Source organism: Mobula birostris, chromosome 12 (genome assembly GCF_030028105.1).
Source record: "Mobula birostris isolate sMobBir1 chromosome 12, sMobBir1.hap1, whole genome shotgun sequence".
Lineage (NCBI taxonomy): Eukaryota > Metazoa > Chordata > Chondrichthyes > Myliobatiformes > Myliobatidae > Mobula > Mobula birostris.
This window is the reverse complement of record NC_092381.1, coordinates 59529695-59673873: the sequence shown is the minus strand read 5'-3', so window position 1 is coordinate 59673873 and position 144179 is coordinate 59529695. Positions and strand designations below refer to the sequence as shown.

General features: G+C 41.8%; 1 protein-coding gene across 1 annotated transcript; it reads left to right on the top strand.

Annotated features, from left to right (window-relative positions):
* The first annotated feature begins 57814 nt into the window (after nt 1-57814).
* On the top strand, nt 57815-143043 carry LOC140206343 (interleukin-12 receptor subunit beta-2-like). The gene is made up of 16 exons (XM_072274692.1): nt 57815-57895; nt 62558-62637; nt 65213-65506; nt 66690-66807; nt 80635-80804; nt 82837-82991; nt 87535-87688; nt 91817-91899; nt 96431-96638; nt 97650-97880; nt 98282-98383; nt 106665-106820; nt 117960-118091; nt 121947-122046; nt 132878-132968; nt 141542-143043. The coding sequence occupies exons 2-16, from the start codon at nt 62577-62579 to the stop codon at nt 142160-142162; spliced, it is 2676 nt and encodes an 891-aa protein (XP_072130793.1). The 5' UTR covers nt 57815-57895; nt 62558-62576; the 3' UTR covers nt 142163-143043.
* Nucleotides 143044-144179: the final 1136 nt, after the last annotated feature.

Here is a 144179-nt window from a genome sequence, read left to right as displayed (position 1 = left end):
GCTCCAGCATTGTTGACACTTAGACGGAAGCATTCAAGAGAATGGCACATACACCCAACACCTGCAAACAAAAGTGATCTACCTACCTGCCTCGGATGCACCACACTGTTTTCTGACAATAAAGGTTCACAGTGAGACTTGCGAGGACTTGGACCACTTTGTATATCTCAGAGCCACCTCTCAACAAAGAAACACATGGGTGATGCATGTCTTTAATGTGCCAGTACAATCTTTTTTCCAGATGACAAATTGGGTATTTAAAGCTCATGGTTTTCTGGACTGCATTGACACCAGCTTTTCTATATACTTATGACACCTGGATTACCTGCAGAAGGCATCTCAAAGTACTGGAAAAACACCACCAATGCTGTCTTCCACAAAATCCTCCAAACTCACTGGGAGGATAAATGAACCAGCAATAATGTCTTTTTCCAGGACAATGTGCCAGTGTTAGTTCCCCAATTACACTCAGTTGGCCATATTGTTCAGATTCCTGACACTGAACTTCCAACTGACACTCTTTCCTGAGCTCTGTCATGGCTAGAGATTTTCAGTCAGATGGAAGAAAAGATTCAAGGATGTATTCAAAGCTTGCCTGAAGAAATACAATGTCCTCTTTAACTCCTGGGCCCAAGACCATTCAAAGTGAAGAAGGAGTACTCTGAATGGTAATAAGAACCTCAAGGCTATGGATTGGGAGGACATGATATAAATAGTGGAAGGATCACCTCATAAACTACCTATTCACCCATCCTGTCAGCCATCTGTGGATGACTCAGTTTCCCCCATTGGCTCCATCAGCCTCTTCAACAATGTCTTATAAGCAGGTGGCCACACACACTGTCCTTCATATTTCAAAATTCAGTACAGTCTGTCTACCTTATGTGTTGTAAACACAAAATAATCTGCGGAGGCTGGGGTGAAAGCAACACTCACAACAAGCTGGAGGAACTCAGCAGGTCGGGCAGCATCCGTGAAAAAGATTGGTTGACGTTTCGGGCCGGAACCCTTCGTCAGGACTGTAGGGACTTGGTTCCGCCTCCTCCTACTACCCATTGTGTTTTCCACTATTCTTTCTTCACCTTTCCTGCCTATCACCTCCCTGCCTCCCTTCCCCCACCCCTTTATCTTTCCCCTTACTGGTTTTTCTCCTGGAACCTACCAGCCTTCTCCTTCCCACCCTCCCCCTCACCTTCTTTATAGGGCCTCTGCCCCTTCCCCCTACAGTCCTGACGAAGGGTTCCAGCCCGAAACGTCGACCGATCTTTTTCACGGATGCTGCCAGACCTGCTGAGTTCCTCCAGCTTGTTGTGAGTGTATCTTATGTGTTCTTGTACCATCATTTCAATGCATTCTCAACACAACTCGTGTTTCCTCAAACGATGAACCTCTGAAGTGTTTGAGATATTGTTCCACAGGGCCTAGTCCATCTGCAGGACCCTAGATTATAGTCGTTCCCCACAAAGTCTCAGCAGTCGTCGTACTGAGTTTCAGGAGATCCCTCAGCACGTTGGCTCAGAGGAAGGAAGCCGAAGCTGGTCCTGAAGATTTTTTTCTGAAATGGAGACCAGTGACTAGCAGTGTGCTGCAGGGGTCAGTGTTGGGAACCTTGTTATTCATTATTTATACATTTTATTTGGATTTGAATGTACATGGTCTGATCAGTAAATTTGCAGATTGCACAAACTTAGGAGGTGGTATTGATAGTGAAGAGGATTGTGGTGGACTACTATAAAACATAGGAGCAGAATTAGGTCATTACGGGGAGGGCTTGATAAAATAGTGAAGTGGGATGAGGAGTGGCAAATGGATTCCAATGCAAATAAGTATGAGGTGGTGCATTTTGGAAAGTCAAACCAGTGTAGGACCTGTCGTATGAATGCTAGGGCATTAGGGAGTGTAATGGAACAGATTACCGAGGAATACAAGTGCATAATTTGTTGCAAACTATGGTGTCACTGATGGGCAAGGTGGTGAAAAGAAATTAAACATGCTGGCCTTCTTCAGTCTGTTGCGACATTATGTTGCTGTTGTCCAAAGTTGGTAAGCCATACTCAGAGTACAGTGTACAGTTTTAATCACCCTGTTATAGGAAAGATGTTAAGCTGGAAAGAGTGCAAAAAAGATTTATGAGGTTGTTGCCAGGATTAGAAGGCCTGAGTTATAAAGAGAACTTGGCCAGGACAGATCTTTATTCTTTGGAATGTAGGAGAATGAGGGGTGACCTTATGGAAATGTTTAAAACTGAGAGGAGTAGATAAGGAGGATCATAACAATCTTTCCCCAGGGCAGAGGAGTTCTAAACAAGGGGGCATAGATTTAGACTGAGAGGGTAAATATTTAAAAGGGACTTGGGGCAACTTTTCCACATAGGGTGGTGCGTATATGGAATGAGTTGCGAGGAAGTATTTGAAGTGGCTACAATAGGTACATGGAAGGGAGTATCTGAAGAGATAAGACTGAAGGCATAAAGTTGGGACCAACTAGTTGGGAATGTGTTTGGCATGGACTATTTGGGTCAAAGAGCCTGTATAGAAACATAGAAACATTGAAAACCTACAGCACAATACAGATCCTTCGGCCCACAGAGTTGTGCCGAACATGTCCCTACCTTAAAAGTTGCTAGGCTTACCTATAGCTCTCTATTTTACTAAGCTCCATGTACCTATCTAAAAGTCTCTTAAACGACCCTATCGTATCCGCCTCCACCACCGTTGCCGGCAGCCCATTCCACGCTCTCACCACTCTCTGAGTAAAAAACCTACCCCTGACATCTTCTCTGTATCTACTCCCCAACACCTTAAACCTGTGTCCTCTTGTGGCAGCCATTTCAGCCCCGGGAAAAAGCCTCTGACTAACCACACAATCAATGCCTCTCAACAACTTATACACCTCTATCAGGTCACCTCTCATCCTCCGTCTCTCCAAGGAGAAAAGGCGGAGTTCACTCAACCTATTCTCATAAGGCATGTATCCATGTTATATTGCTCTATGACTGTAATACCTAGTCTTGTATAGAGATGTAGAACACTATAGCACAGAAGAAGGCCCTTCCATCCATCTAGTCCACGCTGAACTATTAATCTACTAGTTCCATTGACCTGTACTCAAGACCATAGCCATCCCTACCCCTCCCATCTACGAGCGGTAATTGATAAGTTCGTGGCCTAAGGTAGAAGGAGTCAATTTTAGAAAACCTAGCACATTTATTTTTCAACATAGTCCCCTCCTACATGTACACACTTAGTCCAGTGGTCATGGAGCATACAGATCTCTTCCTTGTAAAAGCGGTCCACAGCAGGGTGATTGATAAGTTTGTGGCCTAAGGTAGAAGGAGATGAGTTATTAACCTCAAGCTTTCTACATTATCATTCAAAGAGTTGAACTGCACGTGCATATAACGAGAGCGTCTTGGACCTCCAGGTGGTCCACAGCAGGGGTGATTGATAAGTTTGTGGCCTAAGGCAAAAGGAGATGAGTTATACAGCTCTCGGTACATGCACGTGCAGTTCAACTCATTGAGTGAAAATGTAGAAAGTTTGAAGTTTCTCCTCATCTTGTTCTACCTTAGGCCACAAACTTATCAATCACCCCTGCTGTGGACCACTTCTGGAGGTCCAAGACGCCGACTTCTACAAAGAAGGAATCCGTATGCTCCATGACCGCTGGACTAAGTGTGTAAATGTAGGAAAAATAAATGTGCTAGGTTTTCTAAAATTGACTCCTTCTACCTTAGGTCACAAACTTATCAATCACCCTTCATATGTACTTATGCCAATTTCTCTTAGATGTTGAAATTGAGCCCACATCCACCAGTTGCACTGGCAGCTTGTACCACACCCTCACCACCCTCTGAGTGAAAAAGTTCCCCTCATATTCCCCTTAACTTTAACCTCTAGTTCTCATCTTAGCCAATCTTAGTGGAAAAACCCTATCTATACCCCTCATAATTTTGTATACCTCTATCAAATCTCCCCTCATTTTCCTATACTGTTTTGAAAATCTCCTATATTGTAAAGTTTGCCTGTACTCTTTCAATCTTATTGATATGTTTCCTACAGGTAAGTGACCAGAACTACATACAATACTCCAAATTATACCACGCCAATGTCTTCTTCACCTTCCACATAACATGCCAACTCCTGTATTAAGTGCTTTGATTTATGACAGCCAGTGTGTCAGTGGTATTCTTTATGACCCCATCTACCTGTGATGCTACTTTCAAGGATTATGGAGCTGTATTCACAGATCCCCCAGTTCTATTAAACTCCTCAGTGTCCTGCTGCTCACCATGTACGTCCTACCCTGGTTTGTTTTCTCCAAGTGCAACACCTCAAACTTGTCTGCATTAAATCACATTTGCCATTTTTCAGCCCACTTTTCCAGTTGGTCTAGATCCCACTGCAAGCTTTGGTAGTCTTCCTCACTATCTACTATACCCCCAATCTTGGTGCCATCTGCAAATTTGCTGATCCAGTTAACCACGTTATCATCCAGATTGTTGATACAGATGACAAACAACAACAGACTAGCACCAGCCCCTCGGAACATCACTAATCACCGGCTTCAAGTCAGAGAGGCAACCATCTACAACTACTCTCTGGCTTCTCCCACGAAGCCAATGTCAAATCCAATTTACTACCTCATCCTGAATGCCAAGCGACTGAACCTTCTTGACCAAACTCCCATGCGGGACCTTGTCAAAGGTCTTACTAAAATCCATGTAGACAACATCCATTACCTTCCCTTCATCAACTTTCTTGGTAACTTCCTCGAAAAACTCTACCTTCAAACTTGCCTGTTGGAAGCATTCACTTGTGAACCCATTCTAACACTGGAAGTCCTAAAGTTATGGACAGACTAAGGGGGATTGCATTGTTGCACCCCCCCCCAACCTTTGCTACATTTTCTTCATGTCCCAGTGTTAGTGCATATTAATTTCTAATTTCCCGGCCAACTTGTACATTATCAGGTCTGAAAAAGATGTCTGTCTAATGTTGCGCATAAAGACTGCATAGCTGAGCCATAGATACACATTGCACTAACTGTTCTAAAGTAATTGCAGTGCTTACTTAAGCTGATAATATTGAAAGTGACAGAAAAGCCTGCAACCAATAAAATACTGCATTGTATAGTTCTCCACAAAAGAAGCACAGCAAAGAACGTAGATTTCTTTCCTTTGGATGGTATACAGTCACTGAAGAATGTTATAGAAAGGAAAGGGCTCTTCAGTTCATGATGTTGAATTGACTTTATTTCTTACATCCTTCACATACAGGAGCCGTCTCCATCTAAATGTGACATGTGCAATCATAGTAATTTATAATAATTTATAATAAATAGAGCAGTCAATGTAATTATAGAGTACACTCAAATCAGAATGAGTTCATCAGTCTGATGGCCTGGTGGAAGAAGCTGTCCCGGAGCCTGTTGGCCCTGGCTTTTATGCTGCGGTACCATTTCCTGGATGGTAGAAGCTGGAATAGATTGTGGTTGGGATGACTGGGGTCCCCAATGATCCTACAGGCCCTTTCTACACACCCGTCCTTGTAGATGTCCTGAATCATGGGAACTTCACAACTACAGATGCGCTGGGCTGTCCGCACTACTCTCTGCAGAGTCTTGTGATTAAGGGTGGTACAGTTCCCATACCAGGCAGTGATGAAGCCAATCAGAGTTCTCTCAATTGTGCCCCTGTAGAAAGTTCTTAGGATTTGGGGGCCCATACCAAACTTTCCCAACCATCCAATATAAAAGAGGTGCTGTTGTGCCTTTTTCATCACACAGCTGGTGTGTACAGACCACGTGAGGTCCTCGGTGATGGGGATGCTGAGGAACTTGAAGCTGTTTACTCTCTCAACCCCAGATCCATTGATGTCAATAGGGGTTAGCCCGTCTCCGTTCCTCCTGAAATCCACAACCAGCTCCTTTGTTCTTGTGACATTGAGGGAGAGGTTGCTTTCTTGATACCACTGTGTCAGAGAGATGACTTATTCCCTGTAGGCCACCTCAATATTGTTTGAGATAAGGCCGATCAATGTAGTGTCGTCGGCAAATTTAATGAGCAGATTGGAGCAGTAGGTGGCGAATCATGGGTATACAGGGAGTAAAGGAGGGGACTCAGTATGCAGACCTGAGGGGCTCCTGTATTGAGAGTCAGGGGGTTGAAGGTGAGGGAGCCCACTCTTTCCTACACTGGGATCCCCTGCTTGTGCAATCCATGGGAGACTCATCTCTTACATCGCCACCACCTCGGAAGAAGCGCGGAGGCAAGGGAGAAGGGCCGGTGTCCTGGTGAGGCTGAGACGGCGTGCAAATCGACCCCCGCTCCCTGGCATACTCCTGGCTAATGTTCAGTCCCTGGATAACAAGCTTTGTGAACTGAGAGCCAGAATCTCCTATCAGCGGGAAACAAAGGAATGCAACGTTTTGTGCTTCGTGGAGACCTGGCTGATGGAGGAGGTACCAGATCATGCCATCAAGCCCTCTGGGTTCTCCCTGTTCCAGGTAGACAGGTCGAAAAACCTCACTGGGAAGAGTAAAGGAGGAGGGGTTTGCTTCATGGTCAACAATGCTTGGTGTGACCCCTAGAGTGTGCATCCCCTCAAATCCTTTTGTTCACCAGACCTGGGACCGATCACGATGCCAATACAAACTCGTCCCATCTGCCTGTATATGGTCAATATCTCCCCACTCCCTATCTGTTCGTGTGTCTTTCTAACTACCCCTTAAGTGTTCTTATTGAATCTTTATCAACCACTTCCCCTTGAGGACATTCCAACACAACTTTCCTTGTAAATCCTCTGAAAGCAACCCCCTCCCCCACTTAAAATCATGGGCCCTAGTAAATAATACTTCCACCCTGGGTCAAAGGCTCTGATTATCTACACTGTCATTTGCACTCATAATTTTATATTTTTCTATTGTGTTGCCCTCAGCTTTCAAAGCTCCAATTCATTGTCCAAACTTTCCTTATACTGTACCTAATACTCTCTAATCCAGTTAACAACCTGGTTGAACCTGTTCTACAACATCTCCAAAATTTACACATCCTTCCTGTCATGTGACAACCAGAACTGCAGCAATACTCTCTATGTGGCTTACCCAAAGCTATGTAGACTTGCAACATGACTTTCTGACTTTTATGCACAATGCCCATACCAATGGAGGCAGATAAGGAGAGAAAAAAATTGGGAGATAGATGGGGCAAGATCGTGGGTGGAGAGAATGAAACTTGGAGACAACTGCTAGATGGAGAAAGGCAGGAGTACAAAGGATTATCAGTGCTAGAATCTGATAAGGAGCTGAGACTGAGAACCACGAGGGAAGAGGAGAATGGCAGGAGGAACTGGAACCAAAACAGGGAAAGTGGTGGGGGTGGAGGGATGGGGAAAGAGCCCACTGGGTTAATTGAAAATGAAAAACATTAGACGTTCATACCATTGGCTTGTATATTACCCAGGCTGAATATGAAATATTGTTAATCTAGTTTGCATTGGGTCTCACACTTGCAGTATAGAAGGCCGACCCAAGGATGGACAGTTCAGTGTGGAACTGGGAAGGGGAATTGAAATGGCGGACAACTGGGGGCTCAGGATGGACACTAGGCTTCTAAGCAACCCACTATTTACTGTACACTTTCCTCTGATTTATGAACTCTTGCAAAGAAAACTCTTTTTTTTGCTTTAACCTGAAAAAGCATTCAAGCTGCCTGCGTATGCTGTAGGTTAGGAGATTTTGAGATCCTTAATATCATAGAATTCCGGTGATGATATCACATAGAAAACGTCAAGCATGGATTAAGTACATACTTACAGTACATTTCACTTAACTGCCCCACAGGCAGCTTTGCCGGCAGTGCTTGTTTTCTGCTACATTGTCACTGACTATGTCATCATTAGGTGAGAGATACCTACTTTATCCAAAATGAAATAGCTGCAAATTTGGTATGAACATTTTTTTAAAACTACAGTCATCTTGTACTGCATTATTGAAAACATTTTTAAAACTCTTTTTTGACCAGTAATTCATAAAGAACAGCATATTTAAGCCACAATAACTAGAAATCTCATGAATGAATTACAAGATCTGGATCTTCTAATGTACCGTTTATCTGAAATTAATTTTCTGTGGTAATGAAAGAATGGTTTTAAACAAGGTAATTTGTGTCCGTGTGATCCAGCATTGGAATAATTATACGCTGTAAAAGTTTTTCCAATTAACGATAAATTGCAGATATGAAGAGTAAAATAGATTTAGTTGAAGTTATTTAGTAGTATACCATTCTGTGGGTTTTTGTGTGTTCACCACTCGGTCTCAACTCCAGGGTACCTGCTTGTAGCAACTTGGTTGCCATGGAGATGAAGCCTTTCTATTCTTTAATAAAGGATTTATGTAAATGCGAAAGGTGCATTCTTATTGAATTTATTGTTAAACCCACTTACTGGTTTATCTTACTTCTGAGGGTATCAAGTAATTTCTGCCCCAAAGGTCCAAAGACCCTTCTGCCTGCTGCTCTCCATCGTGCTGGCTAATATTCCTTTCTGCATTCCCAATAAAATATTTAAATCATTTTATTTTATGTTCGGAGAATGAAAGATATGTGGAATGGGAAAAGATAGCATTCAGTAGTATGCGACGTATTTGTTGGAATGTGTTGCTCTTTATGTTTGCTGACTGTGACTTTTTTCTAAAGCAACACACACAAATGCTGGAGGAACTCAGCAGGTCGGGAAGCATTTATGGAAATATACAGACAGTTGACATTTCAGGCTGAGACCGTTCTTCAGGATTGGAAAGGAAAGGGGAAGATGCCAGAATAAAAAGGTTGGTTGGGGGGGGGGGGTGGAAGGAGAATAGCTGGAAAGTGATAGGTGAAGTCAGGTGGGTTGGAAGGATAAAGGGCTGGAGAAGAAGGAATCTGATGGGAGAAGAGAGTGGACCAAAGGGAAAGGGGAGGGTACCTAGGGGAGATGATAGGCAGGTGAGAAGAAGTAAGAGGCCAGAGTGGGGAACAGAAGAAGAGGGGAGGGGGAGGGAAAAACATTTTTACCAGACGGAGAAATCGATATTCATGCCATCAGGTTGGAGGCTCCGCAAACACAATATAAAGTGTTGCTCCTCCACTCTGAGGGTGGCCTTATCTTGGCACAAAAGGAGGCCATGGATTGACATGTCAAAACAGGAATAGGTGTTTGACCACCAGGAAGTTCTGTTTTTGGCGGATGGTGTGGAGGTGCTCGACGAAGCAGTCCCCCAATTTACGACGGGTCTCACCAATGTAGAGGAGGCCACAGCAGGTGCACCGGACACAACAGATGATCCCAACATATTCGCAGGTAAGTGCTGTCTCACCTGGAAGGACCATTTAGGGCCCTGAATGGAGGTGATTCTATTCCTCCTTTCCACCAACAGGAAAAATAACAATGGAATTATTGCTTCAAAAGTACTTCCCTCAGTGTATGCCACTTTGAGGAAGTTTGTGAACATGAAATAGGTTAGAAGGGTTTTTTCCTTTCATTAGTGCTGATTCGGTTTTGATTGCCCATTGTACAGTGCAGGCAGTATGACAGTGGAATGCTCCTCCTGTAGGATGTGGGAATTCATGGAACCTGATGGTCTTCCTGATGATTACACCTACGGGAAGTGCAGTCAACTCCAGCTCATGAAAAACCACATTAAGGATCAAATTGGAGGCAGAGCAATTGATAGGTACAACTTTTGAGCAGACAGGTGAACACCAAGAGAGGTAAAGGGAGAAAAGTCGGTGCAATGTCCCCCTGTGACCTTTCCCCTCAGCAACAGGTATACCCCTTTGGATAGCTCTGAAGAGGTTGACCTGAAGCAACCAGACCAATAGCACTGTGGTCAGCTCTGAGCCTCAGAAGGGTAGGAGGAGGTCAGGTGAAGCAATAGTCATAGGGGACTCGATAGTTAGGGAGACAGATAGGAGATTCTGCAGCAGCAAAAGAGGTGCCAGGATAGTGTGTTGCCTCCTGGGTGCTAGGGTCCAGGATGTCTCTGAGTGGTTGCAGAATATTCCTGAAGGGGAGGGTGAGCAGCCGGAGTTCACGGTACATGTTGGTACCGATGATATAAACAGGAGAGAAGCTGAGGTCTTGCACAGTAAGTTTAGGGAGTTAGGAAAAAGGCTGAGGAGCAGGACATCCAAGGTGGTAATCTCCGGATTACTCCGAATGCAACGAACTAGTGAAGGTCAGAACAGGAAGATAGCACAGATGAATTAGTGGCTGAGGAGATGGTGCAGGGGGCAGGGTTCAAGTTCTTGGAACATTGGAACCTTTTTTGGGGAACTGGTCACCTGTACAAATGGGACAGGTTGCACTTGAACTGGAACAGAACCAATATCCTGGGAGGGAAGTTTGCTAATGTTATTGGGGTGGGTTTAAACTAGATTTGCTGGGGGTGGGAACCAAAGTGAAGAGGCAGAGGATTGGGTGGTTGATGCACAAGTAGTGACAGCCTGTAGGGAGTTTGTGAGGAAGGATAAGCAGATGAGCAAAAATGCACTCAGCCAGATGGTTCGAGATGTGTCTATTTTAATGCAAGGAGTATCATAAACAAGGCGGATGAACTTAAAGTATGGATCAATATGTTGTACTATGATGTTGTGGCCATTACAGAGACTTGGAATGTCTCAGAGGCAGGAATGGCTGCTGAGTGTGCTGGGCTTTAGATGTTTCAAAAATGACAGGGAGGGAGGCAAAAGAGGTGGGGGCGTGGCATTGCTAATCAAGGATAGTGTCATGGCTGCTGAGAAGGAGAAAGTCATGGAGGGATTATCTACTAGGTCATTGTGGGTGGAAGTCAGAAACAGGAAGGGGGCAATAACTACTGGGTGTTTTTATAGACCCCCCCCCCCAAATAGTAACAGGGACGTTGAGGAGCAGATAGGGAGGCAGATTCTGGAATGATGCAATAATAATAGGGTTGTTGTGATGGGTGATTTTAACTTTCCTAATATTGATTGGCACCTCCTCAGAGCAAGGGGTTTAGATGGGTTGGAGTTTGTTAGGTGTGTTCAGGAAGGTTTCCTGATGCAATATGTAGATAAGCCAACTAGAGGAGAGGTTGTACTTGATCTGTTGTTGGGAAATGAACCTGGTCAGGTGTCAGTTCTCTCGGTGGGAGATCATTTTAGAGGTAGTGTTCACAACTCTGTCTCCTATACCATAACACTGGAGAGGGATAGGAACAGACAATTTGGGAAAATGCTTAATTGGGGTAGGGAAAAATATGATGCTATTAAGCAGAAACTTAGAAACATAAATTGGGAGCAGATGTTCTCAGGGAAACGTGGCAAATGTTCAGGGAACATTTGCATGGTGTTCTGCGTAGGTATGTTCCATTGAGGCAGGGAAAGGATGGTAGGGTTAAAGAACCATGGTGTACAAAGGATGTGGAAAATCTAGTTAAGAAGAAATGAAAAGCTTACAAAAGGTTAAAGAAAATAGGTACAAATAGAGCTCTAGAAAATTACAAGGGTGCCAGGAAGGAGCTCAAGAATGAAATCAGGAGAGTTAGAAAGGACCATGGGCAGGCCTTGGCAAGCAGGATTATGGAAAACCCAAAAACATTCTACAAGTATGTGAGGAGCAAGAGGAAGAGCCACGTGAGAATAGGACCAATCAGGAGCAATAGTGGACATGTGCATGGAACCGGAGGAGGTAGCGGAGATATTTAATGAATACTTCGCTTCAGTATTCACCAGTGAAAAGGACCTTGGCAATTCTGGGGATGACTTACAGCAGACTGAAACACTTGAGTGTATAGACATTAAGAAAGAGGATGTGCTGTAGCTTTTGAAAGGTATTAAGTTAGATAAGTTGCCAGGACCGGATGAGATGTACCCCAGGCTGCTGTGGGAAGTGAGGGACGAGATTGCTGAGCCTCTGGCGATGATCTTTGTATCTTCAATAGGGATGGAAGAAGTACCAGAGGATTGGAAGGTTGCAAATGTTGCTCCCTTGTTCAAGAAAGGGAGTAGCATTAACTCAGGAAATTATAGACCATTGAGTCTTACTTCACTGGTGGGCAAGTTGTTGAAGAAGATCCTGAGAGGCAGGATTTATGAGCATTCGGAGAGACATAATCTGATTAGGGATAGTCAACACGGCTTTGTCAAGGGCAGGTCATGCCTTTAAGAGATTCTTTGGTACATGGAGCTTAGAAAAATAGAGCGCTATGTGAGCTATTTCGCTGCCTGGGCAGGGTGAAAAGTATTATCAGGGATGCATCTCACACTAAACATGGACTTTTTACTCTCCTCCCATCCAGTAGGCGCTACAGGAGCCTCCGCTCCCACACCAGCAGGGACAAGAAGAGCTTCTTCCCTGAGGCTGTGACACTGCTGAACCTCACATCACAGACCTAAACAGTATTGCATCCGTATTGTACTGTCTCAGTACTTTTATATTTGTGTGCTGTAGCACTTTTTTATTTGCAGTTATTTTGTAAATAACACTATTCTTTGCATTTCTGGTCAGATGCCAAATGCATTTCATTGGCTTTGTATCTGTACTCAGCACAATGACAATAAAGTTGAATCTAATCTAATCGGGTTATGGTTTCTATTCTGTGCGCAGTTCAGTGGAACTAGGCAGAAAATGGTTCGGCACAGCCAAGAAGGGCCAAAAGGCCTGTTTCTGTGCTGTAGTTTTTCTATGGTTTCCATGGTAATTCTAGGCATTTACTAGAGAAGGTTACATGGTCAGCACAACATTGTAGGCCGAAGGGCTTGTAATATGCTGTAGATTTCTATGTTCTATTAAATGTAAGATAATTATAAGAATCCTTAGTAGTTTTGATAGTGAATATAATACCTGGAACTCTGGCAGGTTGCATTCTGGCAACCTGTGCATGGATCTTAGCTCCTTTGCAAATAAGCCCAAAAGCCAATGAAAAGAGGTGCAATAATTACAATGCACAATTTCAAGATTCAAGATTATTTATTGTCATTCATCAGTACACAAGTGTAAAGGATAACTAAATGATTGTTACTCTGGACCCGATGCAGCATAAAAAAAAACACAATAAGCATGCAATAAATATAAATAACTAAGTTTAGTTTCTACACATAAACTGACTGCATGTATGCAAAGTGAAGCTAGGTATAAGAGTATCTGTTAATAATGTGACTTTGATAGAAAATGATAAAGTAGTGGTGGTTGGTCAATTAGTTCAACCATGGAAAGACTTTCAATTTCATTTGCCCACTGACCTGCACTAACCATTCTGTTCATTGACTAAGTGCTTCAGCAGAATGACTGGGTTAGTTTGCCATGGTTAAAACTACCTTTTGCTAATTACAGGGAATCTGCAGGTCTTAAAGAGGAAACACGTTTCAGCTGAAGATATCTGCAAGTGAAATTGACCTGGGAAGTGGTGAAGAAAGGAACAACGTGGGAGATGGCAGTGCTCTGTTTCGCAATGGCTGCATGGGGAGGTTTGTTACTGAACATGGAAAAGAAGAAGTCTTCAGGAAGCCAGGAGACTTCCACACAGACAGTGTGAAAGGATGGCCCGGGGTGGGGGGGAACGGGGGGAAAGAAGGAGGTCAATGCTAAAAGTCATGCCTCAAAGACCTGGCTGCAATAGGGCAGGATGTTTAATGACTTCACACAAATGATTGAAGCCACCTAGTAATAGTATTGGTTTCCATGTTCTGTTGAATGACTCCCAGCCTTAGGTGCTGACTAATTTACTCACATCACTCACCTATATATTTTTGTAATTTATCCATCAGTCACCTATCAGAAATCTCAGAATAAATTCTCTGATCAGAATTGCTATTGAAGAAGTTGGGATAAATTGAGTAATATTAAGAACATACTAATAACAGTCTCTTGTTCTGATCTTCCATCAAAGCAGATATCTGTACTTTTAGCTCCTGAAGTACCCAATGCCAAAATCCTTAATGTTGAAGAATGCGAGGGCTTTCCATTAATTTCCAGTAAGAGATATGTTGTGTTTATTGTATTAAAATCTACTGGCATAGATATGGTAGACAGTCAGAATCTTTTCCCTCAGGGAGAAATGTCAACTATGCATTTAAGTTAGAGTGGGTAAGTTTAAAGGCAACATGAGGGGAAAGTTTTTTTTCTTACACACAGGGTGTTACCTCCCTGGAATAGGTTGCCAAGGATAGCTGTGGAAGCAGGGTGTTTGGTAGAGTTTAAGAGGCACTTAGATAGATGAATGAATACAAAAGGAATGGGGTGATTTGGTTGATAAACAGGAAGAGCGTCTTTAGCATAAATTAGCATCAAGATTGGCACAATATCATGGACTGACTGGCCTGTCCAGTGCTGTACTGTTCAATGTTCTAAACTCTCACGTGTAGACCATACCTTCACACAAAGGACCAGTTTCAGAGCTTACAACTTACATTCAAAGGCAGTCATTCAACCATAAGTGAAACAACAACGAAATGGGTTTAAGGCTTGCACTGGCGGGCACCTCCCAGTCTGCACCTAGCTAGCAGGAGTCACTAATTTCCAAATTATCACCTGCAGCCTATCTAATCCCGGATTTCACCCACAATTCACCCATTGAGTCACCTGCTCCTAGCCTTGAGTCACCTTGTTGCCTTGTCATGTTAAGTATGTGTTCTCTCTTGTTTTGTGCACCTTGTGACTTATTATTTTCCAGTTTATAGGTAAAGTATCGTTTACTGCTAAAATCATCTCCTCTGCCCTGATTTGAGTCAAGCTTCCTCTACATCTCCCGACAGGATGAGTGAACCAATGACTGACCCAGCAGAATTTGCTAGCCTAAAGGAATTCATTGGTTAACTGGAGCATATGATCCTGAAAAGGCAGGAAACCATTGACCACCTGCTTGCCACTCTCCTCCAACTCTCCATCTCGATACAGCAATCCTGCACCAGCCAACCTCCTCCTTTGGAGTCCCAGACTCCGGTGCATGAATGGTCAATGGATCCCCAACTGGAAGCTGCAACTTTCTGTCCCAGTGCGTCTTGCACTTAGATATCCAGCTATCTCTGTATTCTACAGACCGAGCCAAATTGGCCTTTGTCATCTCTCTCCTGACTGGACAAGCTCTGAGCTGGGATAGTAAAATCACTATTTACAATAAATTTGAAGAATCCACCACCGAGATGCATGGGTTTTTGACCATCGAGGAAGTGGAAGCGTGTTATCTGATTGAATAGTTCACATTCAACAGGGCTCACGCTCAGTGCTGGATTACACTTTGGAGTTCAGGACTCTTGCAGCTAAGTGGGGCTGGAATGCAGAAGCACTGCTGGGCCGTCACCATCATGGCCTCTCAGAAAGACAAGCTGCCTCCTGTCAGATGCCCACTGACCTTGAAAATCTCATCACTCTGCCCTCCAAATTGACAAGCATCTTATGGAAGGGCCCTCCAAATTATCAGCAAAACCCCCATTTCTGTTCCCAGAACCATTTCTAGGCTGCAAGACCTGCATTAGCAATGTGTCCAGAACTCATGCAGTTAGAGAGAGTTTCCTTAACCGACATTCCACCCCCGCAAGAACATAAGCATCAGCGGACAAACAATTTGTGCGCATACTGCAGAGCTGCTGATCACCCATACATTAAATGACCACTGTATCTGGGAAAAGGGCACCACCAGGTAGAGGTGAGGTGGATTCTATCTAGTAAGCTCTTTCTGTCCTCCTCCGTACCCCAATGACTCTATGCCCACAGGAGGTCCTGCTGGATTCCTGTACACCAGGCAACTTCCTGGAACGGACTCTGTGTGTGCAGCTTGAGCTGTCTACCAACCCTATCTCTCAGCCTTTCTGCATCACGGCTATTGAAGGACGTGCCTTGTAGTCTGGGATAGTCAGAGCACACACATGGCATCGGAGTGCGCCTCAGGTCCATCCAATTCTTTCTTATCAACTCACCCAAGACTCCACTCATCTGCTGTTACGCCTGGCACTGCACTCGCAAGTCTCACTTCACCTGATCATCTGGTTCACTAGGGGACCCACCTGATGGACCATCTGCCTGAAATCTCAGTTAAATTCACCCTGTAACTCTCGACCTCACCAAACTCCCACAGGGATACCACGACTCACTTCATCGCCTTTGGTAAAAGAGAAGCCAGTACCCTGATTTCTCAAAGATCACTGGACTGGTGATCAGATTAGATTAGATTATGAGGACACGCAGTCCTCTTTTATTGTCATTTAGTAATGCATGCATTAAGAAGTGATACAATGTTTTTCCAGAATGATATCACAGAAACACATGACAAACCAAGACTGAAAAACTGACAAAAACCACATAATTATAACATATAGTTACTACAGTGCAAAGCAATACCGTAATTTGATAAGAACAGACCATGGGCACGGTAAAATCTCAGAGTCTCTCGAAAGTCCCACCATCTCACACAGACGGTAAACCTCCAGCGCCGCAAACTTGCCAATGCAGCATCCCAGAGCATCCAACCACAGTCCGACTCTGAGTCCGTCTGAAAACTCTGAGCCTCCGCCCAGCTCCCCAACACTGATGCACCAAGCACCATCTCTGCCGAGTGCTTTGACCCTGGCCCTGGCAACAGGCAATAGACAAGGCAGAGGATTTGGGGCCTTCCCTCCGGAGATTCTCGATCACGCAGTAGCAGCAGCAGCGAAGCAGGCATTTCAGATGTTCCTCCGTGCTTCTTCATGTCTGTCTCTATCAAATCAGGATTGTGCACGGCATCCTACTTCACAGATACGATATCAATTCAGAACTGCCACGCGCGCTACGTCGCGCCGCCATCTTCTCCTCCCTCCCTTCAGCCTCCTCCCAGGCACTACTCCTCCCCGAGGTCATCTGCCCTCCCTTTCCCATCCTAAGCCAAGAATGACTACATCACTGAAGCACTACAGTACGACTTCATTTGTCCATCCCAGTCCCCAGCTGGTGCAGGATTCTTCATGGTTAGAAAGAAAGATGGGGGGGGGTCTCCATTCCTGCATCGACTATCATGGACTCAATGAAATCACCATTAGGAGCTGTTACCCCTTGATGGATAGTACATTCAAAACACTCTACAGGGCCCAGATCTTCACCAAACTGGATCTATGGAGTCCATGCAATATGATCGGCATCCACCAGGGCTATGATTGAAGAACAACATTCCTAATACCGAATGACCACTACGAATCCTTGGTGATGCCTTTCAGACTTCCCAAAAGTCCGGCTATTACCAAACCTTCATCAAGAAGGTCTGCTGAGACATGCTACACAAGTATGTGTTTGTTTACCTTAATGACATCCTCATCTTCTCCAAGGACACCCAAGACCACATCTGTCACACCCATTTAGTCCTTCAGTGTCTCCTCGAAAACCAGCTGTAGTGCAAATTAGAAAAATGGCAGTTCCACACCCCAGTCATTTCTCTCCCGGGTTACGTCCTTTATGTCCTTTCACCCCAACGCATAACCATGAATCCAGAGAAAGTGCGCGCTGTTGTTGAATGATCCTGCTAGCGTTCCCTCACACAGCGCTTCTTGGGCTTCTCCAAATTCTACTGCTGCTTTCATCAGGAATTACTACCAAAGCGCTGCTCCTCTCACCTCCCTCCCCAAATTACCTACCTCGTGGATAACCTTGTCTGAGCCACGGACAATGGTCTCGAAGAGCTCAAGAAGTGCTTCATCACTGCTCCAGTTCTATGCCATCTGAGGCCCTCTGGACCTGTTGTGTTAGAGGTGGGCACTTGGGCCACCCTCTCCCAGCAAGGACTGGACGGAAAGACACAATCTCGTGCCGCTTTCTCATGAAAGCTCAGCATTGCCCTTAAGGAGCAGGAGGCAGGTTGCAGCTCACCCTCAAATGGGCTTTGAAGGATTGGAGACATTGGCTGTGGGGAAACACCTGGTCTGGACTGACCACTAGAACCTCCTATCCATATAACAGACCTGCCAACTCAACCCATGGCAGGCTTACTGGGCCCTTCTTCAAGCAATACAACTTCACCATCTCCTACCGGCCCAGTTCCAAGGACACTAAGGTAGACACATTGTCATGACGGTTTGACCTAGCTGAGATGGAGATCAACCCTTAGCCCATCATTTCATCCTCACAGATCCTCACCCCATTCATTTAGGATCTTGATAACTGCCAGGACCTACAGCTCAAGCCTGCTCCAGCTGACATACCTGACAGCCACCTGTACATGCCAGCGGCCACACACCCTGAGGCAATCCTGCAGGCCCATTTCTCTCTCATCTCTGGCCATCCAGGTGTTTGACAGACTTCTTCCAAGCTGCCAGCTATGTTTATTGCTGCGAATAACTGCTGCTGGTGACTCTCAGACTACTCTGGGGACTGTGTCTGGCTGTCCACCCAAGATCTGCCCGTGCACACCGACTCCCACAAGCACTTGCCTCAATTCATTGTTCCCTTTAGGGTTATCCATTCGCATCAACCCAGTCACTTAGCATCCCCAGCTGTCATCATCCCTCAGGATCACACCTACCTTCCATGTGTCCTGCCTCAAGCCTGTGGTTCATGGGCCTCTCAACCCACCTGAGCCTGCACCTCTGGGACACAGGATGGTGGAAGGTGGTCTGGTGTGCATGGTTTGCCGGTTGATGGATTCATGTAATTGTGGATGGGGTATGGAGTCCCTGGTTGACTGGGTAGGGTGCAGCCCAGAGGAGAGTTCTTGGGTGCCATTTAGGTTCATCTTGGCTCCATTGCTCATCTAAGAGTTCCCCCAGCCCCATCCAGATTATACTGGGCCAATAGGTGCCAACCGTAGGCTGCAGAGGCAGGCACCTCCCAGTCTCCACCCAGCTAGCAGGAGTCACCTGCCATTCATTTCCAACTCATCACCTGCAGCCTATTTAAACCCAGCTCTCACCTACAGTCATTTGTTCACCCAGCAAACCAGCCAGCTTCAATCAATAGCTCCAAGCCTTCAGCTGCCTTGTTGCCTTGTCGTGTTAAGTATCTGTTCTCCTTTGTTTTGTGGCCCCTTGAGGCTTGTTATTTTGCACTTTTTAGTAAAGTAATGTTTACTGCTAAAATTGTCTCTGCTGCTCTATTTTGGGTCAAGTATCCTCTCTGTCACCCATTCCATTTTTCTTAAAGAATAAAGTAGATATTAGCTCGTGAAAGTTATTTTTTCTGGGGTCTTGGATAAGAACTTTGATGTGGCTGGCTGCATTGATAGTGAATGTGCAAATGCCTGCCAGACGCGTTTAGTGTCAAGGAGCACTAACATGCCTGGGAGCTTTGAACAAAACAGAGAACCAGTTTCCACTACCCCACCCCCCGCCCCAAATGATGATTTTTCAACAACCTTGTGGACACAAACATAATGAGCTACTTGAAGCTGCAGCTTCCACTGCAACACAAGCAGCAGTCACCCGGCATCTGAGCACTGCATTGGAAACTCATGTTTCTATCATGCAGCCTTCATCTGTTGCATCATGGCAGTATGAGCAGGAGTAGGCCATCAGACCCGTTGAGTCTGCTCCGCCATTCAATAAGGTCATGGCTGATCTGACCATGGACTTGTCTCCACATACCTGCCTTTTCCCCATAACCCTTCATTCCCCTACTATGCAAAAGTCTATCCAACATTGTCTTAAATATATTTACTGAGGTAGCATCCACTGCTTCATTGGGCAGAGAATTCCACAGATTCACCACTCCTTGGCAAAAGCAGTTCCTCCTCATCTCCGTCCTAAGTTTACTCTCCCGAATCATGAGGCTATGTTCCCCTAGTTCTGGTCTCACCTACCAATGGAAACAACTTTGCTGCCTCTATCTGATCTATTCCTTTCATAATTTTAGATGTTTCTATAAGGTCTTCTCCTCTCATCCTTCTGAATTCTAGCCAGTACAGTCCCAGGCAACTCATTCTCTCCTTATAATCTAACCCCATCATCTCTGGAATCAACCTGGTAAATCTCTGCACCACTTCCAAAGCCAGTATATCCTTCCTCAAGTAAGGAGACCAGAACTGCACGCAGTACAGTTACAGCATAACCTCCCTGCTCTTAAATTCAATCCATCTAGCAATGAAGGCCAACATTTCATTTGCTTTCTTGATAGGCTGCTGCACCTACAAACCAACCTTTTGCGATTCATGCACAAACACTCCCAAGTCCCGCTGCACAGCTGCATGCTGCAATCTTTTACCATTTAGTAGATATTAGTAGAGCTACTAGGACTTGATGTTTCAATCCCTATGGTAATTTGGCACTCTCGATGTTGGCAGTGGGTGTGGAGTGGTGACAAGGAGGGAGGGTAGGTATGTCATCGGGGTCATCAGGTGGGCGCCCTCCTTCTTTGACGTTTTGTGGATAAGCCCACGACATCTCCAGAGGGCTCAACGGTGCTACCTGGCGTCCCAGATACACCACCCTCAATTCCATATCCTCCTGTCTTCATCTTGCAGCCCAGTTGTTATCTTTCCTTTTAATCCAAATCCAATTGCTGCTTTCTTCTGTTGCATTTGACAAGGACTTGATTGCTTGTTGGAGGGAGTGACCCCTCACCCCCATCTTCTTCAATAGACTGGTCGTAGATGTAGCAACGAATCCCCTGCATCCCATTTCTACAGGAAAAAATCTTGGTCTTCCAGCCGTTCTGGGCAGCTTCAGTTGCCAGTTCAGAGTACTTGGTCTTTTTCCTCTCATAAGCTTCTTCGACACCATCTTCCCATGGTACTGTCAATTCCACAACATATGCCAGCTTGGATCATGTCTGGCCGGAATGTTGTAGCCACAATGTCTGGGGGAAACACAAGCTTTTTTTCCAAGTCCACGTCCATTTTCCAATCCCAAGCAACCTGCAGAATGCTTATATCTTTTGATGTTATATGGTGCTCTGGAGGTTTGACCTGCTGGTACAAATCGTGTGATGTGGACATTTCCTGCCGATGTTTGTGGGAGAGCATTTGTGGTGATTCGCCTCTGTTCCAAGATTGATGCCAGCTGTCTGAGAACTTGGTTATGCCCCCAAGTGTACCACCCCTGGGTGAGGCTTGTGGTGTATCCTGTTAAAAAGAGCCTTAGTGAGGCAGGTGCTTGGCAAAGAAAGCAAGCGGGGTCTTCTCTCCACCACTGATTCAGGTTCTGGGGTGTGGGTAGGAGGTCATAAGTGGCTCTGATGACAAAACTTAGCTGAGATCCCTCCACCTCCCATATGTCACGCCAGCTAAGTTTCCTCTTTTCCAGGCTCTCCCATTGGCCTTGCTTGGCCATTGAGACGGCCCTGGCATGTCGCTCTGCCTCCTCCCGTCTTCTCACCATGAGCCGTCTCTTCTGCACTGATGTTGCCTTGTGCCATTGAGGAGTTTTTGGGACAAGCCCGAGCCCGGCTCTCCCTTGTTGGACTTGGCCAACCACATCCCTGAAGCGAAGAGCAGACTTAGCACTCTGAACAGCTTCAGATGGGGTTCACTTTCTCCCCGTTGCCACACGGGGTGGGGGGGGGGCGCTGTTCGAATAACAGTATCTTCAGATTCAGTGAGGATCATGACTAACCTTGCTTTGGTGCATTTGAATTCTTCCACAAGACTTGCAATTGGTAATTCCAATTTGCCGTTCCCATACAGTCCAACAGGACTTGAGCATCGTGGAAGCCCAAGCCACTGTTTTACATGTGTGCTGATCATTCTTTCGAGCTTTTCCACCTTGCTGATGGGGATTTCATACACTGTTAAAGGCCACATGAGTCTTGGAGTATGCCAAACTGGAAGCACCACAGCTTGAGTTTTCCTGGCAGCAAGGTCTTGTTGATACGAGCTGTGTACATGATGGTATCCTTTTTTAGTTGTTCAAACTGCTCGGTGTCCTTGAGCTTAGCATCATACCATCGGCCCAAGCTCTTCACTGGCACTTCTGAAGCAGTTGGGACAGGTGTCCCATCAATATGAAATCTTTTATCCGTTACTTGACCTTTGACAATGGAGATGGTTCTGCACTTGCTGGGCTTGATCTTCATCCTCGCCCATGTGGTGTTTTGATGAAGCTTTTCCAGAAGTCTCTTGGTGCAAAGGACAGTTGTCATCAGTATCATTATATCGTCCATATAGGCTCGTATCAGTGGTAACCAATAACCAAACTGTAACCCTTTTCCTCCCACAACCCATTTTGAGGCTCTGATAATGAGCTCCATTGCCATAGTGGCCAATGGGGAGATGGTGCACCCTGCCATGATGCCTACTTCCAGTGTTTGCCCCGCTGTGGTGAAGTTTGATGTTGTGAGACAAACTTGCAGATCCTGGAAGTAGTGTTTTACCAGATTTGTTATTGTTGCAGGCACCTGAAAGAATTCAAAAGCAGTCCACAGTAGGGAATGAGGAACTGATCCATTGCGTTGGCCAGGTTGATGTAGATCCTTTCTTTCTTTCTTAGCCATCTGGATTTGATACCATATGAATCTGGTATGTTCAAGGCATCCCAAGAAGCCTGCTATGCCGGCCTTTTGGATTGACATATCAATGAAATGAAATGGTAATAATCTGATTTTTCATGTTTCCTTCCAAAGTGGATGACCCCGCTTTTACCAACATTGTACTCCATCCGCTAGATCCTTGCCCACTCACTTAACCTATCTATATCTCTCTATAGTCTCTCCATATCTTCTGCACAATTTGCTTTTCCACTTAATTTAGTGTCATCAGCAAATTTAGATACACTAGATTAGATTATGAGGACACGCAGTCCTCGTTTATTGTCATTTAGAAATGCATGCATTAAAAAATGATACAACATTCCTCCAGAATGATATCACAAAAAATAACACAGGACAAACCAAGACTAAAACTTACTAAACCATATAATTATAACATATAGTTACAACAGTGCAAAGCAATACCATAATTTGATAAAGAGCAGACCACGGGTGTGGTAAAAAAAAGTCTCAAAGTCCCGATAGTCTCATCATCTCACACAGATGGTAGAAAGGAAAAACTCTCCCTGCCATGAACCTCCAAGCGCCACAAACTTGCCGATGCAGCACCATTGGACGCGACCGACCGCAGAGAACTCTGAGTCAGTCCGAAAACTTCGAGCCTCCTACCAGCCCCTCCGACACAGCCTCTCCGAGCACCATCCTCTGCCGGGCACTTCGACCCTTCCCTGGCCGCCGAGCAACAAGCAAAGCCGAGGACTCGGGGCCTTCCCCTCCGGAGAATCTGGATCACACAGTAGCAGCAGCAGTGAAGCACTACACTCAGTCCCCTCTCCCAGATCATTAATGTATATCATGACCAGCTGTGGGCCCAACACTGATCCCTGCGGCACACCGTTCTTCACTGATTGCGAACCAAAGTAATACCCATGTAGCCCAACTCTCTTCTTTCTGTTAGTTAACTAATCCTCTATCCATGCTAATACATCACCCCCAACTCTATGCATCCTTATCTTATGGATAAGTCTTTTATGTGACACATTATTGAATGCTTTCTGGAAATCCTAGTAAATAGCGTCCATCTGTACCCCTCTATCCAATGTGCTTGTTATATCCTCAAAGAGCTCCAGTATGTTTATCAAACAGGATCTGCCTTTGCTAAATCCATGCTGCATCTGCCTGATGGATCTATTTCTCTCCAGATGTCTCATTATTTCTTCTTTAACGATAGCTTCAAGCATTTTCCCAACTACAGATGTTAAAGTAACTGGCCTATAGTTACCTCCCTTTTGCTTACATCCTTTTTTGAACAGTGGCGCGACATTCGCCTTCTTCCAATCCACTGGGACCTGCCCAGAGTCCAGAGAATTTTAGTAAATTATCTACTATAACCTCTGCCATTTCTTTCAGGACCGTGGGATAAAATCCATCAGGAGCAGGGGACTTGTCCATCTTTAGGCCCACAAGTTTGCTCAGCACTACCATCTTCAGTGATAGCTGTTGTATTGAGGTCCTTGCCTCCCATTGCATCCATATCATCTCTCTTTGATATGTTAGATGTGTTCTCCACTGTGAAGACCAACACATTCAAAGCCTCAGCCATTTCTTCATTACCCAATATCAATTCCCCCTTTCATCCTCTGAGGGACCTACGTTCATTTCAGCCACCCTTTTCTGCTTTATATAATTATAAAATCTTTAACTATCCATTTTTATATTTTGTGCTACTTTATTTTCATAATCTATCTTCCCTTTCTTTATTGCTTGCTTAATGGTTCTTTGTTGCTTTTTAAAGTTTTCCCAATCTTCCAGTTTCCCATTACTCTTGGCGACTTTGTAAGCAAGAGCTTTTAGTTTGATGCCTTCTTTTATTTCCTTAGTTATCCATGGCTAACTCTTCCCACCCTTACTGTCCTTGCTTTTAACTGGAATATACTTTTATTGAGCACCATGAAAAATCTCTTTGAAAGTCTTCCACTGTTCCTCAACCATCCCACCAATAGCCTGTGTTCCCAGTCTATAGTAGCCAAATCCTCCCTCGTCCCATTGTAGTCTCCATTGTTTAGGCATAATACACTGGTTTTAAATCGAAATATTGGAAACTCAATCATACTGTGATCACTCTTTCCAAGAGGATCCCTAACTACAAGATCACTGATTTTACCTGCCTCATTGCACAGGATCAGTTCAAAGATAGCACATTCCTTTGTAGTAACTTTCTGTTCAAGAAAGCTATCATGTATGTATTCTATGAAGTCCTCCTCAAGCCTTGACCAACTTGATTCATCCAATCTATGCACAAGTTAAAGCCCCCATGATAACTACTGTTCCATTGTTTGAAGCCTCAGATATTTCTCGGTTTATTGCCTGTGCCACTGTAATGCTGCTATTCGGTGGCCGTTGGACAACTCCCACCAGTGATATTTTCCCTTTACTATCCCTAATCTCTACGCAGATGGATTCAACATTCTGCTCCTTAGATCTTATATCGTTTCTCACTCTCACCCTGATCTCATCCTTAATTAAGAGTGCTACTCCACCTCCCTTACTTTCCTGCCTATCCTTCCATATAACCTGATATCCTTGGAAATTTAGTTCCCAATCCTCTCCACCCTGCAGCTACGCTTCTGTAATGGCCACTAAATCACACCCCTTTGTATTGATTTGTGCCGCAACTTCACTGACCTTGTTTGGAATACTACGGGCATTCAGATAAAGTGCCCTTACACTCATTGTGCTTTTAAAATATAGTAATCTTTATCTCTTCTGTGCTCCACCCTTTCTTTTCTCTTTTTTTATCTTTTACTTTTATTTTATATTTATCCACACTTTTCTCTTTTACTTTATCCGTACTTCCCAATCTGTTGAACCCACCCCCTGCTATTCAGTTTAAAGCCCTATCAAAGCCGTATTTATATGATTTGCCAGGACTCAGGTCCCATCACGGTTCAGGTGGAGCCCGTCTCAATGGAACAGTTCTCTCCTTTCCCAGATTCCTATGAATTCAAACCCATTTCTCCTACACCAAACCTTGAGCCACACATTTAACTCTCTAATCTTCTTAACCCTTTGCCAATTTGCATGTGGCTCAGGTAGTAATCCAGAGATTACCATATTTTTGGTTCAGTTTTTTAACTGTGAGAAAGGTGGTTTGTGGGAATACACAATAGACAATTAATCTGCTCTCCCAAAACATCAAGGAGGAATGTAATAGTAAGTGATTTTAACTTTCCACATATTGACTGGGACTCTTGTACTGTAAAAAGGCTGGATGGGCAAGAGTTCGCCAGATATGTTCTGGAAAATTTCCTTAATTAGTACATAGAAGTCCACCTAGAGAGAATATGATACTAGATCTTCTGTTGGGGAATGAGTCAGGGCATGTTACAGAAGCTTGTGTAGGGGAACACTTTGCATCTAGTGATCATAATGCTATTGGTTTCAAGGTAATTATGAAAAGGATAAGTCTAGTCCACAGGCTGAGATTCTAAATTGGAGAAAGGGCAATTTTGAAGGTATCAGGAAAGATCTGGCAAGTATGTATTAGGACAGGGTGTTTTCTGGTAAAGGTGTACTCAGTAAGTGGGAGGCCTTAAAAAGCGAAATTTTGAGAGTAGTCTGTATGTTCCTGTCAAAATAAAAGGCAAGTGTAACAGGTTTAGTGAACCTTGGTTTTCAAGAAATATTGTGGCCCTGGTTAAGGAAAAAAAGGGGTGCATAGCAGGTATTGGCAGGCAGGAACAAATAAGGTACTTGAAGAGTATAAGAAATGCAGGAGAACACTTCAAAAGGGAGTCAGGGGGCTGAAAAAAAAGACATGAGGTTGCTCTAGCAGAGAAGGTGAAGGAGAATCCTAAAGGCTTTTAGAGATAAAAAAAAAACAAATGGGACAAAATTGGTCCTCTGGTAAATTAGAGTGGCAATCTAGGCATGGAGACAAAAGAGATGGGGGAAAACTTAAATGGATTATTTGCATCTGTATTTATTTGGGAGATGGAGACAGAGTCTAAAGAAGTGAGGTAATGCAGCAGTGAAGTCATAGACCCTATGCAGATTACAGAGGAGAAGGTGCTTGCTGTCTTGAGGCAAATTAGGGCAGACATATCCTCTGAGCCTGAGAAGTTGTTCACTTGGACCCTGTGGGAGGCCAATAGAAAAATTTGAAGAGGCTCCTAGCAGAGATATTTTAAACATCCATGGTCACGGGTGATGTGCTGGAACATGGAAGGATAGCTAATGTTGTTCCATTGTTTAAGAAAGGCTCTAAGAATAAGTCAAGAAATTATAGACCAGCAAGCCTGATACCAGTAGTGGGAGTGTATTGGAAGATATTCCAGGGGACCAGATATTAGTAAGTATTTGGATAGCAGTGTCTGATTAGTGATAATCAACATGGCTTTGTGTGTGGTAGGTCATATCTAACCAATCTTGTAAGGTTTTTTGAGAAGTTACCAGGAAAGTTGAAGGCAAGGCAGTAGATGTTGTCTACATGGACTTTAGCAAGGCCTTTGACAAAGTCCCACATGGGAGGTTGGTCAAGAAGTTTCAGTCCCTTGGCCTTCAAGATGAGGTAGTAAAATAGATTAGAGTTACACACTTTTGTGTTAATAAAAATGAAAGGATAGCAAGGGACGAAATTAATCCTCTAGAAAGTTAGAATATTAGCACATATTTTTTCTTGTTTTTAAAGTGGATTAGGTATTGGCTTTGTGGAAGAAGCCAGAGAATGGTTGTAGATGGTTGCCTCTCTGACTAGAGGCCTGTGATTAAGGGTGTGCCGCAGGGATCTGTGCTGGGTCTGTTGTTGTTTGTCATCTATATCAATGATCTGAATGATGATGTGTTAATCAGGAACAGCAAATTTGTGGACACCAAGATTGGGGGTGTAGTGGACAGAGAGGAAGACTATCAAAGTTTGTAGGGGGTATCTGGACCATCTGGTGAAATGAGCTGAAAAATGCCAGATGTAATTTAATGCAGACAAGGTGCTACACCTTGTGAGGATCAACCAGGGCAGGTCTTGCACAGTGTGCTTTAGGGCACTGAGGAGTGTGATAGAACAGAGGGACTGTGCCTAGTTTTGTTCACCTACCTACAGGAAAGACGTAAGTAAGATTGAAAGAGTGCAGAGAAAATTTACAAGGACATTGCTGGAACTTCAGGACCTGAGTTATTGAGAAAGATTGAACAGGTTTGGACTTTATTCTCTAGAATGCAGAAAGCTGAAGGGAGATTTGATAGATGTAAAATGTAAAATTATGAGAGGTATGGTTAGTGTAACTGTAAGAAAGCTTTTCCCACTGAGGTTGGGTTAGACTAAAGCTAGGGGGCATGGGTTAAGGGTGAAAGGTGAAACATTTACAGGAAATATGAGGGGGATCTTCTTCACTCAGAGTGTGGAGCGAACTGCTAGTGCAAGTGGTAGATGCGGGGTCAATTTCAACATATAAGAGAAATTTGGATAGGTACACAGCTGGGAGGGGTATGCAGGCCTATGGTTCAGGTGCAGGTCGATGGGACTATGTAGATTAATGGTTCAGCACAGATTAGATAGGCTGAAGGGCCCTTTTCTTTGCTGTAGTGTTCTATGACTCTATGGTTGCTGATGCAATCCTCTAGTGCTGTGGTAGTTACCATATAATAATAGGCATATTACATGATATGAACACCATGGCAATGTCTGGGAATTCAGGGAGAACTACCAGTTTTTCATCCACAAATCATTGTGTTTCCCCACCTAGTCTTTCTGAATATGGTCTCCTTGAATGGGGCCAATCAATCTCCATGCTTGTAGTAACACTAAAGGAATCAGTTTTATTTTGCAATTTCTCTGCAGAATTGCACAGATAGAGAATACACCTAAGAATCAACCTAATTTCTTGACATGTGTTACATGAACTTATATATTTCCTTTTAAATAACCCATTGGCCTATTTTGGATCTTGAGATGATTGTGTGGTTTCATTTTAATGTAAGCTTCAACCACAGGGTCAGGAAATGACATGAAATAGCACAAACGGAAATAAACTATGGCACAAACATTATATAAGAAATAAATGATTAATGATTAAATGTCACTGTTTTAAGCATTAATCAATAACATTTCATTGAAAAGGTCAAATAAAATTCTTAAGATATTAAGAAAATGAGAAAGAGCCATTTATAACTAATAGTAATACCCTGGAGAGATGACGTCACTCTGAATACTGACCTAATTTTTGTTAAAACATCTACACAAAATATTCCTACTTATTAAGCTTAATATTTCCTGTATTGGGTGGTTAGACATTTATTCATCAGTAGGTTTGAACTTGTGAGTTGCCAGAGAAAAACCTTGACAACTGATGAACTCAGTTGCCTAGATTTTCCACTCTCGTAATACTAACAGGAGTGTGTCAGGGTGGGACTTCCACCCAATCTTCAAGTTTGACAGACAGCCAGCTCATTTAAAGCTCTGCCGTTGATGTTCCCAAGAATGGCTGCGAAAAGAATGAGGCTAGCTACTCCACCCCATAAAACGTAGAGCTACAGAAATGCCAGGAGAAGCTCCAAAGACCTTGTCCCTGGGACAGGAATAGAAGGCACATCGGGGACACCTTGCAAGACTGGCCCAGGACAGAGGACTCTGGTGAGCTTCTGCCAGCATCCAGTGCCCCAGTAGGGGTGATGGGCTTAACGCTCTCCTTATTTAAACATTGCTGAGTGAACAGACACATTAATCACTTCACACTGAGTAGGGTCGGGGATGTGACACACTGCAAGGTTGGAGGTCATGCAGTAATCAGGGAGTGGCTATCCAGGCAAGTCTACCAAGGAAAGGAAGATTCAATTCAGGGTCTGAATCATATATTTCCATAATATTGAGCAGAAATTCTCACATAGCAAATAGATATAAGCAGGGACTCTGTATTTGTGCTGACAGTGGTAGTGTGGGGCATTATCAGGGAGACACCAATGTGGTAAGTGGCCCTTGCAGTCTCTTTCCCTGCGATCCCTCTCCAGACAAACAAATAATGTGAAAAATATCTAAATGTGAGATTCTAAAGGATGAATAAAGTATTGCAACTTCAAGTACACTGTCCCAAAGTATACTGTATGGCTTATTCCATCATCACTTATATAATTCTTCGCCTGATTTTCGCTACTTTCTTATTACTGCTCCATATCTACCTATTCATCTTATTTCATTATCTAGACTTTATGCTTCCATGTGAAAGGCACATGGATTTCATGCTGTTGCAAACAGCAGGTGTTGGTATCATTGATGATCTATTATAAGATATAGGAGCAGAATTAGAGCATTTGGCTAATCAAGTCTGCTCTGCAATTCCATCATGTCTGATTCATTACCTCTTTCAACTCCATTCTCCTGTCTTCTCACCATAACTTTTAATAGCCTTTATTAATCAGGAACCTATCAACCTCTGCTTAAATATACCCAATCACTTGACCAGTCATCTGTGGCAATGAATTTCACAGATTCACCACCATCTGGGTAAAGAAATTCCTCCTCATTTATGTCCTAAAGGAACGTCCTTCTATTCTGAGGCTGTTCCACCTCACCCTAGATTCCCCCACTATAGGAAACAGCATCTCCACATCCACTCTATCTAGGCTTTTCAATATTTGCTAGATTTCAAGGAAATCTTCCTTCATTCTTGTAAACTCCAGCAAGAATAGGCCCAGAATTATCAAACGCACCTCATACCTTAACCCTTTCATTCCCAAAAACATTCTTGTGAACCTCCGCTGGATCCTCTCCAATGCCAGAACATCCTTTCTTAGATCATCATCATCATCAGGTGCCATGCCCAGTTTGAGCTTTGACTGCCATGGCCAACACACTCCTGTTGCAGGTCAAGTGGATCAGTTCATTGGTATTCATTTCCAGTTCTCTAGCTGCTGTGTCCATCATCATTTGTCTTTGTCTTCCTCTTGCGTTCTTCCCTTCAATCTTTCCCATAATTACTGTGCATTCTAACTCCTCTTTCCCAATCACGTGTCCAATGAAGTTACATTGCCTTTTCATGATTTCATACATTATTTCTCTTTTTGTGTTTGCTCTGTTCATGACATCTTCGTTAGATATTCGTTTTGTCCATGATATTCATTGCATTCTTCTCAAAAACCACATCTCTGCTGCTTCAATTCATTTCCTCATGTTACTAGGTATTGTCCAACATTTTGAGCCATATAACATAACTGGATAAACGTAACATTTCAGTACTCTGAGGCGGGTTGTCGTGCCTAGTTTAGTATTGGTCAGTATATTCTTCATTCTCGTAAGGGTGTCTTTTGCCATCCCTATTCTTCTTTTGATGTCCATGTCGCACCTGCCAACTGATGTCACCCAGCTTCCTAAATAGCAAAAGTTCTTTACTTGTTTTATGTCTTCCCCATTTATTCTCAGCCTGAAGATAGCATTCTCCTTCTTTTTGGATATCACCATACATTCTGTCTTTTTGCAATTGATGGATAGACCCATTTTTGCACTTTCCTCAAGAATTATATTAATTAAGTTTTGTAGTTCTTCCTGCATACTGGCAATTAACACAGTGTCATCTGCATATCTGAGATTATTGATGTTTTCACCGCCAACTTTGATTCCCAAGATGTCTCTTATTTCTTGTAAAATTTCTTCAAAGTCTCTTGTTTCACTGTACACATTAAATAAATCAGGGGAGAAAACACACCCTTGTCTAACGCCTCTCTTGATTTTCATAAATGGACTCACTTTTCCATCTATTCTTACACTAGCAGTTTGTTCCCAGTACAGATTTCTGATTAGGCGGAGGTCTTTCGAATCTAGATCTAGAGTTTTCTGTAATATTTCAAATAACTTATTGTGCTTCACTTTATCAAATGCTTTTGTGTAGTCGATAAAACAAACAAACAAATCTTTTTGCACTTGAATAGCTCGTTCTGATGGTATCCTTATCATCAATTTTGCATTTCTTGTACCTTTGTCTTTCACAAAACCACATTGTTCTTTACCTATTTCAGCTTGTATCTTACTTTTAGCTCATCATCAAAATTCTTAGAAGTATCTTGGATAAGGGGCCCAAAACTGGTTTCAATAGTCCAAGTGATATCTGACCAATGCCTTTCTCAAGCTTCAGCATAATGTCCTTGCTTTTATACTCTAGTCCTCTCAAAATAAATGCTAACATTGCATTTGCCTTCCTATTGCCAATTCAACCCACAAGTTAGCATTTAAGGAATCCTGCACACATCTGATGTCTGAATTTTTTCCCTATTAGAAAATAGCCAAAGCCTTTTTTTCCTTCTACAAAAGTGTACAACCATTCACTTCCCTGCACTCTATTCCATCTGCCACTTCTATGCCCATTCTCCTAATCTGTCTAAAACCTTCTACAGACTCCCTGAACACTACCTGTCCCTCCAACTATCTTTGTATCATCTTCAAACTTGGCCACAAAGCCATCAATTCTGTAATTCAAAGCATTGGCATATAACATGAAAAGAAGTTTTCAAAACCGATTCCTGTGGAACACCACTAGTCGCCAGCAGCCAACCAGAAAAGACCCCTGTTATTTCCATTCTTTGCCTCTTGCCAGCCTGCTGATCTATCCATGCTAGTATCTTTTCTGTATTACAGGAAAAATGTCAGTGGATGTTGTTTACTTGGATTTTCAGAAGGCTTTTGACAAATAACCACACACGAGGCAGCTAAACAAGATAAGAGCCCATGGTATTATTGCTTATCAGCCTCACATGCGGCACCTTGTCAAAAGCCTTCTGAAAATCCAAGTAAACAACATCCACTAACATTAATTTGTCCATCCTGCCTGTTATTTCCTCAAAGAATTGCAACAGACAAGATTTCCCCTTAACAAAATCATGCTGATTTTGGCCTATTTCATCATGGGCCTCCAAGTACACTGAAGCCACATACTTAATAATGGATTCCAACATCTTACCAACCACTGAAGTTAGACTAACTGGCCCATAATTTCTTTTCTTCTGCCTCCCTCCCTTCTTAAAGAGTAAAGTGACATTTGCAATTTTCCAGTTTTCTGGAGCCATTGCAGAATTTAATGATACTTGAAAGATCATTGGTCATACCTCTACAATCTCTCCAGCAACCTCTTTTAGAACTGAGGGGTGTAGTCCATCTGGTCTGGATGACTTACCTACCTTAAAACCTTTCAGTTTCCCAAGCACCTTCTCCTTAATTATGGCAACTACACTCACTTTATCCCCATGATACTCTTGAATTTATGACATAATGCTGGTGTCTTTGAAACACGCACCCTTTTTCCGGAAGGACTGCACACTAACAGCTCTCCGGTCATTTGTGAGAAAAGGCATAGTGAATGAGGTGAAGTGAGGGTCTGTGTGGGAAGACATGCCTAGTGCAATAGTCAGGAAACAAAAAAAAAGGCCAATATGCACATGCAGCAAGTGATTAATAATGCAAATGATTAGTTAACCTTCATTATGATAGTTCTTTTTAGATTATGAGAACACTCAGTCCTCGTTTATTGTCATTTAGAAATGCATACATTAAAAAATGATACAACGTTCCTCCAGAATGATATCACAAGAAAACACAGGAAAAACCAAGACTAAAACTGACAAAACCATCTAACTCTAACATATAGTTACAACAGTGCAAAGCAATACCATAATTTGATAAAGAGCAGACCATGGGCACAGTAAAAAAAAGTCTCAAAATCCCGATAGACTCATCATCTCACGCAGGCAGCAGAAGGGAGAAACTCTCCCGCCATGAACCTCCAAACGCCGCCAACTTGCCGATGCAGCACCATTGGAAGCACCCGACCGCAGCCGACTCTGAGTACGTCCGAAAACTTCGAGCCTCTGACCAGCCCCTCCAACACAGCTTCTCTGAGCACCATACTCTGTGGAGTGCTTTGACCCCCCCCCCCGGCCACCGAGCAACAAGCAAAGCCGAGGACTCTGGGCCTTCTTCAGAGATTCTCTACCACACAGTAGCAGCAGCAGCGAAGCAGGCATTTCAGAAGTTTCACCAGATGTTCCTCCGTGCTCTCACGTCCATCTCCATCAAATCAGGATTGTGCACGGCACCCTACTTGACAAATAACAGACATCACCACTGGAGTGGCCGCTGCAAGCTATGTCGCGTCGCCATCTTCTCTTCTCTATTTGATTATAGTGTAATGTCCTGGTTCATATTTTTACTGTTATGCTGTATGTATTTCATTTTGGCAGTTCTGTAAGAGCAGTCTGTTCTGTTTTCACACTTGTTTGGGTTATTGTTTAAGATAAAAGGCTGGGCTTGGGGCTTTTGTTCAAGAGGAGATGAAGAGAGAGGATGTTGGGGAGAACCAGTCATAGCATATGATCCGGTGAGAGACCCATTTGTTTGAGGTGGATTGAGAGCGACATTCAGAAGATGGTGTGTGCTTTCACATTGACCAAGGGCCCAGTGTGTGAGTGATAGAGAAGTTCAAGATGAACTCCAACTTGTGCACATTTGACTGTTTAATTAGAATGGGCCCTTTTCTTTGTCTGTTATTTCGTGGCACTAATTTGTAACAGGGTAGCAAATTACACAGTGTTGTTTATGTGGCCTGGTTACACAACAATGCTATTATTAAAAACGCCAGAGACGGGAGCTAAGGTTTATGGTTCTTTACTGACAGAAACCGAACTCGGCACACACATACAGATCAATACGCGCCTAATAGCGTATGCAACGACGTGTTACTAAAACATAAAGTAGTCCCTTATTATACTGTCACCTATATGGTACACACAGCATCCATACAAACAGGGGTTTGGGGTGGGATCGGCCTTCTCAATCTTACTAGTTTGGCAGGGCTTGAATAGGGATACAGGAATAAGGAAGTCTCATTGCTATTGTATAGAGCTTTGATGAGATTCTATCAGAAGTATCATTTCCAGTTTTATTCCAAAGAAAGAACCTAATCTTAACACAGGAAGTGCAATAAAGATTTACTGTGGCAGGGCAGCTATAAAAGAAGAGATTTTTTTAGACTGGGATTAGATTCACCAGCGTTTAGAGGAATAACAGATGATCTCATTGAAACTTGTAAAATACATAAATTACTTGACAGGCTAATTTTCAAGAAAGGCGTTTCCTCTGACTGAAGAGGGTAGGACAAGGGACACATTTCTGGAATACGGGGTATGCTATTTAGGACTAATATTAGGAGAAATTTTTTCACTTATATTGTGTTAAACTTTTGGAATTCTCAACCCCAGAAGGTTGCAGAGATTTAATTTCAAAGCACAAATTGATAAAATTCTTGACAATAAGAGAATTAAGGGATAGAAATTATTTCAAAATAGCACACATATCAGCCACCATCTTAATGAATGGCAGAGCACACTCAAAGAGTTGGTTGACTTCCTTCTGGTGTTGCTATGTTGTTATAGTTGCCTTAAGGTCACTGCCCTCCTTCTACAGCCAGTATGAAATGCTACACTGCTAGAAAAAATGCAGAAGAAAATTACTGACAAATGGACAAAGTGTATAACTGTATCAAGGGTTCTATTCTCACAAAACTCTGTAACAGTACTGATGTAACCAGAGCCTGACTTGTGATTCCTTGGGTTGTCAACTGATCATTTCTCTTCAGAATGCAACACAATTTTTCTTGGACTCTTTGTTCTAAAGAAAGATAATTGATCAGAAATGTTGGCTCACTTTCTCTCTCTACAAATGCTTGCTGATGTGTTGAGTATTTTCAACATTTTATTCCATCCATAAGCAAAACTAGTTCTAGAATGATGATAAGTAGGTAGTGAGGTGCCCCTTTCTGGTCCCATTATCTTTCTGCCTCTGTGGCTCATGAGTATGTTTTGTGCTTGTGTGGCATACAGAGCAGAGTAGTTTGGTAGTCATACATCTCAAAAACTTTTAGTCATTACTTTAACTGGTTTTAATGCAAAGGTCAAAAATTCTGTAAGTTTCTGATGTCATTATTTGCCTTGCTTCTAGTGCTTGTAGTAAGCCTTTTTCGGTCAGGTTATGGAAAGATCATGAATAGCCACAGTTTCTGAGTCTGCTCTTACTCCTTTTTCCGATTGAGATATTTGAGCTTCACAGTTCTCCTGCCAGCCCAGACATTGGTGCTCCAATAATTTGAAGTTAAACAATTAAGGATCCTTTCTGTTGGTCATCCTTGATGTGTTCCTCAACATATCCATGATGACTTATCAAGAAAATCTTGAAGAGATATTCCTGCAACAGAACATGCCAGGTTGTCCAACAGGTTAAATATATAATACCAATTGTTTTGATCCACATTGTGTATTGAGTGAACACATTATTATTGAAGTCAACAATAATGGATCTACCCTCAACTTCTGCCTTTTCTGATTCATTTCTGTTTCTGCAAACTCTTTCCTTTCAATTTCAATGAATACCATCCCTAAAGTTTATGAATCATCATGAAAAAGAGTAAATCTGATCTCAAGAGCATTTTTCCTATGTTAACTTCTATTGATGTTCTGATAAAAACCTGTTAGTCTTGGTGCTGACTTCATGTTTTGTCAAGTTTGACAACGTGGTTCATAGATTTGTTTCTATGACCTTTCCAGCCCTTCCTCGGTTTCAAGGTATTGATCACCATATTTCTGTTAGGCTCAATTTTGGTTCTGAAAAATTAGTATGTTTGTTACCCCAAAAAATGACTCAGTGCCTTTATCTTTTCTTCCAAATTTCTTTATGGAGCTTCTGCCTTCAATAATCAGCCAAAAAGCACTTCCATGATTCCAGCCTTTGGCCTTCTTTTTCTTTCCTTTCCATTTTACTTTGGTTCAGACTCATCTTCATCTTCTTTTAGCATGCTCACCTTTCCAGACTCCAGATTGTCTGTGTTTGCTGTGCTTTGACTGCTTTGCCGTTAGCACTGTGACCTAATTTCTGATAGTATAAACATCAAGTTATTCTGATAGAACTGAATAGTTTCCTTGACGAAGATAGCAGTCTTTTCTTGTCTTATTGCTTCACATGGCCTAGATCTGATGTACAAACCCTTTTTCACTCAAGGCATACATGTGTATATCTGTCTCCTGCATCCTAAATGGAAATTCTCTTTTCAAATACGATGTATTTAAGAACTTTGTCTGAAACATGCTTGTTGACAAGTCAACAAACAAAGCAATCTCATACGATATTCCCTGCAAATACTTTAAAGTTAAATTAGCACAAAAAATCATTTAATTCATTATTTCCCTAAGTTTTTAATTGTGAGGTACAAAAATGTAACTTTCAGTATTTTCTGAGGGTAATTGATTAAAGTTGTGAATAAACTCTTCTGAGACTTCAAGTCAGGTGTAGGTATCAATTGTAACTGACGATTCAATGACAAAGTCTTCCGTCTTCTTCAGGGATGATGCCAAAGCATGTCCAGTCCACTGGTATTTATATCACTGTTTATTTGTCATATATGCCGGGAAAGCACTAGATCTTTTTTGATTAAAGTGGCCCCATAATATTACAGCAACTGTGTTGAACTGGGTTGCAAGGTATTTGTAGATAAACTAACATGTCATAATTATCCTGGCCTATTTCCACTAGCAGGGCAGACTTCTTATACTCCCATCTGCCACCTCTGTTGCATTATTAACATGGAAAAATAATTCCAAAAAGATACCAAGCATTTCTTGCTTCTTTGTGTACTCTCTGATTTCTATTAGCCTGCCATTTTACATCACTTTATGTTTGTTTCTTAGATACTTCTCTGGACTTGCTGCACTTGCTTGCAATGTTCTCAAATTCACACACTTTCTCTAGTCCCGACTTTTCATAGGGACTGATGCTTATTACCATTGTCCGGGTTGTCTGCGCACCCTAGTGAGTGAAGAGCCAATCAAAGTCAAACACACTTCTGAAGGAGCAAACACACGTGACTGTTTATTCCAGCAGACACTCTAAATTGAACCAATGTCTTTGTAGACATTGGTCCAAAACCTGGAAATAATCAGCGGATCAGACAACTTTTACAGGTAAGTACTACAGAGAGCTATTGATGATATGATTCTGCTGAATGAGGTAGTAAGCTTAAAGTACAGATATTCTGTAAAACCCATTACTAGGTATGTTACAGGATCTGTTTATAAGTAAATGTTGTGAGGTAAAATAGCAGACCATATTGTCATAACCTGTCAGCGCCAATTTCCTTTATCTCATTCCAGAGTTTTCTTTCATAGTTCCCAACAACTTTTTCTCTCTTGAGGGTAACCTTACTAAAATGGCAAGCTATCCTTTTGTCTCATTTTACAATACTCTTGTCTTCTTTCGGCTTGACTATCCTAAACCATCAATGGAAAACATCGTTTAAAAACTGGAGCAAAATCATATGTGTAGCACATTACATGACACTGAATTCTGTGAGCCAAAACTTTAAACTGATGTTTCCTCCCTTATTGCCAGCCATGACACTTTCTAGATTGTGCAGTACTTTCTTAGTATGGCCTAGCAGTGGATGCCGCTTTTCAAGGGAGCTGTGAGGGAAAACTGTCAATGGATAGTTGAAAAGCTGATCCAACAAATGCCAAACACAAAAGATTCTGTGGATGCTGGAAATTTTAAGCAACATGCGCGATGAAGAGTCGCAGCCCACAACATCAGCTGTTTTTTCCCCTCCATAGATGCAGCCTGACTTGCTGAGTTCCTCCAACAAATGTTATCAGGTTTAGCTCTATAGTACATCAGTGGACAGAAATCTAAATTCATTAGTTTAAAATACAGGATTTCCATTAAGATTTTGCACATGTGCACTATTTTTTATAAGATAAGATAAGATAAAACTTTATTTATCCTGAAGGAAATTATTGTTGCAAGGTTACTCAGTTTGAGATATCCGCTTTAAAATACAAAATGTAAGCATTGAGATATGAAACAGAATACAAAATGTGTATTAAAAAGTAATAGTGCAAAATACAGACGTGCAATGAAACCATATACTGATATATGTGGGGAGGACGAGTTGTAGAGTATGATAGCCACAGTGTGAAAGGATCTCCTCTGGTGTTCAGTGGTGCACCCCGGTGAAATCAGTCTTCCACTAAAGCTGCTCCTCTGTTTGTCCAGCATGTCATGGAGGGTGTGAGGGGGATTGTCCATAATGCTCCGTAGCTTCTGCAGCATTCTCCTGTCAGACACAATCACCAAGGAATCCAGTTCCACCCCCAGAACAGAACCAGCTTTCCTGATGAGTTTATCGATCTTCTTGGCGTCAGCAGACTACAGTGTAGAGTAGAATGCTGGCCACCACTGAGTCGTAGAACGTCTGCAACATAGCACTGCAGACGTTGAATGACTGGAGTCTCCTCAGGAAGGAGATATAACTGGAAGGTAAATCTAAAGGATGTCCTTTTAAGATGAACGAAGAAAAGTTTTGGAAGATATCAGAGGTTGGTTTTTACACGAGAGTTGTGAGTGCCCCAAATCACTGTCAGGGTGGTAGCTGAGGCTCTACATTAGGGACATTTAAGAGATTCTTAGATAGGCACATGGATAAAAGAAAAATAGAGGGTTATGGGTTATGTAGCTGGGAGGGATTCGATTGATTATGAAGTAGGCTTATAAATTGGCAGAACATCTGGACCAAGGGGCTCATGTTGTGCTGTATTTTTCTGCGTTCTGTGTAATGAAAATGTTGTTACCAATTTACTGTGTCCTTGACAGTTGACATACTAACCATGAGGTTATGTTGTAATGAAAAGTCACAGTTATTAAGCCTATTGTGGTCAATGTGTCGTAGATTGAGGTTAACACTTAGCACACAGCTAATACCACTTAGAGAAGTTAAAAATGTTAATCAGTTTGATTGAAAATCATCATAAAAATTAATTTTAACAGTATCAGTAGAAGGCAGAATTTTTTGAAGGTATTATTCAAAAGATTAAGATATACTATGGCATTTAAATAGAAATCCATATTTTTGATGAATTATTTCAGAGAAGCCTAAAGGAACAGAAATCTTTTATAGACCACAAGACCATAAGACATAGAAGCAGAATTAGGCCATTTGGCTCATCTGCCATGGCTGATCATTTTTTTCCCTCCTCAGCCTTCTTCCCGTAACCTATGATGCCATGTCCAGCCAAAAACCTATCAAGCTCTGCCTTAAATACATCCAACGATCTGGCCTCAACAGCTGCCTGTGGTAATAACTTCCACAAATTCACCACCCTCTGGCTAAAGAAATTTCTCTGCATCTCTGTTTTAAATAGATGCTCCTCTATCCAGAGGCCGTGCCCTTTTGCCCCAGATTCTCCCTCTATGGGAAACATCCTTCTCCAATGCCAGCACATCTTTTCTTATATGAGGAGCCGAAAACTGTTCAAAATACTCAAGGTGAGATCTCACCAGTGCCTTATAAAGCCTCAACATCACATCCCTGCTCTTGTATTCTAGACCGCTTGAAATGAATGCTAACATTGCATTTGCCTTCCTCACCATTTACTCAACCTGCAGGTTAACTTCTAGGGTGTTCTACATAAGGACTCCCAGGTCCCTTTGCATCTCAGATTTTTGGATTTTCTCCCCATTTAGAAAATAATCTGCACATGCTAGCAGTGAAACTGAGCTTGAATTAAAAATAAGTCAGTATGGCAATATTCATTCCAAGAATCCAACATATGAAGTTCCAAACTAAGTTTAATGGGCTCACTATTTGCATTGTTACTCCCTTTTAAAAGTCATGAAATCAGAGATCATGATAGTTACAGCGTGCTTAATATGAATATGAAAACTCCTGTAATTCTCTCTCTGGTCCATTGTTGGTGAGATTTTGAACACTTACTTTTGCACTTGATTAATATATTGAATCTAAATTGAAGTCCATATTTTTGACGACTTCTAAACTTGGAGATATGTTTTCCTGCATTGTAGAAGTATTGTCCCTCTCTCCTACTGTAGATGTAGACTAAGAGAAGGTGCCGGAAGGAAGTGACACCATGGCTCCACATGCAATGAAATACATTGTGGTTAATTCAGACCACACATGATTGGATAGAACTTGAACTTGCTGGAAGAACCAATTACTCAGTTTAGGATTGAAAATACAAGATAATGCATTATTAATTATAACACTGCAATAGATTGAGAGGGTATTACAGGAATAGAAAAATAATCTGGTAATCCTGTGAGTTTTCTTTCTGCTGAAATGTTTAAATGGAGGGTAGTACAAAAGGATCAGGGAATCCTAGTACATGATGTACAAAATGTTAGCATCCGATTAGGAATACCAAGAAAATGTTGAATGTTTTGATTCAGATAGGTGACTTTGTATCTGGAATGCTCCATTCAATTTAAATCTCAGCGTTAAAGGAGGATATACTGGATTTGCATTAGAGGCAATGCAGAGAAGATTCACTAGGTTGATTTTTGAGTTAAGGATTTAGTGCGTGAAAAGAAGTTGAAAACATTAGCTTATTTTGATTGTAGCTTAGAATTAATTATAAGAAAATAATTTATTGAAAGATTAGATTCTCAGTGAGATTGATATTATGGATATCGAGAAAACATTTCCCCCAGTAGGGGTGATAAGGGTATTCTCAGATTCCTGTAAATAATGGTTAAGGTTGTGTCTGTGTATTCTGGTTTGAGAATGGCTGCAGCGTGTTTGAGCAGCTGCTCTTTGGAGTGAGATAAGTTTTAAGAGCTCACAAAACCTACAAAAGGATGTCTCCTGACTTTTCACACCTTTTGGTTTCGACAAAAAGCGGTTGCTGATGGAAATTAGACAGGACATTCCTTTCTTAATTAAAGCATAAAAGTTGGTGGGTGTTCTTATCTTTGTAATTAAGTTTTGGCTCCAACAAACCAGGTAGGGCATTCCTTTAAAGTAGCTGGAGCATCTATCAAACCGAATGTCCTTTTGTATCAATAATCCACTTACTTGACTGGAATATCTATTTTGTTTGAGGTGATTAAGTGGTCTTTGTCTCGGACTATCACTGTTGCTGAGCATGTGACTGTGAGGGTTAGCTAGAAATAGTTTTCTGCATACGTGACAAAGATGTATAAAAACTCTGTATCTCTGTGCTATGACAGAGAACTCCGTGGCCGTGAGAGTGCAGAAAGAGGGCTCTCTCTCGTAGCTTGCTACTAATAAAGGTGGAAAAGAATGAACTGTGGTTCTTGTTTCATTATATTGGGTTGATCACCGTTAACAATTTGGTGAGCCAGCCAGGAGTTCAAACAAGTGATCTCCATGAGACGGCGTCAGCGATAATCTGTGTGGCAACGACCCGAGACGGATGAGCCCACAAGGTAAGATTCACCTTGATTTCTCTCACTAGCCAGTCGCATAGAAAATCCATTCGTCTCATGGGCTACTCTCTAACGGACTCCTGCAGAACCTAGTTAAGGATCACCCAAGTGCCATGGTTAGATCTGGGTTCGAGTCCTCGGCTAAGCAAAAAGAGTTGGGTTCGAGGCCACATCTTGAATATCTACACCCTGCCTTAGACCGGTTGTTAAGAGGGGAAATTCCCCACGTGAAGGTCAGGAACCTGAAGTGGGCGGAAGGAAAACAGTGCCCGATTAGTGTTTGAGAGACGAATATATAAAATTGTACGGAACGGTGGATCAGACCTTAGATAAAGCGGGAAATAACACACTGTTATTTAAGTTATGTAATGATGATCCAGAAAAAGAAAACAACTATCGTAGGTTATCAGCATGCTTAAATAAGTAATTGGGTAATGATATTTGGCCTTTGGGGGAAACTTGGGATATTGATAAATGCCTCAAAGCCGAAGAGGTGATTTGGAAACACAACACCGGGCAGAAATGAAAAGTCTTAATGTCTATTTGGAGAAAAACAGCCGAAGAATTAACCAATAGATCTAAACAAACTAGCTGGGAGCACAACGTGCATTGGAGAGTTACCTGATACCCAAGGGGAATCTGAAGTCTTGGGAGACATTGAGGGGTCAGTGTGAGGATTATGATAATCAAGAGCAGAAGAATTATAGGCAAGGTAGTAAAGACAAAAGTAATAAGAAAGAAAAGGATAAAAGGAAGGCTAAAGCTGGCAGAGGTAAAACTGAGGTACCTCTTGACCTGTCTGGACTGACCATGCTATTTGATGATAATGAGACCAAGCAGAAGGAGGACTGGAGAGATCAACCCACGGTCCCCATCCACCCCTCCCTTCTACCACCACCACCACCGTCATATAATGCAAGTACAACCAACAACCAACCTACGCAGAGTGCCTCCCCGATCCAATCCCACGATCCCATAGCCTCCCGAACGAGGGGCCAGCTCAAGTAGAGGCGTAAGAGGCCTGCAAAGAGGCTCTGTATACCAGGAACTTAAGCCCTGTGGCCTCCAGTTTGGCCAAGGGACCAAAAGAATTGATAGAACAGCAGAAAGAGGCCTTCGAGGAACTGAAGAAGTCCCTCTCCAGAGCGTCGGCACTCGGCCGCCCGCTCTATGACCAGCCATTCCAATTTTTTGTCAATGTGTTAGATGGATGTGCACCGCAGTGCTTACCCAGACCCATGGCGACAGGTGCAGACCCCTCGCTTATTACTCTACTAAACTAGACCCCCTAGCCCAGGGACTGCCCCCTTGCTCACAGGTGCTCCCAGCCATTTACTCCCTAGTTACGGGGGCATCAAACATCACTCTCCAACAGCCGGTGACGGTTTATTCATCGCACACCATTACGGCTCGACTTACCTCACACCAGACACAGCACCTTACCCAGGCCGATATGACCCACTCCTTACTTTCACCCTATTGTAACACTATCAACCCAGCAACATTCCTAGAAGCACCCCCAGCCGAGTTGGGAGAACCTCCTCATGACTGCCTGCTACGGAACCATCTTCTCACCTCACCCCGACCCGACCTCTCAGATACGGCCATACGTGAGGCACAACTCACCCTTTACGTTGACGGCAGCTCGACAGTCTCTGAGACTGGGGAACACCTCTGTGGATACGCCATTACAAACGATGCCCAGACCTAAGAGAGTGGCTCCCTTCAGCCCCCTGTCTCTTCCCAGAAGGCAGAGCTATTTGCACTCACCCAAGCCTGCATCCTGGCCAAGGGTAAAGATGCAAACATTTACACGGATTTCCGCTATGCTTTTGGGGTAGCCCACGACTTTGGATAATTGTGGGCTCAAAAGGGGTTCCTGACCTTCTCTGGTGGGCTGATTCAGAATGCTCCCTATGTAAAGAACCTCTTCCAGGCTACCTTCCTCCCTGAGAAATTGGCAATTATAAAATGCTCAGCTCACCTACATGATGATTCTGCAGTGACTAAAGGAAATAATCGGGCAGACTTAACAGCCAATCAGGCTGCGCAAGAGGCAACTATTGTAGTTTTAACTGCAGAGAAATCAGCCTTTACAGTAAGTCATCCCAAGCGCCAGGCACTCCAGAGATGGCCACAATCCAAAAACTACAGGGGGACGTCCCTGATTCCGAGAAAGAACTCTGGAAGACACAGGGATGTGCGCGTTCGGTGTCCATAGGCCTCTGGCGTACCCCAGTCGGCCAAGCCTGTATTCCTAATACATTACTGCCAATGTTGCTTGATTGCCTGCATGCAGACACCCACCCTGGCACGGAGGAAATGAGTAATATTTTACACCGCACATGGTGACATCCAAGATTGGAAGAGGCTGCCAAAGTAAAAATACAATCCTGTTTGATCTGCCAGAAGGCTAATGCGGATAAAGGGATAAGATGCCCCACAGGAAAAACTCCCTTGCCAGGTGAGCCATTTGAATGCATTCAGCTTGACTTTATTGAGTTACTGCGGGTGCACTGTTATAAATATTGCTTTGTTGTGGTAGATGCTTTTAGTAGGTGGATCGAAGCCTTCCCAACTACCAATAATAAAGCCTCAACAGTGGTACAATTAGTACTGACAGAGATCATATCAAAGTTCGGGGTAACTCAGCAGATTAGTTCAGATAATGGCCCACACTCTGTGGGAAGATTAACGAGGAGCTGTGTGAGGCCTTGCACATTGAACAGCAGTTCCACTGTTCCTATCACCCCAAAGCAGCAGGTATTGTGGAAAGGGCAAACAGCACGCTGAAAAACAAGCCAACGAAATTGCCCTCAGAGACGGGGCTGAATCAGTTAAAGGTGCTTCCCTTGGCCCGATATCACATGAGAGTTACCCCACACTCTGCCACAGGGGTATCCACAGCAGAGATCGTCTATGGCCGACCAGGAAGAACACTCTGGGATTCCAATATAACACCCCCCGACTCAGGTGGATCTCCACATCATGTGGGAGGAACTGCAGAAATATTTTCACCAGTTAACACCCTCTTTAAAGTTTCTCCACTCTCAGGTGCAGAAGACCTTTAAGGAACCCAGGGAGCAAGAGGCAGACCAGCCGGACCTAAGGATTGGAGACCGACTGCTAATTCATGACTGGGAACGACCCAAGCTTGGACCTAGGTGGAAAGGTTACCTTCAGGTCCTGTTGCAAATGCCCATAGCCGTTCAGGTACAAGGCCAGGAACATTGGATACACCTCAGCGACTGCAAGAGATGGCTCCCAGCCCAAAATTAATCATTTACAGACTTATCTCTTTGCTTTATGATGTATTTAATGCTTTGGAAGATAACCTGTTTTATCAAACACATATGCGATTGCCTGGTAACTGTACTGCATGCTATTCTTTGGCACAATCTGCAGAAGCACTGTTTGTAGCTAACCCATCAGGGCTACTCTGGAAGGAGCATGATCTAACAGTGAAGGATGGATCAGGGGCAGAATGTGGAGGGAGACGGGGAAAGTTTCGGAAAGGGACATGGGGACAATGTATTGAGAATCTAAACGATACGACTATAGATAATCATGCCAGTGGTAAACAGAACCCTGGGTGCCTGGGAACCCGCAAGTGGCATGGGGTAAGGGATGGGGGAGAGTGGGTAACTAGCCCGTGCTGCAAGAGCACAAGGGACTACCCCTTCTGTTTCTTGGGGAAAGGATGGGGGTGCGTCACAGCCCAGGTACCCCGAGAAATACCTTGCTTGGAGAAACATTGTTTGGACCACCAATGTAAGATAACGAAGGGAAAATTCTCTTGCGAATGTATCCAAGAGCAATGCGTGCCTCTTTCAAAGGGAATCCAGTATGTATGTGGATATTGTAATGGGACTCGTGTTAGCTGGCTCAGGGACTTTTGAATACTCCTCCCTGTACCCCAAGGACCATTTATGGTATGATAAAATGTTAGCTGGTAATAACACTTGCTATTGAGCCAAGAAAGGATACGTATTCTTGTTCAACGGCACCTATACTAAGGCTACCACCAACCTGCCTCCATTCTTCATGATCAGGACAAACGGTCCCCTTTCTGTTCCCTGCCCCACATCCGACAGCGACTGACAGCCCGGTCTGTGAGTAAGAAATTTTGTACAGATTGGAAAGATCCTGTTACTCTGGGCTCCTCTTTGGGCCATGGGTTTCTGAGTACTTTCTCTCTAGGGGGTTCAGCAGGAACCATAGCCGAAAAGAACGTGACTACCTCATTTGAAGGCTGACGGCACTGGGAAACAGCACTATGAAAGGATTGGAGGCTATCAACCAGGAGATGGCGGAACTACAACTCTATGCACAGCAGACTCGATATGCTGTGGATTACCAGTTAGCACAACAGGGAGGAGTATGTGCAATTGTGGGAGGCAAGTGTGTTACCCATGTTAGGGTTGAGTCCTATAATGTATCTCCAGGAGCAACTAGACAGTTTTAGACAAGGACCCACTGGAGGGGATGGGTGGTTAGGCTGGTTACTAGGAGGAGATCTTGGACATCTTATTTGCTACATGGAGCAATAATACTGATATTAATTATCATTACATGCTGTGTATTGCTGACTCGCTTTAAAGGCTGCTGTAAAGCCTTTAGGAACAAGCTCTCTGATCCATTCTCAGCACTATTTTAGTTTATCATCAGATGATAAAAAGGAGGGAATGATAAAGTCTTAAGGAGATTCTCAGATTCCTGTAAATAATGGTTAAGGTTGAGTCTGTGTATTCTGGTTTGAGAATGGTTGCAGCGTGTTTGAACAGCTGCTCTTTGGAGTGAGATAAGGATTAAAAGCTCATAAAACCCACAAAAGGATGTCTCCTGACTTTTCACACCTTTTGGTTTCGACAAAAAGCAGTTGCTGATGGAGATTAGACAGGACATTCCTTTCTTAATTAGAGCATAAAAGTTGGTGGGTGTTCTTATCTTTGTAATTAAGTTTTGGCTCCAACAAACCAGGTAGGGCATTCCTTTCTTAATTAAAGTTGCTGGAGTCTCCATCAAACTGATTGTCCTTTTGTATCAATAATCCACTTACTTGACTGGAATATCTATTTTGTTTGAGGTGATTAAGTGGTCTTTGTCTCGGACTATCACTGTTGCTGAACATGTGACTGTGAGGGTTAGCTAGAAATAGTTTTCTGCATACGTGACAAAGATGTATAAAAACTCTGTATCTCTGTGCTACGACAGAGAGAACTCCGTGGCTGTGAGAGTGCAGAAAGTGGGTTCTCCCTCGTAGCTTGCTACTAATAAAGGTGGAAAAGAATGAACTGTGGTTCTTGTTTCATTACATTGGGTTGATCACCGTTGACAGGGGTATCTGGAACTATTCAGTATTAAGATAAAAATGTGGAAGAATTTCATCACTCATTTGGCTGTGAATCTTTGGAGAGTTGTTTAGGTGGAGAGTGAGCTATGATGTTGGTGAATGGAGTAGACTTGACAGATGAATGGTCTACTCCTGCTTCTATTTCTTATGTTCTTATATCCCCACCTGGAGATGATCATGGCCCACATTCCAAAGGATGACAAAGAGATACTCCAGGGTGACTACAATGAAAGGGCTGGAATGTAAGCAAGCCTGTGGTAAGGCTTAAGAGGTAAAGAATGAGCAAGGAAAGGCAACAACATTGGAATTCTCCACCTGACAAAATGTTTGAATAAGGTATTGTCATAACCGAAACTTGTTTGGATTGAGAGACAAAAGTCCTCAAAGCAGCACATTCAATCCAGGGATTGACAATGTACGGATTATGTCGTTATCCCAGCGAGAGACTGCAAGGATGTTGGCATCATCCATGCCATGACTGGTATTGATTATAGTTTGACTGACCACTGCCTAGTCCACTCTGTTATCTCTATTGGCCCCAAAACAAAGAAAATGGCATAAATGATACTGCAGGTCCTTAGGACTTCTCAAAGAAATCTCTTCTCAGAAGTACTCCATCAACTGGCAGATGAGTCCCACCCAATGAGATGTAATGTTGTCCGCCGTTATTAACACCTGCAAAGGAACTTACCAACTAAAAAATACCAGGAAGTGTCTGAAGAGTACAACTATAATATTCAGGAGCTAAATAACCTCAAACCCAATACATTCTTAGATTGGAAACTCCACCAAGGGAAATAGTAGCTTTAAAAGCATCTGAAGGTCAAGGTCTAAGGAGGGCCATGTGGGAGGGAAGAGATAGATTGATGTTGGAGTAGATTAGAAAGTCAGTATAATGTCGTGGGTTGAAAAGCATGTACTGTGCTGCACTATTGGATGTTCCATGTCCAACAAAATAGATGTGATCTGAATAAAGTAAGTGAGTAGGAAGAATGTGGGAGATCATGCAACTCACTGATAATCACAACTTGTATGGATTCTGCAACATTGTCAAAACTATCCACGGTCGAAACACACACTGCTGCTGAGAGCCAAACCTGAGGAGAACTTGTCATGGACAGAAGGTCAAGCACCACCTGTTGGAAGAAATATTTTGAAAAACTCATCAATTTAGACTCAGTCCTTTGAAGGAATGCCCTTGACTGCATCCCACAGTCCACTGTCCATCCAGTCTTGCTGCCATCCCAGAATGACAAGAAACTGGAAAGGCCTCATGGCAACTGAGAAAAATTGTGTCCTTTAAAGTGGCAGTATCCTTGTTGAAATCCAAAGTTTTGAAGGAAAGGACCTTCGGACAAACATTTACAACTTCGTCTCCTACACTTGGTATGAGGAGGACTTGCTATGGGCATCAGGGATACTGTTATCAAGATCATCGACAGGAAGGGAGACAAATCTGGTGACTGTAGCTGCAGAGGAGCCTCCTGTTGGTATCTCTTCCATCGCTTGTTCCCAGTGACTGAAGAGCTGCTTCTGCAATAACCACCCTGCTCCTGGCACTAAAAGGCCACAATGAAACCTTTGCATTTCTTGGGGATCATTTCTCAATGAAGGTGAGACATTGATGATGAAATTCTCATCCCTTGCAATATGGCAGCAGGGCCTTTAGCCATCTGAGAAAAAATGTGTTTGCAAGTAACAATCTCAAGCCCAACACAACTCTATTGGATAGCAGTAATCCTTGCCCTGTTGTACACTTCAATGAAATGTTTATTTTTTGAAGTACTTCAAAGCCCTAGAAAAGTACCTCTTGTGCCAATGTCTGCAGATCCTACATTGACCTCATTGGCCACCTCAAAAATTAGATGGAAGACAGTTATCTTTAATCCCAAGGGCCATGTAGGAAAGACAGGATTAGATTCAGAGTACTGTTGTAAACAATATACCCTTGTGCTAAATGAGGTTATGTTTATGAAACTAATATGCAGTAAATGCAACTATGTCAAGATGTGGGTGCAAAGGACATGTTAACTTGATTCAAGATCAATATGTATTGTTATGGTGATGTAAACGCTCAATCTCAAGGCAATACAGTTGAAGCAAACATATCATCTGGTGCTAACGTGCGAAAGGACCATGGTAAAGCTTGCTGTGTAGGTGGTGATCAAGAGAGATATGATGCAGTATTCATTGCAGCATATCAGAAAGATGTCCAGTCTGTAACACAGAGTGGTTAGTATACCAGTTGGGATCGATAAAGGTACACTATGGCAGTAACATGACTTCAATGCAATCTTTTCAGCTGCCCACCTCAAAGAAGAACGTGCAGATGTTTTTAGTCACACTTGAGAGAAAATAGCCAATAGTAAATCCATCAAGGTAAGCTCCACTAATCTACGTCAATGCACTATTTAGTAAATATCTTTGAAGGAAAATGCCATTTGGAATCAGTGCAGCACTGTGGGGATTTCAGAGAAAGTTGCATGATATATTTGTAAGTGTTGTTGGGTACAGGCCAAAACTGATAATTTCTTCAAAGAAAAAGGACAGTGGAAAATGTCATGCTGTATCAGGACTGAACACAGCAGATATTCAAAAAAAAACCCACTCAAACTGGAACAGATATCATCTGCACGATTTGCATCTGCTTTCTATAGTTGTCATTTCCTTCAAGATCTCAGCTTGAGCTTAGCTCTGGCTTTTTTTTCTCCTTATCAAAGGGGAGAAATTAATTAGTAAGTGTGGTACATCATAGAGCAGCACAGAAGGACATCCATTGACCCAGATACTTGCCATGCTCTATTAGTGGGGTTCTGGAGCCCTTTGCGTGTAGCCATCAACTGCGTATGCAGTAATGATTGTCAAGTACTGCAACAGACTGCTCCAGGCATTTTCTGTCCTCTTGCAGATACCAGTACTTACTGTCTACAAAAGGACTAGTTAGTACTGTTCTTAGCACATGTAGTATCTTGTTTCGTCACTGGGATGTTGCCGCTTCAGAGGGCACCAAAAACAGGTGAAGCCATATTAAAAACTGGAAAGAAAATAGCAAGCAACACACACAAAATGCTGGTGAACGCAGCAGGCCAGACAGCATCCATAGGAAGAAGCACAGTCGACGTTTCAGGCCGAGACCCTTCGTCAGGACTAACCGAAAGAAGAGGTAGTGAGAGATTTGAAAGTGGGAGGGAGAGGGGGAGATCCAAAATGATAGGAGAAGACAGGAGAGGGAAGGATGGAGCCAAGAGCTGGAAAGTTGATTGCCAAAAGGGATACAGAGTTGGAGAAGGGAGAGGATCATGGGACGGGAGGCCTATGGAGAAAGAAATGGGGAAGGGAGCACCTGAGGAAGATGGAGAGCAGGCAAGGAGTTATTGTTAGAGGGACAGAAAGAGAAAAGAGAGAGAAAGAGGAAAAAAGGAAAAAAAAAATAAATAGATAAATAGATAGATAAATAAATAAATAAATAAATAAATAGAGGGATGGGGTAAGAAAGGGAGGAGGGGCATTAACGGAAGTTAGAGAAATCAATGTTCATGCCATCAGGTTGGGAGCTACGCAGATGGAATATAAGCTGTTGTTCCCCCAACCTGAGTGTAGCTTCACCTTGACAGTAGAGGAGGCCATGGATTGACATATCAGAATGGGAATGGGATGTGGAATTCAAATGTGTGGCCACTGGGAGATCCTGCTTTCTCTGGCCGACAGAGCATAGGTGTTCAGTGAAACGGTCTCCCAGCCTGCGTCGGACCTCACTATTATATAGAAGGTTGCACCAGGAGCACTGGATGCAGAATATCACCCCAGCCAACTCACAGGTGAAGTGTCGCCTCAGCTGGAAGGACTGTCTGGGGCCAAATAAAGTCAGCAGCCAGCACTGGAAGAAAATAATGTTAAACATTGTCATTGCTGAAATACTGTACAAGAGAGGAAATTAAGAACCTGGTGGCATGGTGCGAAGACAATAACCTATCCCTCAACGTTCTCAAGATGGAGGAATTGGTTGTTGACTTCAGAAGAAATAGCGGACTGCACGACCCAATTTACATCAGTGGTGCACAAATGGAACAGGTCAAAAGCTTTAAGTTCCTCGGGGTCAATATCACAAATGACCTGACTTGGTCTAACCAAGCAGAGTACACTGCCAAGAAGGCCCACCAGTGCCTTTACTTCCTGAAAAAACTAAAGAAATTTGGCCTGTCCCCTAAAACCCTCACTAATTTTTATAGATGCACCGTAGAAAGCATTCTTCTAGGGTGCATCACAATCTGGTATGGAAGTTGTCCTGTCCAAGACCGGAAGAAGCTGCAGAGGATCGTGAACACGGCGCAGCACATCACACAAACCAATCTTCCATCCTTGGACTCAGTTTACACCGCGCGCTGTCGGAGAAGTGCTGCCAGGATAATCAAGGACATGACCCACCCAGCCAACAGACTTTTTGTCCCTTCTCTCACTGGGAGAAGGCTCAGGAGCTTGAAGACTCGTACGGCCAGATTTGGTAACAGCTTCTTTCCAACTGTGATAAGACTGCTGAACAGATCCTGACCCGGATCTGGGCCATACCCTCCAAATATCCGGACCTGCCTCTCGGTTTTTTTGTACTACCTTACTTCTCATTTTTCTATTTTCTATTTATGATTTATAATTTAAATTTTTAATATTTACTATCAATTTGTAATCCAGGGAGCGGGAAGCGCAGAATCAAATATTGCTGTGATGATTGTACATTCTAGTATCAATTGTTTGGCGACAATAAAGTATAAAGCTGACTCAAGATATAAACAAGTCCAAAGAAGGCCTACAGATTCTAATGCCCTGATAAGGATGCACTGAATATGTGTGTCAGTGGTCTCAGCTGCTGCCTAACATCTGAAGCTATCCAGAAATTTCTGGGCTGGTGATGGCCAGTTCTGTGGCCAAGGGAGCGGAGGAGATGTGGAGTCTAGCAATAGGTAAGGTGAGGGTTGGGTAAAGGGAAGAGGGAAAGAGACTTTGAAAATCCATGAGCAGAAAAACATCAAAACCTGGAGATGGGTGAGTGTACATTGAGGAAGAGGAATCAGTGGCATTACATGATAGATTGTCAAGAGGGGGGTGGTGTTGGGAGATTGAGAGTTTTGAAGTGATAGACTAGGGAATAGAATATCAAGTTAACATGGTGTTCAATTTTTGTATGTGATACACGGCAGCCTTCATCCTTCTAGATGGTAGAGGTTCTGAGCTTGGAAGGATCTATCAAAGTAGTCTGGCTATAACTACAGTGCATGTTGTAGTCATTGTGGGCTAGTGGTGGAAGTAATGTATGGTTAGGTTGGTGAATGAGATGCCAATTAAGTGGAATGCTTTTTCCTAGATCACCATAGAGTTATGGAGAGAAGCAGCTTGGAAACTGGACTTTGACCCACCAAATCAGTGCCAACCATTTCCAACCTGTCATGGTGCACTCACAGGGGACTGGACCCAGGAGCGGAAGAATGGCAGGATCCCCAGGAAGAGTCGGAAACAGGAGACCAAACACCGGAACCAGAGCCTCGAATGAGCCACCGAGCAACGCCACGAGGTAATTCATCTTCTCCAGCACAAACCTACTCTTCTCAGGAACTGCAGACTGCAGGCTCATGACTCGAACCAGGAACAGAGGAATGGATCCCCAGGAAGAGATGAAAACAAGAGGTTAGACATTAGAATACCAACAGAGCCTCAGAAAAGCGACTGAGGCTCTGTTCATTCTCTCCGACACAGTGACCCTGTTAGGCACTGGGAAACATGTGCCAGCCACAATTAACGACAATATTAAACCGAAAATCCAGGGGCTTAACAACTCCCTTTAAGATATTGGTTTGTAAATACAGGTGTTCAAAAACCCTATAAACTCAATGTTCTATGGCAAGCCACAGGGCTCATGACACAACCATTGATATCAATCCTATATTTTTCCTTTTTTATTTTCCTCACATTCTTATCAGTTACCTCCAGATTTTATGAGTCATTGCACACTTGAGGTGATTTAGAGCAGCCAGTTCACCTCGTAACTCTCATGTTTCAGGGATAAGGAAAGAAACTGGAACATCTGGAGGAAAACATGTGGTCAAAGGAGAACAGGCAAACTCCATGCAGGCAATGCCCAAGGTTAAAATTGAACTCTGGTCTATGGCACTGTGAGGCAGAGGCTCTACCAGTCCACCCTCTTGTGACAAGGACTGCAACAATCAGTCCGATCGTTCAGACAATAGATTTCATAAAGTTATAGAAGCATACAGCATGGGAACAGACTATTTGGTCCAATTTGTCCTTGCACGCTTCCATATTTACACACTGATCAGCACTTGTCCATATCCCTCTATGCATAAGCAACTCAAGTGCTCATCTTGAAACTTCTTAAATGCTGTCAATGACCCCGCTTCAGCCATTCTCTTAGGCAGAGCATTTCAAATGCCTGCCACTCTATCTCCCTCGTATACCCTTTAATCCTCCCCCCTACCCTATAGTTTTATTTACCTCTGATATCGAGAAATTCTTCCTGTTTTCTACCCTATCTGTGCCCCCCATAATCCCATATACCTCAATCCTGCTTCCTGTTAACCTCCTCCACTTCCGGCAGAATAGATCCAGCTCCCCCAGTCTCTGCTCACAGCACCCTGCTCCTTTCACCAGCACTCTCACATCTTTCCTCTGCCTTGGTGGCCAGTGTAAGCAGTAGCTCAGCTGAAGTCTGAACAAGGTTTTATAACTTTGGAACACACTGATATTGCCAACCTTTGACAATCTTTGGACCAGTTCTCCAAGGTCCCTCTGTTTCTCAGTACTCCTTAGGGCCCTATTATTCATCTTGTGTGCCTTAGCCTCACCAGTACTCCCAGAATGTGAATCTTCACATTATTCTGGATTACACTCCATCTATCATTTTCCAGCCTATTCATTCTCACATTGATATCTCTTTATAGCCTAGGACTACCATCCACACTAATGCAACACTGCCAACCTTTGAGTCATCCACAAACATGCCTCCCACATTCAAATCCAAGTCACTTATGTATATATCAAACTGCAAGGAACCAGAACTGATCCTTGTTGGGCACAAATGCAAAAACAACCCTCTACCATCATGCTCTGTCTCCTATTGCCAAAACAATTTTGACACAGTTTGCTAATTTGCTTTAGATTCCATGGGCCCTAACCTTTCAAACCAGCCTCCCATGTGGTACTTTACTGACGTGTGTGTAAATCACATCTACAACCTTGCCCTGATTGATACACTTCATTACCTCTTCAAGTAATTCAAACAAATTGGTCAGACCGATCTGCCCCTGGCAAAGCCACATTGGCTGCCACTGCTGCTGCCTTTCCAAGTGATTATTAATCCTCCACCTCTGAATTTTGTTTTGGTACCATCCCTACAATTGATGTCAGGTTTACAAATCTGTTGTTACCCGGCTTTTCCCTGATGCTTTTCTTGAGAGGGGGAACCACATTTGCTGTCCTCCAGTCATCTAGTACTTCACTTGTGCCCAGAACAAGTGATCAGAATAAATATTGGTTCATCCATAGCCACCTCTATAATCAATTTAAAAGATAGTGGATTCCAGTTCATTGGGGCAGCTGCTTATTTGGGACAACTCTTAAAGAAGAAAAATGAATGAAGAAAATACCCAGGATTCCCTTCATTTGTTTGGGACACTGTGCTGCTTAATTGGGACAGGGTCTGTTGCTGAAGTTTCTAACTAGTGTGCACTTGTGTGGCTGTTAAACACTGCACCTCGATGTTTCCTTACTCATTTGGTTTGATTACTGGATGCTAATGCCACTGAATGTACAATTGACTGGTTGGACTCTCTTATTTTGGAAACATTTGTTGCATGGCACCTTCTGTGCTATGAATGTTGCTAGCTGCTTAGTGGCCCAGATCTAAGTGCTTCAGGATTTCTGGATGTTGAGATGGGTTACTTTATTTGCTGAGGAGTGGTGAACATTACGCAGTCATGAACTAATGTGTCAGCTTCTGACCTTCGCTGATGGCAGTGAGGAATCCCTACAGTGACATTCTGCATCTGGGATGATTAAATTCCAGCAACAGTAACTATACTCCTATGCAGTGCTTCCCCATTGCTCCCACTGACTTCAGTTTGGCCAGAGCTCTACAATACTTTTGGTCCCTTGATGTCATAAAAAGTCACTCACATCTCATCTGTGGAATTCAATTGTTTGGTCCATGTTTTGGACTCTGGTCATGATTAAGTCAGGAGTCGAATGGTTCTGACAAAACCCAAGCTGGGCATTGATAAGCTGGCTTTTGGTGAGTAAACGCTACTCGAAAGTAACACCAACCAGCATGTTTCTTTTTCTTTTTCTCTCTCTCAGGCTGCACCAATGTCATTGTTTATTTTGCTGTGCAAGTTTATGTCAATGTGTGTTTGTATACTTGTACAGTGCTTCTGCTGCAAAGAAACAGGCTGATTTTCTTGGTATGTCTGCCTATGACAATGAACTTGAACTTTACTCATGATTTAGAGTAAACTGACTGGGCGGTAATTAGTCGAATTGCGTTTGTTGTGTTTTCTGTGAGCAAGATATATCTTGGCAAATTCCCAAGTTGTTGGGCAGAGTCCTGTATTGCAACTGCATTGGAAGACCTTGGCTTGAGGTGCAGTGAGTTCTGGAGCACGGGTCTTTAGTACTACAGCTGGGATGTTGTCTTGCTCTATAGCCTTTGCTGCATCTAGTGCTTTTGGCCACTTGTTGATATCACGTGGAGTGAATCGATTTGGCTTCTGTATCATCGGGGATCTCTGGGGGAAGCCAAAATGAATAATTGCTTTTGCAATCCTGGGTCAACATGTTCTGAATGCTGCTGTCTTGCCTTTAGCATGCACATTGCTGAGCTCTGTCATCATTGTGAATGGGGATATTTTTGCAGACTTCTCTTCCTTTTAACTACTCACTTGCCCATCACCATTCTTATCAAGATATGCTTGGACAATAGAGCTTCAATCTGTTCAGTTACTTCTCTACTTTACAGTGCTCAACTACACACCAAGAGTATTTATTTGGCTCTAAAGCATTTGTGATCAAAGCCCTTTGTTGCATACAAGTGCCTCTTCAATCGCCTGTGACGCTGGCAAATAAAAGGCAGCATATTTGTTGATGAGCAGCAGCAAAACCCAAATATTCCAGCAATGGGTAAATAGCCCCCCTGCCTTGTGGGCAGCCTCAGGAGAGACAAAGGCTACGGGAGTAAACACAGACAGAAAATCCAGAGTGGAGGCCTTAAGGCAGTTGGACGTCACTGAACATTCTCCAGGAGCTCCTGAAAACAAGCTGGTGCCAAATGTATTGCTTCATAAGCTTTCCTTTGGACTACACTGGTGAGGTCAAGAAAGGAGTCTTGACAACTGGTCATCTCACAGTCTCCATACCTTCCACCCAGTCTTGTGCCCCGTGATGTCAGTCACTCCGTTGTTCTTTGAGACAGACGGATGCCATCAATCAATCATTTCAGATAAGCTTCATCATTAAATAATCATTAGTTGAATAAGCTTCAGCTGAAATTTCATTCCCCCTTGTCTACAGAGGTAAGATTATTCAAGCAACCTAATTAATATTAGGTAGCTCAGTGGAGATCAAACATTCAATATGGGACCTTTTCTGTTTGGCCAGCATTTTTAGCTGAACTTATGAAAAAAATTGTATTCTGCTACATTTTAAGGATTAAATGTACATCTATATTTGATTACTAATAGCAGAATGGAATTTTCTAATAATTTGAAATTAATAACCACATAATTGAAAAGTTCACAACCTTTACATATTTTTGTGAACTTGATCTCTACTAAAATTAAAGCAAAGTTTTTTTTTGACATAAGCATTTTGCAAAATTGAGCCATGGGTGAACAAAGTGGGTCAGGATCTCATGACATAAAAGATATCATCAATAATTGAAAATAATTCAAAAGTGAAATGTATGCTGGGTTTGAAATATGTTCTTTAAAGTAGGAAAATCTATTACGTGCTTATATCTTTTTTAAATATATTAATTTTACTGGCATAAAATGTACAGAATTATATTAAGTTTATAATCTATTTAAACAAGAAATAGATTTTTTAAAAGTTGAGAGATTCCATGCCCTTTGTAACACCATGTGTTTTTTTTAAAATTATTCAAATTTAATGTTCAAAGCAACTGGCTTTTTGTAAAGTATGAAAAATTGTAATGGATCCTTGCATTATTTAAAATTATATGTGAGATATCATTCATGTTTCTTTAAACAGCAAAACAAAATCTTACAGAAGTCTAAGGGTTATATACATAAATCAAAGTTTCAGTCATTGCATGTGTGCTTCTTAAAAATAAGCTTGAGGATAGAACTTCTGCACGTGTTGGAAATATGTTACCAAGTCTCAGCAAGAGCAAGACATAAGTCAGCAAACGAAAGGGGTTTTCCCAATGAGTCATGTGATCCAGTCAGTACTCAGATGGAAAGTATACTACTGAACTGAAATTAGTGTCAGCCTAGACTCAGTGGTTTTACTATAATCTGTGTGAAAATAAGAGTTCGTTGTTAAGAAGGCATGCAGGTCCAAAGACTGCAGCAAAAAAAAGATCAGGAAGTTCTACACGGCAATCGGTGGAAAGAAACGCACCTTCATTGGAAATAAAGTAAGGCAAATTGATTTCTGTTTATTTTAACCCTGAGAACAATTAAGTGACAGATTCAGAATTAATATTTTTGTTAATGAAAAGAATATGTCACTGTTAAAGGGCTTTGTTCTTGAGAAAAAGCTACCTGGCATACAAGAAAATACATTCTGTAAGTCTACCACTTGGTATAAATTCAGGACAAACTATTTCCAATGGCAGAGTATAACTTTATGGCTTAACTTTAAGAACATCAGCAAAGAGAAAGGGTAAGTATAGATTTTTTTCTTCTTACTAAGATTGTTAGAGCATATTTTTGATATGTTTATTTTTGGATTCTAGAAATCGTTTGGAAGCCTAGATCAAAAATATACATATACATTTGTAAATGTATAATTCTGGACATTCATATGCTGCTATTCACTGCACAAGACATACCATTCCATTTGCTAAAAAAGACATTTACATTGTGTAAGGATAACATCAAGCTTTTGAAAGAAGTTTCTGTTAGTGTTAAGTCCAAAGAATGTTTACATCAACTCTAGCCCCTATGGTGGAACGGCATTATATTGCAGTATTTTCCTATTGATCGTAAGTGGTGGCTGTACCACTTAATGTATCAATATATCTTTCAGCATTTAGTAAGGCACCTTGGAACATGTCAATCTGTAGCATTTAGTTGTGAACAGCTTGCACTGCAATACTCACAAATTTGAATACACCTTTCAGAAAAGGTGAACAGCTGAAACAGTCAAACGTAAAAATAGAAAATGCTGGAAGTGCCCAGCAGATCAATCGACATTTGTGAGAAGAGTAATCAGAGACAACATTTCAGGCTGCAGACCCTTTATTTGAAAGGGCTCACAGAAGGAGATCTACTGGATAGTTTTCTCTGTTAACTGGGGAAGAAGTAATGGTCCAAATTCTATAACATCAGTAAATGGTATTCATTTCTAGTCATTTTCTAAATTTGATCCAGAGTAAAATGTAGATGGATCAATTACTTTTGTCCTTTTTGCCAGCCATTGCCCAGTGTAACACAGCTAAATGGTATGTGTTATACTATTTATTCCAGCTATTTATGAGTCTCAGCCTCAGAACAACATTCATATGGCTTAGAATCTGAGTTAGATTGAAAATGTAGCTCAAATGCAGCTCACTACCAGGCAGTTGACCAGTAAACTTACCCCGAAATTCATCTTGTACAGAACATTTGAGTTCGGCAGCAGAGGAATCCTGTGTCTTGCAAGATAATATGTTAACTCACTGTCAACAACAAAATGCAATGTTGTATAGGGACCACCATTAGAACAATACAAAATGAAATTTTGGAAGTGAGTTAGGATTTTTTTTCCCAGAAAGCCCTTTTTACAAAGGATCGGGTCATGTAGCACACTGGAGCATAATAGTAATGCAGATTTAATTTCCAGCAAGGTTTATTGGATGAGAGATGTTTGCAGTCTTCATGAATATCATCTCCATTTTTAGCCGATATTCTCTAATTGTAATAACAAATGAGAGTTTCATCAGACAGCATGGTCGACAGCTTAACCAACCATTTTACTGAATTAGAATGTAAACATTACTGAGCAGCTCATTGTCACTAGAATGTTCCTTTTCCATACTGATGGGATGATTGCTAGCATCCATTTGGCTTTCCAGACGACACATTCCAGCTTCTCTCTTGTTAAGGTTAGCTTTATTTCTCACATGTACATCAAAATGCATCATTTTGCGTCAACAACCACGCAGTCTGAGGATTGTTCTGGGAACCCCACAATTGTCTCTATGCTTCTGGCCCCAACAAAGCATGGCCACATCTCACTAACTCCAACCGCATGCCTTCGGAATGTGGGAGGAAACTAGAGTACCCGAAAGAAACCCATGCAGTCATGGGGAGAACGTACAAACTCCTTACAGACAGTGGTGGGAATCAAATCCTGATCTCACTGCCAGTGCTGTCACAGTGTTACACTAAGCTTTCCACTACTGCGCTGCCTAACCTATCACGTGGCCCCTGCCCTCTGTACAGTGTGCCCCACATAGACTTTTCTTTTCTGTCTCATCAACTGTGTCACTAAGGCAATGTTGTTTCCTATTTGTACTAATCTTTTCAGTTATAGTGGGAGAGATATTAAGTTCTGTGAAAGGCTTTATTACCCAGGAACATTGAGTAAGAAAGCACTTTGCAAGCTGCTGATGATGTTATTAAATTGTGGTCAATCTTGTTAGTTTGCTCTTTCTTTACATGATAATAAAAATAACATTGTGTATTTCATAAACATTTTATCTTGCATCTGTGTTCCAGCATTGGCCTTTTTATAAAGTAAACTGGGTTGAAATATGGGTTAGCAATTAGAAATTATTCATTGGTCATTATCTTGTATTCATTGTGGTACAGATAATGTAACTTGAATATTCCTGATATCTTATATTCATGAACATACTTTGTGAATATTTCTTTAATTTAATCAGTATTTTTGTCTACAAAAATTGTTCTTTCATCTTCATACTTATCTTGCCCTGCTCCAGCATTTTCTTTAAATTGTGCTGTTTGATCCAACACTCAGTCAAAATCTTTTAAGCAGCTACTTTGCCTCTATTGCTAACATAACATTTTGGAACTTCTTTCACGTATTCTTATTTTTTCTACTCTTGAACTGATCAGTAATAATAATGTTCTGGTCAGTAAAGTGGGTGTCAGATTGTGTGTTATAATGTAAGTTTTCTTTATAATGGTGAACTGAACGGCTAGATTAATGGACTTTTCCACATGTGTGATAAGTGATTTCAGCTACTTGAGAAACTTGAAAAGTTTATTACTATAATTATACCACAAACAACAATATATCTTTCATAGTAAGCTATTCCAATGATTTTTTTAGCTAATTATGAATTACAATGAAAAACAGAATGTTCTACCTTGCTAGGCAAAATCATAACTTACAGGAACAGATCTGATGACCTAAATAGCTTTATGACATTCTAAGAAAAATACAGGGGAAAATATTGCTCGCAGAGTCTGATTGAGATGTGAAAGTAGTGAAAGACATTTGCTTTAGAACAACTTAATGTAATGAGTAGAGTAATAGTTTTTTTTAAATTTTGAATAGGTGTGTTGTGATCTACTTGTTACTAAACAATTTATTCCAAAAGATGTTATAAATACAGCTATCTGGTATGCCATCCAACACGAATATGCAATTTGTCCATCTCTGTAACATTGTCCACCACCTCTTTTGAACAGCCCCCTCTGGTGCTGAGCTGCAACCATGTTTGCAACATCCTGTAACTTCTTGATTTCCTTTCTTGTCTTTTTGTACAAACTTTAACTGGCCCAAAGCTCTGCGCATTCTCTGTTTTAGTGAAGGACAAAATACACGTACCCTTGTCTCCTTAACAGATTGTAGCAAATATTTCAATGCTTGACAATAGTATAAATGTCTTTGTAACTATTGTAAAGTAGCATTGCGTAACAGCGCATAAATCCATATAATTTGTAAATTGATGGGAAATGCGTTTTTTAGATTTTAGGAGGTAGATGTCCATTCTGGCTACTTGCTTGTACTATCTGTTTGCCTGATCTGGTGACAAGGAAGATTACTTACTCCCCATGTAATAACACTAGTAATAGATATATACCACAAACACTCCCACAACAAAATGCATCTTCCATCTTTCCTTTCACTAGGTCTCAGTCAAATTCTCCATTGCTCTAGCTGTACCACAGTTTCTTTGGTGACTCCACTTTCAGAAGAAGTCTCCTTTGTCTTCACTTATCTTCACCAATAGCACCTGAATACATTTGTCTCACTTCTTAAATATGTCTTGTCAAATTATCTTTCAGGTAGCAGAATTGTTTTGTCCCTCTGCCCAACTATATCTATTACTTACAATATGATTTCCCCATGGAACACATTTTCCCTCCCCTATCTGGGGGGCGGGGGGAAACGAGTCTCTCTATAATACTTTTTTCTGCCTCATTACCCACTCCATGCCCCACTTTCTGATTTTTCCTGGTAGTTCCCTTTGTCTCCTCTCACATAATTGCCTAGAACTGCAGTCTACTTGTTTTAATTTCACAATATCCACATTTACCAGCCAACATTATTATAATTCAGACTCAAGTAAAAGAGGTGAAGTGATTCTTACAGTCCAGGTCCCACTTGGATTGCACAAATCAAGATTTGCATACATGTATTTTCCTCCATTGTTCCTCTCTTGTCTCAAAGCATGACCACTACTACAGTTTAAACATTGTTAACCATTTTTATGTTAGCACACAAATCATTAATGGCCTGTAGTTCATTTGACTGTCATCTATGAAGCAGTTTGTAGCAGACTTAATTGACTCCCTGTCTGAGACTGTAGTGTCAGTTGGCTCTATCCACATTTCAATGTTATATTTTTCTAATCTTAGTAGAATGTATGTTTATATTCCTTCATGTGTTTTCCTAAATGCATGTTAGTTACCAGCAGTATGCTTCCAGTATGCTCTGTTTAATTTCAGATTTATGGCATCTACTCTAATTCTTTTTCTTTAAATTTTGTAACATATTCCAGTGTATCAATAAAACAATTTTGTATTTTTCATTTTCCTATCTAATTCCAAATTGTAACAGTCAGATGTTCCAATCTGCCTATTCAATCACAATCCCGGGTACACAGTTTGACACAAATCAACATAATATGTACTTTGAAAAAGATTAATTAATTATAATAATTGGACAGAGGAAAAATGGGAACTTTTGAAACTTGTTTAAAATCATTACATGTGTTTAATATCATAAGTTTGAAAAACCAAACCAATGAATCTTTCTTATTTATATAGCTGCTACAAGTATTAAAAAGCAGAAACTTCACAGTTTGTACTAATGTGGAAACGTTATTTCTGTTGTTACTAAGGCTGTGTACAAAATACTCTTTTACAGGAATGTTAATGACTTCACCATGGGTCTAGCTAGTGTAATAAAGACATTAATGGCAATAATATTTTACATCAAATCTTTTGGTGAGTCTTTTGTTTCTATTTTGCACTGCTCATTTAAGTGTTAATGACGTCAGATACCCCCAAAACAATTCACGGAAAATAATACTTTTAAATTGCAGTCAATATATATTACAAGAAAATACATTTTTGCAGAAACAGCTTTTATGTGCAATGAGAGAAATAGCCAGAAGGAAGCTTCAGATTTGAGGACAAGGTTTGACACTGCTGGGATATCTGTGTCACCACCCAAACAACGTGAGAAAAGGCTGGTGGGCGTATTGATGATTAAGAAGTTCCAGCAAGGTACCAGAAAGCTGCAGTCAGGGCAACGCTAAAGCAAGCAGAAAGAATCAGTATGTTATCTTCTTCAAGGTCTGCTCAGTACATCAAAAATTTTGTTAAATCATTGCAGGCTATCCTTATTTTGGTGCGTGAGCTCTGTTCCACACTTTGCATACCCCAACACTCAGTACATCTAACACCTAAAGTACTATGAGAATTAAGGCAGATGTGTCTCTAGCAGTGAGCGACACTGCAAAAAGCTGTGAGACAGCTGAGGAATTCTGAGGGCGGTAGATGTAAATCTTGAATAAGGAAAGCTGAGGTGCCCTGAGCACACCTCATGATTCTACATTGATAAGAAGAAGATTGATCACCTCTGCAATGATTACGGATACTGAGATAGCACCATGCATTTTAGATTTGTGCTTCAATAAATTTGTTTAGTTATAACATTTATGTTGAATTGGGTTAATGAAACTGTTAATGAGTCTACTGACAGAATTCTTTATTTAATTGATGCTACGTGAGCAAGTAAGATTAATGCATGCTGTAATGTTGAACACTTCCACAAGTGGAGCTAACCTGTCAAGTGATAAGAATTGTGTTGGAACTGCTTTTGAACCAGCTGATTTAGCAAACACCAATAAAAACAAAATGTGGAAGATCAAGCAGCAAGTATAGGGAGATAAGCATCAGCAACCACTTGTTCTTTAAGATAAGAAATAGAAAACATGCAACATTGTAAAGGGCATGTGTTCTAAAATGGCAATTTAGTATTTATTGGGAAAAGCAAATAGAACTCTGTTTTGCATACATCTTAAGCTGTGTATACCATTGTCTAATTGTAGAGTTGAAAAATCTTCCCATACATAATGCTTTAATAAAATTAAGCAAAAAAGAAAAAAAACTGCAGTGATCTCAACACATCCATTCAGAAAAAAACACTACTTCTCAATTGAAATAATAAATAAAAAGAGAAAATGCTGAAATTACCCAGCAGTATCTATGGGAAGAAGGAGATAATGGGCTGAAACTTGCAAGTAAATGTAGCCTGCCAGGATGTCTCTTCATAAATGTACATCTAAACACAGAAATCCTAAATTTGCCAATAGACTATAGCCAGTGAAACTGTCAGTATTCTCCACATGAAAGCAAGTGATGGAGCTCAGACTTGCTAAGCTTGCCCTGTAGGCCCTGCTTGTGGACCCTACACCTCTTCTGAAATGGTACAAGATCTGGCAGTTCATTCATTTAAAGAGATGTTTTACAGATTTCAAGAAGAAAGATAGGAATTAAGTAGATTACATTTATTTGATTATTTATTTCAATTTTTAATAGTCTTTGAATTAATATGAACTAAATATATTCTATATATATGCAATCTAAATCTTGATAGTCTTGACAGATTGCAAAATGTGGGATGTAGCATTGCTGTCTGACAAAGATTTAATCAACAGTTTCCTGGCCTAGGCTTGTTCAGGCCTACCCATGTGACCTGATTTCATTGAGTGCAGCACAAGGGTTAGCCAGTCAAATCTGGGACACTCTCAGCCCGTCGAGTCAACCTTCAGGTAAACAAAAGGGCAAAGAAAATAGAGCATAAAAGAAAAGAACCAAACGCAGTCAAACATTTGGCTCCTCATGCTCGTTCAACTTTAGTTGGTGGAAGAGTGGAGAAAATAAAATTAATTAGCATAGATTAATATAAAATTATGTTCTTAATGTTTGTCATATGCATGGTAGACTGAAGGGCTTGTTCCTGTGCTCAATTTCTCTATGAGACTCAAAGATTCGATTCTTTTGACACACCCTGTGAGATGGGATGCTAAGCCTTGTTTCCAATCAAAAGCACCTGTGTGGGTGTAGGCGAGTTAGGCCAAAGGGCCAATTTCTGATTTCAAAAACTCTATGACTGTCCATGACAATGGTGGATCTTTTACCACAGCACCACCTTCCTGATCTAATCCCATATCCCTCAATTCCCATAAGATCTAAAACATTATCAATCTTTATCTTGAAGGTCTACAATCTTTTTGGGTAAAGAATTCCAAAGATTCACAAACACTCGGGTGAAGAAATTTCTCCTCACCTTAGTCTAAAATGGTCAGCTTTTTGTGTAGAGATGTCGTCATCTGGTTCCAGACTCTCTTGCCAGGGGAAGCATGGTGCTTGCTACTCTGTCAACACCCTTTAGAGTTGTGTACATTTCAGTCAGATCACAGATCATTCTTCTCAGCTCTAAAGCTAGTGCACAATGTGAGCAGCAGTTGTTATGTTTGTTGGATGGCCTTTTCAACTCTGTTTTCTCTTTCAGTGGCAGCTATTTCCCTTGTTGAATTTCCTGGTAGAGTCGTGGTAAAGCCGGCTCCTGTCTTCTTGGTGGGTTCAAACATTTCAATCACCTGTGTGACTGGGAACCAGCAGTGTAATATCAATGAATTTAAACTTGATATTAATAGAAAAACAGTACAAATGAAGCGCTTTAATAATACTGCAGCTCATCACCGGATAACCAATGTTACGACCCATAACTCCGTAATAACCTGCTACGTTCAGTGCATTGATGGGACCGACATGTTGGTTTGTAGAGCAGACCTTCAATCTGGTTGTAAGTATGTTATTTCTAAATTACTATCCCTTATTGTAGCTTCATAAAGATGCAAAAGATTTTCTTCCCATTAAAATATCCTTCCTCCGTGGCAAAATGTATGCATTCACACAACAGGGTTGGTTGTTCTAAGTCATAAGTACCTGAAGTGATGTAATAATGATGGCTGTCCGTCCTTGAGTTATGTCAATGCTGAAGAAGCACTGGAAAGGCATGCATTACAAATGGTAGATTATAGCTCCAGGAATGCTGTTGGTAGGCGGCAGGTAGAACGTCCGTGTTAGCGGGAAGGCTGACATGAGTGATGGACACGTTTCCATACTGCTGGAACGCTGCACACTTTGGATGGGTATTTCATGCAGCTTTCGTCTGCTGCAGAATTGGTGACAGAGAGCTTAAGAAGGACCAAAGAGCATGGCACCTCTCCCTTTCTGATAAAGCCCGTGCTCTGCTTTTTCTTCTAATTCAAGCATCTTTCTTCCCCTTCCAAAGTAAAAAAACATGCAGCTCTTCAACAGGTACAATAGGTAGTCATCTTGGATTCATTTTAAAACTTCCTTGTTGCTACTGTTGTGTTTTGTAACTTCAGAAACTAATCAAAAGAAAAATACAGGAACTGGGAAATGTTTTGTCTGCTTAGTTTTTCTTTTAGTACGGCAAGCACTTGTGATGTGGTAGTGTAATGGCGTATGCCATTCATGTACTACTTACGTATAACCCAAAATGAAAAATGTAAACAACAAAGAAAGCTGAATCGAACAATATATTTGCAATATTACTCAAATAGGCTGGCTGGTGACACAGCGAGATCAGTGCCGGACTCCGGAGCGAAGGTTCCCGAGTTCGAATCCAGGTCAGGCCACCACTGAGCATGCTTTCCATCCGTCCCGGGTTGAGTGTTGAGCTAGCCACTCGGCCTCGTAAAAAATACAAGGGTCGAGTCAGGAACATTCATAACGTGACCCAGTTAATCCTGACACCACATGCCAGACAAGAATGGCTGAATGTCTGGTACAACGCACTTAAAAAAAAACCTCAAATATCAGTATCAAACTATGTTGCTTCTAAAGGATTTAGGAAATCATTATATTTACAGACAGACTGTTGAAAGTACACCTTGAAGCATGATGGTAGATCTCAAATTATATAAAGACTTTATCAATGCTGTGATTTACGTTGTTAGACCCACCAGGCCAGCCAAGAGATCTGAAGTGTGTTTGGAGAAAAAACTACATGCAATGTATATGGAAAGCAGGGAAAAAGACATTTCTAGCAACACGATATACTCTCCATGTCCAAAGGTGAGTGAACACTTTTACATACTGGTATCTGAAAATAACAATGCTGTTCGCGAGAATACCAAATGTCATCTTGGTGGTTTGGCTGCTTCCTCATGGTATCTTAAGAAGGTATTTGAAAAGGTGATTGATCTAACAATTTTTCATAAATCTCTCTTTTAAGAATCAGGGACACAAACAAGGAATGGCAGTTGCAAGTTGCTTGAGGTGTTTTTACCAACTTGGCTCAAAGGAAACTTCTGAGCTTGGGCATCTCTGCCCCTTCCTTATCAATGGCCTGGTTAGGGTTGGAGATTCCAGGAAAATTACCAGAATAAGCAGATTCCAACTTTGATCATATACTTCCAGTGGAATTATGTGGAAAAGCAGAGGAAGAACTGAGAATTCTCCAGCTTTCAATTCAATTAATATCAAGAGAAATTCCTTTACCTTGGGTAATTAGGCAGATGTCAAAGGAACAAATAAGTTGTGCTTCAAAGGTGCTGGAATGTATTATCTATCTTCCTGCCTGGGCTGTGCCTCAGATGTGGGTATATCTGAAATGATATAGTTCATTGCCAATTTCAAAATCCACTTTGAGAAGCATCTTAATCCAGCCCACTGCAGATCTTCATATGGGCACTTACAGGCATGATTCACAGTTGCCATCTTTGCCACATGATCAACATGGTTGATGCTCATTTTGCCCATACAAGCAGAGAATGAAGTAACAATGTGCCTTCATTTTTAACAGCCAATAAAACAAGTGGGCATAGAAACACAAAAACATAGAAAACCTACAGTACAATACAGGCCCTTTGGCCCACAACGCTGTGCCGAACATGTCCCTACCTTAGAACTACCTAGGCTTACCCATAACTCTCTATTTTTCATAGTAGTAGTCATAGTCATAGTCATACTTTATTGATCCCGGGGGAAATTGGTTTTCGTTACAGTTGCACCATAAATAATTAAATAGTAATAAAACCATAAATAGTTAAATAGTAATATGTAAATTATGCCAGGAAATAAGTCCAGGACCAGCCTATTGGCTCAGGGTGTCTGATCCTCCAAGGGAGGTGTTGTAAAGTTTGATGGCCACAGGCAGGAATGACTTCCTATGACGCTCGGTGTTGCATCTCGGTGGAATGAGTCTCTGGCTGAATGTACTCCTGTGCCCACCCAGTACATTATGCAGTGGATGGGAGACGTTGTCCAAGACGGCATGCAACTTGGACAGCATCCTCTTTTCAGACACCACCGTGAGAGAGTCCAGTTCCATCCCCACAACATCATTGACCTTACAAATGAGTTTGTTGATTCTGTTGGTGTCTGCTACCCTCAGCCTGCTGCCCCAGCACACACATCCTCAGCATCGTCCGGCAGATGTTAAAGGACCTCAGTCTCCTCAGGAAATAGAAACGGCTCTGACCCTTCTTGTAGACAGCCTCAGTGTACTTTGACCAGTCCAGTTTATTGTCAATTCGTATCCCCAGGTATTTGTAATCCTCCACCATGTCCACACTGACCCCCTGGATGGAAACAGGGGTCACCGGTACCTTAGCTCTCCTCAGGTCTACCACCAGCTCCTCAGTCTTTTTCACATTAAGCTGCAGATAATTCTGCTTATACCATGTGACAAAGTTTCCTACCGTAGACCTGTAGTCAGCCTCATCTCCCTTGCTGATGCATCCAACTATGGCAGGGTCATCAGAAAACTTCTGAAGATGACAAGACTCTGTGCAGTAATTGAAGTCCGAGGTGTAAATGGTGAAGAGAAAGGGAGACAAGACAGTCCCCTGTGGAGCCCCGGTGCTGCTGATCACTCTGTTGGACACACAGTGTTGCAAGCACAAGTAGTGTGGTCTGCCAGTCAGGTAATCAACAATCCATGACACCAGGAAAACATCCACCTGCATCGCTGTCAGCTTGTTGAACACACTGGAGAAGTCAAAAAACATGACCCTCACTGTGCTCGCTGGCTTGTCCAGGTGGGCGTAGACACTGTTCAGCAGGTAGACAATGGCATCCTCAACTCCTAGTCGGGGCTGGTAGGCAAACTGGAGGGGATCTAATTGTGGCCTGACCATAGGCCGGAGCAGCTCCAGAAGAAGTCTCTCCAGGGTCTTCATGATGTGGGAGGTCAATGCCACCGGTCTGTAGTCATTGAGGCCACTGGGGCGCGATGTCTTCGGCACAGGGACGAGGCAGGACATCTTCCGCGGCACAGGAACCCTCCGGAGCCTCAGGCTCAGGTTGAAGACATGGCGAAGTACTCCACATAGCTGAGGGGCACAGGCTTTGAGCACCCTGGTACTGACACCATCCGGTCCTGCAGCCTTGCTTGGGTTGAGACGTTTTAGCTGTCTTCTCACCTGTTCAGCTGTGAAGCCCACCGTGGTGGTTTCATGTGGGGAAGGGGTATAGTCATGAGAGCAGGGTGGGGGACTGTGAGGAGGGGTAGGAGGGGAGAGTGGAATATGTGTTGGTTGGGGGCCAACAACAGATGAATCATGTGGGGGATGGGCAGGGACCACAATGTCAAATCTGTTAAAGAACAGGTTAAGTTCGTTGGCCCTGTCCACACTGCCTTCAGCTCCTCTGTTGCTAGTTTGCCAGACCCAGTGATGGTCCTCATCCCACTCCAGACCTCTAAGCTCCATTTACCTATCCAGGAGTCTCTTAAAAGACCCTATCGTATATGCCTCCACCACTGCCGCCGGCAGCCCATTCCATACACTCACCACTCTCTGCATAAAATCTTACCCCTGATATCTCCTCTGTACCTGCTTCCAAGCACCTTAAAGCTATGCTGTCTCATGCTAACCATTTCAGCCCTGGGAAAAAGCCTCTGACTATCCACACGATCAATGCCTCTCATTATCTTGTACACCTCTATCAGGTCACCTCTCATCCTCCATCGCTCCAATGAGAAAAGGCCAAGTTCACTCAACCTATTTTCATAAGGCATGCTCCTCAATCCAGGCAACATCCTTGTAAATCTCCTCTGCACCCTTTCTATGGTTTCCACGTCCTTCCTGTAGTGAGGTGACCAGAATTGAGCACAGTACTCCAAGTGGGGTCTTACCAGGGTCCTATATAGCTGTAACATTACCTCTTGGCTCTTAAACTCAATCCCACAGTTGATGAAGGCCAATGCACCGTACGCATTCTTAACCACAGAGTCAACCTGCGTAGCAGCTTTGAGTGTCCTATGAACTCAGACCCCAAGATCCCTCTGATCCTCCATACTACCAAGAGTCTTACAATTAATACTATATTCTGCCATCATATTTGACCTACCAAAATGAACCACCTCACACTTATCTGGGTTGAACTCCATCTGCCACTTCTCAGCCCAGTTTTGCATCCTATCAATGTCCCGCTGTAACCTCTGACAGCCCTCCACACTATCCACACCTCCAACCTCTGTGTCATCAGCAAATTTATTAACCCATCCCTCCACTTCCTCATCCAGGTCATTTATAAAAATCACAAAGAGTAGGGGTCCCAGGACAGGTCCCTGAGGCACACCACTGGTCACCGACCTCCATGCAGAATATGACCTGTCTACAGCCACTCTTTGCCTTCTGTGGGCAAGCCATTTCTGGATCCACAAAGCAATGTCCCCTTGGATCCCATGCCTCCTTACTTTCTCAATAAGCCTTGCATGGGGTGCCTTATCAAATGCCTTGTTGAAACCCATATACACTACATCCACTGCTTTCCCTTCATCAATGGGTTTAGACACATCCTCAAAAAATTTAATCAGGCTCGTAAGGCACAAACTGTCTTTCACAAAGCCATGCTGACTATTCCTAATTATATTATTTCGCTTCAAATATTCACAAATCCTGCCTCTCATGATCTTTTCCATCAACTTACCAACCACTCACTGGTCTATAATTTCCTGGGCTATCTCTACTCCCTTTCTTGAATAAGGGAACAACATCCGGAACCCTCCAATCCTCATGAACCTCCCCCATCTGCATTGATGGTGCAAAATGCATTGATGGACAAGGAGGCATAAATTAATGAGTCTCCACACAAAAAAAAAGTACGCATCTGCGTGCCTGATACTGTAATGCTCTGCCGTCTATGATTGGGTCACCGACCTAATGTGTTCATTGACACAATCACTGTCCTACTGTATTTTCATATGCCCTGCTGCTACTTGGAAGAGTTCCTCTTTCCAAGGGTCACTTTGTCACTTATTTCCTGACTGAGGATACAGATACTCCTGCTCCTAGTATTATTTTATGTACATACAATCAGTCTATGTAGATAATCTGATTTTACCTATATATGGCCACCCTCAGCAGTTAGTTGTATGTTGTCTTTTTAGTATATAGGATTGCTTTTATATTTATATTTATTGTGTTTTTCACACTTATGGTTCATCAGATCTGGAGTAACAATCAGTTCACTCTCCTTTATACTCATTGTCATGAATGACAATAAACAATCTTGAATCTCAGTCGATGGGCCTACTTTTAGCTATGCACACCTGCAGTACATATTGCAATAAAGAGTCAGAGTCTTGAATCTAGTGCTATTCACGTCACTGGGCTCAATCTATGCTGACAACCACCAGGCTGAAGAAACGCTGAAGTAATGCCTTTCCCCAGTCTCCATCCTGAGTATCACTCACTCCCACTGGTTTTCTAAACCCCGAACCCTATGTTTTCCCTCACTTCCATGACAGACTTTTACACTTCTCCATTATGGCTCTGTGTTATGATTCCTACCGGTAAAGATCCATCAGCACTGATCATTGCAGGCATCTGTTTCCAACATTGCACCTGGAGAGAAAGCAACCCTTAAGAGTGTTTTATATCATTTTTCCTAATGTTGTTGTGTTTCTTTTGGGGCAGTGGAAGATATCTAATCAGATGTAAGTGCTTATGCAGCTCTCATTTCACACACTGCATTATTGTAAATTCCAGCTTTGAGGCAGGAGAGAATATATCATCACCTGCTGTGAAAATTAGGGCAGTTTTCACTCCATGTGGAATGTTAATATGGAGCTTGCATGGTTCCACAGTTGGAAAAGAGTGTCAGTTACGAATTACCACCATGTCACCTTCCTGACCGTGTCCTTGTATGTAAGGATGATTGGAATAAGGGTTTGAATGGTCACTTTCTTCAACCAGCTGGCCTCTTGCAGTGGTCAATTGTCCTGACTCTGCTGGACCATGCTTTTGTTGCACCAATATTGCCTTTCGCACCAGACTCTATGCTTCATGTTGGAGGAAGGGAATCGTAGGGAGAAAGAAAACAGGACAGAGCAGCAGTGAAAAAAAGCAACCGTTCAGCATCAAGAGAAATAATCTAGAAAGAGCAAGCTTTAGGTGGAGGACAAATATAAAGTCAATACAGACCATAGTGTTGAATACAGTTGTGAAGTGTTTCTTTAAAATGTTGTCACCCTTTTGGCCTGGCAAATCTTTTAATCTAGTTTCCCCAGACTATCTTAATAACTATACTGCACAGCTATGTAATTGGCTTTAGTTTTCTTGAGTAAGCTATGTTCTTCTCAACTAAATGTAATTACCTATCAGCAGAACAACAAGCTGTTGGACGAGCTCCGTGGGTCAGGCAAAGGTATAACCAATGTTTCCGACTGAGAGCCTGCTATTATATTCTGTATTATTGTGCTCTCATTTCTCTAAAAATCCTTTACTACTTACTACTGATCGACAATATATCACAACACAGACTCCTAACACACTAACATCTTTATACTGTTGCTGTCCATTTCACCTTTACTCATCCTACTTCCCATTCTTCAAGGCTAAGTTTATTAACTATTGTCCTTGTTTTGTAGAATATAGAACAGTACAGCCAAGGAAAGGGCTGTTTAGTCCACTATGATTGTGCTAACTACAATGCCATTTTATATTGCTCATCTACATGCACATGGTCCAATCCTTCCATTCTCTGTCTGTTTATACCCCTGTCTAAGTATCTCTAAAAAGTTACTGTTGCATCTTCTTCTACCAGCTCTCCCGGCAGCACTTTCCAAGCACCTACACTCTCTCTGTTAAAAGAGCTTACTCCTTTCATCCTTAACTATGCTGCTACTCCAACATGTCCTTCTCCCCTTTGTTTTTCTGCTAATAGTTCTAGCTGCACAGTTCAGACACCTGTCTTAATCTACTTATCAACAGAGATACAGAACATCAACCACTTGTGTTCATATGATGCCATTAATGTGGTGAAATGTGTCAAAACAGTAAGCAGATCCTTCTTGAAGCAAAAATTGACTCCAAGGACGTCAAAGAATACTGGGACAGATGACTTCTTTATAAAGTAATGTGCCCTGTGGACGATGAGGAGCTGATACATGTACCATGCTTAGATTTCTAGAAAGTATTGGATAAGGTGTCACAGCAAAGATTGTAAATTTTTTTAAATCTCCATATTTTGGAAATCTGACACAAACGCATAATTATTGAAAGCATTCAACAGGCCATGGTTTTGACTGCAAACTATTTTTCTTTTCCAGTATTTTACATTTTTGTTCTGAATGTAGGTTATTTTGGAAAATCAAAGCTCATGGTGCAAGGGGGTGTTGTTTTGGTATGGATAAAAAACTGGCTGGTTAATAGGGAAAAGGGAATAGTCCAGATGTAATGCAATGTGCCACAGTGGCCAGCAAGAAAAAGTCCTCAACTACTGCGATTTATATACATGGCTTGAATAAAGACACCAAAGAAGTGGTTGCTAAATTTGCTAATAACATAAAGATATGCAGAGAAATAAGAGTGAGGAAGGTACGAAGGAATATAAATGGTTAAGTGAAGGGGTAGAGCTGTGACAAATGGAGAATAATGTGTAGAATATATGAATTTGTTCAATTAGGTGGGAAAAATTAAAATGGTGGGAGATTAACGAGCTCGGAAATGCAAAGAGATTTGTGTGTCCTAGGAAATACAAAAAAAATATTTATTGCTAAAGGAATTACATTCAAAAGTAGGGAGGTTATGCTTTGGTTGTCTAGCATATTGATAAGACTACATCTGGAGTATTGCTTAAGTATTGATTTCCTTATTTAAGAAAGGATATAAATCTTTTGAAGCTGTTCAGAGAAGGTTTGTTATATTAATACTTGAAGCTGGCAGGCTATCTTCTGTATAAAACTTGGATCTGCTTGTGTTTAGAAAGGTGAAGAGAGATTTAATTGAAACATAGAAGATCCAGAGGGAATAAGACAGAGTGGATGTGGAGAGGATGTAATAATATAGAACTGGGCATTGCCTTTTAAAAGTAACGGGTTGCCCACTTGAGATTGAGGTGATATTTTCTTTCATTGGTTCATGCCTTTGCTATTCCCTCACAAAAGGAGTTTCTGCAAATATTTTGACAATGGAAGATAGACATATAGTTGATAAGTAGGGGGATAAAGGTTGTAATCAGATCAGCTATGATCTTACTACACAGCACAGGCTCGTTAGGGTGAGTGGGTCAGCTTTTAGAGTAGTTTGAATCAGGATGGGTTGCTTGGGGGAGCTGAAAACAATGTATTAAAATGTCTAAAAAACATGTAAAGTGCTTTGAAAAAGTATTCAGCCCCAATTCTTTGTTTACTAAAATAAATATTACAACCAGGGATTTTGATCAATTTAACTGAAAATTTTTATTTGTGAATCACATGCTTCTTTATTTTCACTGTAGAGCCCAAAAAACAGGGGAAATTGGAAAGCATGATAAACTAAAAATTCAAAAGCTGAAATGTCGACAGTTCAGAAGTGTTCATACCCCTTTGCTCAGTACTTAGTTGAACCCCTCTCACAGATATTACATCCAGGAGTCTTTTTGGATAAGTTTCTATTAGCTCTGCACAACATGATGGAGCAAGATTTGTCCATTCCTCCCTGCAAAATTGCTCAAGCTATGCCAGGTTCGTTGAGAAGCAACGGCAGACAGCAACTTTAAGGTCTTGCCAGAGATGTTTAATCAGGTTAAGATCCAGACTCTGACTGGGCCACTAAAGGACGTCCATTTTCTTCATTTGAAGCCACTCCATAGTTGCTCTGGCAGTGTGCCTTGGGCCATTGTCAAGGTGAAAGACAAACTTCCTCCCTAGTTTAAGCTTTCTGGCAGAGGCTAGCAGGTTTTTATCCAGGAACTTTAGTAGCATTCATTTTCCCATCAATCCTGACCAGCTTTCCGGACCCTGCTGCTGAAAAGTATCCCCAAAGTATGATGCTACCTCCACCATACTTTACACTAGGGACAGTGTTACCTGACTGATGCACCGTATTAGATTTGCACCAGACATGCCACTAAAAAAAAAGCATATCCTTGCCTGTAAACACTTTGCAAAGTGTCACTTAGAAGATACTGTAAAGATGAAGAAGGGCTTGTGGTTGGATGAGAGTAAAGTGAAACCTTCTGACATCAACACTAAGCCGCACATTCGTGGAACGTTGCAGAACCGCCTTCCTGGCCGTTGAGTCTCACTGTAGATCTCATCTGCCCAGTCCTCTGGAACTGACTTGGCATGGTAGGACAGGCATGTCCCTATCTCACCAGGGTATGAAACTCTCACCTAGTTTAGTCCATCAGTCGAAGCAGTGTACCAGGTTGTGGCCGCTGGTGGATGCAAACAGCTATTTGGAGCCACAGGTGAGAGCTGAGTGTCCAGTAGAGACCAAAGGTATCCTTCAAGAGGATTGTCAACAACTTCAAATTCTTTGTAGTTCCGAACTTGTTGAAGTAGTGAAGTTATTTCATTTTCACTTTTGTGGTTTCTGGCATTTCCAAGTCTGAATCCTTGAAACCACAGTGAGCAAAACAGTTCTAAATTGTCTTACTGCTTATTTCTCACCAACTATCAGTGATTAAAATCACTGGGTTTTGAACATGAACATATGCAAATGACGCCATTTAAAAACTGTTCACTCTAAGCACTGTATAGAGTGTAATGGCCACACAAGCACACGCAACTGACACTAGTTAGAAGCCGTTCTTCAACAGCCTCCTCTCCCAATTAAGTGGCATCATGTCCGAAGTAAACAAAGAGAATCCTTGATTAGTTTTTGTTCTTTAAGAGTAGTCCTAGATAAGCAGCTGTCCTGATTAATTGATGTCCCAATTAACCAGAATCCACTGTAGTATATACTGAAATGCTGTGATCTGTAAGGTTAGTAACTAAACTTGAGGTAGAACAAATCCTATTATGAATAGCATGAATGTACATAAATTAATGGCCTCTTTATATGCTTACTAACTCCATTTTATACCAATGTTAGATGACGTGCATGAGTATTTTGTACATATATTTCGAGAATAAGGAGGCTTTTCCTTGTCATAGAATGAACATCATGTGGGTATATTTCTATGCCCAAATTAAGCAAGTATAAGTACTGACCATGAATTGTTTTTTTTCATTGAACTTTCCCAATTACTGGCATTTGCTGTGCATTTCTGTGGAAAAGTGCATTGTGGTCAGAGATGTTGGGCCTGCAAAACCGAAAGAATATTTTGTATTCACAGCTTTCCTATCAGTAGTAATTTGATAACCTTGCAGTAAGATATGAGGGGTGATTGATAAGTTCGTGGCCTAAGGTAGAAGGAGTCAATTTTAGAAAACCTAGCACATTTATTTTTCCTACATTCACACACTTAGTCCTACGGTCATGGAGCATACGGATCCCTTCTTTGTAGCAGTTGGCGTCTTGGACCTCCAGAAGTGGTCCACAGCAGGGGTGGTTGATAAGTTCATGGCTTAAGGTAGAAGGAGATGTTACTAACTTCAAACTTTCTGCATTTTCACTCAAAGAGTTGAACTGCATGTGAATGTAATGAGAGCTGTATAACTCATCTCCGTCTACTTTAGGCCACGAGCTTATCAATCACTCCTGCTATGGACCACCTGGAGGTCCAAGATGCTCTCATTACATGCACGTGCAGTTCAACTCTTTGAGTGATAATGCAGAAAGTTTGAAGTTAATAACTCATCTTCTTCTACCTTAGGCCACTAACTTATCAATCACCCCTGCTGTGGACCACTTCTACAAAGAGGGGATCTGTATGCTCCACGACTGCTGGACTAAGTGTGTACATGTAGGAGGGGACTATGTTGAAAAATGAATGTGCTAGGTTTTCTAAAATTGATTCCTTCTACCTTAGGTCACAAACGTATCAATCACCCCTCGTACCTTGTTCTATTAGATTAACTTATAAAACTCTTTTTCTGGCACTTATTTGTTTCTTTAAAACGTCATCTGTGGCCAGGATAATTCTAGCCACAAAACCAAGCTGTCATTACATGTCGATTTTCATTTGAAGTTCTGATTTCAAGAATAACTAATCAAGTGTTAAACCATGAGTTCCTCTGGTAATTAACCTCAACTACAAGCTTGCAAAGCTGAAAGTGAAACCCTCCAAATGGTAACTTGGATTTGTTAATGTATCTGTGAGCGTTATTTAGTGAAGTATTACTATCGAGGTGAAAGACACCCACCTTTTACTGAGAATGATCAATGGATTGAGCCATGCTCCATTCATGAGCTATCCACTATTCAGGTACAAATACCTGATGCAGTGTTCAGACAAGAAAACAAATGTTGTTTGGGATATTGTTGAGGAGCTTACTGCCTACTTAAAAACCTCTCCACCACTGCTGAGATAAATTCAACTAAAATTTCAAAACTGCGATTGATAGATATTTATCATATAATGTAACGAAAGGTTATGAAACCAAAACTGCGACATGGCGTAAACACTGGAGCATCATCCAAAATGCCTTGCATTGGTTTCCATGGCATCCAGCTTTATCATGCTGCCATCTCCCATGTTCCATCGTTCTTCTCTACCCTGTTATCTCCAAGTTGTCAGTCTGCTAATCTGACAGTCAGAAATGAATGAACAAAAAAATTTTCTAAATAACTACAGGAAAGTCAAAGCAAGTGTTTTCAATCAGTGCCATAAATTCCCTAATTGCTGATTTGCCCCTCTCCCTACCAGCGTTTGAAGCTGAGTTAGACTATTCAGAGCTTTTTGATCATGTATGACCAAAGAGTAAATCAAAGCCAACACTTGGGCTGCCTTTTCCTAGCTGTGGAATACTATTTGATTTTACCCATTACCACAGCTCATCTGCTGAAATCACAGCAACATCTATTCACCTGTAAGCATTCCAACAGGTGCCCATGTCCCAATCTCTGTGACAACAAAACCATTGAAACTCAGCTGCCTGTATATTAACTCACTTCACATTCTGTTCACCCATTGAAGTTCAAGTTCAGTTCATTGCCATTCAACTGTACACATGTATACCGCCAAATAAAACGAAGTTACTCTGGACCAAGGTGCGCAACACAGTACATACAGTATAGCTCACATACATACACACAAAGCAATATTACCATAAGACCATAAGACGTAGGAGCAGAATTAGGCCATCCAGCCCATCAAGTCTGCTCCACTATTTAATTACGGCTGATCCTTTTTTTCCCCTCCTCCTCAACCCAGTTCCTGGCCTTCTCCCTGTAACCTTTGATGCCATGTCCAATCAAGAACCTATCAATCTCTGCCTTAAATACACCCAACAGCCTGGCCTCCATAGCTACATGTGGCAACAAATTCCACAGATTCACCATGCCTTGGCCAAAGAAATTTCTCCGCATCTCTGATTTGAAAGGGCGACCCTCTATCCTGAGGCTGTGCCCTGTTCTCCTCTACGCTCCCATCGTGGGAAACATCCTTTCCACATCTACTCTGTCTAGGCCTTTCAACTTTTGAAAGGTTTCAATGAGATCTCCTCTCATCTTCTGAATTCCTGCAAGTACAGATCCAGAGCCATCAAACGTTCCTCGTATCATATCCCTTTCATTCCTGGAATCATCCTTGTGAACCTCCTCTGGAACCTCTCCAATGCCAGCACAATGTTTCTAAGATGAGGGGCCCAAAACTGTTCACAATATTCAAGGTGAGGCCTCACCAGTGCCTTATAAAGCCTCAGCATCACATCCTTGCTCTTGTATGCTCGACCTCTTGAAATGAATGCGAACATTTGCCTTCCTCACCACTGACTCAACCTGCAAGTGAACCTTCAGAGTGTTCTGCACAAGGACTCCCAAGTCCCTCTGCATCTCAGATTCTTGGATTTTCTCCCCATTTAGAAAATAGTCCGCACATTTATTTCTACTACCAAAGTGCATGACCATGCATTTCCCAACATTGTATTTCATTTGCCACTTTCTTGCCCATTCTCCAAATCTGTCTAAGTCCTTCTGCATCCTACCTGTTTCCTCAACACTACCTGCCCCTCCACCAATCTTCGTATCATCTTTGTAAAATTTATTTATTGCCACAAATAAATTTACAAATAATAAAGGCATGTACAATTCAAGTTAAAAAGTAAACAGTGTAATGTTATTGCCACTTCATACGTGATGAGACCTGGGTGGTGGCAGGGACTTCTGTAGTCTCACAGCCTGAGTGAAGAAGCTTTTTCCCCTCCTAACAGTTCTTGTCCTAATGCTACGGTATCTCTTGCCTGATGGTAGGAGGTCATAGGGATTGTAGGATGGATGGGATGGATCATCGACAATGCTAAGGGCCCTTCATGTGCAGAGCTCCAGATAAATAACTCTGATGAGTGGAAGGGAGACCCCAGTGACCCTCTCAGCAGTCCTTGCAATCCTTTTAGGGACTTGTGGTTAGATGTCTTGCAATTCCCGTACGAGACAGTGATGCAGCTGGTCAGGGCACTCTTGATAGGGCTCCTGTAAAAATTGATTAAAATGGAGAGGGGCAGGAAGCCTCACTCACCTCAGTTTGCCCAGGAAGTAGAGATGCTGCTGTGTTTTCTTGTCCAAAGAGTTGGTGTTGAGGGTCCAGGTGAGATTGTCCATTCTCTTCTACCCTTTGACCTATCCCAATCCTCACTTTAAGTGACACTTCAGTTTTAAAACCTCCCCAAGCCTTGACTGATGTTATCCGTAGCACCTTCTATCCTCACAAATTACTGAGATATCAATTCTCCTCCAATAGTCTCTTGAACATCCCCAAATACAGTCACTTCACAAATGGCTGCCATGCCTTCAGATATCAAATTCTGGAACTTACGCTTTTCTTCCTGTTATTTCTCTTATAAAATACTCTTTAAATAAAGATGCATACATCAGGATGCTCTTTATCAATTACAGCTCAGCATTTAATATCATCGTCCCCTCAAAACTCCAAAACCTGGGCCTCCATACCACCTTGTGCAATTGGATCCTGGATTTCCTCCTTGCAGACCCCAATCAGTTAGGATTGGCAAAAACATCTCCTCCACAATCTCTGTCAGCACAGGAACACCGCAGGGATGTGTGCTTAGCTCCCTGCTCTATTCACTTAACACCCATGACGGTGTGGTTAAGTACAGCTCCAACACCATATCCAAGTTTGCTGTTGTGGGCTGTATCAAAGGGGGTGATGAATCAGCATACAGGAGGGAGATTGAAAATTTGGCTGAGTGGTGTAATAACATCAACCTCTCACTTAATGTCAATAAGACCAAGGAACTGATTGTAGACTTTAGGAGAGGCAAATCAGAGATCCATGAACCAGTAATCATCGAAGGATTAGAGGTGGAGAGGGTCAGTAACTTTAAATCCTGGGATCCGCTGTCTCAAAGGACCTGTCCTGAACTCACAATATAAATATAATTGTGAAGAAAGAACAACACAAAAAAAAAATCTCAGGATTGTGTGTGGTGACATGTACGTACCCTGATAATAGATTTTACTTTGAACTTTGAACTTTGATTCTAAGAAAATTTCTAACCCTTTGTTTTTGTGAAAGAGATTGCACAGCTGTAACATAGCGTGACAGCTGTATTATCTTGTGTTACAGTGTGAAAACTGGCAAAGAACAAAGATTTCCAGCAGAATCCAGAACCAGCAATGTCACTGTCCCCAGACACCATCTTAAAGACGCCTTGGTATACAAGGTTTGGGTGCAAGCTGTGAATGCATTAGGAAATGCAACGTCCAAGAGGTTGACTTTTGAGCTCAATGATATAGGTAAGAGTTATAATTGAAATAGTTACAAATGTATTTTACTATCTGTAATTTCAGGGCTCGCGACTCTGGTTCAGTAGGCGTATAGTACATTTAAGCAATTTACTGTTGAGCCACATCGTTAGAAATGTGCAGTCTCCCCATTAACCATCATCTCATTCCTGAGGGCAAATGCATTTTTGTGAACAAGACTGGATTTAGTTGTAATGAATCACAACACAGAACAAACCAAAGGGCTTATAAACTGTGGCCATTCACAGCTGTCTGCAACTGTGTTTTAGACGGGTCATATTATGCATGGAGGCCGGTGACCAGCGTTGTGCCTCAGGGATCTGTTCTGGGACCCCTACTCTTTGTGATTTTTATAAGTGACCTGGACAAGGAAGTGGAGGGATGGGTTAGTAAATTTGCAGATGACACAAAGGTTGAGTGTGCTGTGGATAGTGTGGAGGGCTGTCAGAGGTTACAGTGGGACAGTGATAGGATGCAAAACTGGGCTGAGAAGTGGCAGATGGAGTTCAACCCAGATAACTGTGAGGTGGTTTATTTTGGTAGATCAAATGTGATGGCAGAATATAGTACTAATGGTAAGACTCTTGGCAGTGTGGAGGATCAGAGGGATCTTGGGGTCCAAGTCCGTAGGACACTCAAAGCTGCTACGCAGGTTGACTCTGTGGTTAAGAAGGCATACAGTGCATTGGCCTTCATCAATTGCGGGATTGAGTTTAGGAGCCAAGAGGTAATGTTGCAGCTATATTGGACTCTGGTCAGACCCCACTTGGAGTACTGTGCTCAGTTCTGGTCACCTCACTATAGGAAAGACTTGGAAAGCATAGAAAGGGTGCAGAGGAGATTTACAAGGATGTTGCCTGGATTGGGGAGCATGCCTTATGAGAATAGGTTAAGTGAACTGGGTCTTTTCTCCTTGGAGCGATGGAGGATGAGAGGAGACTTGATAGAGGTGTAAAAAATAATGAGAGGCATTGATTGTGTGGATAGTCAGAGGCTTTTCCCCAGGGCTGAAATGGCTAGCATGAGAGGGCATAGTTTTAAGGTGCTTGGAAGTAGGTACAGAGGAGATGTCAGGGGTAAGTTTTTTTACAGAGAGAGTGGTGAGTGCATGGGATGGGCTGCCAGCGGTGGCAGTGGAGGCAGAAACGATAGGGTCTTTTAAGAGACTCCTGGATGGATACATGGAGCTTAGAAAAATAGAGGGCTATGGGTAAAGCCTAGGTAGTTCTAAAGTAGGGACATGTTCAGCACTGCTTTGTGGGCTGAAGGGCCTGTATTATGCTCTATGTTTTTCTATGTTTCTATGTTTCTATCCCAATTTACTCTTGCTGTCACCTTGACATATGTAAAAGAGATGACAAAGTGGATTTCAGATTGGGACCCATGTGTATGCTGTTCTAAGCCAGCATGAAGGTGTTCATAATGACCCAATGGAGCTCAAGTTCCATTTACCCCAGATTTGCTGTCAACACAGAAATGTGAGACCAGGTGGGGATCAGGAACTGTTCAGGAAGCAAGTAATGCTTTAAAAATCATCTGAAATCATAAGGAATTTCCAACCCTGAGTTCCAGAGCCACCCTGATACAAAATTTTCTGTAATTTGAAACCATGGCCCCCAGTGACAGAGGACTCAGTCAAAGTCTCCACTTGAAAGGAATTACTTCGGACTCCACAGAAGTTTGTCAGGTTACTGGTGGAGGCCACCAGTGGGTATGCTTAGGTGTAACTAACCCAAGGAGTACTGTGACCTTGATCATGAACATAGAGGTAAGTGCAAAAGCTGCAAACATATCCTGCACGTGTCTGCTAGGTTGAATGTCCTTTGAATTTCTTCTGGAGGACTGCCATAACCATAGCAGAAAATTAGAATGTCTGAAGCACTGCAAGATGGAATTCTGCACTAATAGAACCTGACACAAAATAAATTCCCCAAGACCAACTTTTACAGAGGAGGGGAGAAAGTTGGGAGAATTATAATCTAATTTCAATACCAATTTCTAACAATGTCTTCCATTCAAATAGTTGTGCCTGACACTCCGGAAATCATAAAAGCTGAATTTATAAACAATTCATCATGCAAGGCTATTATTCACTGGAAAAGATCAACACCAAGTGCAAAATGTGATGTTGAAGTGAAATATAAAGTAACGTCAGAGCCGGAAATCAGCTGGACTCCGGTAGGTTCTGGATTTGTTGCAGAATTCAGATTTACATTGTTTATACTGTTCTTTTTTGTCTTTCTGGTCCTCCCTGGACAGGATTAGTAATAAATTTTCACCAAGAGTAACACATGGTGTCAGTTTCTTTATTTAGAGAATCTTTATTTATAAGATAATATTCACAAATGGAAAAATTGTACTGAATGGAATTGAAATTGTAATTAACCTCTATCCCTCCTGCAACTGTCATGCCTTTTATGTTACTTTTAACCAACAAATATGCTCCTGCAGAACTTCTAGGAATCATTTCAACCTTGAATTTGGTACAATGGATGTGGTGGGGTGGAGGAATCTTGAGACAAGCTTTATTGTTTACTTTTGAAAACTTTGTTGTAGTTCTGCATTTTCCTCTCCTCTGTGAGTTCTGACGTGGCAGATGAAGCCAGTGAGGGAGCTGCAGACTGTGCCACAGTTGGGGCAAAAGGTGCTTGATGGAGAGGTAGTATAGGAGGTGGAGTGCTCCTCTGACATTCACACAAGGCTTCTGTATGTACTTAGAGCATGAATCAATACGTGGAACTATTACAGAGACTGGGATGTTTCAGGGGCAGGAATGGCTGCTGAGTGTGTTAGGCTTGAGATGTTTCAAAAAAGACAGGAAGGTGGGGGTGTGGCATTGCTAATCAGGGATAGAGTCACTAAAAGGAGGAAGTCATGGAGGGATTATCTACTAATTCGGTGTGGGTGGAAGTCAGAAACAGGAAGGGGCAATAATTCTACTGGGTGCTTTTTATAGACCCCCCAATAGTAACAGAGACATTGAGCAGCAGATAGGGAGGCAGATTCTGGAACAATGCAACAATAATAGGGTTGTTGTGATGGGAGATTTTAACCTTCCTAATATTGACTGGCATCTCCTTAGAGCCAGGGGTTTAGATGGGGTGGAATTTGTTAGGTGTGTTCTGGAAGGTTTCCTGACACAATATGTAGATAAGCCAACTAGATGAGAGGCTGTATTTGATCTGGTATTGGGAAATGAACCTGGTCAGTTGTCAGATCTCCCAGTGGGAGAGCATTTTAGAGGTAGTGATCATAACTCTATCTCCTTAACCATAGCACTGGAGAGGGATAGGAGCAGACAATTTGGGAAAACACTTGATGAGGGTAGGGGGAAATATGATGCTATTAGGTAGGAACTTGGGAGCATAACTTGGGAGCAGATGAGCCATGTGAGAATAGGACCAATCAGGTGCAATAGTGGAAATGTGTGCATGGAGTCGGAGGAGGTATTTAATGAATACTTTGCTTCAGTATTCACTAGAAAAAAAGGACCTTAGCAATTGTGGGGATGACTTACAGCGGACTGAAATGTTTGAACATACAGACATTAAGAAGGAGAATGTGCTGGAGCTTTTGAAAGGCATTAAATTAGATAAGTCACTGGAACTGGACAAGATATACTCCAAGCTACTGTGGGAAGTGAGCAAGGAGATTGCTGAGCCTCTGGCGATGATCTTTGCATCATCAATGGGAGAGGGAGAAGTACCAGAAGATTGGAGGATTGCAAATGTTGTTCAAGAAAGGGAGTAGAGATAACTCAGGAAATTGTAGAACAGTGAGTCTTAATTCAGTGGTGGGCAAGTTGTTGGAGAAGATCCTGAGGATTTATGAGCATTTGGAGAGACATAATCTGATTAGGGATAGTCGGCATGGCTTTGTCAAGGACAGGTTGTGCCTTACGAGCCTGATTGAGTTCTTTGAGGAATTAACAAAACACATTGATGAAGGTAGAGCAGTGGATATACTATATATGGATATCAGAAAGGCATTTGATAAGATTCCCCATGCAAGGCTCATTCAGAAAGTAATGAAGCATGGGATCCAAGGAGACCTTGTTTAGTGGATCCAGAATTGGCTTGCTCACAAAAGGTGGTTGCAGCTGGTTCGTATTCTGTATGGAGGTCGGTAACCATTGTTGTTCTGTAGGGATCTGTTCTGGGACCTCTGCTCTTTGTGATTTCTATAAATGACCTGGATGAAGAAGTAATTTTGCTGATGCCACAGAAGTTGGGAGTGTTGTTGATAGTCTGGAGGGCTGTCAGAGGTTACAATGGGACATTGATACGATGCAGAACTGGGCTGAGAAGTGGCAGATGGAGTTCAACCAAGATAAATGTGAAGTGGTTCATTTTGGTAGGTCATATTTGAAGGCAGAATACAATATTAATGGTCAGACTCTTGGCAGTGTGGAGGATCAGAGAGATCTTGGGGTCCGTATCCATAGGACACTCAAAGCTGCTGCGCAAATTGATAGTGTTGTTAAGAGGGCATTTGGGTGTTGGCCTTTGTCAACTGTGGGATTGAGTTCAAGAGCCGTGAGGTAATGTTACAGCTATATAAGACCTTTTTCACGCCCCACTTGGAGTACTGTGTTTAGCTCTGCTCGGTCACCTCACTACAGGAAGGATGTGGATACTGTAGAGAGAGTGCAGAGGAAATTTTACAAGGATGTTACCTGGATTGGAGAGTGTACCTTATGAGAATAGGTTGAGTTAACTTGACCTTTTCTCCTTGGAGCAACAGAGGATGAGAAGTGACCTGATAGAGGTGTTTTAGATGATGAGAGGCATTGATCGTTGAGGGACTTTGAGGCATTGAGCGGCTTTTTCCCAGGGTTGAAATGGCTAAGACGAGTTTTAAGGTGCTTGGAACTAAGTACAGAGGGGATGTAAGGGCTCGGTTTTTCACGCAGGGAGCCGTGGGTGCGTGGAATGCAGTGCCGGTGACAGTGGTGGAGACAGATACAATAGGGTCTTTTAAGAGACTCAGCTAGCTACATGGAGCTTAGAAAAATAGAGGGCTATTCAGTAGGGTAATTCCAGGCTGTTTCTAGAGTAGGTTACATGGTCAGCACAACACTGTGGGCCGAAGGGCCTTTAATATGCTGTAGATTTCTATGTTTTATGTTCTATGATATTATATTTTTTCTCAGAGACTTTGAGAATAGTTTTGAACCACTTTTGCAGTCTTCTTTTTAATTTCTTAGGAACGGTGTGCCTTTTTCAGGAGTTTGGTATTGTGCGTGCAAATGATGAGGTTTGTCCATTGCAACTGATTGACTGTAATTAGATCTACCACGGGATATTAATTTTACATTTGGTGGTACATCTCCAGTGTTTTGAAGTGCCTACTATGAGTGGTCAAAGTCTTTAAAGTGTGTAGCCAGGTAGGAATCAACACTTCCTGGTAGATCATGATTTTTGTGCTCTGTTTGAGATCTTGATCTTCAAAAGTTGATTCTTTTCCTCTTAAATGGCCATAGGCCATGCTAGTGCATTGAAGGCATTTGTGAGTTTTTTTCATCAGCATCACCCTTTACTGGAACATGAGTCCAGAGGTATGGGATGTGATCCACATTTCCTAGAGTTTTATAGACCTTTATTGTGCAGTTGGGACAGGCTGTTGGAGGACTGAAGTTCACTTTGTTGGTTTCCCTGAATCATTGACAATCTGATCTCCGAAAGTGAACTTAGGTGGGCACTATCTGCACTTCCTACAACTTGATAACTCAGTTTGGGAATGGCCTCCGTTCTGGTGTGTAGACAACAAAAATGAACAGTTTTCCACTTGTCTTTCAAATTACTTCCATTTCAGTAGGAAGCATTTTGGAAGTGAAGTGCAGCAGTGTGTTGAGAAAGGTGAAGAAATTAGCAGCAATGGTATAGCCTTCAGTCCAAAGTGGATTTGGTTCTGTGGCAGACTCACTGTGGTCAGTTAGTCTCACAGTCAATGTGCCTTCACATAGCAAAATATGGGATGGAAACCATTTTCTAAAGGCTGTGAAGCTTGAGTGGATTCTCTAGATTCCTCCAAAGATAAATTGTACTGTCTGCCGTAGGGAAGGCCTATCAGACTGTTATCAAAGCTTATCTGACTTTCATGAGAGGAGTTCAGCCATCCTTAACTAGTTTGGACTACATTTGGTTCCAGGCACAAAACAATGTAATTGACTCTTAAACATCCTCTGACGTGATCTATCAAGCCACCTGTTAAGGGGAAAATATGACAGATACGAATGTTAGTCTTGCCAGCCGTGCCCACATCCTGAAAAAAAAATAAAGTTAATCTGAATCTTACCCTTAATCATTACATCCAGGTGACCAGAGCGGTTCCCTGAATGGCACAATGGATCTATCCATCCAGAGGATTTACTTATGACCCTCACTCCATGGCAACCCCAAGAGCAATGCAGGGATCAACTACTACGCATGGTCTTTCCATCCTTGGAGATATTATACCTGCGGTGCAACACTTTAATATTAGTGCAAAATTCAACTGGGTTTTCTTCAGTGTATCTCTTTTACATACAGAATAATGACAATTATATATTATGCTCCTTTGAACAGATAACTGAATAATGTGCATATGCGTTGTGATAACAAAGGTACTGCTGCTGTGAGATTTTATTGTGTGGCAAGCACTGTCGTATGACAATATATTTTAATGCCGTGGATTTAAAATGAGATGATTTTATAGATTGTTTTCCTGTCATCTATTATAGATTGCTAAGAGTAATATCACCGGCAATTCGAGCTATCTCAGCCATTGTGAACCCTTCAGAGAATATGAGTTTCAGATCCGCTGCATCCATGTTCAAGGCTATAAGTACAGCAGTGAGTGGAGTAGGTCATTCATCACCAAAACCCCTGAGGCAGGTGAGTTGAAGCAATTCAGTGAGATAATAAAAACAAATATATACCCAGTAAACCCATCATCATGTATGTTAAATATGTACAACAATGGTCATTGAGCAAGTGTGTGTGTGTTGATGGGGGAGATTAGATGTGGACTGTAAATTTAATGTTGTATACAATTGCTTCAAAAGAAATTTCTTAATACAGAAGGGATTATATTTGGTGATCTTAGATTGGGTTCTCTTTCTCTTCAGACCATAAAAACTTTAAGTATTCTGTTTAGTTGGCTATATCCTACCCTGATCATTAATCTCCATCAATTTTTATGCACCACCTTTCCTAACACTTCAGCTTTCCTTCCTTGTCTCCCCACCCATTACTCCCACTTCTTGCTATTTTAACACAAGAGATCTTTCTGATATTATGTGAGATCCAATTACTTGAACACAAGAGTATTTCAAAAATTCATGTTGAAACCGGCATTCCCTTGGGCACTAGGAGGTCAGAATATATTGATGTTGACTAAGCAATGACTAGGTCTCAAGCAGATGATTACCTTGTTACAGGTGAGGAGTGTGGCAGTAAAGCAAGCATTCCTCACACGTGAGATTACAAACATTCATTGTATGGTACTAGGCCCTATTATTGAGTGTGGTCCAAGAATCCATTACGTTGTCTGGGATCAAAAGGTGGTAGTAGTGGCATTGCTGGACTAGGAAGGGAGGGAAACATCTACTGGTGATGCTGTTGTGCGCAGTATTCAGTGTTAGACACTGGAAGTACACATCTGGATTTTGGATATACTTGGGGGTCAAATGTAACACTTGCTGTGATCAGCTAGCCTTCCAGTGGTCATTTGGATGCTGCTCTGCAGAGCTATTACTGTTCATGAACTACTAAGTTCAGGTTAATAAGAACAACAAAAAAAAACAAATAAATCTCTTGCATCGCATGGAACTTTATTCAATTCTATCATGCCAATATTTTTGCTGTTTACTTAAGTACTTCTTTCAGATTCAAATTATATGGCAATGTATTTGTGAACCTTCTAATTTAAGAAAGGAGTGTGATCCTATTGAGTGTCCTTGCAGGTGTGAAGTGTAAACTGGAGAAAGCAGTTCATTATCAGTTCAATCAGTATAACCCCTCAACTTTCAGTCCCTGTGCAAAACATAATTCTTCCATTAAGTGCAGCATCATTGGCTTTGAAGGAGAAGAATGTGGAGGATAGGGAGATCAGTGTAGAGCATACTAATTTGCTGGGGCATTTTGAGATAAAGATAGAGGTAGTATTGTATCTTTTATGAAGCTCAAGTTGGACCACGCGTGGGATATTGCATTCGCTTCTGGTTGCACCATTACAGGAAAGGCACTGAGGCTTTGGAGAAGGTGCAGAAGAGGTTTGTCATGATACTATCTGGAGCAGAGGGCAACTGCTATAAGCAAAGATGAGTTGTTTTCTTGAGTTGTTTTCTCTGGAGTGGTAGGGAGGGAACGTCGACTCAGACCATGAGAGGCCTGTGTCAGGCATTTTCATGCCTTACAAGGCGCAGATTGGAAGTCTGTGTGGGGCACCACTCCTCGCACAGACACAAAGGCAATGTGCAATTAAGTTCCTTGCTAAAGGACACAAACGCATTGCCATAGCTGAGGCTCGAACCAGCGACCTTGAGATCACTAGACAAAAGCCTTAACCACTTGGCCATATGCCCAACACAGAGTGGTAGTGGTAGTGGTAGAGGCTGAAGGAAGTCCTGATAGAGGTTTATAAGATTATGAGAGGCATAGATGGAGTAGACAGCCAGTACCTTTCTCCCAGGATCAGTGTCTAATGCATTTAAGGTAAAAAGGGGAAAGTTCAGAGGAGATGTGTGGGGGATGTTTTTTACACACAGTGGTGGGTACCTGGATTGTGCTGCTTGGGGTGGTGGTAGAGTCAAATACAGTAGAGGTGTTCAAGAGGCATTTGGACAGGCATATAAATATGCAGGAAATGGAAGGAAACGGACATTGTGTAGGGAGAAGGGATGAGTTTAGTTGGGTTTTTAATTACCACTTAAATTAGGTTGGACTGAAGGGCTGTTCCATGTTCTGTGAGTCGAAATGTTATGAGCTCACACCCCTATTGTTCCACCTGCTGGTAGAGCTATTATACGTCCAGGCCTCCCTGTCAAATGCTTGCCTTGTAGTAACTACTGTTACTGGTAATTAAATATGGGTTGTAATGACTCATTTCCCCATCACACACTCCTGGGTTTTGAAGATGCAAGATTGTTTGATGTCATTTCCAGTATACAAGTGTAAAGGAGAATAAAATAATTGTTACTCCAGAACCAATACAACACAAAGAACACAGCAAAATAAAGAACACCATAAAAATAATCTAAAAACACAGTATGTATAAATACATGAGATAGCTTATACACATAGATTGATTGTATGTCCATAAAGTGACGGTAGACACAGTAGTGTCTGTACATAAGGTAACTGACAAGAAATGATAACATAGTAGAGGAGGGGGTATAGTGGAGTGGGTGGAGGTGTTGGTCAGCCTTACTGCTTGGGAAAAATAACTACTTTTGAGTCTGGTGGTCCTGCTGTAGATGCTACATAGCCTCCTTCCTGATGGGAGTGGGACAAACAGTCCATGAGCAGGGTAGGTGGGATCCTTCATGATGTTACAGGCCATTTTCCAGCACCTTCCTGTATATGTGTCCTTGATGGCATATAGGCTGCTGCAGGTGACGCACTGGGCAGTTTTGGGCAGTTTTGGGCAGTACCTGTTGTAGAGCTTTCCAGTTTACCACAGTGCGGTTTCCATACCATGCAGTGATGCAGTTTGTAGGATGCTCTGTACGGCACAGCTGTAGAATGATTCATGCATAAATGTGCATAGTCCAGCTCTCTTCAGCCTCCCCAAAAATTAGAGATGTTGGTGAGATTTCCTGGCTGTGTAGCATGTGTTCTGGGCCATGAGAGATTGCACGAGATGTGTACTCCTGGGTGATTGAAACTGCTCCCAGTTTCCACTGTTGCACTACCAATGTGAAATGGGCTGAGAGTGGGGTGTGAGTTCTGAAGATGATAACTGTGTCTTGCTGACATTGAATAAAAGGTCATTTGCCTGGCGCCAGGCCTCAAGCTCTTCCACCCTATCTCGGTCTCGGTCTCGTTGTTGTTGGTGATGAGCCCCAGCACTCTAGTGTCATTGATGAACTTGACAATGTGATCACTCAAGTGTTTGATTGTGCAGTCACGTATCAGCAGAGTGGACAGCAATGGGCTCAGCCCACAGCTGTGAGAGGCACCTGCGTTGAGGAGAGCAATTTTGTGAAGGGCATTCTTGCAGCATTTTAGCATTACCAAACTTGGTTACATTTGTTTGTCTTGTACTAATTGCTGACTTTTTTTCCCCTTTTTCCCTTTCCAAAAAAAACGCACTCATTTAATTATTTGTTTCTCTTAGAACTGAGCACTGTATATTGTTTTAATGTCATGTTAAAACGCAACATTCATTTGATTTCTCATAAAGCTTACTTTCATTCTTTGGGGTTTCTGTTCCATGGATGTCTGCGAAGAATTTCAGGTGGTATACGACATACATTCTCTGATATTAAATTCAACCATTTGAAGCTTCTAACACTCCTGTCATTCTCAGCCCCTTTAGTGTCTGTACCTCTACCACGTCAGACATAGCCGCTACTTGTCATGTGATTTGTATGGTAGAATGCCCTTAACAAGCCCAATCAGACTCCAGCCATCCTTAAACAATCCTCAACATAATAAGAGAACAGAAAGTAACTTTGCTTGAACTCCTGGCTTGTTCTCACCTGAAATTTGCAGTCATCAATAAAGCATTAGTGACAAGATCTATAAATCCATTCATGCTGGGTGCATTTCATCCTTGCCTATATTGAAGAAGATGTGTATAAGTATCTGTATCTATATGTTTGGGCAAATATAATGAAAGTCCACGCGACAAGGTTCACTGCCCTGACCTGTAGACATACTGTATGAAATGAGTTATACTGTCACAGTTGAAAGTGTGAAAATGTAATACTTAAAAGAGTTAAAATTGAATTGTGTTTCTGTTAAAAGCCATTATTCCAGCAGAAAACGTTATTTTTCTTCCCTGATTAATTGTTGCAGAACCAGTGGGAGTTTTAGATGCATGGAGTTTACATGAGCCAGCCTATCTGAACAAACATAGAAGAATAATCATCTGCTGGAAGGTTTGTTGAACACTTCATACCCAGAATGTTGTTATAGTCAAAGGCACAAATAGCCATCAGCAGCAATGCTTTCATACATTATGTTCGGACAAAGGGCTGTAATGAAAAATTCCTGAAGTTATTTCTGTCAAAATGCTTGTTAGCACCCAGTATAAATGGTGATGCATTAAAATGGGATGTGGGTTATTTTACCTCTAATTACATTTTTGGCATTTAAAAGTAATCCAAACAAGATGGAAATTTAGTATAAATTCAGTTCCAAAGTGCAGAATTCTTTCCTGGATCTGTCTTTCAGTGCTTGCAAGTAAATATCTTATAAATATGCCACAATATCCAGAAAATATATTTTTCATTTGCTCCCAATACTTGTGTGCATGGATGAGTGTAGTGACTAACATGGCTACCTACCTTCCATTGTCATTTCAAACTATGCTCCTGATTGAAAAACACCCCACAACTTTAGTGAGGTTCCTTCACAGTTCCTGGTGGGGTTGCCTTTTCCAGAGCACACCGCTCAGAGAAAGCAAGCCTGTTCTTGATGCTGCCCTTCTTGCAGACAACCGGACCTTCCGCAGAGTTTTGAAGGCAGCATTTGCAGAGCAGGTTTATTTCTGAAGAGCAGCTTTTTTTCTGATATCCAATTCCTAAATACCCTGTATTCTTCATACACAGAGATAGATCTGCTTAATACATTGATGCAAATTGAAATAATCTGACAAGGATAAATCAATTTTCCATGGTACTCTTCCAAAATGAGTGTGACAGAATGTGTTCCCACTGATACTCCTACCTATAGTCCTGGCATTTTGCCTTTTGCCTTTTGCCAGGTACTTCTCTATACACAGAATCTGTCTCCATGCTGTCCTTTAAATCAGTGGTCCCCAACCTCCGGGTCACGAAGCATGCAGGGGTACAGCGGTAGCTGGAGTGCACCCAGCACGTCTTTAAGAAAAAAGCCGAAATAAACAAGCTAATTAATTAGGTGCCACCCGGCACGTAAATGTTGGCCCAGATCAGAGGTGAGTGCCGATTTCACTTGCTCTACGCAATGTTCATGCCTCTTTCCAGGGCGCTGGAGCCTTTAGCTGTTCCATTGTTTGGTCAATTTAAACGCCAGCCCAGACAGGCTGAAAAGACAGGGCTGTCAGAATCGTGGTGACATGCTGAATCTACACAAACTTCTAATAACGTGTAGGCACTGCCATGCTTTCTTTGCAATGACAGTTACGTGCTGGTCCCAGGACAGATCCTCTGAAACTTTTCAGAGAGAGAAACGTCAATCCTTAATGCCGAAGAATTTAAAGTTATTGACCCTCTCCACCTCAGTTTCTCTAATGAAGACTGGCTTCCGGGTGGCAGCTAATTAATTAGTTTGTTTATTTCGGCTTTTTTCTTAAAGATGTGCTGGGTGCCTCCCGGCTACCGCTGCACCCCTGCATGCTTCGCGGCCCAGAGATTGGGGACCACTGCTTTAAATTATCCACCATTTAGGAATGGTGAGTGCAGGTCTGGTTGAAAATGAGCATATTGCTCTTTGGTTTGGTATTAATTTTGCACATCAAATTTCCTTTAGCTGGATTGGATAAATATTGCAGAAACATTTCAGTGTTGGCAATGAAATGCAAAATGATCTCCTGTGGGACCATGTAATTGCTCCAAGTTAACCGATTTTAAGAGAGCTCCCTCTCGTGACAAACTGTGAGATTACAGAATTTACAAATCTAATTTCATTTTTGACTTCTGCCTTCCCTTTCTCAGTTGCACTGTGAAGACAGTGAGCCAACAGTTTTGTGAGGCTCTATGGAGGATGGTAATGAGGCTGAGACAGCTCTTCCATGAGGCCAGTTTTAGTGCTATCGAAGTTGAAGCACAGAGCTTGCTGCTGTGCCCATCCAACCCCACCTGGGTCTGTGCTTTTTCATTTGTGGCTTTGAGAAAAGAGCTGCTTGAGTTCTTGCCAGAAATATGCAGGAACCTCACAATCTGTGCAAATCAGGTTCCTCTGATGTCTGCATGACCCTGCTGTAATTTTGAAATGTCAGCAGGTTGAAAGGGAGCTCTGGCCATTCATCCATGTTTATTCATTCTTCAGGATAGTGGAGTTACTGGCAAGGCTAGCCTTCGCTGTCCATTCTTAAAAATGATAGCAATGAGCCATTGCCTTGAACCACTGTAATTCTTCAGTGCTGTTGAGGAGAGAGTTCCAGGCTTTAGACTCAGCAATGATAAATGGATAGCGACTGTATATGTTTACAAGTCAGACTAATGTGCCAGTTAGGAAGGACTGGGTGGCAGACTTGTGTAAGTTGCTCATAAGGGGGGAAAGGCTTAGTAAATATTTGTTTTTAGAAGCACTGATGTAAACCTCCTAAAACTGAACTCTTGCAGAGGTAGATATAGGTTACTGACTGATTGTTCTCCATGGTGAGCCCTTATGTTTTTCAACACTGCCCCACTAGTGAGCTGCCCAAATGTCAAACACTATATGGATGGTGTGATCTGAGACTCAAGTATGCATTCTGTTTGGGTCTCGACTCCAACTTCCCTCCAGTCCAGTGGAAAAGATCACAGAAACATCCACCCCATGATTTTATTAGAGATGCAGTCTTTAAGTCTTTCCTTACACAGTTCATTTAATACGTGCATCAATCAAGCCTCAACACTGGAAGGAAAACCTGTCAATGCTGGAAATCTGAAATTTTGATGCAGTTTCTTAAACCTGAAATGCTGACAGAGTTCAAAGTACACTTATTATCAAAGAATGTACACTGCCCTATGCACAACCTTGAGATTTGTCTTCTTGCAGACGGCCACAAAACAAAGAAACACAATAGGATCCACCAAAAAACACACACACAGCAAAGGCCGACAAACATCCAGTGTGCAGAAAAAAAGTACAAATCAGGCAGATAATAAAAGAGTAAAAAATAATACACAGAACAAGCACAGCAGAGTCCCCAAAAGTGAGTCCACAGCTGAGGAGGCAGTTCAGCGAGGAGGTGAGTGAAACCTGTCCAGGAGCCCAATGGTTGCAGAGTAACAACTGACCCTGACCCTGGTCGTGTGTGACCCTGGACTCCTGCCACCCCACCGCCCGATGGTAGTAGTGAGAAGGGAGGAAGATGGGTTAAATGCAAGCATTCGGGATGGGCTCAGGTGGGGGATCTTGGCTGTTTCTCTCTCCATGGATGCCTCCTGATCTGAATTGAATTGAATTGACTTTATTTCTTACATCCTTCACATACCTGAGGATTAAAAATCTTTACGTCTCCATCTGAATGTGCAATGTGCTAATTATAGTAATCTGTAATAAATAGTACGTACAGTAAGATATACAACAGGATGGTCAATACACCTTAGAAATTCAACTGTGTCAGTGTGAATTAATCAGTCTGATGGTCTGGTGGAAGAACCTGTCCTGGAGCCTGTTGGTCCTAGCTTTACTACGGTACCGCTTCCCAGATGGTAGCAGCTGGAAAAGTTTGTGGTTGGGGTGACTCGCGTCCCCAATGATCCTTTGGTCCCTTTTTACACACCTGTTGCTGTAAATGCCCTGAATAGTGGGAAGTTCACATCTACAGATGTGCTGGACTATCCACACCACTTTATGCAGAGTCCTGCAATTGAGGGAAGTACAGTTCCCATACCAGGCAATGATGCAGGATGCTCTCAGTTGTGCCCCTGTGGAATTTGGGGACTCATACCGAACCTCTTCAACCATCTGAGATGAAAGAGGTGCTGTTGTGCTTTTTCCACCACACAGCCTGTATGTACAGACCACGTGAGGTCCTCGGTGATGTGTATGCCGAGGAACTTGAAGCTGTTTACCCTCTCAACCCCAGATCCATTGACGTCAATAGGAGTTAGCCCGTCTCCATTCTTCCTGTAGTCCACAACCAGCTCCTTTGTTTTTGTGACATTGAGGGAGAGGTTGTTTTCTTGACACCACTGTGGCAGGGTGATGATTTCTTCTCTGTAGGCTGCCTCGTTATTATTTAAGATAAGGCGAATCAATGTAATATTATCGGCAAATGTAATTAGCAGATTGGAGCTGTGGGTGGCGAAACGGTCATGGGCGTACGGTGAGTAAAGGAAGGGGCTTAGGACATGGCCCTGAAAGCCCCTGAGTTGAGGGTCAGAGGGACAGAGGTGAGGGAGCACACTCCTACCACCTGCCAGCAATCTGATCCAGGATCCAGCTACACAAGGAAGGGTGAAGCACTCTGTTGAGTGTTTCCAGAATTTTTATTTTTCAGCATCAGTACTCAGTGATTTTTAGCAATGGCAGTAATTGGATCTTCTGTCTCTTCCTTTCCCAGGAAAAACCTGATCATTTACAGGCGAAGCATTTGCCCCTGTACTGACCTAATCCATTAATCTGCCAACAGTAATAGATAAATTTGTGGTGGGACGCAAAATTCTAACAATCACTTGGTGTTCTACAAATGTAATCCTTCATTAAGGAACTTATTGATTCTTTTTTGCCAAGAAATTTCTGCCATTTATTAACATAATATTTTCCTTTCCCTAGCCTCTCCGCCATCCTCAGGAAACAAGGGGAATTATTCTGGGTTATCATCTTTATTATCTACAAAATGGACAGAGAAAATTCATCCAGCAGAATGTAACAGAAACCCAGTACAGCTGGAGAACACCCTGGGAATCAGACACTATCTTCATCACCGCATTTAACTCCAAAGGAAACACAACACCCTCAGTGCTCCACATAGGAGAAGCAAGTAATTTCTATTATTTTCAGGAGCCTTGCTCTGAAGCCAAATTCTCCATTTATTTGTATTTACACATACAACTATTTCAAGAACTGTCATTTCCTGTCACAGGTTAGAGGCTGATATAGATTTTACTCCCACTCATTTCTCAGAACAGTCGACATTGAAAAGGAAGGTGTAGATTTGACTCTGTATAGAAAAAGGGTGAGACACTTCGATAGCAGACAATTAGAAAAGGCAATGGCAGACATTAATTCCTGCACCTACTCCATTAGAGCAAGCCCAGGAACAGAAAGTAAAACTAGGGAGCAATTTTGCTTAATGGTCCAGAAAATGATTAATAATCAGTGTATGTGGCACAGTTACCTAGCAGTTATTGGAAATTTCAAATCTAGCATTGGCTGTACTTCTGTTTCATTGATAAACTATCTTCTTGTCTCAAGTCTTCAATGAGCAAAGATATCACACCGATTGGTGCTTAGGAATCAGGTCAAAGGGCAGAGGAAAGACGTCAAAACCACACCATCACTGTGAGCTGAGACCAACGGTTGCTAACTTGCCTTACTGGTATGAAATGGGATTTTACTTTGTATTGGGTAGGGTATGTAGTTGTAACAGGACAAAAGGCAACATTTTTCTGCAGCAGCCTGAGCTTTTGAGTACTGGCTTCCAATAAGGGTCTCTCAGCAATTCAATATGCCACCCACCCTCTCAGGAAAGAAAGTGTCAGTAGTGGGAGACTCAAGCATGAGAAAATCTGCAGATGCTGGAAATCCAAGCAAAACACACAAAATGTCGGAGGAACTCAGCATCTATAGAAAGAGTAAACAGTCGGCATTTCAGCCTGAGGGTCCTGACGAAGGGTCTTGGCCTGAAACTTCAACTGTTTACCCTTTTCCATAGATGCTGCCTGGCTCGTAGGGTCCCTCCAGCCTTCTGCATGTAGTATTGGTTTATAAGTCCTCTTTGACACAGGTATAATGTGAACAATATGATTGTGCTTTTATTCTCACCAAACAGAACTAAAGGCTCCCAGAAACCTGAAGGTGGAACGGGCTAAAGACTTCGGAGTACTTGTCAAATGGGAGCCACCAGATGAAACCAGTGAGCCAGTGCTAGGCTATGTAGTCGACTGGATAGAAGCTACAAACAGAGACAAGGAGCTGCTTAGTTGGAAGAGACTTCCTAGAGCAAATCTTTCTTTGTTTATAGGACAGACTTCTTCATCTCAGGACTTTCTAACAGAAGAAAGTAAGTTTACAATGAACTGCAGCTGTCATTGCCTGCTGCGTCTCAGAGTCATGTCTCCATCCTCCTTAAGTAACCAGTGAATTAGAGTACTGGAGGTCACCTCCCAATACAGGAAAGTAGTTCCTGATTTTCCTGAGCAGATTTGTATTGATGTAGATTCCAGGGATTGGTCTTGGCTCCATGGTAGCCTTCTACTGACTGTGCTATTGCTGTCACAGAAATATCATTGACATAGAACAAAATTACGAAAGAGGACAATAGGTATCAGACCCCCCATTGTAGTAGAGGTCATAATAGATTATACATGTGTGGATTTGTACGGAGTGTTTATTTTATATTCTTTGTGTTCTGTTGTCATAAAGCAGTTTTGTTTAATATAGCAATTTATCTTCATTATTTAGGAGGCATTATGCCAAGAAAACGCTACAATATTTCTGTCACTGCAGCCTACCAGAATGGACGAGGAAGATCTAGCTTAGTCCAGGGATATTCAGTAGAAGGAAGTAAGTGATTGGTATAATATTCTTTTTTTCTATTTTTTTCATATATCTTTAATTTCCTCTCTAGCAAGTAAGAGTGACTGACTGTCAGACTTTGTTCCCTTGTCCGAGAGATCTTAGAAGCCACAGAATCATTTAAAGATACAAAAAAATTCAAATCAAATCCAGCTTAATTATCATTCAGAGTGTACATGGATGCAGTTAAATGAGGCAGTGTTCCTCTGGGGCCCAGACACTTAACGTACATTCAAAATAATGAGAGAGAAACAGAACATACATGTTGTTATGCAAGAAAACACATGCACAGTCCAAGTCCCTAAGCGAGATGCAAATTGATGGTACAGCTCCTGGCAATCCAGCCTGTCCTTCCACCGGCCGAACACTGGAAGGCAGCACAGATGGGAGAGGCCAGCTCTGAACCGAGCACAGATGCCAAACTGCACCGCATGCAGCGTCATCTCACCGGGACTGCAGCAGCAGGCAAGCCTGCTTGAGGCCTTGTCAGCGCTACAACCTAGGCCACGCTGCTGCCTCGTTACCTGTCTGTCCACCAAACAAGGGAACCAGGCCTGCGGCATCTCACATCATCAGTGTCCAACAGAGTCCTGTGATCACAAGAGAAATTTGGACATTCATTCACAGTCACACTGCACTCTGCTATCGCACACCAACTCTAATGTCGTTGAGTGGCAGGCAGCAGCAAGGTATGCACCCAGGTCAGCTCCTCCAAATCTTCTCTGCCCTTCCGCCAGCTTCACCTTCTCTGGCCTGAGCACCAGTTTCTCCCTCTCCCAGCGAAGCGCCAGCTTCTCCTTCTCGCGGCCGAGGACCGTCTTCTCCTCCCAGCTGAGCGCTAAGCATTGCGCTTAGAGTCCAGTAGAGTCTTCACATCATAAAAAACACATTTTAAAAAGAAAAGGGCACAGTACGTAAATAAACCCTTTAGCCCACCATCCAAACTGACCATCAACCATTTATTTACACTAAAATGACATTAATCCAATTTTTAGACTTTTTTCGTATTTTTCACCACCTCTTTCCCCACTCACATACTAGGAGTAATTAACAATGGCCAATTAATTTACCAATCCACACATCTTTGAGATGTTGGAGGAAACGAGAGCACAAAGAGGAAACCCACACAGTCACAAGGAGAATGTGAAAATTCAGCAACAGCAGCACCCAAGGTTAGGGATTTTTAGATTATGAGAACACTCAGTCCTCTTTTATTGTCATTTAGAAATGCATACATGCATCAAGAAATGATACAATGTTTCTCTGGAGTGATATCACAGAAAACAGTACAAACCAAAGACTAACACTGACAGAACCACATAATTATAACATATAGTTACAGCAGTGCAAAACAATACCATAATTTGATGAAGAACAAACCATGGGCACGGTAAAAAACAGTCTCAAAGTCCCCAAGTCCCCGATAGCAAAAGGGAGAAACTCCCTGCCATAAACCTCCAGGCACGGTCAACTTGCCGATACCTTGGAAGCAGCCAACCACAGCTGACACTGAGTCCGTCCATCCGAAAAATTCGGGCCTCTGACCAGCCCCTCCGATACAGCCTCCCGAGTGCCATCCTCTGCCGAGCGCCTTCAACCTAGCCCCGGCCGCTGAAACAAGCAAAGCCGAGGATTCGGGGCCTACTGCTCCAGAGATTCCTGTTACCACACAGTAGCAGCGGCAGCGAAGCGGGCATTTCAGAAGCTTTCCAGATGTTCCTCCGTACTCTCATGTCTGTCTCCATCAACTCAGAATTGTGCACGGTCCCCTACTTGACAGATTACAGATATTTATCACCGGAGAAGCCGCACGCACTGCCATCTTCTCCTCCTTTGAACCCCATATCACTGGCTCTATTTCTACCACCTTCTTGTGTCATGTAATGTCACAATCAGTTCAATCAACCTCATGCAATGTCCCCATAGTTTGAAAAAGTCACTGATCAGAACTAGGATTCCAGCTGCTTTTCTTTAAGGGCCTGACAGCAACCAGCAGCAATCCTGCTGTCATGCTCGCTCTGATCAAACAACTTAGTACAGATTAGGTTCAAGTGTAGAAACTGGGTGATTCATTTACAAACCACACAGAACACTTGCAAACTAAGCCATTCGATGCCTGTGTTTCATCTTTTCATTCATCTACCAGAACCCTGTCCCAATTTGAACAACAGATCAGGACATTTCTGCAGCACCGTTAACTATAGCCGGAGTACTTCACAACACGGACACATTCTCCTGTGTGATTTTTTAGATGCGTTCTCCTGTTTAGGTGTGCAGCAGAATATATATCAGCAATCTATAGTGAATTTGTAAATTCATGTCAGGCTTTTTTTTACCTTGATTAATGCTGAACAAAACACAGAAACGTAACTCAATCAATCTGTAGAGAAGCTATAGCTTCAAGGAAACACTGAAAATAGGAGGAGTAAGAACGTTTGTAGATATGAAACAGATTCCAGGTACTAGGCATATACAGTGGAGCTAGAAAGTTGCGAACCCTGTAGAATTTTCTCTATTTTTGCATAAGTATGACCCAAAATGTGATCAGATCTTCATCTAAGTCCTAAAACTAGATAAAGAGAAATCAATGAAATAACTAACACAAAAAAGTTATTCTTGTTCATTTATTTATTGAGAAAAATGATCTAGTATTACATATATTTGTTGGAAAAAGTATGTGAACCTCTGGGGTAATGCCTTCTACAAAAGCTATTTGGAATCATAACCAGGTTACTGACAGAGCCTGCTCTTCTCAAGAAAGATCTGTTTATATGCACCATGCCTCAATCAAAACAAATTTCAGAGGGCCATAGACGAAGAATTGTAGAGATGCATGAGGCTGGAAAAGGCTTAAAAAGCATTTTCAAAGACCTGAGTGTTCATCAGTCCACAGTAAGAGAAATTGTGTACAAATGGAGGAAACTCAGTACTATTGCTACTCTCCCTAGGAGTGGGCATCCTGCAAAGATCACACCAAGAATACAATGTGCAATGCTGAAGGAGGTGAAAAGAACCCAAGGGTAATGGCTAAAGACCTGCAGAAATCTCTAGAACTTGCTAAAGTCTCTGTTCATGCAACCACTTCAAGAAAAACACTGAACAAGAATGGTGTTCATGGAAGGACAGCATGGAGGAAACCACTGCTCTCCAAGAAACACATCGCTGCACATTTCAATTTTGCAAAAGACTATCTGGATGTTCTACAACACTTCTGGGACAATGCGCTGTGGACAGATGAGGCAAAAGTTTAGCTTTTTGGCAGAGATGCATGTAGCTATGTTTGGAGGAAAAAGGGAACTACACACCAATACCAAAACCTCATCCCTACTGTGAAGCATGGTGGAAGGAGCATCATGGTTTGGGGCTGCTTTGCTGCCTCAGGGCCTGGACAGCTTGCAATCATTGAGAGACAGATGAATTTAAAATTGTATCAAGACATTTTACAGGAGAATGTCAGGGTAGCAGTCCGTCACCTGAAGCTTAACAGAATTTACTACAGTCCTCAAAACGACTTGCTCCTCCACCTACGCATTATCTGTAATGCAACAAGACAATGATCCAAAAGACAAGAGTAAAGCAACAGCAGAGTGATTTAAAAATAAAAAAAATTGTGTTTTGGAATGCCTGAGTCAAAGTCCTGACCTTCATCCTATAGAAATACTGTGGAAAGACCTGAAGGAACCAGTTCATGCAAGGAAACCCACCAACATTCCAGATTTGAAGCAGTTTTATAAGGAGGAATGGCCTAAAATTTCTCCAGGCCTCTGTACAGAATTGATCACGAGTTACCAGAAACATTTGGTTGAAGTTATTGCTGTACAAAGGGGTCACACCAGTTACTGAAAGCAAAAGTTCACATACTTTTTCCAACAAATACATGTAATATTGGATAATTTTTCTCAATAAATACATGAACAAGTATAATATTCTTGTTATTTATTTAATTAGGTTTACTTAATCCAGTTTTAGGACTTGCATGAAGATCTGATCACATTTTAGTTCATATTTATGTAGTGTTACGTAACCGGCAACAGTGAATATCAATTGAGACAGGTTATATGAAAACAACCAAACATTTATTAAACACATATAAACGATAAGGAAAAAGAAAGCAAAGGAAAACTTTAACCGGAGGTTAACAGGTACGCAGCCGTTCACCAACTCCACTCGGCTCTGATTCTTAAAGCGTTAAATGCGAAAACAGTTCTTAAAGCGATACAGTCAGATACAGTTCTTAAAGCGATAACTTCGGAAGTCCAACAGTTTTACACATTCAATTGGGAGTGACTTCTCTGGAGAACGATCTCTTCACAGACACACCTTTACTGCTGGTTCTGTCCACAGGATTCACGATGCCAAAAATAAACAGTTTAAATCGACTGATCTTAAATTCCTTTAGAGAGAGAGGGCACCTTTTTGCATGAACTCATTGCCCTTTTGCAAGAGTTATCTCGATGCAGGTTCTTTCCAACGAAGACTCAATAAGGTTGATTCTTTATTAAACTGCCAAACGATGCTGACTTCTCTCGATCCTTCACTTCGATGAATTCTTCACTCTCCCTTCAAAACTGTCGGAACTGAGTGAATTGACACTTCCAGCCACAAATTTCCAGTCCAAGTAATGTGGAATCTTTCAACAGAACCTACAACCGTTTTAAAAATGAAACTGCGTCACAAAAACAAACACGCAACAGAAACGGAGGCACAACACGTTCTACCTGGAAATCTACAAACTCAAAATCCTACTGCGTCACCTGGGTTGACTTTTATATAGTCACGGGGCACATGTCATTACGTGACCTCACATTGGTGGGAAAATCACATCAGGTGACCTCCAAAAGACCATTACATCATTCTCACAAAAAAAAATCTCCTTGAGCATGTAACAGTAGAAATAGGGAAACTTCTACAGGGTTCACAAACTTTCTAGCACCTCAGTACAGTGTTGTAGAGGAGGTAATGTCTCTCGCACAACAAGCAGGAGCAGGTTAAATCAACAATTAATGAAACCTCCCTGGGTCTGTTTTCACTTTGAAACTGGAATAATCTAAGAAGACCTTAGTCATAGTGTTCAAATGTGGCTCTGTACCAATACTTCGGTGGTGATTTAAACAATGTTTCCCATAAGACCATAAGATATAGGAGCAGAAGTAGGTAATTTGGTCCATAGCATCTGCTCCGCCATTTCATCATGGCTGATTCAATTTTCCTCTCAGTCCCAATTTCCTGCCTTCTCCCCATATCCCTTCAGACCCTGACCAATCAAGAATCTAATCAACCTCTGCCTTAAATATACATAAAAACTTGGCCTGCATAGCTGCCTGTGGCAAAGAATTCCACAGATTCACCACTCCAGCTAGAGAAATTCCTCCTCATCTCCATTCTAAAAGGACGTGCCTCTATTCTGAGGCGGTGTCCTCTGGTCATAGATTCTCCCACCATGGGAAATATCCTCTCCACATCCACTCTATCAAGGTCTTTCACCATTTAATAAGTTTCAATTAAGTCACCCCTCATTTTTCTGAATTCTAGTGAATATAGGCCCAGAGCCATCAAACGCTCTTCATATGATAAACCATTCAATCCTGGAATCATTTTTGTGAACTTCTTTTGAACTCTCTCCAGTTTCAGCACATCCTTTCTCAGATAAGGGGCCAAAACTGCTGTCAATGTTCCAAGTGAGGCCTCACCAGTGCTTTATAAAGTCTCAACATTACATCCTTGCTTTTATATTCTAGTCCACTTGAAATGAATACTAACATTGCCTTTGCCTTGCTCACCACAGGTTCAACCTACAAAATAACCTTCAGAGAATCCTGCACAAGGACTCCCAAGACCTTTTGCACCTCAAATTTTAGTATTTTCTCTCCATTTAGAAAAGAGTCAGCCCTTTCATTTCTTCTACCAAAGTGCATGACTGTACACTTCCCGACACTGTGTTCCATCTGCCATTTCTTTGCCCATTCTCCTAATCTGTCCAGGTCCTTCTGTAGCCTCTCTAATTCCTCAAAGTTACCTGCTCCTCCACCTACATATTGTCTGTAAACTTTGCAACAAAGCCATCTATTCCATCATCCAAATCATTGACATATAATGTAAAAAGAATTGGTCCCAACATAGACCACTGTGGAACACCACTAGTCATGGCAGCCAGTCAGGAAAAGCTCCCTTTATTCCCACTCTTTGCCTCCTGCCAATCAGCCAGTGCTCTATCCATGCTAGAATCTTTCCTGTAATACCATAAGCTCATAGCTTGTTAAGCAGCCTCATGTGTGGCAGCTTGTCAAAGGCCTTGCGAAAATCTAAGTACACAACTTAAATTGATTCTCCATTGTCTATCCTGCTTGTTAATTCTTCAAAGAATTCCAACAGATTTGTCAGACAAGATTTACCCTTGAGGAAACCATGCTGACTATGGCCTATTTTACCATGTGCCTCCAAGTACCCTGAGACCTCATCCTTAATAATCGACTCCAACATCTTCCCAACCACCAATATCAGACTAACTATAGATTACTTTCTTCTTCCTCTCTCCCTTCTTGAAGAGTGGAGCGACATTTTCAATTGTCCAGTCTTGCGGAACCATTCCAGAACCTAGAGATTCTTGAAAGATCATCACTAGTGCCTCCAAGATCTCTTCAGCCACCTCTTTCAGAGCCCTGAGGTGTACACCATCTGGTTCAGGTGATTTAGCTACCTTCAGTCCTTTCAGTTTCTCAAGAACCTCCTGTCTAGTTATGGTAACTTGACATACTTCATGCCCCCTGACAGCTGGAACCTCCACCATACTGCAAGTGACTTCCACAGTGAAAAGTGATGCAACATACTTATTCAGTTCATTTGCCATTTCCTTATCCTCCATTACTACCACTCCAGCAGCATTTTCTAGCAGTCCAATATCCACTCTTACCTCTCCTTTGCACATTATGTATCTGAAGAAATTTTTGGTATCCTCTTTAATATTGTTGGCTAGCTTACTTTTGTATTCCATCTTTACCTTCTTAACAACTTTTTTAGTTGCCTTCTGTTGTTATTTAAAAGCTTCCCAATCCTCTAACTTCCTACTAACTTGTGCTCTATTATATGCATAAGCCCTCTTTGGCTTTTATGTTGGCTTTGACTTCTCTTGTTAGCCACAGTTGTGTCATCTTTCCTTTAGAATACTTTTTCCTCTTTGGGATGTATATATCCTGTGCCTCCCATTTGACATTCCCAGGGCTTAGGAATCCTTGATTGATGAAGGAATATGGAAGCTGCTGGAACCAGCAGGTGCTTTTTGGCACTGTTTGTGGACAATACCCCCCACTGTCAGGAAAACACAAACTTATTGAAGGCTCAAAGGTTTAAAGGTTCATTTATTATCAAAGTATGTATGCAATATACAATTCTGAGGTTCTTCTCCAGATAGCCATGAAACTCAGAAAACCATGGAAGTAAGTTCAAAGAGCAACAGCAAACCCACCCTCCCGCACAAATAAAGAACCGCACCATGATCATCAACCCCCCACAATTGCCCTCACCCCCACAAAGTGCTCTTCATGTCCTAACTTTATTTCATTTCATCGTAGCCTACCCAGCTTAACCGCTACTGCCTCCTGATAAGGACAACATTGAGTATTGGGCAGTGGTTTTCATGGGTGAAAACATAACTAGCCCATCGAGCTATTTTCTTGCCTAGCAATTTGAAGATGTGAAAGTCTTTTGCATGCATAAAGAGTTCTTCCAATGAATAAAGTTCAAAGTAAGATTATTATCAAAGAATATAAATGTCAGCATGTACAACACTGAGATTCATTTGCTTGCAGGCATACACAGTAAATCCAAGAAACACAATAGAATCAATGAAAGACTGCATCAACAAGATGGACAAATGATCAATGTACAAAAGACAACAAACTGTTCAAATACAATAGATAGATAGATAAATAAATAAATAAGCAAGCAATGAACATCGAGCATGATGTGAAGAGTTCTTGAGAGTGAGTCCATAGGTTGTGGGAACAGTTCGGTAGGGATCAGTGCAGTTGTCCCCTGTGGTTCAAGAGCCAGATGGAGCCTAACAGGAGGAGGATTGTCACAGAAATTGGGAAAGACCACCCGATCTACTCTTTGGTGCAGCTACGCAGCCCTGATAGCTAGCAAAATCAGAAAGCTGCAGCTTTTGCCTGCAAGAGAGCTTTTTATATGTTTATTTGTATTTCAAATTCAAAAAAGTAAAGACGTGAGCTTCCTGCATCTCCTTTTCAATGTTATGTCTTTCTTGTTTCAGAACCTACAATGGGACCAAATGTTTCATTGAAGAAATTGGATGGACCACAAGTTCAAATAAAATGGAAGGAGATTCCACTCGAACAACGGCAAGGGTTTATCATAGGCTATACTATATATGTGAAAAGAGGTTCAGATGGATCCAGCCTTGTTCCATGTAAATCTATTTCTTTTATACTCTTTTTTTTTAATAATGAGTAGCTTTACTTTTTCTCTTCTTCCTGTCCTGAAGGGGTAAAAAGGTTTTAGTGCAGTTAATGCTGCTGCAAAACTTCTCTATGCTGGTGCTATGACAGGAGCAGGGTCACTTCTAATCTGTTCCCCATTAGTAAATTACAGCTCTCTCTGTCTGTGCGAGTTGGAGACCGCATTGTGCCAGAACCCTATCCTCCACGACCCTGAGGTCCAAACACTTCTGCGTCCAAAACCATTTGAACTTTCAACTCCATCTCTAGCAATTGTTTGATGCCAATGTTGTATAATCTTACACGTCATTTTGATTATTACAATATGTGAGGCTTAGTAATCAAATGCAACAAAGCAAATTTGTAAGCTCACTAATTCTTTGTGCAAGCTGCTAAGCAAGAAATGACCCTCATCATTAACTCTTCAGTGAAATACACATCAGTTTACAAGTATGATGTTCACTAATAAGTTTAAATAATTACTGCACTAGGCAGCAATTATTTAAAACTGAATAACATAGGAATTTGTAGTCTGGTGAATCTCTGAAATTGACTCTGCAGGGTCACAGAGTTGGAAATAATTAAACTTTGAATGATTATGGGGAGCTGGTGGAGAAGAGATGAGGACTGGAGAACTGGGGCAAATCAGTTATTGTCATGGTCCGGTCCACGACGTCCGTATTCCGGTTCATGGTCCGGTCCATAGTTCCTTATTCCTGGGTTTCTGGAGTTTTCCCCAGTTTCTGTTGTAGCACATGATTCTCGGTTTGGGGCTGAGACATAAATACCTCCGCAAACCAGGGATTCCCTGCTGGACTGTTCTGTTTCCCTCCTTGTCTTTCCCCCCCTCGCCTGACTCTCTGCCTGCTCACCTAGCCTGTATACCTCGCCTGTATCGTTGAAGTTTTACTGCCGGAGCAAGACTGGAGCCTTGTTAGGTCAAGATAAGGAACTGTCTTTCGTTGTGTGGAATTGTCTCTCTGTGTCCACACCTTCGCTAGGTGGGTCCAGCCTTTTGCCGCCATCTTGTGTTGGGATCCGTCTCTTCATGTTCAGCATTCTGTGTATGAGTCCCGGCCCTACATCCTGTTTCCAAGGAGGGGTCCCAGTTCTGTGTTCCGTGCTCCTGTCTCTTCTAGTCCAAGGTTCCGTGCTCCTGAAGGCCCTCGTCCAGTCCATGCCTATTCCAGTCCTATCTGAGTCCTATCCACGTGCCTTTACCTTTCCTTGTGTCTCGCCTTATCCAGGAGTTCCTCACCCAAGCCATGTCCAGCCCTGTAGCCTCGTCTTGTCCTCACCTAGTTCTGGAGTCTGAGCCCAAGTCAAGTCCCAGGTTCTGGGTCCTTGCCCAGTCTCTGGCTCGGAGTCCATACCCAAGCCTCAAAGTATTCTAGACCCAAGACCCAAGACTCCAAGCCTGTCTCCAAGCCTCAAGACCCCAGCCTCCAGTCCTGCAGTTGTGTCATGTCCTTGCCTGGTTCTGGGGCCCGAGCCCGAGGCAAGACCCAGGTTCTGGGTCCTTGTCCAGTCTCTGGCTTGGGGTTCAAGCCCAGGCTCCTAGTTCATAGTTCCTTGTCCAGTTTCCCTGTTTCTTGTCCATGTCCTAGCCCAGGTCCTGCATCCTTGTCCTGTTCCTAGTACTTCAGTGTCTGTGTCTTGCATTTGGGTCCGCCATCAATGCCCCCCCCCCCCATTGTGACAGTTATGAGGTGCAATAGGGTCAGTGAATGAATGGATCTGGCCTGTTCCCTTTTGACATTGTTTTGTTGTGTGTTTCCAGAGCTGTTTGAGGGAACAAAATAAAAGTAGCAGAGCTATGGTATACATGCTTTCGAAACAAACAGAACAGGAAGTAAAGTGTAGATTACTAGTTCAGTGGAGATCCTTTGGTGTCTTGAAAGACCTGTCTCAGTTACCCATTATGAACACTGCGTACGTGAGGAGTACAAAATAAACATGAGGGTGCAAAAGGCACTGCTATGTATTTCAAGTTTCCATGTCTATCTTATAAAATTCTGCTTATCCTAATGAAAAGTTTTCTCATTTATCTAAACAGTATTTCAGAATATTTCTATCAATGCAACGTAGGCCTTCAATTTTTACACTTTTTATTTGTATGTGTTGCATTGTACATCTTCCATCTAGTGTAACCATGCAAGCAAAGGAAAAAGCAACGTAAGCACATATTTAAGTTTCTGCCATCTGGTCAAGACCTTTGTTATCTACATCGGGGACTGAAAGAGCCAATTCTCTGTCTGCATCACAACCAAGTGTAGTTTCTTAAGCATCATTTACGACAGACTGAAATCAATCCTGGTAAAAGGTCATAATTAGTTTCTACTTGTGTCACATACATGAATAGTGGCATAAATCAGAGATGACTACATGTTGCAAATGACAGCCAAGTGCTAAATAAATGCCGGTAGAAACCTCCAAGCTGCCTGACCTTCAGTGACTCACTTGGACAACCCCAGCAATGGAAACTTGGCCACTCCCAGGCCACCAGTTTTAAACAGTAGACCATAAAACATAGGAGCAGAATTAGGCCATTCAGCCCATCGAATCTGCTCTGCCATTCCATCATGGCTGATCCCAGATCCCACTCAACCCATACACCTGCCTTCTCACTGTATCCTTTGATGCCTTGACCCATCAGAGAACAATCAACCTCTGCCTTAAATATATGCAAGGACTTGGCCTCCACCGCAGTCTGTGGCAGAGCATTCCACAGATTTACTACTCTCTGGCTAAAAAAAATTACTCCTTACCTCTGTTCTAAACAGTCACCCCTCAACTTTGAGGCTGTTCCCTCTAGTTCTGGATACCCCACCATAGGAAACATCCTCGCCACATCCACCCTATCTAGTCCTTTCAACATTTGGTAGGTTTCAATGAGATCCCCCAAATTCCTCTAAATTCCAGTGAGTACAGGCCTACAGCTGCCAAACACTCCTCATATGTTAACTCCTTCATTCCTGGAATCATCCTCGTGAACCTCTTCTGAACTTTCCCTAATGATAACACATCCTTTCTGAGATATGAGGCCCAAAACCGTTGACAATACTCCAAGTACAACCTGACTAGTGTCTTATAAAGGCTCAGCATAATCTCCTTGCTTTCATATTCTACTCCCCTTGAAATAAATGCCAAAATTGCATTTGCCTTTCTTACCATAGACTCAACCTGTAAATTAATCTTCTGGGAGTCCTCAGTCTGTCTGCGCCTCTGATGTTTGAACATTCTCCCCATTTAGGTAATAGTCTGCGCAATTGTTCCTTTCACCAAAGTGCATAATCATACATTTCCCAACATTGTATTCCATCTGCCACATTTTTCCCATTCTTCCAATTTGTCTAAGTCCTGCTGCAATTGCATTGCTTCCTCAGCACTACCTACCCCTCCACCTATCTTCGTATCATTCGCAAACTTTGCCACAAAGCCATTAATTCCATTATCTAAATCACTGACAAACAATGTGAAAAGCAGCAGTCCCAATACTGACCCATGAGGAAAACCACTAGTCACCGGCAGCCAACCAGAAAAGGCCCCTTTTATTCCCACTGGCTGCCTCCTGCCTGTCAGCCATTCTGCTAAGCATGCCAGTACCTTCCCAGTAACACCATAGGATTTTACCTTGTTAAGCAGCCTCATGTGTGGCACCTTATCAAATGCCTTCTGAAAATCCAAGTAAGTGATATCCACTGCCTCTCCTTTGTCCACCTTGCTTCCTCGAATAATTCCAACAGATTTGTCAGGCAAGAAGCCACGCTGAGTTTGACTTATTTTATCATTAGTCTCCAAGAACCTTGAAACCTCATCCTTAATAATAGACTCCAACACTTTCCGAACTACTGAGGTTAGATTAACTGGGCTATTATTCCCTTTCTTTTGCCTTTCTCCTTTCTTAAAGAGTGGAGTGACATTTGCAATTTTCCAATCCTCTGGGACCATGCCAGAATCAAGTGATGCTTGAAAGATCATGACCAATGCATCCATTATCTCTTCACCAACCTCTTTCAGGATTCTGGGATGTAGTCCATCTGGTCCAGGTGACTTATCCACCTGAAGACCTTTGGGTTTGTCTTGCATTTTTTCCTTTGTAATAGCAATGGTACTCACTCCTGCTCCCTGACACTCATGGACCTCTGGCACACTGTTAGTGTCTTCCACAGTGAAGACTGATACAAAGTACCCATTAAGTCCATCTGCCATTTCTTTTTCCCCCATTACTACCTCACCAGCATCATTTTCCAGTGGTCCAATATCAACTCTGACCTCCCTTTTACTCTCTATATAACGAAAAAACACTTTTTATCCTGCTTTATATTATTGGCTTACCTGCCCTCATATTTCATCTTTTCCCTTCTTATAACTTTTTTAGTTGCTTTTTGTTGGATTTTAAAAGCTTCCCAATCATCCAACTTCCCACTGACTTTTGCTACCTTATATGGCCTTTTCTTACCTTTCATGCAGTCCTTAACTTCCCTTGTCAGCCATGGTTGCCTACCCCTGCCATTTGAGAACTTCTTCCTCTGTGGGACATATCTGTCCTGCGCCTTGTGACCTGTTCTCAGAAACTTCAGCCATCTCTAACCTGCCATCATTCCCGCCAGTATCCTCCTCCAATCCACCCGGACAAGTTCCTCTCTCACACCTCTGCAATTCCCTTTATTCCATTGCAATACTGATGCATGTGAGTTTATACTTCTCCCTCTCAATTGCAGTATGAATTCTATCACTGCCTCCTAAGGGTTCTGTTATGTTAAGCTCCCCAATAAGGTTTAGGTTATTACACAATACCCAGTAGCCTTTCCTCAAGAAGGCTCAAGCACAAGCTGCGCTAAACAGCCATCTCGTAGGCATTTAACAAATTCCCTCTCTAGTGATATGACACCAACCTGATTTTCCCAATCCCCTTACATATTGATGTCCTCCATTACAATTGTGACATTACCCTTATTACATGCCTTTTCCAGCTCCCTTGCAGTCTCAACCCCACATCTTGGCTGCTAATTGGAGACCATATGTGATTCCCATTATGGTTTTTTCACCCTTGCAATGTCTTAACTCCACCCACATAGATTCAACATTCTCTGACCCTGTGTCACCTCTTTCTAAAGATGTAATTCCAGCTCTTACCAACAGAGCCACACCACCACCTATGCCTTCTTGCCTGTCCTTTTGATACAAAGTATGTCCTTGATGTTAAGCTCCCAACTATGGCCTTCTGTCAGCCACGACTCAGTGATGCCCACAATGACATACCAACCAATCTGTGATTGCACCATGAGTTCATCCACCTTATTCCAAACGCTACGTGCATTTAAGTACAGCACCTTGAAGTCCTGCATTCTTCACCCTTTTGAATTTTGCCTCTGTGGTACAAATTAATCCTTTGCTCTGTCTGCATTTGTACCCAATCATTGGCTTGTCCTTCCTCGCATTCATGTTACACCCATCGTCTGCTTGTAAACCCTGCTGCTCATCCTCAGCTCTAGAATTCAAAGGAAAAAAATTACGAGAATTTTAATGACATTGGCCTAGGTTTGTTTATTTCTTAGAAGCTGGATACCCTAAAGCAGCTTGTATTTTAGAAGTCACTTAAAATATACTTTATTGTTGCCAAACAATTGATACTAGAACGTACAATTATCACAGCGATATTTGATTCTGCGCTTCCCGCTCCTTGGATTACAAATCGATAGTAAATATTAAAAATTTAAATTATAATTCATAAATAGAAAACAGAAAAATAGAAAAATGGAAAGTAAGGTAATGCAAAAAAACCAAGAGGCAGGTCCGGATATTTGGAGGGTACGGCCCCGATCTGAGTCAGCATCCGTTCTGCAGTCTTATCTGCTTCATTATTACTGCTTTATGTTTCTATTTTCCTGACTTCTTTATGTATTATGAGCATGTTCATGTTTCCACAGCATGCTTTTGTTTTCTCATTGCTTCACTGGAATAATTTTTAATTTCATCAAATGTTGCCGCTTTCGAGTCAGTCATACAGCACTGTAACTTATTTATTTATTTCTATTTAGAGATACAGCACAGCTATTGATCCTTCCGGCTCAACGAGCTCATGTCACCCAGTTACAGCCATGTTACCAATTAATTAACTAACTTGAATATCTTTAGAATGTGGGAGTAAACCAGAGCACCCGGGTGAAAGCCATGCGGTCAGAGGGAGAAAGTACAAACTCCTTACAGACAGCAGTGGAACTGAATCCTGGTCTCTGGCGCTGCAATAGCTTTATGGCTACTGCTTTCCTCCCATAAAGTTCTTCGCTGCCATTGGGGTTTGTTTATCTTCCACTTTGGAGGAAATGAATGAATGATAATGCAAGTTAATACCTATTTTACAATATTTGTTATTTTCCTGTATGAAGATTTACAAGTACGCCATTAACATATATTGCAGAGAACTGGCTCTACATCTCAAAAGAAATTGGAGCTTAAAGGATAGATTTGTAGATGAAATATTATAGAATGCAAAGTCTTTTATAAATATTAAAAATAGTGAAAAATTCTGGTGTCCAAAAAGGTGACCTTCACCTGATATGGCTGCGATAGTAAATATGTTCTTTGAATTTGTATTCAGCAAAAAGGAGAAGGTGAATGACAGATTAAAGGAGAAGATAGCAGAGAAATAGCATTGGATTTAAGTAGATGAAGAGGATTAAAAGGTTAGCAGTGCTCTAAGTAAAGCAGTTAACCAAATCGAGAAACTGCAGAGGTTCTGACCATTGTTAACTCTTGTTCAAAAAGCCGAATGAGATCACCTGCCAATTACAGGCCTATCAGTTGGTTTGGGGAAATGTTCAGAAACATGAAATCATTTTTCTTTAAATGGATATTAGAAGGTAGCTAGAAAGAAGTTATAAAATCAAATTACTAAAACACCATTTGCTTAAGTAGCATTTAACATAAATTAATATAATATGATTGATGTTATGTTATGTGCAGTTCCAAATTATTGTGAAGTACCACCTAACAGTTGTTAGCAAAATTGTTATCCATGGGATTTAAAATGAAGTGGATGAATAGATATTACATTAGCTATGAGAATATTGGGTTTGGAAATTCAATTATGCGATGCATGTATTTTAATTGCTACACGACTCAGTGACCCAAATAGTCTTAAGTCTGCTTTGATACCTGAAGGAATTGCAATGTAAAATCAATTGTGAATTGATACCTCATAAAAGCAAAATGTATTATGCAACTCCCAACGACATGTTTTCTTGTCTACTCAAGTATATCATACCTGTCCTCTTATGACCAAGGAAAGTTCCATTCCATTAAGCTCAAGGAATACACAGATATGTCCTCAGCATCATTTGGACCAGACATCAGGATCATTATACAGTACAGTATCCAACTGGGTTTTCGTCACTCTGGCAGCATCCTTGCACAGTTGCTTAATGTCATCGTGTAGGGGCCTAGGACCCACTGGGAGAACTTTACAGTATCATCAGCTCTCTACGAAACAAGCATCTGGACAGTCTGCTCGTCACGGCTGGAGACTTCAATCATGTTAACCTACAGGACATTTTACCCAAATCCACCAAAATGGCACCAAGGCCTTTACAGGAACAAACAAGCTGTTCCATGTTTACAGACGTAGTACTTACAAAGCCATCCCATGCCCTTCATCTTGGCCACTCTGACCACAACTACATAAAGTTAATCCCAGCATACAGACCACTGCTGAAAATGGAGAAACCAGACAACAGGACCATCACTGTATGGCCTAACGAGGCAAACTCTATGCTTCAGGACTATTTTTAATGGACCATCTGGTAGATGTTCAAGGAGGTCGCCACTAATGGAGTAGACACAGACCTCGAGGAATATTCCTCATCTGTCATCGGCTACATCAAGAGCATTCATCTCACAGCCCAACCAGAAGTCCTGGTTGAATGCAGAGGTATGCTCTCTACTAAAAGTCCGGAAGACCAGTGATAGAACTCTTCTCAGAGCAGCCAGGAAAAACCCCATCGTAGACATCAAGAAGGCAAAGACCGCCTCTGCACAAGTAGTTCAGGGACTTCTGTCTGATAATGGTCCCCAGCGTATGTGGCTGGGCATCAAGGGCACTACTGACTATACAAGGCAAAACAGCATTGACTGTACCAGTGATGCCTCCCTCCCCGATGCTCTAAACAATTTCCACATGCTCTTCGAGGCATGCAACACAACACTGACCACGAAAACCACCCCCTTCCCAGATGAGCAGTCACTGTCTGTAACACCAACAAATGTGAGGAGGACTGCAGAGAGTCACCACTCCCCCTTAAGAAGTCCAGGCCAGACCATATCCCAGGCCGAGTACTCAGGGAGCGTGCACACCAACTCCCTGGCATCTTCACGGTCATCTTCAATGCTTCACTCATCCAAGCTGCCATTCCCACATGCTTCAAATCAGCCACCGTCATTCTGGTACCAAAGAATTCTATACATTCAGAACTAAATGACTACAGCCCAGTGGCACTGATGCCAAACATCATGAAGTGTTTTGAATCCCTGATAATGACACACATCAAAAACTCCTTTGCTGCCATGTTGGACACTCACCAGTATGATTACCGACAGAATCACACCTGGCCCTGACACCTAGAAAACAAAGACACTTATGTCAGAACGCTGTTTCTGGGCTTCAATTTGGCATTCAGTACTATTGTCCCACAGACTTTGGTAAACAAATTCTTCCTCCTTGGTCAAAATACACCACCGTGTAGCCCTTTCTAACGAACAGACCTCAATCAGTCGGGATGCACAATCATTCCTCCCTCATTCTCAACACGGATGCTCTCCAACGCTGTATGCTGAGCCCCCTGCGGTACAATCTGCTCACGGCCAAACACTCAAGCCATCACACTGTCAAGTTTGCCGACGACACAGCGGTGGTGGGGCCCATCACCAACAACGATGAGATGGCCTACAGAGAGGAGGTGGAAGAGCTCGGGGCATGGTGCCAGGAAAATACCCTCTTCCCTAATGTCAACAAGACAAAGGAGATAGTTATCGACTTCAGGAACAATCACATCATTAACAATCCTTTTACATCTTGGCACAGCAGTGGAAACTGCGAGTGGTTTCAATCTCCTGGGAGTGCACATCTCACAAAACCCCTCATGGTCTCAGAACACCTTCTTCACAGCTAAGGAAGCTCATCAACACCACTACTTTCTGAGGACACTGAAGAGAGCTGGACCTTGCACATCTATACTCACGTTATTCTACATCCTGACATGCTGCATCACTGCTTGGTACGGAAACTGCACTGTGGCAGACAGGAAGTCTCTACAACAGGTGGTCAAAACTCCCCAGTGCATCACTGGCACCAGCCTACCTTCTGTCAAGGACATGTATATAGAAAGGTACCAGAAAAGTGCCAACAACTTTGAAGGATCCTACACACCCTGCTCGGGGACTGTTTGTTTCAGTCTCATCAGGAGGGAGGAGGATATGTAATGTTCACACCGGGATCATAAGACTCAAAAACAATTACTTTCCCCAAGCAGTAAGGCTGATCAACACCTCCACCCACTAACCAGCCCACCAATACTTTATTATTTCCCGTCAGTCAGCTTAAGTACAAGGACATATGATAAATCTATGTATATAAGCTATCTTACGTATTTATATGTATTGAATTTTTTTATTATTATTATTATTATTATTATTATTATTGTGTTCTTTATCTTGTGTGTGTTTTTCTTGGTGCTGCGTCGGATCCAGAGCAACAATTATTTTTTCCTCCTTAAACTTGTGTACAGGAAATGACATTAAACATGAAACAATTTTTATCCAGGATGTCAGTGAAACATCTCTGAGAATTGTGTTGACATCCTCTTTCCCACTGCTCATAAAGTTGCAGGGTCACTTCCAGCGGTGATTGGATGTGCTGCTTGCCTCCCATTAAGACTGTTGGATTTGTGGGACAGAACTCTTGAACTTACTCCGGCATAATCTACGTGAATGAAGATTACTTCATGATGGGCATTTTCTAGCTATTCAAATCCTTGCATAAAGTGCTTACAGGGAAACCATATTCTCATGGTAACGGGCCAAACTGGCCTGGGTCTCCAGTAAATTGCTGTTTTAGCTTGTGTCTGATGGACGATTGGGTTTTTGCAGATGTTCAACGCCCTGGTAGATCTCCGTACTTCAGAGGAGTACCCTTCATGCTACTGTGTAATGGCTGTGAGATATTTGCACTGTGATTTGGATCTGAATAGACAGGACGTAACTTCAAAAATGGCAAATAACAAAACAACTCGCAAATGTGGTGCATTGTGGGGAGACGTGCTGGACACTTCAGGAAGATAGGAGGCAATGAACTAACACCTGCTGGATAAAATTTAGGAAGTTGGGAGGCGTGATACATAGAACTTTGGTGAGGCGAGAAAAAGGAGAGGCAGCATAAAGTAAGTGGATATGCACTTCCAAGGACTCCTGTTAAAAAGGCAGCTCAATCCTGGGTCCCACAATGCAGGCGTAGAGTACAAAAGCTAGGAATTCAAACATGGAATGGAATGGCCTGCTAAGCTGTGGTCACAGAGGGGGTTTACTGTAATGAAACCAGGGATGTGGGACTTTTCAGAAGGGTGGCTAAATAAAATGGGTTTTTCCCCTTAGGTCTAGGTTTTTATTGTGATGGTCAGAATGTTAGAAGATTTTGATAAAGCAAGTGACAAGTGCTGGCAACCAGAGGATTCTCATACTGCTTGGGGAAAGAAGCTCAGACGTCATGAAGAGAAAACTTTAAGCAGTGAGCTGCCACAGGCTGGAATGTATTGACAGAAGGGAGATGAAAGCAGATTCTATAGGAATTTATGGAAGCAAATTAGAAAGATGTTTCAAAGGGAATCATGTTCCTGGCTCTGGGAAGAGAGCTTTGAAATGAGACTAATAAAGAAAAGGGTTTTTCCCAGCTCTTGCTGAATTTTACAGCAGGACCTGAATGATCATTTTTGAATTCATCTCCTGGTATTCAGTATTCCTAAAAATGTGGCAGGTTTATTACCATAAACATTAGCAGATTTAATTGACTAACTCAATTGCATTCATAGGACATTAAAGGATTTACTTTACCTTGGTAGATAATATCACCAACGTTGCTACAAGGACCTATTGGCTGACACTTGAATTTGACATGGTTTACACCATTCATATGACTGCCACAACATCTGCAGGAGAAGGGGAAAAGGGAACAGAGATACCCGTCAAACTTGGTGAGTAAAACACTAAGAAGGCTTTTGACCTTGGATAAAGGAATCCACCAGGGTTGGGGAGGCAGATGTGAAACTAAATTTTAGGTTGTATGATAACAAGTCAGCTCCACTCTGCCTGTAAATCACCTGCTTGCTAAACTAAGAGGAGTGCATTAATCAGTAAATACAGTAGTTATTCCTTTTATCTTTAGGATAACAAATTCAGAGGTGATAAATGGTTTTGCTGGAAGTTGGAGTGGAGAAGGGAAGACACAGTCAACAAATTTTATTTTGGTCTTGAGATTTTGTCCCTTAGTGTCCCTAAGAAAATGTTGATAGGCGTTTGCTCGAATCACTGAATATTTATTTATTTTATTTTATTTAGTGATACAGTTTCCAACCCTCTGATCCATGGCGGCCCAGCAACCCCACAACCCTCATTAGCGCTAACTTAGTCACAGGACAAAGATTGGAGGTGCAAAGGGATTTGGGTGTCCTAGTGCAGGATTTCCTAAACATTAACTTCTTGGCAGGAAGGAAGGTAAATGCAATGTTTCAAGAGGATTAGAATATAAGAGCAATGATGTACAGTAATGCTGAGGCTTTAGAAGGTGTTGGTCAGACCACATTTGGAACAATTTTGGATGTCCCTTTAGAAAAGAGATGAGGAAGGATTTTTTTTTAGCCAGAGGGTGATGATTATGTTACCACAGATGGCTGTGGAAGCCAAAGTATCGGGTATATTTAAAGTAGAAGCTGATAGTTTCCTGATTATTAGGATCATCAAAGGTGACAGGGATAAGGCAGGAGAATGGGGTTGAGGGGGAGCATAAATCATCCATGATGGAATGTCAGCGGAGACACAATGAGCTGAAAGGTCTAAATCTGCTCCTATGTGTTAACAGTCTTATTAAAATTATTTTTGTCTATCAACCAATATTACGAGTTATAGGGTGATGTTTTTACCATATTTGTTGTAAGCCAATAGTACCTGATGCAACTGAGATAATTTTGTTGGAACGCAAAGCAGGTGTAAGTGTCTCTCCTCCTTCATGCAATAGGTGTTTTTATTAATGTAGTTATTCGTGGGCTTTTCTCCACAACCTCTGAATCTGGCCTTCATTTGTTATCAAAGATTCCTGACTGAAAAATCAAAGTAAATTTACTATCAAACTACATATATCACCATATGCAGACCCGAGATTCATTTACTTGAGGACATAGTAAATCCAAGAAATATCAATGAAAGTATCAATGAAAGACCACATCCAGTAGGATGGACAAACAACTGGTGTGCAAAAGACAACAAACGGTGCAAATACAAAAGAATAAATAAATAAACGTCAAGAACATGAGATGAAGAGTCCTTCAGGTTGTGGGGACAGTTCAGTGATGGGGCGAGTGAAGTTGGGTAAAGTTATCCCCATTGGTTCAAGAGCCTGATCGTTGAGGGGTCATAACTGTTCCTGAACCTTGTGGCATGAGTCCTAAGGCTCCTGTACCTTCTTCCTGATGGCAGCAGCAAGAAGACAGCATGACCTGGGCGGTGGGGTCCCTGATTATGGATGATGCTTTCCTGCGACAATGGGAAAAATGTATGTGGGAATAGCTGCTCAAAGGTGCAAAGGTACATGTAATGTCAGGGAAATGTATACAATATACATCCTGAAATGCTTTTTCTTCGCAACCATCTACGAAAAGAGAGGAGTGCCCCAAAGAATGAATGACAGTTAAATGTTAGAACCCCAATGTCCCTCCCAGCTCCCCGCCCCCGTGCGTAAGTGGCAGCAAGCAACAATCCCCCTCCCCCCACCGGCAAAAATAAAGTGCACCCACTACCAGCACTCAAGTGTGAGCAAAGCAATAGCAAAGACACAGACTTGCAGTTACCCCAAAGGCTACATTGTTCGCCCGATAATTTGACATGCTGCAGGCTCTCTCTCTCCTAATAAGGGAAAAAGAGGTGACTCCATTTTCCAATGAGTGGGGTCTGTGCCTGGAGATCGCAAGGATCCCGGGTCCCCAGGCACACAGCAGATGTTTCGACTCCCCCAGTGACACATGGATCTCCTGTTGCGACACCGACCCTTGATTTGCCCATCTCCAGTTACTCGAGATCCTAGGCTCCTGAAACTGTGCCGAAATCTTAGGCCGAGACTTTGACATGACGAATAGCGGCCGATTGTGGAACCCTGGAGCGGGTCCCATTCCCGTAAAGAACCGTAGTCAGCGTGTAACTCCAGGTGAGGGTCTTCAAAAGAACCCTGAAAGGGAAAAATAGTGATATTAAAGATGGAGGTAGGACTGTTTTCGAAGATGCAAACAAAGGAGTCACTGTTGGGCACCATAACTACTTAGCCCCCAGTAGTTGGGGGGAACAACTTTATAAGTTTGAAATCCGGGAGAGTTGATGGGAAATAGAGCACGTTATTTCAGAGCACCACCCTCAAGAAGACAAAATATGAAAATACAAACATTTTTAATTTTATACAGCCTTAACAACCATAATCTGCCCAACACACATGAAATGCTGGAGAAACTCAGCAAGTCAGCCAGCATCTATGATGGGAAATAAACAGTCAACATTTCAGGCGAAGACCCTTCATAAGAACTCAGCCCAAATATTGAATCTTGTGTTGCTCAAGATTTTCAGCATCAGCAGGATCTCTTGTGTTTTGATCCACCCAAGTACTGTGCAACTAATGTAAGTGTAGTCATTTTTTAAATATAGGGAATGTGGTGGTCAGCTTATGCATAGCAGACTCCCAAAGCAGCAATGTGATAATGATTAGTTAATCTACTTTAGTGATAATAATGTCTAAATATTGGCCAGGATACCAGAATGCTCATCAGAGTGCTCCTATGGAATCGTGTGGGTCCACCTAAGATCTCTGGTAGAATCATAGTTAAAAAAAGAGTCATAGAGGTCTACAGCACAGAAACAGGCACTTTAACCTATATAGTCCATGCTGAATTATTATTCTTCCTAGTCCCATCGACTTACACCCAGATAATAGCCCTCTATATACTTCCTGTCCATGTACTTATCCAAATTTCTCTTAAATATTGAAATCAAACCCGCATTCACCACTTCTGCTGGCAGCTCATTCCATGCTCTCACCAAACTTTGAGTGAAGAAGTTCTCCTTGTATTCCAATTGAACATTTCACCTTTCACCTTTAACTCATGATCTATATTTCTAGTCTCATCCAACCTCAGTGGGAAAAGCTGCTTACAGTTACCCTATCTATACCCCTCATAATTTTGTATACCATTATCAAATCTCCCCTCAGTCTTCTATACTTCAGAGAATAAAGTGCTAACCTGTTCAGTCTTTCCCTCTAACTCAAGTTCTCAAGTTCCAGCAACATCCTTGTGAACTTTCTCTGCACTCTGTAGGTGACCATAACTGCACACAGCCTAAGTTTCGCCTCATCAAAGTATTATACAACTTCAACGTAACATCCTAACTCCTGTACTCAATACTTTAATTTATGAAGGCCAACATGCCAAAAGCTCTATTTATCTACCTGTGACGTTATTTTCAAGGAACTATGGATTTGTATTCCTGGATCCCTCTATTCTACCGTGCTCCTCAGTGCCCTACCATTCACCATGTGAGTCCTACTCTGGTTTGTTCTCACAAAGTGCAACACCTCACACTTGTTTGCATTAATTATCTCATCCAAAAGGTGTTTTTTCCATCAAGCATTGGAGAGCTTTCCTCTTACTGAGTGGCTGTGTATTTTGCTCATATTTTTGAATCATGTACGAACTTAACCATCATATTTGCTTATTTCATTGTACATATTTCTTTTAAAAAACATCCAATTGTGAAAATAACTGTACATTCTTATCTATTATTGGCATTTTTAGAATATCATGGCATTGCTCTGCCACTGCAGCTAAGCCTGGGAATAAGCATTCCAACAGCCTTCCTTTTGGCTCTAACGCTTGCAAAATCAGTCAGGAAAAGGTGAGTACTTGGATTGATCAACAACCTCATCAAGCAAATTATTAAAGTAGAAAGTGTTACTGTTAATGCTATCTTACAGCATAGACTTTGCCAAATTTGAAACTGAACCTTAGACACTGAGAAACAAAAGGCACACTTGCAATCTATGATGAGATGCTAACTTCAGTTGAGACGAGAATATAGCTATTGAGCTGAGGTGCAAATCTAAATCGAAATCGTTACCCAGGAAACTTATCTCTTGATTAACTGTTTATTTTGTGGTTTACACCTTGATGGATTTTAACTTTCACATAGGTTGGCTGGTTTAAAATGAACCCTGCTTTCCTGCCTCTGCCCCCATCCCTACCCAGAGTTTTTTGTTAACTGCAAAATTCAGAGTATACCTTGTCAAGCTCTCAAGTTCCAGAAGAGTAGACGTATTTGTAACCATTTAGGTAAAACCTCCAACATTTGTTATCCAGTTTCACCCATTGAGAATAGTCATTCATGCAGTCTCATGAAGAGTTCATACCTGAAGAGAGGAAAGAAAATATTGGTGCAGAAACCAAACTTCCCATTGAATATTATGAAGCTAATAAAGCAAAGTATCTCTTCAGATGCTTCCTTCGTTCACAAATTAAAGTAAAAAAAAGTGTCACTGTTGGCCTAGTAAGGATCTCCAAGGGGCTCCAGTAATACTTTGCTACGACATAGAGGATCAATCATTAGTATTTGGTAGCCATACATTATATTATTAGTACAATAATGGAAAATGTGTTAAACAAAGTCTTTGGTTACTTTACAGCTAAAGAATATTTATCCCTGAAAATGTATTACTGATGCTTTTGTCTACATTGAATTAATGAATTTTTGATGATTCAAAATACCTACTTGTCTATTTGATAACTATTTATACACAATTTTACTGAACTAGTAAGAGTTTGTTAAAACCCAGAGAAATTAAGTATATGTCTTCAACATTTCTGTTTGTTTATTGTGGGTTTCCCTGCTGATATGCAAAGAGTGCTCCTTCTGGGAACAGGAAGTTCAACAGGAAACAGGAAATAGAAGACATAACAACAGAAAGATTTAACAGTCCTGAACTTAATCTTGGCAACTCATTTCTCATCAATGTGAAAGGTGTTAGTAAGAAATGGAAATTTTCAGTATTTCAATAGAGCACACTTTCACTACTACTTACATCAGCATCAAGATTCACTGATGGATGTGCTGATTCCTAGCTGCCACTGATGAGGTGATGTTGAACTGGCTTCTAGAGTCTCAGCAGTACGTCCTAAAAAGCTACTCCTATGATGTTGTTGGGATGAGAGTTACAGTACATTAGCAGGGCAGGATGATCTATGGCCTTTCTATTCATTATTTTTTGTGATCTAATTATCACTTGCATGTATTACTCATCTTTAATATCGTTGTGAAGATGGTGGTGACCTATTGCCTTGAACCCCTCCTGCCCTTTTGCTAAATATACTCACAGAGTGACATCGGGAGAATTAAGCACCACAATGCTGAAAGATCAGAAAATATTTCCAGATCAATTTGAAGGGAAAGATGCAGGTGCTGGTATACCCGTGTGCCAGTTGCCCTTGTCCTTCTTGGCCATAAAGGTCATGGATTTGGGTAGTGCCATTAGGGTAACTTAGATGAGTAATTTATGTGCACTGCAGCCAGTGTGCCTGTGCTGAAGGAAATGAACATTCAAGCTGATGGAAGGGCACCAACCAGGTGATTTGCATTGCCCTGGATAGCCTCAAGCTTCAGGAGCCTTGTTGAAACTGCTGTTGTCCAGGCAAGAATTCCATCATACTCCAACCTTGTGGGTTGTAGATAACGAAGTTTCAGGGTATCAGGAATTAGTTAGTCACTGCAAGGCCTGTTCTTGTGGCCACAGAATTTATGTGGCTGGCTGTGGAGTTTCTGTTCAATAGAGACTGTTAGGATGTTGAATATTAATACAAGTGAATGACGTGGGTGATCATGCTCTTTTAGAAGATGGTTAAAACTTGGCACTTTGTGGTGTAAATGCTACTTGTCACTTCCAAGAACATGCCTGATTGTTGTCCAGGTCTTGGTGTATGCAGGCATGGGCTGCTGCATTTACTGAGGAGTCTGAGGATTTCCTTATTTCTGTTATGGCTAAAACAACTGAAAATGGGCCGGCTGAGCACGTGCCCTGAGTGATATCCAGGGGTTGAGATGAATGAACTACTACAGCAATCTTCCCTTTGTAGAATGACTCCACCTATTGGGGTATTATTCTATTTATGTTAGTTGACTAGTTTAAAAAATATTCCCTAAAGCCACACTTAGTCAAATGCTATCTATGGAAAGGAATAAACAGTTGATGCTTCAGGCTGAGACCCTTCATCAGGACTGGAAAGGAAGAGGGAAAGAAGCTAGAAGAAGAAGGTGGGGAGATGGAAAGGAGTACAAGCTAGAAAATAATAGGAGAAGGGGGGAAGGGTGTGAAGTAAGAAGCTGGGAGGTGATAGGTGGAAAAGGTAAAGGGCTGAAGAAGAAGGAATCTGATAGGAAAGGAGACTGGACCATGGGAGAAAGGGAAGGAGGTGGGGCAACAGGGGAGGGTGATGGGCAGGTGAGAAGAGAAGAGGTAAGAGGGGAGCCAGAATAGAGAATGAAAAAAGAGGAAAGGGGAAGGTGGAAAAATTACTAGAAGTTAGAGAAATCAATGTTCATGCCATCAAGTTGGAAGCTACTCAGGTGGACTATGAGGTGTTGCTCCTCCAACCTGAGAGTGGCCTCATCGTGGCAGGAGAGGAAGCCATGGACTGACATGTTGGAATGGGAATAAATGTTGTTAGTCTGTCAGCATTTCTGATTTTTCTTCTATCTTGAACATCTCTCCACATTAGAATGCAGGTTATGATAACAAATATCCCAAAATTTGGCATATTATTTAAGTACTACATTATGTTTTTTTAAACCCTCTCTTGAACTCTGTAGTTATGAAAATATGAATTAGGAGCTTCCCCTTTCCTAAGACAATGCTGACTTTTCCCAATGGCCTTGTTTTTCTTGTGCCCTATTATAATGTCTTCAATAATAGCATCCAACATTTTCACCATGATAGAATCTTTTGTGTGTGATGTATATCAATGACTTCGATGAAAATGAAGATGGATGATGAATAAATTTGCAGATGACACAAAGAACAGTGGAATTGTGGTCAGTGTAGTGCAGTGATTCTCAACATGGGCCATATTGTCTCCCGGGAGGCCATACTTGTTTCCAAAGAGGCCATAAGTAAAAAAACAAGAAACTGGGAGCGCACAAGTTTCTGAATGGGCCATGTTAAGTTTACTGTTTTAATGAAATATTACTAAAATGTGTGTGTGTATATATATGTACATAATTTAGTTGGAGCTCCAATGTAATGAATGGAAAAATAAGCTAGATGAGGCCGCAGTACAGCTTAGCCTGTGTGGGTATGGGGTGTGGGGCGTGGGGGGTGCAACATGTCAATCATTATCTCTGTTCCTGCTTCACCAGACACAATTCACCATTCACAGCTGCTGAGGTGAGTGTTGTAGGATGCTCCACATCCACCCCCAAATCTCTGACGATACAGTAGTGGGCAGGCAGGCGTGGCCCAGCAGGAGAGCCTGCAATGCGCCCCACCAGTTAGTGATTATGATTACTTTGTTATAGATAGTTACATGTTAGACAGGAACCATCGGCACCAGTCACAAGGATCTCACTACATAGCCGAGGTAACAATATTAAGTGTTTTTTTTCACTGCTGGTTGGAAGAATATTTTATATATATTATATATCAAGTATCCTATTCAGAGCTTTGGAATAGTTTTATTTTTCATATACAACTGTAACATTATATTTAAGGTACAATAATACCTATAACCTGTTAAAACATGAACATTGATGATATTTTAGAATAATTAGTACAGTTACCCAAAAAAAAGCTTTAGCAACTAACGGAGACTGTGGAGGGTGGAGGCCACAGAGGTAAATGAAAGTGACAAGTGTATCACAAACAGAAGAAGTTTCAGAGCCACTGGTATAGAGGGCTGTCAAAGGACACAGCAGAACGTAGATCAGTTACAGATATGGGCAGAGAAATGGCAGATAGAGTTTAATTTGAGCAAACGTGAGAAGTTACACTATCCAGGCCATGCTCTCTTCTCAGTGCTGCCACCAGGAAGAAGGTGCAGGAGCCTCAAGACCGACACCAGCAGGTTCAGGAACAGTTACCACCCTTCAACCATCTGGCTCTTGAACCAGAGGGGATAACTTCACTCAACTTTACTTGCTCCATCACTGAACTGTTCCCACAATCTATGGACTAACTTTCAAAGACTCTGATTTTCATGTTCTCAATATTTATTACTTTATTATTATGATGATTATTCATCTTGCACCATTCTACTCATTTCTCACCTCTTTCATTTCTTTCCCCTAGTCCAAATTTTCCTATGGTATTTCCATCAGCACCCTGTCCTACTTTAGCATTTAGATCTCCCATGACAATAACAATATCTTGAGATTTGAATCCATTCTTTGCTTGTTCAAGCTCTTCTTAGAATTTATCTATATCCTCATTTGTTCCATCTGTTGTTGGTGCATATACCTGTATAATTGCTAAATCAAATGGTTGTCCTCTGGATCTAACAAGGAGCACTCTTTCTGATATTGGCCAATGTCCTAAATCACTTTTTGCCATGTTTTCATCCATAAGAATTCCTACTCCATTAGTATGGGATGTTCCACAAGAATAAATTAGTGTTTTATTTCTATTCTGACATGTTCCAATGAGGGGTAGAATGGTGCAAGATGAATAATCAGGTCATTATGAATACCTACTTTAAAAACCATCCAAGATACTTGTGGACCTGGAAAAGTCCAGGTGATAACACTAGAAATCAAATTGACTTTATTACTATAAACCAAAAATTTAGAAACTCAGTGATTCAATGCAAAACACATCCAGTTGCAGACTGTAATAGTGACCATAACCCAGTAGTACGTTATGTAAAAGTAAAACTTAAAAAATTAAAGCAACAACCTGAACAATCCCATCACTACTTGCAATTAATTAAAGAAGAAAACTTAAGACAAAAATTTACAATTGAAGTAAGGAATAGATTTCAAAGACTAGAAATAGAATCTGTTGAAGATGATAGCAATCATGTAGAAATGAAATTTAACTCTCTAAAGTAGTGGTCGCCAACCTTTTTAAGCCCAGGATCCCCTACCTCGGCCTTAGTGAAAGGAAGATCGACCTACCAAATCATTTAGAGAAAAAAAAAGCTCAGATTGTACTTCCAACTTGACGCCTTTTATTTGGGCTAATTGTATTTGAATTACATAAAATGCCTTTGCCAAACTTTCAAACTAATTCAACCAAGAAAACACTGTAACTAGCATATCAAACAGGCCATAGCTGTCTTTCTTTAAGAATATTACAATACTTCATACCTTTTGTAGTAACTTCTACTTTGAAAAAGGACCACTCTACAACTTCATGTCCAAAGGAACAACTTTATCTGGGATGGCAAGACCAATGCGGCGGAGGGGCTTATACACTCAGTGCGGTGGACTTTAGGACCTGGCGGCACACCAAACTTATGCACATCCTCCCATATACTTTAAATCATCTCTAGATTACTTATAATATCTAATACAATGTAAATCCTATGTAAATAATTGTTATACTGTATTGTTTATGGAATAATGACAAGAAAAAAAATTATTTCCAACAAAAACATACAATAAAACATAAAAATATACAGCTTCAAACGAACGGAATCAAACACATGGTAAATGACTTATTGGAATAAATGTAGAACATCACTATCACTGTCACTATAAAACTTCAGTAACTTGTCTTTCTGTTTATTTAAATCATATACAGTGGTAGTTCCGACACTACTTACTTCAGTAAGACGCCGCACAGACACACCACCATCAAGCTTCTGCAATAACTCCACTTTCTGCATTATTGATAATGAAACAGATGCTTCCTTCTCTTTTTCTCATTGTTACCCATAGGGGTATCTGTAGCTCTTTTTGACATTTTCACAGTGAAATTAAACACAAAGTCAACAGTAAACAGCAAATGCACGTGTAACCAGTACGACCAGTACAACTGACGTCTGGTGGCCTCTGCTAGTGCTGCCACGTCACACCTGAGTGACGTCAGCTGTTGGCAAAAAAAACTTCGGTTTTCGGAGTTTTTTGGATTTCAGAATTTCGGATAAGGAATGTGCACCTGTAATACCATTATCCTAATTGGTATTAACTTATCTTTATAATGCTCACATTACAACACCTTTAATTCTAAGTTTCATTATTTAATTTTATTTCAACACGAAAAATAAATGAATAAAAATTGACTGTTGTACTCAGTGTGATGACTGGGGCTGAATACTTTCTGCTAGTTCCCTGAAATTTGACTCATAACTACAGACAGCCAGTCTGAGACAGTCTGTGAGGTGTCTGTCAGTAAGACAGCTCCTGTACTTAGATTTATTAATTTTCATCTGTGAAAATGCAATTTCACACAGATAAGTTGACCCGAAGTAGGTACTGACTTTTAGTGCACATGTGGTGGGATGAGGAAACTTCTCCCTGTTGACAAGCTCCCAAAAGTCACCATTCCTTGATCTTGCTTTAAGCTCGATGTCATTTTGCAAATCAGTCATTTCCATTTCAATATCACTTGGCACACCAAATACTTGCTGGAATTTGGCTGCTATCTGTTCTATATCAATCGGCAGAAATGGGTTTGAAATAAATGCAACAATATCTTTCATAACGTTTAACTCCCCAAAACGCCAATCAAACTCTATTGCCAGTTTATCTAGGTAAGCACAGTACTGCTCAGGGCAAAAAGCATTTTTTTTCCTTGATGGCCCATAACAGTTTCTCCAAGTTGAGAAAGTGTGTCAGCCTCCCATTCTTTAAATTTGAAATCCAAACACTGAGCTTGGCCTTAAACACATTTTCTGCGCTTATCATGTGGGGTAGGTGTCGGTCTTTTCCAATGAGCTCGTTGTTAAGTGCGTTTAATTTAGCCATTAGGTCTGTCAGAAACCCTAAATCCAGTAGCCATGCATCACCTGACAGTTCCTTGTGCTCCTCATTTATTTATCTCAGGCAGCAAGTCAACAAACCGTTGGAGCACAGCGCCCTCTCAAACCACCTGACAGACTGAATATTCAGTCTGTCAGGAGGTTTGTTAGACAGAATGTTGAGTATGCCACGTTCTTCAGTTGTTTTGTATTGGTAAACTGTTACTGAGACACTAGTATAAGTTTCAGGGGTACGCAAGCTAATGACACCACTGTTTTTTGTTTCCCAGTTCTTTTACATTTGGAAAATGTTGGAATTTAAAGGGGGAGAAGTGTTGTAATGTGAGCATTATAAAGATAAGTTAATACCAATTAGAATAATGGTAATATAGCAATACTCCCGCTATGGAAAGCTGTTTGTAAACAGAGGTTGTTTCTGGGATTGCAGGGTTTTACTTCCGGTCTTTTCTGCACATGTGTGTATAAGCCCCTCCGCCGCATTGGTCTTGCCATCCCAGATAAAGTTGTTCCTTTGGACATGAAGTTGTCGAGTGGTCCTTCTTCAAAGTAGAAGTTACTACATATGACTCACATATGCGCTTTAGGGGTAAAATTTGCTTTTGCATCAAAAGGTTTATCAGGCATAATGTATTTGTGTATATATTTTTCATTTTTTTTCGGGATCTACTGGGAAAGTCTCAAAGATCGACCGGTCGATCACGATCAATTGGTTGGTAACCAGTAGTGTACGGAGTACAGGGCAAGTTTTTTTATGAAGAGAGTGATTGGTGCCAGGTTCAAGAAGGACTGGTGGAATAAGGAGTGGTGGAAGCAAATACAATAGTGATGCTGAAGAGACTGTTAGACACACACGCAAATACAAAGGGATATGGATCCTATATAGGCAGAAAAAAAATAGTTTAATCCAGCATCATGCTCAGTACAAACATAGTGGTCTGAAGGTCCTGTTTCTGCTGTCTTGAGCTACATACAAGGTGAATGTATGTTGTGTGCTATTGGAATTATATGTGCTGTGTGACTGTTGGCAGCTTGTTTTGTACATTCATGCCAAATGAATGCTGGTTCATTTTGACTGTATTCACGTGTGTGGTTGAACAACATATATGTATAGTTAAACACACATCTAGATTTTTTATCCTTGTTCTGTGGATACAAGAATGTAAGAATGTTTCTAGTGTATTGGGCTCCTGAAGAGGGTAGAGGATGATTTTAAAGTTTATTTCTTCAATGAAATATCATCAGCCACAAGACAATTGGCAATCAAATACATTTCCTATGTCCCGCAAGAATGATTTTTCATCCCATTACCCTGGAGACTGTCATCAGCTGTAATCTTGTTTCTGTTCCTCATTCAGAGTTAACTTCTGCCATGTATGTATTTATTTATTGATGTATTATTTATTTTATTTTATTTCTTACATCCAAGGGAGTAAAAATCTTTGTTGCCCAAACACTAAAATTGTATACATAATTGTTTTGTATACATGTATGTACAGTCAGATACACAATCAGATCAATGTACAGTCAGACACAATCAGATCAATGTACAGTCAGACACACAATCAGATCAATGTACAGTCAGATGCCCAATCAGATCGATGTACAATCAAATATGCAATCGGATCGACGTACAGTCAGATACGCAATCGGATTGATATACAGTCAGATAGACAATCGGATCAATGTACAGTCAGATATGCAATCAGATCAACGTGTATTGATAAATCTGGTGGCCTGGTGAAAGAAGCTGTCCTAGAGCCTGTTGGTCCTGGTCTTAATGCTATGGTACCATTTGCCGATGGAGCAGCTGAGAGAGTTTGTGGTTGGAGTGGCTGGAGTCCCTGATGATCCTCTGGGCCCTTTTAACGCTGCTGTAAATGTCTTGATTAGGGGAAAGCTCACATCCATAGATGTGCTGGGCTGTCCGCACCACTCTCTGCAGTGCCCTGTGGTTGAGGGTAATACAGGTCCTGTACCAGCCAGTGATACAGCCAGTCAGTATGTTCTCAGTGGTGCCCCTGTAGAAAGTCCTTAGGATTTGGGGACTCATGCCGAACTACTTCAGCCATCTGAGGTGAAAGAGGCGCTGTTGTGCTTCTTTCACCACACAGCCAGTACGTACAGTCCACGTGAGATCCTTGGTAATGTGTATACCGAGGACCTTGAATCTACTCACCCTCTCAACTACAGTCCCATTAGTGTCAACAGGGGCTAGTTTGTCTCTGTTCTTCCTGTACTCCTTCGCTTTTTCGACACTGAGGGAGAGGTTGTTCTCTGGCATCACTGTACCATGGCATTGACTTCTCCTCTGTAGGCTGACTCATCATTGTTGGAAATAAGGCCTATCAATGTCACGTCATCTGCAAATGTGATCAGCAGGTTGGAACTAGTCAGGAATCTAGAAGCCAATTTATATGGCTTCAATATGACTGATGTTTAGTGACATCAGGCTTGGTGACTCATTCTATTGAAGTTGCTTTGGATCTTGGCCCAAGCACAGATTCCTATTTAACATGGGTAAGTTTCAACCATGTGACGAGGCCTTGCATGCTTGAACAGCACGTCAAAGCAAAATAGTAAGTTGACAATTAAAGTGTGAAAATGTAAGCAAAGTAACAGAGGAGAGCTGTACCTCTTAGGGCCGTATCCCTGTATGTTTGAAAACCAGAAAAGGAGGGGACAAGAACAGACGGTAAATAACAACATCCTCACAAATGAAACCTCGTCAACTACACTTTAATTTCTGATTTTATGAGCAATACTTGTGTCAATATCTTGACAAGTAGGCAAAAGAAGTCAAAACCATTATCACTGAGAAAAATAAAAAGGGAATTAAAAGGAAGGAGAGCTCAAGTTTATTAAATAGTGATCTGTAGTCTAGACACTAGCTCAACTAGTTCAGAAAGTGAGCTAAAGAAGCAATAACCTTTACTCCTCTTGCCTGTGTGCAGAGGAAGTCAATAATGACCAAATACAGGGGATTTAGTATGAGTATTCAAAAAATATTTTTAAGATTTTGGGTAAAAATTGCACAATAGGGGGAGCTAGATTGGTTAAAAAGGTTCATTGTAGTCTTATACAGCAAATTCGGTCACAACATTCTGACATGTCTATCCACGGCCTCCTCTACTGTAAAGATGAAGCCACACTCAGGTTGGAGGAACAACACCTTATATTCCGTCTGGGTAGCCTCCAACCTGATGGCATGATCATCGACTTCTCTAACTTCTGCTAAGGCCCCACCTCCCCCTCGTACCCCATCTGTTACTCATTTTTATGCACACATTCTTTCTCTCACTCTCCTTTTTCTCCCTCTGTCCCTCTGAATATACCTCTTGCCCATCCTCTGGGTCCCCCCGCCCCCCTTGTCTTTCTTCCCGGACCTCCTGTCCCATGATCCTCTCGTATCCCCTTTTGCCTATCACCTGTCCAGCTCTTGGCTCTATCCCTCCCCTTCCTGTCTGCTCCTATCATTTTGGATCTCCCCCTCCCCCTCCAACTTTCAAATCCCTTACTCACTCTTCCTTCAGTTAGTCCTGACGAAGGGTCTCAGCCTGAAACGTTCACCGTACCTCTTCCTACAGATGCTGCCTGGCCTGCTGCGTTCACCAGCAACTCTGATGTGTGCTGCTTGAATTTCCAGCATCTGCAGAATTCCTGTTGTTCGGTCACAACATCCAGTTAATGGTGACTTAAAAAGTACAACTCCCTATGTTTCTATCAATGCTTTATATTTTTATACAAATTATTTGTTTACCTTTTAGAATTAAAACAACATTGAAAATGTTTTTGCCTGGCTGGGTTCATGAAGAATTTCCAGATGTGGAAAACAGCAAAGTGGCTAAAGGACTGGAGGTAAGTATTAAGGGACAAATTTTCTTTGTATTTAATGTTAATATAGAACATTCCATAACTGTTAAATGAATACTAAAACTAGTTTGTTCACGGAGGAGTTAATCTACTGTATGGAATATGATATATCAAGGAAAATAATACAGTACAAGCATATAGAATTTCAGTACTAATTATGTGACAATACTAGAAAATAATCCAGATATATTTTATTTTTGGCAGGAATCACCAGCACAAAACTTCTCTTGAATTTCTCCACTACTAACTTAAAAAGTAATCACAAGTAACTTAAGAGTAATACATGATACTGAAAAACTGTAATGCTGCCTATCTTGTCATTGAACTCGAGAATTCATGCACAACTAGCACTGGCTGCTTGTTCCACACCCTCTGAGTGAAGAAGTTTCCTCTCACATTTCCCTTAAACATTTCACCTTTCACCCTTAACCTGTGACCTCTGGTTGTATTCCCATGCAACCTCAGTGGAAAAGCCTGCTTGCATTTACCCTATCTATGTCCCTCAGAATTTTGTATACCTCTATCAAATCTCGTCTCAATCTTCTACATTCCAGGGAATAAGTCCTAACCTATTCAATCTTTCCTTATAATCAAGTCCTCCAGACATGGCACCATCTTTGTAAATTTTCTCTATACTCTTTTAATCTTATCTACATCTTTTCCTGTAGGTGGGTGACCGAAACTGCATAAAATCATTATCATCCAGATCATTGATATAGATGACAACCAACAAGGGACCCAGCACTGATCCCTGCAGCACGCCACTTGTCACAGGCCTCCAGTCAGGGGGGCACCCATCTACATCCACTGTCTGGCTTCTCCCACAAAGCCAATATCTAATCCAATTTACAACCTCATCTTGAATACTGAGTGACTGAACCTTCTTGACCAATCTCCAAACAAGGAACTTTTTCAAATGCCTGGCTAAAATCTATATAGACAACATCCGCTGCCATGCCTTCATCAACTTTCCTGATAACATTCATTCTTTCCACGTCTGCTCTATCTAGTCAGAACAAGTCATGACTACTGACCCTGTGTGCTCTCTGACCTATTCCCACTGACCCTATGATCCTTCACCCCACTCATCCAACACCACATTCCTTGGCCCCACAATACTCAATCACCTCAGCATTTGATCACTAATTTCTTTAGTTCAGCTCAGCACTGTGGGCCAAAGAGCCTGTCCTGTGCTGTATTGCTCTACATTCTATCATTTCTCATGCCTAACCATTTTTAATCCCTTTGTTTATTAATCTAATTTCTAAATGCTTATTGCTTCTGTGTTAACTTTCAGAATGCAGGTAATTTAACTCTGAGATGAATGCTGCTAATTGCATTCAATTCTACTGGGATGAAAAACTCACATTTAGTACCTAGGAGTTTGCATTATCACCGTGTATAATATTTTCTGCATTAAAGTGTTTCTCATGAAATGCTTAATTTCACAACTCAAAGCAGGCAACCTTGGTCACCTCGTAATTATTCACACTTCCACAGAATGAGCAAATGATAAAGTCTTAGGGGAAAATGAAACTTGATGCTGCAAACAATAATTGCAAAACGCAACTTGTTATGTTTATCTTCCCATTCCATCAAACAGCATGCTAAATAGTTGTGAAAAGAAACTGAACACAAATCATTTCTTTTCTACATTGTTGGTTAATTTAGACTTCTACTCCATCTATGACAAAAAATATTCTCAAGACTCTACCGCAGTATTGTGCAATTACTTAGTCATAGAGTAATAGAAAAGTACAGCAGAGAAATAGGCCCTTCAGCCCATCTAGTCTTTGCCAAACCATTTAAACTGCCTACTCCAATCAACCTGCACCCGGACTATAGCCCTCTATACCACTGTTGTCCATGTACCTATCCAAACTTCTTTTGGTGTTGAAATTGAGCTTGCATGCACCACTTGCGCTGGCAGCTAATTCCACACTCTCACAACCCTCTAAGTGAAGAAGTTTCCTCTCAATTTCAGCTTAAACTTTTCACCTTTCACCCTTAACCCATGACCTCTAATTGTACTTCCACCCAATCTCAGTGGAAAAAGCCTGCTTGCATTTACCCTATCTGTAACCCTCATAATTTTGGATATATCTATCAAGTCTCCCCTCAATCTTCTATGATCCAAGGAATAAAGTCCTAACCTATTCAATCCTTTCTTACAACTCAGCTCCTCCACTCCAGGCAACATCCTTGTAAATTTTCTCTGTACTCTTTCAACCTTATTTATTTCAACCTTATTTATTTCATTCCTGTAGGCTAGTGACCAAAACAGCACACAATATTCCAAATTAGGCCTCATCAACATCTAATACAACTTCAACATAACATCCTATCTCGTCTACCTTGACTTATAAAGGCCAATGTGCCAAAAACTTTCTTTATGACCCTATCTATTTGCAACACATCTTTCAATGGATTATGGACCTGTATTCCCAAATCCTTTTGTTCTACCACACTCGTCAGTGCCCTGCAGAAAAACCTACCCTGGTTGGTTCTACAGAAGTGCAACACTTCGCACTTGTCTGCATTAAATTCCATCTGCCATTTTTTAGCCCATTTTTCCAACTGGTCCCGATCCCACTGCAAGCTTTGATAGTCTTCTTTACTGTCCACTGTACCCCAAATCTTGGTGCCACCTGCAAATTTGCTGATCCAGTTAACCACATTATCATCTAAATCATTGATATATATGACAAATAACAACAGACCCAGCACCGATCTTAAGTGGGAGGGTGAGGGCCAGAGATCATGGTTCACGTCAGTACCAATGACATGGGTAGGACGACTGATGAGGTTTTGCAAAGTGAGTTCAGGTAGTTAAGTGCTAAGTTAAAGGACAGGACATCCAGGGTTGTGATTTTAGGATTGCTACCCATGCCACATGCTACAGAGGTGAGAAATAGGAAGAAGTACAGTTTAATGCGTGGCTAATTAGTTAGTGCAGGAGTGAGGGCTTCAGATTTTTTTTATTATTGGGCTCTCTTCCACAGAAGGTGGTACCTGTACAAAAGGGATAGTTTGCACTTTAACTGGAGGGGGACAAATACCCTAGCAGGAAGGTTTGCTGGTACTAAATGGGGTGTGGGTGGGGTTGGTATAAACTAGAGTTGCAGGGGTTGGGAACCAGAGTGCCAGAACTGATAGTGGAGAGATTGTGGAGACAGATATTTTTAACACCCCAGACAAGGTCAGGAAGCGAAAGGTTGAGCTGGGGGCGGGGGGGGGGGGGGAACTAATGTTCTGAGTTGTGAATATTTCAATGCAAGAAGTATTGTAGGAAAAGCAGATGAGCTCGGAGCATGGATCAACACATAGAATTATGATATTGTAGCCATTAGTGAGACTTGGTTGCAGGAGGGCAGGACTGGCTGCTCAGTATTTTGGGGTTCCGTTGCTTTAGATGTGATAAAGCAGGAGGGATTAAAGGGGGAGCTGTGGTGTTACTAGTCAGCAAAAATGAGGTTTTATGGATGGAAATGAGGAGTGAGCAAGGTCTATATTATCAATGGCCCAACAGTCCGCTGGATTTAGAGAAACAAATTTGTAGAGAGATTGCAAAAAAACATAAGGTTGTTATAGTAGGTGATTTTAACTTTCCACATATTGTCTGGACTCCCATAATGTAAAAGAACAAGATGGGATAGAGTTTGTCAAATGCATTCTGGAAAGTTACCTTAATCACAACATAGATGTCCCAACGAGAGAGAGAGTGTGCTACTAGATCAATTAGGGAATGAGACAGAAGTACGTGTAGGGGAACACTTTGTATCTGGTGATCATAATGCCATTAGTTTCAAGGTAATTATGGAAAAGGATAGGTCTGGTCCATGAGTTGAAATTCTAACTTGGAGAAAGGACAATTTTGATGGTATCAGAAAGGATCTGGCAAATGAGGATTGGGACAAGTTGTTTTCTGGCAAAGGTGTACTTGGTAAGAGGAAGATCTTCAAAAGTAAATTTTGAGTGTACAATGCTTGTATGTGTCTACCAGAGTAAAAGATAAAGATAAAAGTTTTAGCAGGCCTTAGTTTTTGAGATATTTTGAGGCCCTGGTTAAGAAAAAAAAAGGATATGCTTAGCAGGGTTAGGCAGGTTGGAACAAATGACTATTTGAGGAGTATAAGAAATGTAAGGGAACACTTAAGATAGAAATCAGGATGGGTAAAAGAAGGCATGAGGTTCCTCAAGCAGACAAGGTGAAGGAGAATCCTAAGGGGTTCTACAGGTATGTTAAGAACAAAAGGATTGCAAGGGACAAAATTGGTCCTCTGGAAGATCAGAATGGTAATCTATGTGTGGAGCCAAAGGAGATGGAGAACATCTTGAACGAATCAGGAGATGGACACGGAATCTATAGAAGTGAGGCAGAACAACATCAACTTTGTGGACCCTATACAGATGACAGAGAAGGAATTGTTTGCTGTCTTGAGGCAAATTAGGGTGGACAAATCTCCAGGGCCTGACAAGCTGTTCCCTCGGACCCTGTGGGAGGCAAGTGCAGAAATTGCAGGGGCACTAGCAGAGATACTTAAATCATCTTTAGCAACAGGGGAGGTTCCAGAGTACTGGAGGATATCTAATATTGTTCTGCTATTTAAGAAAGGCTCTAAGAATAAATTAGGAAACGATAGGCCAGTGAGCCTGACATCAGTAGTGATAAAGTTATTGGAAGGTATTCTAAGAGACGGGATATATGGGTACTTGAGATAAACTGAGAATGATTAAGGATAGACAGTATGGCTTTGTGTATGGTAAGTTATGTCTAACCAATCTTATAGAGTTGTTCAAGGAATTTGTCAGGGAAATTGATGAAGACAAGGCAGTAGATGTTGTCTACATGGACTTTAGCAAGGCATTTGACAAGATCCTGCATGAGAAGTTGGTCAAGAAGGTTCAGTCACTCAGCATTCAAGATGAGGTAGTAAATTGGATTAGACACCGGCTTTGCACGAGAAGCCAGAGAGTGGTAGTAGATGTTTGCCTCTCTGATTGGAGGCCTATGACTAGTGGAGTACTGCAGGATCGATGCTGGGTCCTTTGTTGTTTGTCATCTATATCAATGATCTGTGATTACGGAGTACATGGAAGCACATGACAAGATAGGCCAAAGCCATCATGGTTTCCTGAAAGGTAAATCCAGCCTGACTGACCTACTGCAATTTTTTGAGGAAATTACAAGCAGGGTAGACCAAGAAAATGCAATAGATGTGGTGTACTTGGATTTTCAGAAGGTCTTTGACAAGATGCCACGCATGAGGCCCACAGGGGTCAGTTCTGGGACCGCTACTTTTTACAATGTATGTCAATGATTTGGACGATGGGATTAATGGATTTCTGGCTAAATTTGCCAATGATACAAAGATAGGTGGAGGAGCGGGTAGTATTGAGGAAACAGAGAGCCTGCAGAGAGACTTAGATAGTTTAGAGGAGTGGGCAAAGAAGTGGCAAATGAAATATAATGTTGGAAAGTGTATGGTCATGCACTTTGGTGGAAGAAATAAATGAGCAGACTATTATTTAGATGGGGAGAGAATTCAAAATGCAGAGATGCAAAGAGACTTGGGAGTCATTGTGCAAGATACCCTAAAGGTTAACCTCCAGGTTGAGTCGGTGGTGCAGAAGGTGAATGCAATGTTGTCATTCATTTCTAGAGGTATAGAATATAAGAACAGGGATGTGATGTTGAGGCTCTATAAGGCACTCGTGAGACCACACTTGGAGTATTACGTGCAGTTTTAGGCTCCTTATTTTAGAAAGAATATGCTGACATTGGAGAGTGTTCATAGAAGATTCACAAGAATGATTCCCGGAATGAAAGGGTTACCGTATGAGGAACGTCTAGCAGCTCTTGGGCTATATTCCCTGGAGTTCGGGAGAATGAGGGGGGATCTCATAGAAACATTCTGAATGTTAAAAGGCCTGAACAGATTAGATATGGCAAAGTTATTTCCATGGTAGGAGAGTCTAGGTCAAGATGGCATGACTTCAGGATAGAAGGACGTCCATTTAGAACAGAGATGCGGAGAAATGACTTTAGTCAGCAGGTGGTAAATCTGTGGAATTTGTTGCCACGAGCGGCTGTGGAGGCCAAGTCATTGGATGCATTTAAGGAAGAGATAGATAGGTTCTTGATTAACCAGAGCTTCAAAGTGTATGGGGAGAAGGCAGGGGAGTGGGGATGACTGGAAGAATTGGATCAGCCCATGATTGGATGGCAGAGCAGACTCGATGGGCTGCATGTCTCCTATATCTTATCGTCTTATGTCTTATAATGTGGTTAATTGGATCAGCAAATCTGTGGATGATACCAAGACTGGAGGTGTAGTGGACAGCGAAGAAGACTACCAAAGCTTGCAGCAAGATCAGGACAAGCTGGAAAAATGGGTTGAAAAATGGCAGATGGAATTTAATGCAGATAAGTGTGAGGCGTTGCACTTTGGCAGGACCAACCAGAGAAGTTCTTACACACTAAGCAGCTGGGCACTGAGGAGTGTGGTAAAATAACGGAGTCTGGGTATACTGATCCATAATTCGTTGAAAATGGTGTCACAAGTACGCTGGGTCCTAATGAAAACTTTTGGTACATTGCCCTTCATAGATTAAAGTACAGGATTTGGGATGTTATGTCGAAGTTGTACAAGATGTTGGTGAGGCCTAGTTTGGTGAATTGTGTGCAGATTTGGTCATCAATCCACAGGAAAGATGTAAATAAGATTAAAAGAGTACAAAGAAAATTTACAAGAATGTTGCCAGGACTGGAGGACCTGAATAATAAGGAAAGATTTAATACATTAGAACTTTATTTCCTAGAGAAGATTGAGGGCAGATTTGGTAGAGGTATAGAAAACTATGAGGGATAGAGACAGGGTAAATGCAAGCAGGCTTTTTTTTCCGCTGAGGTAGGGTGAGACTACAACTAGAGGTCATGGGTTAAGTGAGAAAGGTGAAATCTTTAATGGGAATGTCAGAGGAAACTTTTCAGTCAGAGGGTTGTGAGAGTGTGAATGAGCTGCCAGTGCAAGTGCTGGATGTGATTTCAATTTCAACACGTAAGGGAAGTTTACGTAGGCATGTGGATGGCAGGTGTATGAAGAGCTATGGTCGAGGTGCAGGTCAAATTGTCTAGGCAATTTAAATGGTTTGGCATGAATGAGATGGGCCGATGGACCTGTTTCTGTGCTGTAGTTTTCTACAACTCTATGCCCTAATAAATGTTCCAAAGTACTCATTAAATTTTGTAGAATTAAGTGCTTCTCTGGGCAAAGACTTCTCCGTTTACATCATGACACAACAGATCTTAATCACTTACTTAGTAGAAAATTGGCAACTTTAAAAACAGTTGAGTTTGCACATTTTGAGTCTTTAGCTCTTTGAGGCTTCAGCGAGGAGAGCCCTGAGTGAGAGATGGTAAAAAAAAAGCATCAGGTAGATTTTTTTCTCCCCCACAGTTTATTGTTTTTCCTCCTTTACAGTTGCTCATTTATCAACACTGGAGATGCCAGGCAGCATAGTGGAATGCTCCTTTTGCAGGATGTGAGAAGGCAGGGAGACCTACAGTGTCCTTGTCCTGCAAAAAGTGCATTCAGTTGGAGCTGGATCCTGATGCACTATGGATTATTTGGCAGGCTGAGGGGGTGATAGATAGGACATATAGAGAGGTAGTTACACCCAATGTGCAGCATGCAGGAAATTGGGTGAGAGTCAGGATGGGGAATGGGGTTAAATAGCAAGAGCAGGGTACCCCTGTGGCCATCCACTCAACAACAGGTTTGGAAACTGTTGGAGGGCCAACTGTTTGTCCTACTAAAATAATCCCTTGTGCCTACACAATGTCCATATCCCTCCATTTTCCTTATATTCATGCAACATTCAATAGGTTGAGATGAGATCTCTCCTCCTTCTTCTGAATTCCAGTGAGTGTAGGCCCAGAGCCATCAAACACTCCTCATGTGATCAGCCTTTCAATCCCAGAACACAGTGAATTTAATTAAAATAAATGTGCCTTGGCAGTGCTTTACCCGTAAGGACTGGATAACAATGAGCCTCCTATGAATCATTTCCAGGGCTCCATCTGCCAAGATGCTCAAAACCTCTCAAGGATAGGTTCCAATCACAACATGCTACAGTCACAAACATCTCCTTGTAGATTCCAGAGTGCAAATAGCAGAAGAATAGGGGAATGCTTTTAACCAATTTGAGTTCAATTTAACATACATCTTGGACATTGGAAATGATGCACTGTATCGCAAAGTGTGCATCAACTGATCCAGTTCAAAGCAATTTTGCTATGCGTAGGCTTGTCCAAGGATTAACAACCAGTGCCGGTCATTTTGTTGAAATCATCTTAATTTTGCCTAAACTTCAGAAGACAAAGTGAAATCATTGAATTTATGTTAATTGAAGTGAAAAATATAGCTAATTAATAATAAGAACTAACTCAGATAACAGCTGTGACAAAGGGTTTGTAATCTTATTCATCAATTCTTTGAAAGACCATTGATAGCTTGTTTGAATTTCATACAGTTTTGCATTTATTTCCATTGTAGAAGAAAGATGAATATCCCTTTCCACGCTCTCCAATGCATCGGATGTACAATGATCCACCAATAACAGAGGTGCAGGAAGCTTTGCTACCAAAAAGCAACAGAAACTCAATCCAAAACTTTAATGAAAATTTGAATCACGAAATAGACCAAGGAGATTTTGAGATTCATATATTGGACACTCCAGAAGTCCAAAATTCTGATCAGTGTCAAATAATTGAGGAAGTTGAAATTGGCTACAAGCCTCAAAGCTCTGTGTGTCAGGTGCCAACTTTATCACATAATGAAGACCAATCCATTCGAAAGGATGAGATTGCTCAAGATGAGGAGTACAAAGGCTTCAACATTCCAGTGTTTCACGGAGTAGCAGATATTTCCACCATTGTGGATACAAGCATTGATTTGAGCTCAGGCCATAGAGGGGCACCAGAACCTTTAAAGTACTTGCTTAAGAGAGAAGAGACTCACTTCCCACTTATTGAACATCATGGAATGTATGCGACTGAGAGCTTACCTCAAGAACAAACTCTGCTTCCAGATGAACTCGTAGATTGTCTACTACACCTGGAAGAAAACTCCACTGGTTTCAAATCTTACTTTCCCCAGATTGTGGCTATTCAATGACACTGATTAAGTAGATGCCAAATTCTGTGTTTTACCTCGAGACTCTAAAAGTTGGATTTTCTTTTAAATTGGTAAAAAAAAGTCTATGAGCCATTAATTTAGATTGTACATAGAAGATATGGGTTGGAGTATAACAGTCTGAAGTCTTCAAAAAAATAAGAAAAGCAAATAATTTATCTTTTGTTCTTCACTGAATAAGTGTGGAATAAAAAACAATACAGACAAAATGCTGGAGAAACTCAGCAGGTCAGGCAGCATCTGTGAAAGTAAATAAACTCTCGGCGTTTCAGACCGAGACCCTTCTTCGGGACTGAAATGTGGAATGAGCTGCTAGTAAACACAGTTAATTTTACATTAACCACACTGCCTTCCCCACCCCTCATCTCTGCATGGAAAATCTCTGAGAACAAACAGAACTAACAAATTCAAGGTTAAGGGCTGATATAAATGGTCAGAATTTCTAAGGGCATGATGCTTATTGTGATTCTTTGGTCCATGAGTATGCTAAATGTGCCCTGTTAAAATGGCATCGGATGCAGGTTTAGATTAGTATCCCTTGAATTTAATATTAATATAACCTCTTGATCAAATAAAGCAATGGGAATAGAGGTTGATTTGAATATTATGATATACTGTAATTACTCGGTTTTCTTCCACTGTATCTGAAAAATACTGATTTCTCAAATCAACACTTTTTTCAATTCCATGTGTCCACAAATATGCATTCAATATGCTATCCTGGAAATACTGGTTTTGTGCTAAGTAGCCACACAGTTGTGATATTGAACTAGCAACCCAGAGCACCAGTTAATGACATATTGTGGCATTAAAATCACTTGGGAATTTGTGTGTTAATACTAGAACATAACTGTACTAAAAGCTGCTGTATTAAAGTAAAAAATTCAGAAATTAATTAATCACTTTCAGGAGGAACTCTGTATACACATTTTCCTCAGGCAATATAGACAGGGCTCTATTAGGGAGAACGCAAAGCTCAACCTGTTCCGGGGTAATTGGGGGTGACAAGTGACTGAAGTGATGGGGGAAGATGAGGAGAGCATTTTAGGAACATTGACCATAGATCTTTTAGTTATAAAATAGTCATGTTAATGGATAGAACTGGTCTTAGACAGGAACTTCCAAAGGTTGATTGGAATAGACTGTTCACAGGCAAAGGAACCTCTAGCAAGTGGGAGGATTTTAGAAGTGAGATAACTAGAGTTCAGGTCCACTTGTTAGAATGGAGGACTAGAGACCCTAGATGACAAGAAATAGTGAGCCTGGGCCAGGATAAAGAAGAAGGCATGGGTCAGGTACAATCATCTGGGATCAAAGGAACCCCTGGAAGAGTATAGGCATCTAGAATCACCTCTATGTTCAAGAATGAGTATTCCTGATCCAGAAATATACTCAAGGATGAGTGTAAGAAGGGCATAAGATAGCTTTGGCAGAGAAGATTAAAGAGAATCCAAAGAGATGTTATCAGTATACTAAGGGAAAGAAGAGTAAATAGGGAGAGTAAGGCCCTACAAAGCCTGAACTGGACATCTATGTGTGGAGCCACAAATGGGCAAGGTTCTCAATTAATATTTCTCCTCTGTTTTTACCCTAGAGAAACACATAAAGGCTTCAGAACTAGGGAAAGTAAATGGTGATGTGTTGGGGAAGTGTTGAACGTATTAAAATGTGTGAAGGTAGACTCTCTGGGGTCTGCCCATGTCTATCCAAAAACATTGTGGGAGGCTAGCGAACTTGGAGGAGTCCTAGCCAAGATATTTGCATCACCATTACCACTGAGGTGCTGATAGACTGGAGGACAGCAAATGTATGTTTATTTAAGGACTGCAAAGAAAAAACATGGGAGCAATAGACCTGTAAGCCTAACATCTGTGACAGGTAAGTTACTGGAGAGGATTGTGAGGGATAACATATAGCAGCATACATATGGAAAGACAGGGTATAGAACACAGAACAGTACAACAGAGGAACAGGAACTACAGCTCACAATGTTGTGCCA

Excerpts from the sequence above, each read along its gene's own strand:
- LOC140206343 (XM_072274692.1), top strand. The coding sequence starts at position 62,577 with ATGGGTCTAGCTAGTGTAATAAAGACATTAATGGCAATAATATTTTAC. Across the intron at positions 98,384-106,664 it reads GGGATATTCAGTAGAAGGAA|AACCTACAATGGGACCAAAT; the intron begins GTAAGTGATTGG and ends TTCTTGTTTCAG. Across the intron at positions 132,969-141,541 it reads AAGTGGCTAAAGGACTGGAG|AAGAAAGATGAATATCCCTT; the intron begins GTAAGTATTAAG and ends TTTCCATTGTAG.